General features: G+C 43.1%; 6 protein-coding genes and 1 long non-coding RNA gene across 82 annotated transcripts in view; 2 read left to right on the top strand and 5 right to left on the bottom strand.

Moving 5' to 3' along the window:
• Nucleotides 1–25,216: 25,216 nt before the first annotated feature.
• LOC118360501 (rho GTPase-activating protein 4-like) lies at nucleotides 25,217–65,891 on the bottom strand. 5 transcript variants are annotated; one of them, XM_052484883.1, is made up of 21 exons: nucleotides 65,717–65,891; nucleotides 53,019–53,108; nucleotides 47,864–48,035; nucleotides 47,396–47,561; nucleotides 44,512–44,574; nucleotides 42,561–42,665; nucleotides 42,299–42,427; nucleotides 38,654–38,875; nucleotides 37,449–37,550; nucleotides 37,117–37,350; nucleotides 36,865–36,949; nucleotides 36,317–36,344; nucleotides 36,057–36,205; nucleotides 35,776–35,853; nucleotides 34,407–34,535; nucleotides 34,219–34,324; nucleotides 33,680–33,907; nucleotides 33,560–33,600; nucleotides 33,193–33,349; nucleotides 26,706–26,754; nucleotides 25,217–26,111 (listed from the first exon to the last, which is right to left on the bottom strand). In XM_052484883.1, exons 2-21 carry the CDS (start codon nucleotides 53,083–53,085, stop codon nucleotides 25,965–25,967), a joined length of 2,457 nt encoding a protein of 818 aa, XP_052340843.1. In that variant the 5' UTR covers nucleotides 53,086–53,108; nucleotides 65,717–65,891; the 3' UTR covers nucleotides 25,217–25,964. The 5 variants fall into 5 exon arrangements, with proteins under 5 accessions (XP_052340843.1, XP_052340844.1, XP_052340845.1 ...); XM_052484884.1 differs by lacking the exon at nucleotides 65,717–65,891 and adding an exon at nucleotides 60,894–61,038; XM_052484885.1 differs by lacking the exon at nucleotides 65,717–65,891 and adding an exon at nucleotides 60,758–60,873.
• Nucleotides 65,892–67,533: 1,642 nt separating this feature from the next.
• On the bottom strand, nucleotides 67,534–72,450 carry LOC118360661 (N-alpha-acetyltransferase 10-like). The gene is made up of 8 exons (XM_035739937.2): nucleotides 72,205–72,450; nucleotides 70,618–70,716; nucleotides 70,375–70,433; nucleotides 70,245–70,290; nucleotides 69,750–69,865; nucleotides 69,407–69,451; nucleotides 69,000–69,084; nucleotides 67,534–68,849 (listed from the first exon to the last, which is right to left on the bottom strand). Exons 1-8 carry the CDS (start codon nucleotides 72,223–72,225, stop codon nucleotides 68,664–68,666), a joined length of 657 nt encoding a protein of 218 aa, XP_035595830.1. The 5' UTR covers nucleotides 72,226–72,450; the 3' UTR covers nucleotides 67,534–68,663.
• A 367-nt stretch (nucleotides 72,451–72,817) lies between these two features.
• Nucleotides 72,818–91,649, top strand: LOC118360660 (ceramide kinase-like). Of its 50 annotated transcripts, none has more exons than XM_052484874.1 (16): nucleotides 72,827–73,323; nucleotides 74,474–74,572; nucleotides 74,775–74,912; nucleotides 75,073–75,201; nucleotides 75,447–75,510; nucleotides 75,742–75,881; nucleotides 76,101–76,175; nucleotides 77,356–77,508; nucleotides 83,126–83,231; nucleotides 84,127–84,230; nucleotides 84,462–84,658; nucleotides 86,089–86,390; nucleotides 86,714–87,355; nucleotides 87,695–87,884; nucleotides 89,489–89,526; nucleotides 90,059–91,649. In XM_052484874.1, exons 1-13 carry the CDS (start codon nucleotides 73,200–73,202, stop codon nucleotides 86,784–86,786), a joined length of 1,704 nt encoding a protein of 567 aa, XP_052340834.1. In that variant the 5' UTR covers nucleotides 72,827–73,199; the 3' UTR covers nucleotides 86,787–87,355; nucleotides 87,695–87,884; nucleotides 89,489–89,526; nucleotides 90,059–91,649. The 50 variants fall into 50 exon arrangements, with proteins under 50 accessions (XP_052340839.1, XP_052340838.1, XP_052340834.1 ...); XM_052484873.1 differs by having other exon boundaries at nucleotides 90,021–91,649; XM_052484870.1 differs by having other exon boundaries at nucleotides 89,907–91,649.
• Nucleotides 91,650–92,075: 426 nt separating this feature from the next.
• On the bottom strand, nucleotides 92,076–110,128 carry LOC118360657 (glucose-6-phosphate 1-dehydrogenase-like). Its single transcript, XM_052484880.1, is given in 13 exon segments — nucleotides 92,076–92,903; nucleotides 93,762–93,854; nucleotides 94,414–94,480; nucleotides 95,235–95,244; nucleotides 95,792–96,015; nucleotides 99,437–99,623; nucleotides 99,791–99,884; nucleotides 100,162–100,287; nucleotides 100,968–101,126; nucleotides 103,067–103,293; nucleotides 107,745–107,853; nucleotides 108,106–108,143; nucleotides 109,816–110,128. Coding segments are annotated over 13 exon segments (1,671 nt in total). The 5' UTR covers nucleotides 110,062–110,128; the 3' UTR covers nucleotides 92,076–92,812.
• LOC127913199 (uncharacterized) lies at nucleotides 103,290–107,738 on the top strand. Of its 22 annotated transcripts, none has more exons than XR_008085224.1 (5): nucleotides 103,290–103,701; nucleotides 104,009–104,069; nucleotides 104,189–104,368; nucleotides 104,674–105,282; nucleotides 105,344–107,738. It is a non-coding gene; the product is annotated as an uncharacterized LOC127913199 (long non-coding RNA). The 22 variants fall into 22 exon arrangements; XR_008085219.1 differs by having other exon boundaries at nucleotides 104,009–104,128; XR_008085214.1 differs by having other exon boundaries at nucleotides 104,009–104,368; nucleotides 104,674–104,916; nucleotides 104,978–105,282.
• A 2,222-nt stretch (nucleotides 110,129–112,350) lies between the features above and the next one.
• Nucleotides 112,351–128,391, bottom strand: LOC118360656 (polypeptide N-acetylgalactosaminyltransferase 6-like). Its single transcript, XM_035739927.2, has 11 exons — nucleotides 128,185–128,391; nucleotides 127,774–128,057; nucleotides 126,905–127,077; nucleotides 124,485–124,634; nucleotides 121,618–121,852; nucleotides 120,730–120,847; nucleotides 119,031–119,231; nucleotides 118,370–118,501; nucleotides 118,087–118,188; nucleotides 117,708–117,866; nucleotides 112,351–115,962 (listed from the first exon to the last, which is right to left on the bottom strand). The coding sequence occupies exons 1-11, from the start codon at nucleotides 128,389–128,391 to the stop codon at nucleotides 115,849–115,851; spliced, it is 1,875 nt and encodes a 624-aa protein (XP_035595820.2). The 3' UTR covers nucleotides 112,351–115,848.
• Nucleotides 128,392–138,718: 10,327 nt separating this feature from the next.
• LOC118360499 (adenylate cyclase type 6-like) overlaps nucleotides 138,719–144,179 on the bottom strand; it is a 116,798-nt gene continuing 111,337 nt past the window's right edge. For both annotated transcript variants that reach the window (XM_052484827.1, XM_052484828.1), the window contains exons 21-23: nucleotides 143,678–143,882; nucleotides 141,869–141,993; nucleotides 138,719–138,914 (exon numbers count right to left, since the gene is read on the bottom strand). In XM_052484827.1, the coding sequence (XP_052340787.1) occupies nucleotides 138,786–138,914; nucleotides 141,869–141,993; nucleotides 143,678–143,882 (459 nt within the window). In that variant the 3' untranslated portion in view covers nucleotides 138,719–138,785. The remainder of the gene's footprint in view (nucleotides 138,915–141,868; nucleotides 141,994–143,677; nucleotides 143,883–144,179) is intronic.

Below are 144,179 nucleotides of genomic sequence, written 5' to 3'. Positions count from 1 at the left end.
CATGGTTATATACAGATATAGGGAGTAGAAAATAACATGGCTATATACATATATAGGGAGTAGAAAATAACATGGCTATATACAGATATAGGGAGTAGAAAATAACATGGCTATATACAGGGAGTAGAAAATAACATGGCTGTATACAGGGAGTAGAAAATAACATGGTTATATACATATATAGGAAGTAGAAAATAACATGGCTATATACATATATAGGGAGTAGAAAATAACATGGTTATATACAGGGAGTAGAAAATAACATGGTTATATACATATATAGGGAGCAGAAAATAACATGGCTATATACATATATAGGAGTAGAAAATAACATGGTTATATACAGGAGTAGAAAATAACATGGTTATATACATATATAGGGAGAAAAATAACATGGCTATATACATATATAGGAGTAGAAAATAACATGGTTATATACAGGAGTAGAAAATAACATGGTTATATACATATATAGGGAGCAGAAAATAACATGGCTATATACATATATAGGGGAGAAAGATAACATGGTTATATACAGGGAGTAGAACATAACATGGTTATATACATATATAGAGTAGAAAATAACATGACTGTATACATATATAGGGAGTAGAAAATAACATGGTCATATACATATATAGGGGAGTAGAAAATAACATGACTGTATACATATAGGGAGTAGAAAATAACATGGTCATATACATATATAGGAGTAGAAAATAACATGACTGTATACATATATAGGAGTAGAAAATAATATGGCTATATACATATAGGAGTAGAAAATAACATGACTGTATACATATATAGGAGTAGAAAATAACATGGCTATATACAGGAGTAGAAATAACATGGTTATATACAGGAGTAGAAAATAACATGGTTATATACAGATATAGGAGTAGAAAATAACATGGCTATATACAGGAGTAGAAAATAACATGGCTGTATACAGGAGTAGAAAACATGGTTATATACATATATAGGGAGTAGAAAATAACATGGCTATATACATATATAGGGAGTGGAAAATAACATGGCTATATACATATATAGGAGTAGAAAATAACATGGCTATATACATATAGGGAGTAGAAAATAACATGGTTATATACAGGAGTAGAAAATAACATGGTTATATACAGGGAGTAGAAAATAACATGGTTATATACAGGAGTAGAAAATAACATGGTTATATACAGATACAGGAGTAGAAAATAACATGGCTATATACAGGGAGTGGAAAATAACATGGTGATATACATATATAGGGAGTAGAAAATAACATGGTTATATACAGGGAGTAGAAAATAACATGGCTATATACATATATGGGGAGTAGAAAATAACATGGCTATATACAGGGAGTAGAAAATAACATGGTTATATACAGGGAGTAGAAAATAACATGGTTATATACAGGGAGTAGAAAATAACATGGTCATATACATATATAGGGAGTAGAAAATAACATGGCTGTATACATATATAGGGAGTAGAAAATAGCATGGCTATATAAGATATAGGGAGTAGAAAATAACATGGTTATATACAGGGAGTAGAAAATAACATGGTTATATACAGGGAGTAGAAAATAACATGGTTATATACAGGGAGTAGAAAATAACATGGTTATATACAGATATAGGGTGTAGAAAATAACATGGCTTTATACAAGGAGTAGAAAATAACATGGTTATATACAGGGAGTAGAAAATAACATGGCTATATACATATATAGGGAGTAGAAAATAACATGGCTGTATACATATATAGGAAGTAGAAAATAACATGGCTATATACAGGGAGTAGAAAATAACATGGTTATATACAGGGAGTAGAAATTAACATGGTTATATACAGGGAGTAGAAAATAACATGGCTATATACAGGGAGTAGAAAATAACATGGCTATATACAGGGAGTAGAAAATAACATGGTGATATACAAGGAGTAGAAAATAACATGGCTATATACATATATAGGGAGTAGAAAATAACATGGCTGTATACATATATAGGGAGTAGAAAATAACATGGTTATATACAGGGAGTAGAAAATAGCATGGCTATATACAGATATAGGGAGTAGAAAATAACATGGCTATATACATATATATGGAGTAGAAAATAACATGGCTGTATACAGGGAGTAGAAAATAACATGGTTATATACATATATAGGGAGTAGAAAATAACATGGCTATATACATATATAGGGAGTGGAAAATAACATGGCTATATACATATATAGGGAGTAGAAAATAACATGGCTATATACATATATAGGGAGTAGAAAATAACATGGTTATATACAGGGAGTAGAAAATAACATGGTTATATACAGGGAGTAGAAAATAACATGGTTATATACAGGGAGTAGAAAATAACATGGTTATATACAGATACAGGGAGTAGAAAATAACATGGCTATATACAGGGAGTAGAAAATAACATGGTGATATACATATATAGGGAGTAGAAAATAACATGGTTATATACAGGGAGTAGAAAATAACATGGCTATATACATATATGGGGAGTAGAAAATAACATGGCTATATACAGGGAGTAGAAAATAACATGGTTATATACAGGGAGTAGAAAATAACATGGTTATATACAGGGAGTAGAAAATAACATGGTCATATACATATATAGGGAGTAGAAAATAACATGGTTATATACAGGGAGTAGAAAATAACATGGTTATATACATATATAGGGAGTATAAAATAACATGGCTATATACATATATAGGGAGTAGAAAATAACATGGTTATATACAGGGAGTAGAAAATAACATGGTTATATACATATATAGGGAGTAGAAAATAACATGGCTATATACATATATAGGGAGTAGAAAATAACATGGTTATATACAGGGAGTAGAAAATAACATGGTTATATACATATATAGGGAGCAGAAAATAACATGGCTATATACATATATAGGGAGTAGAAGATAACATGGTTATATACAGGGAGTAGAACATAACATGGTTATATACATATATAGGGAGTAGAAAATAACATGACTGTATACATATATAGGGAGTAGAAAATAACATGGTCATATACATATATAGGGAGTAGAAAATAACATGACTGTATACATATATAGGGAGTAGAAAATAACATGGTCATATACATATATAGGGAGTAGAAAATAACATGACTGTATACATATATAGGGAGTAGAAAATAACATGGCTATATACATATATAGGGAGTAGAAAATAACATGACTGTATACATATATAGGGAGTAGAAAATAACATGGCTATATACAGGGAGTAGAAATAACATGGTTATATACAGGGAGTAGAAAATAACATGGTTATATACAGATATAGGGAGTAGAAAATAACATGGCTATATACAGGGAGTAGAAAATAACATGGCTGTATACAGGGAGTAGAAAATAACATGGTTATATACATATATAGGGAGTAGAAAATAACATGGCTATATACATATATAGGGAGTGGAAAATAACATGGCTATATACATATATAGGGAGTAGAAAATAACATGGCTATATACAGGGAGTAGAAAATAACATTGTTATATACAGGGAGTAGAAAATAACATGGTTATATACAGGGAGTAGAAAATAACATGGTTATATACAGGGAGTAGAAAATAACATGGTTATATACAGATACAGGGAGTAGAAAATAACATGGCTATATACAGGGAGTGGAAAATAACATGGTGATATACATATATAGGGAGTAGAAAATAACATGGTTATATACAGGGAGTAGAAAATAACATGGCTATATACATATATGGGGAGTAGAAAATAACATGGCTATATACAGGGAGTAGAAAATAACATGGTTATATACAGGGAGTAGAAAATAACATGGTTATATACAGGGAGTAGAAAATAACATGGTCATATACATATATAGGGAGTAGAAAATAACATGGCTGTATACATATATAGGGAGTAGAAAATAGCATGGCTATATACAGATATAGGGAGTAGAAAATAACATGGTTATATACAGGGAGTAGAAAATAACATGGTTATATACAGGAGTAGAAAATAACATGGTTATATACAGGAGTAGAAAATAACATGGTTATATACAGATATAGGGTGTAGAAAATAACATGGCTTTATACAAGGAGTAGAAAATAACATGGTTATATACAGGAGTAGAAAATAACATGGCTATATACATATATAGGAGTAGAAAATAACATGGCTGTATACATATATAGGAAGTAGAAAATAACATGGCTATATACAGGGAGTAGAAAATAACATGGTTATATACAGGAGTAGAAATTAACATGGTTATATACAGGAGTAGAAAATAACATGGCTATATACAGGAGTAGAAAATAACATGGCTATATACAGGAGTAGAAAATAACATGGTGATATACAGGAGTAGAAAATAACATGGCTATATACATATATAGGAGTAGAAAATAACATGGCTGTATACATATATAGGGAGTAGAAAATAACATGGTTATATACAGGAGTAGAAAATAGCATGGCTATATACAGATATAGGGAGTAGAAAATAACATGGCTATATACATATATATGGAGTAGAAAATAACATGGCTGTATACAGGAGTAGAAAATAACATGGTTATATACATATATAGGAGTAGAAAATAACATGGCTATATACATATATAGGGAGTGGAAAATAACATGGCTATATACATATATAGGAGTAGAAAATAACATGGCTATATACATATATAGGGAGTAGAAAATAACATGGTTATATACAGGAGTAGAAAATAACATGGTTATATACAGGGAGTAGAAAATAACATGGTTATATACAGGAGTAGAAAATAACATGGTTATATACAGATACAGGAGTAGAAAATAACATGGCTATATACAGGAGTAGAAAATAACATGGTGATATACATATATAGGAGTAGAAAATAACATGGTTATATACAGGAGTAGAAAATAACATGGCTATATACATATATGGGGAGTAGAAAATAACATGGCTATATACAGGGAGTAGAAAATAACATGGTTATATACAGGGAGTAGAAAATAACATGGTTATATACAGGGAGTAGAAAATAACATGGTCATATACATATATAGGGAGTAGAAAATAACATGGCTGTATACATATATAGGGAGTAGAAAATAGCATGGCTATATACAGATATAGGGAGTAGAAAATAACATGGTTATATACAGGGAGTAGAAAATAACATGGTCATATACATATATAGGGAGTAGAAAATAACATGGCTGTATACATATATAGGGAGTAGAAAATAGCATGGCTATATATAGATATAGGGAGTAGAAAATAACATGGCTATATACATATATATGGAGTAGAAAATAACATGGTTATATACAGGGAGTAGAAAATAACATGGTTATATACAGGGAGTAGAAAATAACATGGCTATATACATATATAGGGAGTAGAAAATAACATGGCTTTATACATATATAGGGAGTCGAAAATAACATGGCTATATACATATATAGGGAGTAGAAAATAACATGGTTATATACAGGGAGTAGAAAATAACATGGTTATATACATATATAGGGAGTAGAAAATAACATGGCTATATACATATATTGGGAGTAGAAATGAACATGGCTATATATATATATATAGGGAGTAGAAAATAACATGGCTATATACATATATAGGGAGTAGAAAATAACATGGTTATATACAGGGAGTAGAAAATAACATGGTTATATACAGGGAGTAGAAAATAACATGGCTATATACATATATAGGGAGTAGAAAATAACATGGCTGTATACATATATAGGGAGAAGAAAATAACATGGTTATATACAGGGAGTAGAAAATAACATGGTTATATACAGGGAGTAGAAAATAACATGGTTATATACATATATAGGGAGTAGAAAATAACATGGCTATATACATATATAGGGAGTAGAAAATAACATGGCTATATACAGGGAGTAGAAATAACATGGTTATATACAGGGAGTAGAAAATAACATGGTTATATACAGATATAGGGAGTAGAAAATAACATGGCTATATACAGGGAGTAGAAAATAACATGGCTGTATACAGGCATGGTTATATACATATATAGGAGTAGAAAATAACATGGCTATATACATATATAGGGAGTGGAAAATAACATGGCTATATACATATATAGGGAGTAGAAAATAACATGGCTATATACATATATAGGGAGTAGAAAATAACATGGTTATATACAGGGAGTAGAAAATAACATGGTTATATACAGGGAGTAGAAAATAACATGGTTATATACAGATACAGGGAGTAGAAAATAACATGGCTATATACAGGGAGTAGAAAATAACATGGTGATATACATATATAGGGACTAGAAAATAACATGGTTATATACAGGGAGTAGAAAATAACATGGCTATATACATATATGGGGAGTAGAAAATAACATGGCTATATACAGGGAGTAGAAAATAACATGGTTATATACAGGGAGTAGAAAATAACATGGTTATATACAGGGAGTAGAAAATAACATGGTCATATACATATATAGGGAGTAGAAAATAACATGGCTGTATACATATATAGGGAGTAGAAAATAGCATGGCTATATACAGATATAGGGAGTAGAAAATAACATGGTTATATACAGGGAGTAGAAAATAACATGGTTATATACAGGGAGTAGAAAATAACATGGTTATATACAGGGAGTAGAAAATAACATGGTTATATACAGATATAGGGTGTAGAAAATAACATGGCTTTATACAAGGAGTAGAAAATAACATGGTTATATACAGGGAGTAGAAAATAACATGGCTATATACATATATAGGGAGTAGAAAATAACATGGCTGTATACATATATAGGAAGTAGAAAATAACATGGCTATATACAGGGAGTAGAAAATAACATGGTTATATACAGGGAGTAGAAATTAACATGGTTATATACAGGGAGTAGAAAATAACATGGCTATATACAGGGAGTAGAAAATAACATGGCTATATACAGGGAGTAGAAAATAACATGGTGATATACAGGGAGTAGAAAATAACATGGCTATATACATATATAGGGAGTAGAAAATAACATGGCTGTATACATATATAGGGAGTAGAAAATAACATGGTTATATACAGGGAGTAGAAAATAGCATGGCTATATACAGATATAGGGAGTAGAAAATAACATGGCTATATACATATATATGGAGTAGAAAATAACATGGCTGTATACAGGGAGTAGAAAATAACATGGTTATATACATATATAGGGAGTAGAAAATAACATGGCTATATACATATATAGGGAGTGGAAAATAACATGGCTATATACATATATAGGGAGTAGAAAATAACATGGCTATATACATATATAGGGAGTAGAAAATAACATGGTTATATACAGGGAGTAGAAAATAACATGGTTATATACAGGGAGTAGAAAATAACATGGTTATATACAGGGAGTAGAAAATAACATGGTTATATACAGATACAGGGAGTAGAAAATAACATGGCTATATACAGGGAGTAGAAAATAACATGGTGATATACATATATAGGGAGTAGAAAATAACATGGTTATATACAGGGAGTAGAAAATAACATGGCTATATACATATATGGGGAGTAGAAAATAACATGGCTATATACAGGGAGTAGAAAATAACATGGTTATATACAGGGAGTAGAAAATAACATGGTTATATACAGGAGTAGAAAATAACATATACATATATATGGAGTAGAAAATAACATGGCTATATACATATATAGGGAGTAGAAAATAGCATGGCTATATACAGATATAGGGAGTAGAAAATAACATGGTTATATACAGGGAGTAGAAAATAACATGGTTATATACAGGGAGTAGAAAATAACATGGTTATATACAGGGAGTAGAAAATAACATGGTTATATACAGATATAGGGTGTAGAAAATAACATGGCTTTATACAAGGAGTAGAAAATAACATGGTTATATACAGGGAGTAGAAAATAACATGGCTATATACATATATAGGGAGTAGAAAATAACATGGCTGTATACATATATAGGAAGTAGAAAATAACATGGCTATATACAGGGAGTAGAAAATAACATGGTTATATACAGGGAGTAGAAATTAACATGGTTATATACAGGGAGTAGAAAATAACATGGCTATATACAGGGAGTAGAAAATAACATGGCTATATACAGGGAGTAGAAAATAACATGGTGATATACAGAGAGTAGAAAATAACATGGTTATATACAGAGAGTAGAAAATAACATGGCTATATACATATATAGGGAGTAGAAAATAACATGGCTGTATACATATATAGGGAGTAGAAAATAACATGGTTATATACAGGGAGTAGAAAATAGCATGGCTATATACAGATATAGGGAGTAGAAAATAACATGGCTATATACATATATATGGAGTAGAAAATAACATGGTTATATACAGGGAGTAGAAAATAACATGGTTATATACATATATAGGGAGTAGAAAATAACATGGCTATATACATATATAGGGAGTAGAAAATAACGTGGTTATATACATATATAGGGAGTAGACAATAACATGGCTATATACATATATAGGGAGTAGAAAATAACATGGTTATATACAGGGAGTAGAAAATAACATGGCTGTATACATATATAGGGAGTCGAAAATAACATGGCTATATACATATATAGGGAGTAGAAAATAACATGGTTATATACAGGGAGTAGAAAATAACATGGTTATATACATATATAGGGAGTAGAAAATAACATGGCTATATACATATATAGGGAGTAGAAAATAACATGGCTATATACATATATAGGGAGTAGAAAATAACATGGCTATATACATATATAGGGAGTAGAAAATAACATGGTCATATACAGGGAGTAGAAAATAACATGGTTATATACAGATATAGGGTGTAGAAAATAACATGGCTTTATACAGGGAGTTGAAAATAACATGGTTATATACAGGGAGTAGAAAATAACATGGCTATATACAGATATAGGGAGTAGAAAATAACATGGCTATATACAGGGAGTAGAAAATAACATGGTTATATACAGGGAGTAGAAAATAACATGGTTATATACAGATATAGGGTGTAGAAAATAACATGGCTTTATACAGGGAGTAGAAAATAACATGGTTATATACAGGCAGTAGAAAATAACATGGCTGTATACATATATAGGAAGTAGATAATAACATGGCTATATACAGGGAGTAGAAAATAACATGGTTATATACAGGGAGTAGAAAATAACATGGTTATATATACGGAGTAGAAAATAACATGGTTATATACAGGGAGTAGAAAATAACATGGCTGTATACATATATAGGGAGTAGAAAATAGCATGGCTATATACATATATAGGGAGTAGAAAATAACATGGTTATATACAGGGAGTAGAAAATAACATGGTCATATACATATATAGGGAGTAGAAAATAACATGGCTGTATACATATATAGGGAGTAGAAAATAGCATGGCTATATATAGATATAGGGAGTTATGGCTATATACAGATATAGGGAGTAGAAAATAACATGGTTATATACAGGAGTATAACATATATACAGGAGTAGAAAATAACATGGCTATATACATATATAGGGAGTAGAAAATAACATGGCTATATACATATATAGGGAGTAGAAAATAACATGGCTATATACATATATAGGGAGTAGAAAATAACATGGCTATATACATATATAGGGAGTAGAAAATAACATGGGTATGTACATATATAGGGAGTAGAAAATAACATGGCTATATACATATATAGGGAGTAGAAAATAACATGGCTATATACAGATATAGGGAGTAGAAAATAACATGGCTATATACATATATAGGGAGTAGAAAATAACATGGCTATATACAGGGAGTAGAAAATAACATGGCTATATACAGGGAGTAGAAAATAACATGGCTATATACATATATAGGGAGTAGAAAATAACATGGCTATATACAGATATAGGGAGAAGAAAATAACATGGTTATATACAGATGTAGGGAGTAGAAAATAACATGGTTATATACAGGGGAGTAGAAAATAACATGGTTATATACAGATATAGGGAGTAGAAAATAACATGGCTATATACATATATAGGAGTAGAAAATAACATGGCTATATACATATAGGGAGTAGAAAATAACATGGCTATATACAGATGTAGGAGTAGAAAATAACATGGGTATGTACAGATATAGGCATGGCTATATACAGATGTAGGGAGTAGAAAATAACATGGCTACATATATAGGGAAAATAACATGGCTATATACAGGGAGTAGAAAATAACATGGCTATATACATATACAGGGAGTAGAAAATAACATGGCTATATACATATATAGGGAGTAGAAAATAACATGGCTATATACAGATATAGGGAGTAGAAAATAACATGGTTATATACAGGGAGTAGAAAATAACATGGCTATATACAGGGAGTAGAAAATAACTCCCTGTATATATAACATGGCTATATACAGATATAGGGAGTAGAAAATAACATGGCTATATACATATATAGGGAGTAGAAAATAACATGGCTATATACATATATAGGGAGTAGAAAATAACATGGCTATATACATATCTAGGGAGTCGACAATAACATGAAGTAGAAAATCCAATCCAATACAATCCAATGCACCCTCAACAACTACTGTGATTATTATTATTTGACCATGCTGGTCATTTATGAACATTTGAACATCTTGGTCCATGTTCTGTTATAATCTCCACCCGGCACAGCCAGAAGAGGACTGGCCACCCCACATAGCCTGGTTCCTCTCTAGGTTTCTTCCTAGGTTTTGGCCTTTCATGGGAGTTTTTCCTAGCCACCGTGCTTCTACACCTGCATTGCTTGCTGTTTGGGGTTTTAGGCTGGGTTTCTGTACAGCACTTTGAGATATCAGCTGATGTACGAAGGGCTTTAGAAATACATTTGATTTGATTTGACATGTGGCGTATTGTTTCGGAAGTAAAACTAATGGCAAAACAAAATGTTATGTTGGAATGGAAGCCACCACGACATAACACTCCTGTTATGCAGGTTGTCATGATCTCTGTGTGCATTTCTAGCCATAATGCAGCTTTGGCACTTCCCCCTGGACACAGCCAAGAACTCAGGGGATAGAACACTTCAGAGTGGGGTTAGGGTTAGAGCGAGAAGGGGGAGATGGAGTGGTGGGTGGAGGAAAAGAGAGGGAGAAGAAGAGGGAGAGAGATAGAGAGGGAAAACTAGGAAAGATGGCACAGCGGGTCCAAATAGAAAACACATCCCATCAATATTCAATCAATCACCTATGCTTCCTTTCATCTCTCTTCTTCTCCTCTCTCTCTCCCCCTCCATCTCTCCTCCCTCCTCTCACTCTCTCCCACTGCCCCTCCCATCCTCCTCTCACTCTCTCCGTCTGCCCCTTCCATCTCCCTCCCCCCGTCTCTCTCTCTTTACTCTGTCTCTACATCCTGCCAATGATTACAGCAGTTTCAGTTTGACCCCTGCAGCTGCATAGTTCCATGGTCCTCAGTGGTCCTTCCCTTCTTAAGGAAAACAACTCCATCAATTTGACATAAAACCAAACAGAAATAGCACGTAGTTCGTCTAGTGCAGCTCTCCCACCGGCTCCCAATCGGGCCCCGCCAGGAGGCTTTCAGCCAGCCTTAAAAGCCCAAAGTGAGAGCGTCAAATTGGGGGGGGCACTCTCTGTGGAAGTGATGCAATAATGCCCCCCAGCTGCCCCAGCAGTCCCCTAACACTATAAAATATCACAGAAGCCCTCTGACAGCTCTGAATACCAGTGCCGGGGTCAGAGAGGTCAGATAGCAGTGCTTGGTGTAAGATATACACACGTGGGATCCATTTCCGTGTGTGTGTGTGTGTGTGTGTGTGTGTGTGTGTGTGTGTGTGTGTGTGTGTGTGTGTGTGTGTGTGTGTGTGTGTGTGTGTGTGTGTGTGTGTGTGTGCGTGCGTGCGTGCGTGCGTGCGTGTGTGTCCGCTGCAGGCTGAGAGCTGAGGGAGTTGAGGACAGGCGACACTTAAATCCTAGGGACTAATCTCCACATCCCAGAGGATCAGATGGAAGCTGAATATGCACTTGAAATCCAAGTGATCATGCAGTGTGTGTGTGTGTGTGTGTGTGTGTGTGTGTGTGTGTGTGTGTGTGTGTGTGTGTGTGTGTGTGTGTGTGTGTGTGTGTGTGTGTGTGTGTGTGTCATCACGACACTGACATGATGGGCTTAAATTACAGTATGTGGGGACACGTACAGAAGTAGGATCTTAATTTGATCGCTATTTTGTTACTGAGAATTGTCCTGCACGGCAGGAAATGCAAACTTGTAGTGATTTTGATGTTTAAAATACAATTCTAAAGTTTGTCATTTCCACTTTAAAATGATTTACCCTAACGAAATATGTATCAACCCCTACCGAAAAATGGTTGCTGCAGGATTATTTTTCTGCTGTAGCATACTGGCTCAAATTAAGATCCCAAATCTGTAGACACACGCAATAGGCATGTAAGGTAATGTATGTAGATAACGAGCGTATTTTGATAGTGTGTGATATGAGTGAGGTTGTGTGGGGGAACACACACACAGGATTAAATGGAACATGAGTTATAGATATGTATGGGGGGGAACTGACCAGTCTCGTATGTTTACATTGCCAAAGCAAGCGAAATAGATAATAAACAAAAATGAAATAAACAATAAAAAAAGAACAGTAAACATTACACTCACAAAAGTTCAAAAAATATTGAAGACATTTAAAATGTTATATTATGTCAATATACAGCATTGCATTGATGTGCAAACAGTTAAAGTACAAAAGGGAAAATAAATAAACATAAATATGGGTTGGATTTACAATGGTTTTTGTTGTGGTAACAGGTCACGGATCTTGCTGCTGCGACGGCACACTGATATTTCACCCAATAGATATGGGACTTTATCAAAATTAGATGTGTTTTCGAATTCTTTGTGGATGTGTATAATCTGAGGAAATATGTCTCTCTAATATGGTCATACATTTAGCAGGAGGTTAGGAAGTGCAGCTCAGTTTCTACCTCATTTTGTGGGCAGTGTTGCACATATCCTGTCTTTTCTTCAGAGCCAGGTCAGCCTACGGCAGCCTCTCTCAATAGCAAGGCTATGCTCACTGAATCTGTACATAGTCAATTATTTCTTTCATTTTGGGTCAGTCACAGTGGTCAGGTAATCTGCCACTGTGTACTCTCTGTTTAGGGCCAAATAGCATTCTAGTTTGCTCTGTTTTTTTGTTAATTCTTTCCAGTGTGTCAAGTAATTATCTTTTTTTCCCTCATGATTTGGTTGGGTCTAATTGTGTTGCTGTCCTGGTCTGTGGGGTCTGTTTGTGTTTGTGAACAGAGCCCCAGGACCAGCCTGCTTAGGGGACTTCTCCAGGTTCATCTCTCTGAAGGTAACGGCTTTGTTATAGAAGGTTTGGGAATCGCTTACTTTTAGATGGTTGTTGAATTAAATGGCTCTTTTAATAATTTTGACAATTAGTGGGGATCGGCCTAATTCTGCTCTGCATGCATTATTTGGTGTTTTACGTTGTACACAGAGGATATTTTTGCAGAATTCTGCATGCAGAGTCTCAATTTGGTGTTTGTCCCATTTTGTGAGTTCTTGGTCAGTGAGTGTACCCCAGACCTCACAACGATAAAGGGAAATGGGTTCTATAACTGATTCAAGTATTTTTTGCCAGATCCTAATTGGTATGTCGAATTTTACGTTCCTTTTGATAGCATAAAAGGCCCTTTTTACCTTGTCTCTCAGATCGTTCACATCCTTGTGGAAGTTACCTGTGGCGCTGATGTTTAGGCCGAGGTATGTATAGTGTTTTGTGTGCTCTAGGGCAACGGTGTCTAGATGGAATTTGTATTTCTTGTCCTGGCAACTGGACCTTTTTTGTAACACCATTTGAGTCTTAATGAGATTTACAGTCAGGGCCCCGGTCTGACAGAGTCTGTGCAGAAGATCTAGGTGCTGCTGTAGGCCCTCATTGGTTGGGGACAGAAGCACCCGATCATCAGCATTCAGTAGACATTTGACTTCAGAATCTAGTAGGATGAGACCGGGTGCTGCAGACTGTTCTAGTGTTCTCGCCAATTCGTTGATATATATGTTGAAGAGGTTGGGGCTTAAGCTGCATCCCTGTCTCACCCGACAGCTTTGTGGGAAGAAATGTGTGTGTTTTTTTGCCAATTTTAACCGCACACTTGTTGTTTGTGTACATGGATTTTAGAATGTCGTATGTTTTTCATCACCCTCCATCAATTTGTATAGCAGACCCTCATGCCAAATTGAGTCAAAAGCTTTTTTGAAATCAACAATGCATGAGAAGACTTTGCTTTCGCTTTTGGTTGGTTTGATTGTCAATTATGCAGAGTGAATACGTGGTCTGTTGTACGGTAACTTGGAATAAAGCCAATTTGACGTTTGCTCAGTACATTGTTTTCAATGAGGAAATGTATGAGTCTGCTGTTAATGATAATGTAGAGGATTTTCCCAACATTGCTGTTGACGCATATCCCACGGTAGTTATTGGGGTCATATTTGTCTCCACTTTTGTGGATTGGGGTGATCAGTCCTTGGTTCCAATCATTGGGGAAGATGCCAGAGCTGAGGATGATGTTAAAGAGTATAGCCAATTTAAATTGTGGTCTATATATTGTATTATTTATTATAGGATAACATCAATACCACAGTCCTTTTTTTATTTTTTATTTTGTCCTGTAGTTCATCCAATAAATTGGAGAATCCAATGGGATCTGGTAGTGTTTAATAGTTGATTATGTATATGTTTTTGCTGTTTGATCTTTGTTACAGGGTCAAAAAGATTGGAGAAGTGGTTTATCCATACATCTCCATTTTGGATAGATAACTCTTATAAAGATAACTATTTTAAATGGATTCTTATTTGGATTTCATGTAATGGACATACACAAAATAGTCCAAAGTGGTGAAGTGAAATGAAAAAAATGTATAAAAAAATGAAAACCGGTAAAGTGGTGCATCCATATGTATTCACCCCTTTACTATGAAGCCCCTAAATAAGGGGCCATCCATATGTATTCACCCCTTTACTATGAAGCCCCTAAATAAGGGGCCATCCATCTGTATTCACCCCTTTACTATGAAGCCCCTAAATAAGGGGCCATCCATATGTATTCACCCCTTTACTATGAAGCCCCTAAATAAGGGGCCATCCATATGTATTCACCCCTTTACTATGAAGCCCCTAAATAAGGGGCCATCCATATGTATTCACCCCTTTACTATGAAGCCCCTAAATAAGGGGCCATCCATATGTATTCACCCCTTTACTATGAAGCCCCTAAATAAGGGGCCATCCATATGTATTCACCCCTTTACTATGAAGCCCCTAAATAAGGGGCCATCCATATGTATTCACCCCTTTACTATGAAGCCCCTAAATAAGGGGCCATCCATATGTATTCACCCCTTTACTATGAAGCCGGGGCTCCAAATTACTATGGGGCCTTCCATATGTATTCACCCCTTTACTATGAAGCCCCTAAATAAGGGGCCATCCATATGTATTCACCCCTTTACTATGAAGCCCCTAAATAAGGGGCCATCCATATGTATTCACCCCTTTACTATGAAGCCCCTAAATAAGGGGCCATCCATATGTATTCACCCCTTTACTATGAAGCCCCTAAATAAGGGGCCATCCATATGTATTCACCCCTTTACTATGAAGCCCCTAAATAAGGGGCCATCCATATGTATTCACCCCTTTACTATGAAGCCCCTAAATAAGGGGCCATCCACCCCTTTACTATGTATTCACCCCTTTACTATGAAGCCCCTAAATAAGGGGCCATCCATATGTATTCACCCCTTTACTATGAAGCCCCTAAATAAGGGGCCATCCATATGTATTCACCCCTTTACTATGAAGCCCCTAAATAAGGGGCCATCCATATGTATTCACCCCTTTACTATGAAGCCCCTAAATAAGGGGCCATCCATATGTATTCACCCCTTTACTATGAAGCCCCCATAAATAAGGGGCCATCCATATGTATTCACCCCTTTACTATGAAGCCCCTAAATAAGGGACCATCCATATGTATTCACCCCTTTACTATGAAGCCCCTAAATAAGGGGCCATCCATATGTATTCACCCCTTTACTATGAAGCCCCTAAATAAGGGGCCATCCATATGTATTCACCCCTTTACTATGAAGCCCCTAAATAAGGGGCCATCCATATGTATTCACCCATTTACTATGAAGCCCCTAAATCAGGGGCCATCCATATGTATTCACCCCTTTACTATGAAGCCCCTAAATAAGGGGCCATCCATATGTATTCACCCATTTACTATGAAGCCCTTAAATAAGGGGCCATCCATCTGTATTCACCCCTTTACTATGAAGCCCCTAAATAAGGGGCCATCCATATGTATTCACCCCTTTACTATGAAGCCCCTAAATCCATATGTATTCACCCATTTACTATGAAGCCATCCATATGTATTCACCCCTTTACTATGAAGCCCCTAAATAAGGGGCCTTCCATATGTATTCACCCCTTTACTATGAAGCCCCTAAATAAGGGGCCATCCATATGTATTCACCCATTTACTATGAAGCCCCTAAATAAGGGGCCATCCATATGTATTCACCCATTTACTATGAAGCCCTAAATAAGGGGCCATCCATATGTATTCACCCCCTTTACTATGAAGCCCCTAAATAAGATCTGTTGCAACCAATTACCTTCAGAAGTCAAATAATTCATTCAATAAAGTCAACCTGTGTGCAATCTAAGTGTCACATGATCCATGATCCATCACATGATCTCAGTATATATACACCTGCAACACCACTAAGTGGCACTATGAAGACCAAGGAGCTCTCCAAACAGGTCAGGGATAAAGTTGTGGAGAAGTACAGATCAGGGTTGGGTTATACAAAAATATCCGAAACTTTGAACATCCCACGGAGCACCATTAAATCCATTATTAAAAAATTGAAAGGATATGGCACCACAACTAACCTGCCAAGAGAGGACCGCCCACCAAAACTCAGACCAGGTGAGGAGGGCATTAATCAGAGAGGCAACAAAGAGACCAAAGATAACCCTGAAGGAGCTGCAAAGCTCCACAGTGTAGATTGGAGTATCTGTCCATAGGACCACTTTAACCTATACACTCCACAGAGCTGGGCTTTACGGAAGAGTGGCCAGAAAAAAAGCCATTGCTTAAAGAAAGAAATAAGCAACATGTTTGGTGTTCACCAAAAGGCATGTAGGAGACTCCCCAAACATATGGAAGAAGGTACTCTGGTCAGATGAGACTAAAATTGATATTTTTGGCCATCAAGGAAAACACTATGTCTGGCACAAACCTAACACCTCTCATCACCCCGAGAACACCATATGGGAATGTTTTTCATCGGCAGGGACTGGGAAACCGTCAGAATTGAAGGAATGATGGATGGATCTAAATACAGGGAAATTATTGAGGGAACCCTGTTTCAGTGTTCCAGAGATTTGAGACTGGGACGGAGGTTCAGCTTCCAGCAGGACAATGACCTAAGCATACTGCTAAAGCAATACTCGAGTGGTTTAAGGGGAAACATTTAAATGTCTTGGAATGGCCTAGTCAAAGCCCAGACTTCAATCCAATTGAGAATCTGTGGTATGACTTAAAGATTACTGTACACCAGCGGAACCAATCCAACTTGAAGGAGCTGGAGCAGTTTTGCCTTGAAGAATGGGCAAAAATCCCAGTGGCAAGATGTGCCAAGCTTATAGAGACATACCCCAAGAGACTTGTGGCTGTAATTGCTGCAAACGGTGGCTCTACAAAGTGTGGGGGGTGAATAGTTATGCACGCTCAAGTTTTCAGTTTTTTTTGTCTTATTTCTTGTTTGTTTCACAAGAAAAATATTTTGATCTTCAAAGTGGTAGGCATGTTGTGTTAATCAAATGATAAACCACCCCTCCCAAAATCTATTTTAGTTCCAGGTTGTAAGGCAACAAAATAGGAAAAGTGCACAAGGGGGTGAATACTTTTGCAAGCCACTGTTTAGGTTTTTTGCTACCAAGTTTACACCTTCACTATTACAGTGAACATTTGTTCCAGGAAGTTGCCTAAAAGGGATTGCATTTGCTGTTGCCTAATCGTTTTTTTGGTAGGTTTCCATCCTACTTTCCTTCTATCTACAGCATTTCTAGCTACCGTAGGAGTCCCCTCGAAGCCTACCATAGACTATATACATACCCAGCATGTGACAGAGCTGCAGGAGTTGTGACCCGTTTTTGTTTATGTTGTCGTAGTTGTGTCTAGGGGGGCATATGGGGGAGGGAATGTTGTCACCTCCAGGCAGGTGTTTGTCCCCCTGTGTGCTGAGGGTGTCAGGTTCTTGTCCAGATCTGGCATGTGGGTCGCCACAGACTAGTACATGTCCCTTGGCCTGGAAATGATTAATTTGCCCTCCAGGATGGAGAAGCTGTCTTCATTAAAGTATGGGGATTCTGGTGGGGGGATATAGGTAGCACATTTTTCTCTGTTGAGATAATTTCCTTTAGAATTTCTGTGTGTGTGTGTGTGTGCACACTGTGCGCACACATTTATTTAATAGAGTGAGTTATGTCTGCTCTTTACCAAATTAGCATATCCCCTGACTCTCTTCCCTGTTTCACACTTGGTAGTTTGGTGGATGGGACTTCTAGCTCTCTGTAACCTAGAGGGCAACCAGTGGGTCCATCTCCTCTATACCATGTTTCTTGTAGGATGACAACGTCAGTATTTCTGATTTCTTTGAAATCCAGGTTCCTTCTCTTTAGGCCGAAGGCAGAGGACTTGGATATTCACTCTCTCTTTCTCTCTCACTCTCTCTCAGTTACCATTGAGTAGAAGTGGATATAATGAAAACCTAAAACTATCTCGTAGCACTGAGAGAAGATACTTTGTGTTAATTGATGGAGGCAATAGCTATACCCTGACATATTGTAATGTAGCTTAGCCATGTGGCTCTGAAATGGCCTACTAACAGAGTGATTGGAGCCAGCTGTGGTGGGCAGAGGCCTGTTCAGACAGTCTGATTGATTACTATCACCTGGAGATACACACAGGAAGGGAAGGAACACATGCACACACACACAAAGACACACACACACATTAATTTATGGCCTGAATAAAAGGGACATGACTTATAAGAACTTGTAGAGAGAAATAAATAGTGGGGGAGAGAGAAATGAGGAAATTGAGCCAGAGGCATCCACAAGAAAGCAAGAGTTATGGCAACTCACATTATCATGTTCATTTCCATATCTCACTGTTAGGGTCAACCTCTAAAAGCTAACATTTTTCACAGTAGAAAGGAGTCCGTTTTCATACACAGGAGGACGGAAAAGACGGGATTGAGAGATATGAGGAGGAGAGAGGACTGAGGGAGATGGAGAGAGATAGAGATCAGTGGAGACTGCTGAAGGGAGGACGGCTCATAATAATGGCTGGAACGGAGCGAGTGGAATGGCATCAAACACATGGAAAACTATTGTGTTGTGTTGTGGAAACCATGCGTTTGATGTATATGATACCGTTCCACCTATTCCGCTCCAGACATTACCACAAGCCCGTCCTCCCCAACTAAGGTGCCACCAACATCCTGCGGAGAGAGAGATAGAGGATATAAAGTTGCCACAGGGGTGGGAGAGGACAACGAAGGACATCTGGGCATCTGGTCAGACCAAGGAGATGAGTAATGTGAGAGAGCGACAGATAAGAGAGTAAGAGTATGAGAGAGAAAGAGAGAGAGAGAGATGGATGGCAGAGAGAGATAAAGAGAGTGATGAAGAGGAGGGAAAGAGTAAGGGCATCTGTTTGTGTTTAATAAAATGGCTGAAATGAAATCCACACTAACCTGTTTGATTTGGTTTCCAGGCAACTCCAGTGGCTATGCTGCAGGGGTTATGGGTCCAATCACTGATGGCCTATTGGATGATCACATAATAATATGGAGAGGTCGCAACCTTTCCATCAGGTGTATGTTCTCTTTTAAAGCTCTTTCTCTCCACAGATAATCCAGTATGTTATGTGATCAAGGCTCTTTCTCTCCACAGATCATCTAGTATATTATGTGATCAAGGCTCTTTCTCTCCACAGACCATCCAGTATGTTATGTGATCAATGCTCTTTCTCTTCCTAGATAATCCAGTATGTTATGTGATCAAGGCTCTTTCTCTTCCTAAATAATCCAGTACGTTATGTGATCGAGGCTCTTTCTCTTCTTATATCATCCATTATGTTATGTGATCAAGTTTATAGATCATCCAGTATATTATGTAATCGAGGCTCTTTCTCTTCCTAGATCAGCCGGTATGTGATCGAGTTCCCACCCCATGAGTCTCATATTGGCTCCAGCTGACCCACATGGAGAGAGGGTTAGGGGGAGAGCGATATGGGGCCCAGAGGGTTAGAGGGAGAGAGGTATGGGGAGAAAGGGTTAGGGAGAGAGAGACATGGGGGAGAGAGGGTTAGGGGGAGAGAGATATGGGGGAGAGAGGGTTAAGGGGAGAGAAATATGGGGGAGAGAGGGTTAGGGGGAGAGAGATATGGGGGAGAGAGGGTTAGGGGGAGAGAGATATGGGGGAGAGAGGGTTAGGGGGAGAGAGATATGGGGGAGAGAGGGTTAGGGGAGAGAGATATGGGGCCCAGAGGGTTAGAGGGAGAGAGGTATGGGGAGAGAGGTATGGGGAGAGAGGGTTAGGGGGAGAGAGGTAATGGGGGACAGAGTGTTAGGGGGAGAGCGATATGGGGCTCAGAGGGAGAGAGGTATGGGGAGAGAGATATGGGGAAAAGATCAAGGTAATGGGGGGAGAGAGGTATAGGGGAGAGAGTAGGGACCGGGGAAAAGAGCTCAGCGCGGGGAGCACGGAACAGCATTAGGGAAGAGAACAAGTGAGGTATGGAGGAGAGGTGAAGGACGTGGAGGAGGTATGGAGAGAGGTGGGGGGAGGTGAAGGGGGTATGGGAGAAAGGGGGAGGAGATGGAGGAGGTATGGAGAGAGGTGGGGGGAGGTGAAGGGGGTATGGGAGAAAGGGGGAGGAGATGGAGGAGGTATGGAGAGAGGTGGGGGGAGGTGAAGGGGGTATGGGAGAAAGGGGGAGGAGATGGAGGAGGTATGGAGAGAGGTGGGGGGAGGTGAAGGGGGTATGGGAGAAAGGGGGAGGAGATGGAGGAGGTATGATGGAGAGGAGGAGGAGTTATGGGGGACTGGGGGAAAGAGCTCAGCGAGGTATGGGGGAGATGGAGGGAGATGTGGTGGAGGTATGGAAGGGAGAAAGAGGGGGCCGGGGGAAAGAGCTTAGAGCAGGGAGCACGGACCAGCATTAGGGGAGATGATGAGAGAGGTATGGAGGAGAGAAAGATAGAGGAGAGATGAAGGAGAGAGGAGCCAGGGGAAAGAGCTGGGGAAGCACAAGGCATTTATTAAGAGCTTGATGGAGAACATGAGGAACATGTTGGTGTGAACAGTCAGAGGGGGCGAGAGAGAGGGAATTGAGGACACATACGCACACTCAAACATAAGCAAATTGAGTGTGGTAAAAGAGTGTTTGAGCAAATTGGCCTGGAGAGGGTGTACTCAGAAACATTGATTTTAAACAATACACAAACAAAAGAGAGAAAGAGATGTGTACACGCCAACGTCAGGGTCTCTGCGGACCAAACAACTGATGGAGACAGAGGGAGTCAAAGAGACAGAAAGCCAAAATAGTCCGAAGCCAAAATACACTGGAGGGTAATTCCCAGCACTCTTCACACACCATACATCACTCTTCACTCCCTATGTATATTCAATTCTTACATGAAATCTCTTTATAAACACACTGTTTGATATTCAGTATATAAATTATAAATCACAGGGAACAACTCATCACTTTCCCACAGAATCTAAACAGTTGGGGAATTAACCAACAGTGACATTGTGATTATTAAATGGACAGCAGAGGTCAGTGGGTTTCTGTCCGTTCTGACCGTCGGGGAATAGAAAGACCGAAGGGTTTGATCAGTATCTCTGGCCCAGTACACACTCAGGTTGTACAACTGATGTAGCCTACAGCACATTTCACATAACCGTTGTGATTACAGCTGATGTTTTTGTGATACAACGAAGAGTTTGCCTGCGCAAAAAAATCAGTAATCATTTTTGTGCAGAAACATTCTTAGTTGAATCGCAACCGTTGTCAAATTTGTTTTGCATCAGTTGTACAATCTGAGCTATATTGGCTAGGGGTATCAGTCCTCTCGGACTGAGGAGATGAAGGAACCAGAGGGGCAGAGTGACCGTGATGGTTTAGACAGTACCTGAGTGTAGGGGTCAGGGGTCACTATGATCTCATTTAGTTGAAATGGACATTGATCAATATTTCTGTTAATGTGCAAGATGTAGCAGCCTGAAAACTGTCATCTGTAATCCCTGATGCGGTGTGAAGTCTATTACTTGTTTCCCAATTCGACCCCTAGACCCTATCCCTTATCCTCCCGTTGACCTGTGCCCTTGGGTCGACCCCTAGACCCTATCCCTTATCCTCCCGTTGACCTATGCCCTTGGGTCGACCCCTAGACATTTACATTACATTTACATTTAAGTCATTTAGCAGACGCTCTTATCCAGAGCGACTTACAAATTGGACCTTATCCTCCCGTTGACCTATGCCCTTGGGTCGACCCGAAGACTCTATCCCTTATCCTCCCGTTGACCTATGCCCTTGGGTTGACCCCTAGACCCTACAGTACGTCCTATCCCTTTGGTTGACCCCTAGACCCTACAGTACGTCCTACACCCTTGGGTTGACCCCTAGACCCTACAGTACGTCCTACACCTTTGGGTTGACCCCTAGAGCCTACAGTAAGTCCTATCCCTTGGGTTGATCCCTAGACCCTACAGTACGTCCTATCCCTTGGGTTGACCCTTAGACCCTACAGTACATCCTATCCCTTGGGTTGACCCCTAGACCCTACAGTAAGTCCTATCCCTTGGGTTGACCCCTAGACCCTACAGTACGTCCTATCCCTTGGGTTGACCCCTAGACCCTACAGTACGTCCTATCCCTTGGGTTGACCCCTAGACCCTACAGTAAGTCCTATCCCTTGGGTTGACCCCTAGACCATACAGTAAGTCCTATCCCTTGGGTTGACCCCTAGACCCTACAGTACGTCCTATACGTCCTATCCCTTGGGTTGACCCCTAGACCCTACAGTACGTCCTATCCCTTGGGTTGACCCCTAGACCATACAGTACGTCCTATCCCTTGGGTTGACCCCTAGACCCTACAGTAAGTCCTATCCCTTGGGTTGACCCCTAGACCCTACAGTACGTCCTATACGTCCTATCCCTTGGGTTGACCCCTAGACCCTACAGTACGTCCTATCCCTTGGGTTGACCCCTAGACCCTACAGTAAGTCCTATCCCTTGGGTTGACCACTAGACCCTACAGTACCTCCTATCCCTTGGGTTGACCCCTAGACCCTACAGTACCTCCTATCCCTTGGGTTGACCCCTAGACCATACAGTACATCCTATCCCTTGGGTTGACCCCTAGACCCTACAGTACCTCCTATCCCTTGGGTTGACCCCTAGACCATACAGTACATCCTATCCCTTGGGTTGACCACTAGACCCTACAGTATGTCCTAGCCCTTGGCTTGACCCCTAGACCCTACAGTACCTCCTATCCCTTGGGTTGACCCCTAGACCATACAGTACATCCTATCCCTTGGGTTGACCCCTAGACCCTACAGTAAGTCCTATCCCTTGGGTTGACCCCTAGACCCTACAGTACATCCTATCCCTTGGGTTGACCCCTAGACCCTACAGTACATCCTATCCCTTGGGTTGACCCCTAGACCATACAGTACATCCTATCCCTTGGGTTGACCCCTAGACCCTACAGTACGTCCTATCCCTTTGGTTGACCCCTAGACCCTACAGTACGTCCTATGCATTTTTCTATTATTTCTATTTTTCTCTCAGCATTGTTGGGAAGGATCCGTAAGCAAACATTTCACTGTTAGTCTACACCCATTTTTAACGATGAATGTGACGAACACAATTTGATTGATTTGATCTGAGAGGACATGACAAATCTAGACAAATCCATATTGTCATGTTGATACCTATCATATCCTCTCAGATCTCCACAAGGGCATAGGGGATTGTGGTTGACTTGAGACAGAGCAACATTTATCAATGCCTCTTCTTTGTGTGTATGTATTTTTGAGCGTGCATGTGCGTGCTTGTCTTTGTGTGTGTATCCTGAACGATTAGCGAACTGGAACATAATGTTCTAAAAATGAGGTTTACCCCATGCCTTGTCTTGACGAAGACTTCCTTTTCATACTTTTTCTGCACCTTAAAAATGTTTCAAGCCTGTTTTGTTTCCGAAGGCCAAACAGCTCATTACAGTGTAACAGTCACAGTGATTACACTGTCATTTTCCTGGTCAAAGAGTTAATAATGGGATGCACATGTTGTTGGAGCAGTGTACTAAAGACATTTCAAGAACAGGAGAGACTAAATGGACTTTTCTGACCAGAAATCCCATTGCCAGCCTGACCAGCCCAATTCTAAAAACCCAATCTTCCCTAACGTTAACCAAAACTCTTTCCATAACCTCATTTTAACCAACTCAGAAATTAAGATATCAGTTCGCACATCAGCCAAGACCCTTTGTTTACCTCATTAGAACATACATTATCCAAGAGTATGACACGAGTACAACATCCTCTGTGTTGATGCTGCCATCTAGTGAGACAATGTCGAACTGCAACAGGCTTCTCCTTGTCCTGTAACATGTAAAACACATACCTACAGTAACATATGACATTTTTAAGAAATTCTAAATAAAAAGTTGAATTAAACAATGGTCAGATCCTTAAAACTATATAAAGTATAAAAGTACTCTCGAAACGGTTTATCCCTGAGAGAATGAAACTAATCCGAGTTAGAATTCAGTTTATTGTTATCAGTTTCTTAGAGACTCAATCACAGACAGGACATCTCACTGGCACAGGTAGAATGGGCTTTTCATCTGTTAATAAAGAATTTGTGTTTGGATGTGACCATAAATATAGACAGACACATGGTTTTTGAAATTTCAACATTTATGGCAAGCACTTTTCTTGGAGCATATAGTTTATCCTTGCACACATTTTTGACAAGTATATGATGTACATCACTGATTCTATAACAATAACAGTAGTATTGTTTATCCATCCACATGCATGAGAATACAGCAGTGCACATTCCAAGCTATTGTGGGTAAAATAACTTATGATAAATCTACTCATTCTGTTGATTAGTTAACAATGTCCTGGGTCCTTATTCTCAACAGTTTTCCTAAAGTGTGCCCTTGTACACACACCAGCTAATGCTTCCAACAATCCAACACTTTTAAATTCATGGTTGGGCATGTGGAGAATAGAGGCACAGCCGTTGAGTGAAAAATCAGTGTCGGTTAGGGTTGTGTTGTATCAAACACACTAACAAAAGGCTTCACAGTACGATTCAAACCTAGTCTGTCTGTGACTGTCTATTCACAGGCTCCACAATGGAGGCTGCTGTCTGAGCAGCACAGCAGACACGTACAGTACAGTGAAATGACTTTGGTTAATTTAATCCAGCCATCTGTAATCACACTTTGGCTGCTGTCACAACCTGTCATCACACACCTACAATCATTCAATCAGCCCAAGTCACCCTTCTTCGCCCCCCTCTGTGTGTCTTCTCATCCAAGTCTCGTCTCTCCTCCGTTCATTTCCTCATTAATATATTCATTCCTCCATCCATCTATTCTGGTCCCCTCTCACTTTCTGTCAGTCCAATTGGCCTGATCTAAACAGGCTTTTCCCTTTTCCACCCAATCCCTCCTTTCTTCTGCTGTGGTGGAGGGTGGGAAGAGGTGACCGAGGAGGTGGAGGGAGGGAGGGATTTTCGAGAGAGAAGCTCCTTGAAGACAGAGTTCATCTGGCGGCAGACCTCCTATGAAATGAATAAAGGCAGGAGGGGGACAAAGATAAATGGAAGAGTAGAGGGGACAAAGATGAATGGAAGAGTAGAGGGAATGAGGGGACAAAGATGAATGGAAGAGTAGAGGGAATGAGGGGACAAAGATGAATGGAAGAGTAGAGGGAATGAGGGAAGAGGGGACAACAATGAAGGGAAAAGAAGAGGGAATGAGGGAAGAGGGGACAACAATGAAGGGAAGAGAAGAGGGAATGGGGGACAACAATGAAGGGAAGAGAAGAGGGAATGGGGGACAACAATGAAGGGAAGAGAAGAGGGAATGGGGGACAATGATGAAGGGAAGAGAAGAGGGAGAAGGGGACAATGATGAAGGGAAGAGAAGAGGGAGAAGGGGACAATGATGAAGGGAAGAGAAGAGGGAGAAGGGGACAATGATGAAGGGAAGAGGACAGAGACGTTTTTCTTGAGTGGACTCCCTCTAGAGTGGCAGCTTACATCCTATTAGTGTACGCTTAGTGAGTTCAATAGTGAGAACAGTAATTGCTACATCTGCTGCTGGTAAATTAGAGAAATTGTTTAAATATGAGTTTAATGAAAAACATGTCAGACCTCGTCAACCTGAACTGTTATATCTTCACTGGACGACAGGTCCTGGGCTCTGTGAAAAACACAGATTTCAAGTCAAACGCTTTGGTTTATTTAGATCACTACAATTTATGACAATAAAAGCTAAAAAACTAGTAGCATAACATGTCAATATACCCTGTGAATAGCAGAGTAGATGTTACTATCACAGTTCCAGTATGGGTTAAAGACTTGGTGGTACACGGTACTTCAGTAATAGGTGAAATGTGTCCTAATTACAGTGTAATTACACTAACATGTATTGTAGTTTACTGTAATAACTCATGGTTAAACTGTAATAACACGCAACTGGTGGTAATTTCAGGCTGTAATTACAGAGGTGAAACAAATGCTTGTAACCATGCTTGTTAGAAATGGGAAAGTTCTCCACTAAATGCACCAATTTAGTGTTTTGTTTCTTCTCATCCGATCCAGTAACAACTGTCACACGATTAGTTCTATCCAGGAGAGATTACAATCTGGGTGTCCGAGATTAGAAATGTTGGAGGCTCAATAGGCTCTTACCTACCTGTGAATGCACACTCTTCAAAATGACTGTGTATGTTGCCTATTATGACAACCTGAACCTCCTTACCATCCAAGTGGGAGGATAAACCCACTAGAACACAGATTACTAGGTGTTAAAATGAATGAAGTGAAGTGCACAGTGAGGGGTACTCAAAGGAAGTGCACAGTGAGGGGTACTCAAAGGAAGTGCACAGTGAGGGGTACTCAAATGAAGTGCACAGTGAGGGGTACTCAAAGGAAGTGCACAGTGAGGGGTACTCAAAGGAAGTGCACAGTGAGGGGTACTCAAATGAAGTGCACAGTGAGGGGTACTCAAATGAAGTGCATAGTGAGGGGTACTCAAATGAAGTGCACAGTGAGGGGTACTCAAATGAAGTGCACAGTGAGGGGTACTCAAATGAAGTGTATAGTGAGGGGTACTCAAATGAAGTGCACAGTGAGGGGTACTCAAATGAAGTGCACAGTGAGGGGTACTCAAAGGAAGTGCACAGTGAGGGGTACTCAAAGGAAGTGCACAGTGAGGGGTACTCAAAGGAAGTGCACAGTGAGGGGTCCTCAAATGAAGTGCATAGTGAGGGGTACTCAAATGAAGTGCACAGTGAGGGGTACTCAAAGGAAGTGCACAGTGAGTACTCAAAGAAGTGCACAGTGAGGGGTACTCAAAGGAAGTGCACAGTGAGGGTACTCAAAAGGAAGTGCATAGTGAGGGGTACTCAAATGAAGTGCATAGTGAGGGGTAATCAAATGAAGTACTCAAATGAAGTGCATAGTGAGGGGTAATCAAATGAAGTGCATAGTGAGGGGTACTCAAATGAAGTGCATAGTGAGGGGTACTCAAATGAAGTGCATAGTGAGGGGTACTTACTTGTAATGAATGTGTACCTACATAGTACGTTACCATATACTTACTTTCTACTCATTACCAACTGACAACAAAAGATGGGCTTCTACTTTAGTTAACTTTATGCCTTACATTTATTACAAAATAAGGACTTTTATTGTTGGATTAATAATTGGATTAAATTAGAGTAAATAAATATATGGGCCTACTCAATAAATTAAATCTAATTTCATTGGTCTAGTACACATACTTTGCAGATGTTATTTTGGGTGAAGTGAAATGCTCCTCGCTCCAACAGTGCAGTAACACATAACAATACATGCAAATCCAAAAATGTTAAAGAAATATAGAAATATTACAAAGAGTAATGTCAGGAATATAAATATATATGTACTGCATATGATGGTGTGTATAGACATTATGGACAGTGTATGAATACAAAAAGGTGTGTACATTCCAGTTGCAGCTGGTTCTACAAAAAAACCAGTGAAAACTCAGAAACATTTTAAATCCATGTTTTGTACCACACGAGGAGGTTCCTCGCCATCTTAGCTGCCGCACATCAAGGATTTCCCAGCGTCTTTGTAGGAACTAGTCCTTTCTATGCAACGCGGCCACATGTAGAAGTCACACGGTGCAACCAAACCAAAGAGCTAAACACATGCAAAAATCCTCTCTCACTCGATACAAAACATGGATTTCTCTTTCTGAATTCATATTTTTTTGTTGAACCACCTGCAACTGGAAACAGATATGTATTTCTAAGAAAACGTAGTACACAGAATCAAGAATGAAGATAGATTCACCAATAACAGGTTAGTTGAAAAAAAAACAAAGGTGGTGGTTTGTATGGGGTTTCCCTGTAAGGCCCAGTAATGGACACAAACATATTTGGGTTACAGAGCATTCAGGAAGTATTTAGACATCTTGACTTTTTCCACAATTTGTTACAATACAGCCTTATTCTAAAATTGATTAAATCGTCCCCCCGTCCCCCCTCATCATTCTACAAACAATACCCCATAATGACAGAGCAAAAATGACAACTTTTGCAGCGATTTCAGCCTCGGGTCTTCTTGGGTAGGACGATACAAGCTCGGAGCTCTATTGACAATTCCTTCGACCTCATGGCTTGGTTTTAGCTCTGACATGCACTGTCAACTGTGGGACCTGATATAGACAGGTGTGTGCTTTTCCAAATCATGTCCAATCAATTGAATTTACCACCGGTGGACTCCAATCAAGTTGTAGAAACATCTCAAGGATGATCAATGGAAACAGGATGCACCGGAGCTCAATTTCAAGTCTCATAAAAAATGGTCTGAATACTTATGTAAATAAGGTATCCATTTTTAATAAATTAACAAACATTTCTAAAAACCTGTTCTTGCTTTGTCATTACGGGGTATTTTGTGTAGATTGATGGGGAAAAATAATTATTTAATCAATTTAAAATAAAGCTGTAAAGTAACAACATTTGGAAAAAGTCAACGGGTCTGAATACTTTGTGAATGCACTGTACATCAGCTGGCCTACAATCTGTTGCTAGTAGAGAGGGAGAATGTATCACAATTTAGCAAAGACACTGTACAATTACCCTGCTAGCTAGCTATCATCACAGACCATCTTCCAATATCTCTGCTGTCATCAGTAACATGTTTCTATCAATTAGGGTTTAGGCTATAGGTTGTGTTATCCAGTTGTTGTGTTATCCAGCTAGCATTATACTAATAATGGTGTTTGCTAACACTAATAAGCTAGCTAGTGTTTACATTGAAAAGAAGCTACTAATAATGGTGAATGCTAACACTAATAAGCTAGCTAGCTAACGTAAACTCACCCCATTCCGTACAAATGTGCGCAACCGCAACATTCAAACGAGGCTACAAAGAAAACTAATGGGGCGGTAGCGACTGTGTTGACTTCAAAATCAGGGGTGTGAACTAGGGTTCTATTCAAGCGTTGATCGACATGGTAATGGCTCTATAGTATTGGAGAAAAGTTGAAAAAAGGACCCTCCGTTACATCTTGACGTGTCATGCCGTAACGTACAGCAGCATAAAGCAACTATTTCTGTCTTACAATCTCTCCACCGGGTGTAGCACTCATCCTTTAAAAACAAGACATGGACAGTGACGGGGGTAAGGGGGGATACCTAGTCATTTTTTGCATCATCATTGCATGCGATCATCATTCTCAAAGCCGCTGTTTACTTCTAAGATCACTTTAGCACCGCCCTAAAAACCTGATTCAAATTTGACACAAACCTTCAAATAGGCATGTAATGACACATTATATAAACTCTTTATAGTGTTTTATTTACATTTTAGAGGCGATGAGGTGATAAGTTGGACAGATCAAGTGAAAAAAAGCAATTTTCCCACATGACATCTCTCCTTCTCACTATCATGCATTAGTTTCGCTTCCCCACCTGCCATTTTTAAAAAGACCTGACGGGGCTCATTGCCTGCTTGAATTATGCAGAAACGGGCAGCGTTTAGGTCATGTAATTGATTCTGTTGGAAAGGGGAGAAATGGTGCTTTACAATGGTATTGACATTACAGTTGATCTGGAAGTATTACGTTTTTGGTGTGCTAAAATAAGGGCAATTGTACGGACCAAGGCGATGTACGAGTTTACGTTAGTGTTTACATTGAAAATAAGCTGCTAATAGGCGTGTTGACACAAGTAACTAATGTTAATATCCTGGGTGTGTCTCACGTAATACCTTTTCTTTGGGTTCCGTACGGATACCCTGAGAACAAGGTTCAGGGAAGATAAGACCAATGAGCTCAGCTAGCTAGCTAGATAAAGTTATCTGTCAAGGCATGGAAAGTCTATTCTGTATGTTAACAAAGTTAGCAAACTAGCCTATTTATTTAACCTTTAGTTAAGAACAAATTCTTGTTTTCAATGACAGCTTAGGAATAGTGGGTTAACTGCCTTGTCAAGGGGCAGAACGACAGATGTTTTACCTTGTCAGCTCAGGGATTCAATCTTGCAACCTTTCGCTTACTAGTCCAATGCTCTAACCACTAGGCTCCCTGGCGCCCGAGTTGGTAGGCCTACCAAAAATGGCAGCTAATGTTTGCCAGCTAGCTAGCCAACAATAGGCTAGCTAGTTAACTACCTATACTAAATTGTCCAGTGTAACGGGTGTGAAACGACTAGCTTAGTTAGCGGTGGTGCGCGCTTAATAGCGTTTCAATCGGTGACGTCACTTGCTCTGAGACCTTGAAGTAGTAGTTGCCCTTGCTCTGCAAGGGCTGCGGCTTTTGTGGAGCGATGGGTAACGATGCTTCGTGGGTGACTGTTGTTGATGTGTGCAGAGGGTCCCTGGTTCGTGCCCGGGTATGGGCAAGGGGATGGTCTAAAGTTATACTGTTACATTGGTGCCGTGACCCTGATCACTGGTTGCTGCGGAAAAGGAGGAGGTCAAAAGGGGGGTGAGTGTAACGGATGTGAAACGGCTAGCTTAGTTAGCGGTGGTGCGCGCTTAATAGCGTTTCAATCGGTGACGTCACTTGCTCTGAGACCTTGAAGTAGTAGTTCCCCATGCTCTGCAAGGGCAGCGGCTTTTGTGGAGCGATGGGTAACGATGCTTCGTGGGTGACTGTTGTTGATGTGTGCAGAGGGTCCCTGGTTCGCGCCCGGGTATGGGCGAGGGGACGGTCTAAAGTTATACTGTTACACCAGCACAATTTATGTATCCAAAAAAGCAAAACAAATGGCATTGGAAACCTACCTTATCTCTCCTTTGTGGACGTTTTTGTCTCCTCCACAACATTTTATTTATTTTGCGGCTATCATCTTATGCACATAACCTTCTACTTGATCTGGGTTCTTTGCACACTGCCAGTATGAGTTTGAAGTCGTTATTTCGAGCATGTTGTGGATATCTTGATGTGATGCCTTAATTTCTAGAATAAATAAATAAGTGCTCCAATGCATCCCACCCAAAAGAAAATCCTTCAACCATAAAAAAAAAACCTTGCTAGGTTCCATGATGAAATAAGAGGTTGACCATTTTAAGTGAATTTATAAACCATTATTCAACCAAGAACGCTCACAATTTGGCAAGCACTGACTGACCATCTCACAATTTGGCAAGCACTGACTGACCATCTCACAATTTGGCAAGCACTGACTGACCATCTCACAATTTGGCAAGCACTGACTGACCATCTCACAATTTGGCAAGCACTGACTGACCATCTCACAATTTGGCAAGCACTGAATGACCATCTCACAATTTGGCAAGCACTGAATGACCATCTCACAATTTGGCAAGCACTGACTGACCATCTCACAATTTGGCAAGCACTGACTGACCATCTCACAATTTGGCAAGCACTGACTGACCATCTCACAATTTGGCAAGCACTGAATGACCATCTCACAATTTGGCAAGCACTGACTGACCATCTCACAATTTGGCAAGCACTGACTGACCATCTCATCACTGACTGACCATCTCACAATTTGGCAAGCACTGACTGACCATCTCACAATTTGGCAAGCACTGACTGACCATCTCACAATTTGGCAAGCACTGACTGACCATCTCACAATTTGGCAAGCACTGAATGACCATCTCACAATTTTAGCCGTCATTTATTTATTCATGTGTTAAAGATGTTTGATTGACGCTTAACAAAGTAATTCACCCATTGTCAAGCCCGGTCGTCCTTAGCTACTGTTGCTATCCAGGTCAAATGCACCGTTAAATTGTTTAATTGTTATAACAATTTAAACACATTTTGGATGTAAACCCCTTATTTTTGCCATGACACTGATAAGCTTCCATGCATTTCAAACAAAAGCTGGACCTGGGCATCAGACTCCAGAGCCCTTTACAGCAAAGTGGTTTGTTTTCAATTGGCTACCACTTCTAACATGGTTAGCGCAGGCTGAAAAATGGTGCGTTGGGATGCTATCAGAAACAAACATGGTAACAAGAATTCATTGTTACAATTACCACCAGTTGCATGTTGTTAGTACAGGGTACTATGAATTATTACGATAAATTACAATACTTGTTACAGTGTAATTACTTATTTAATAAGGACCATTTAAAATGAAGTATCTTTGATGGTACTTACTCTTTGCTTATGTATCCGGGGGAGAGGGGCCATCCCTGTGGGGTTATGGGCGACTGTAAGGTGAACTTTCCTCCAGGGGTCACAGTGCCCCCTACTGGGGTCTGTCTTGAACTGCAGCTGCTGTTGGCTCGAGATCGCTCCCCCTTTGACTCGGGCTCTGGATCAAGAGTTATTACATTTATTTGACTGAGACAATGCACATCAATCAACATTTCTGTAAATGTGTCAGATTTAGCCAGCTGGATAGTTTCCATCCATAGTTGAAAAATGTTTCTCATAAAGCATAGATGGGACAAACAATATCTCAAGAGTCAAATGATTGATTCTCAAAACACACAACGATGAAGATAACAGGGTCCCCTTTTACCTTCTTTACTGTGGTGTTCTGAATCCCCTTCTACCTCCTCACTGCAAAATAAACACAGACCATCACCATCATGTGTGTGTGTCTATATCGCTGTCCATCTATCCGCGTGTTGTCTCTCACCAGTCGTCTTGCTGCAGCGTCATGCATTTCTCATACATTGGTCCCTGTAGCTCGGCCAGGCTTGGGAAGATGCTCTCGTGCTGCAAAATGATGCTCTTCACCAGGGAGTTGATCTGAGGCTGCAAGGTAACGACATCATCATCCTGCGCCCCTCGTAGCAGACTGGGGCCGAAGCACACAGCCAGGTTATAGGGCTGCATCATGTTCTCATCGCTGTACTGAGACACACTGGGGGGGGGGGGGGGAATAAAAACAAAATAATCAGAGCTGAAATCTGACAGTTTACTGCTGGACTCAGACACGGCCTGGTCAAAAGTAGTGCACTATATCGGGAACAGGGTGCTATTTGGGACGCAACCTAACTTTGTTTTAGGAAAGAAAACATCTGGTTCTCTCGGAGGTTCCTTGACTTCCTCTTCTCTGAACAGACAGCTTTCTGGTAAGTTTATGGTTAGTTCCCCTTGACAATGACAAAGCACTTGACTTGGACATACAGTCCAATGTTCCCCAAACCAAAGCGTTTGAGCAGAGATACTCACTGATGGAGGAATGCAAAGAGGTATCTCATGACGATGCTGACAGGTGGTGGATAGGAGGAGATGACTGATTTGAGTTTAGCTGCTCTCTCCGTCTCGTTGTCAATCTCTGGAAGGGTACAACAAAGAAAGAGATGAAAAGGAAAAGCATATGAAAAAAACCTACACAATATACACATACACAGACTTACGTGCGTACTCCAGGAGCTGAGCGGTGCTGTCCTGAGGAAAGAGAGGGTTTTCCAGGGTTCTAAAGTAGAGTTTCAATACTCCTGCTACCGAGTCCAAGTCACACCTGCTGTCTGCCACAGGGTCCTCTCCTGCAGGGAACACCCAGGGCACACTGCCCACCATTATTAATGATCAACACTACAACACAGGACTATGGCTTCACTAGATAGATACCAGACCTGGGTTCAAATAGTACTTGACTTGTTTTCTTTAAAATACTTTGTGTGTTCAATTGAGCCTGCCTGGGTTTGCATTTTTGGGGCTATAACATTGGTTCCATTGTGCCAGGCCAGCTAAATCAAAACAAAGTTTATTCATCCCATACACAGGATACAGCAGGTATAAACGGTGCAGAGGAACGCTTACTTGCAAGTTCTCCTCAACAGTTCAGTATTAATATCAATAATAATCAAACGTCAAATCAAAAATATAAGTAAATAAAAAACGCATAGTAATAACTGGTTGTGGTAGAATATGTACACAATACAATATAATAAAGTATTTGAAAAAGAAGAGCAACTTGTTGAACCCAGGTCTGCACTAGATAAAGCTAGAGCAGCAGACAGGAGACAGCAGACAGGAGACAGGGACAGCAGGCAGGAGACAGCAGACAGGAGACAGCAGACAGGAGACAGCAGGCAGAAGACAGGGACAGCAGGCAGGAGACAGGGACAGCAGGCAGAAGACAGGGACAGCAGGCAGGAGACAGGGACAGCAGGCAGGAGACAGGGACAGCAGGCAGGAGACAGCTGACAGGAGACAGCAGGCAGAAGACAGGGACAGCAGACAGGAGACAGCAGACAGGAGACAGCAGGCAGAAGACAGGGACAGCAGGCAGGAGACAGGGACAACAGGCAGGAGACAGGGACAACAGGCAGGAGACAGGGACAACAGGCAGGAGACAGGGACAGCAGGCAGGAGACAGGGACAACAGACCAGGACAGCAGTCTAGACAGCACACCGGGAGAGCAGACAGAAGACAAAAACAGGAGACAGGGACAGCAGGCGGGAGACAGGGACAACAGGCAGGAGACAGGGACAACAGGCAGGAGACAGGGACAACAGGCAGGAGACAGGGACAACAGGCAGGAGACAGGGACAGCAGGCAGGAGACAGGGACAGCAGGCAGGAGACAGGGACAGTAGACCGGCGACAGTGACAGAAGACATGGGACAGCAGAACGGAGACAGCAGAACAGAGACAGCAGACCAGAGATAAAGAGGTGACAGGGACAGCAGACAGGAAACAGCAGACAGGAAACAGCAGACAGGAAACAGGGAGAGCAGACAGGGACAGCAGACAGGGAGAGCAGACAGCAGACAGGACTACCTCGCTCAAAGGCATCTCTCAGACTGTTGACCTTCCCCTGAGACCCTGGTACTCTGAAGATACCCTCATGGTGGAGACCTACAGTATGGGATGGATTGACATGAAGACATTGACAAATACACAGTACATTTGTTGTTTGTAATGTACACTACAGTGCAACAGCAGAGCGTCTTGTTCCAGGTGCATGTTCTGGCCGGAACATGTTCCACACAGTATCAGGATGGAAATGTATCAAGTTAAGATGATACGGTATGTTCTGCTGGGCTGTTTCAATGCCTCACCGTTAAGGTTGATGAAGCGAATGCAGCTTTCCACCACTACAGGTATCTCCTGTCCTGATGCCTGTATGAAGGAGAGCATGTCTCCGGTGAAGAGTTTGTGGGTGTACTGGACACTGGGTTGACTCTTACTCCTCACACGCAATAACTTCCTGGAGGGGGTGGAGACACCTCTAGTCAGATGAGTGTAGCACAGTGCACTAAACTGTTATGTCACTCTTATGAGGCAGTTATAAAGGCCTTACAGAAGAATGTAACTCTACCTGGTCTGATGACCATTGGTTGGTTCAGCTAGGAAGGGAAGAAGAAGCAATGATTAAGATAATAACAGCTATATTTTAGAAAAGAAATGGCCACAATGACACTTGGGTTGTAATCGAGCCTGGCTCTTTGTAAACGAGTGGAATCATGAACAGTGGTTTGTTCGTTATGTTCGCCTGCCTCCCCTGGATTTGCCTTTTTAGCAGCATATTCACCCCCCTCTCAAACGGCTGTCTCCGCCCTCTCAGTGAACAGGATGAGGGCCTGAGACGTGACACGAACTAGCCCAGCTCTGAGTCGGCTCCGGACTCAACTAGTCTACTAGACACGCTGCTGACAGTGTGTTTGCAAAAGGCCATTTTTAAAACATCCCACGACGCCTGCCGTGTCTACAGACATCCCCCAAACAAACAAAGAAACGACTCGGAGAATGACTCCACAGCTACCCCCTTCCAGACCTTACTAAAACTCCAAGCCTGGGTACTGCCCTGATGGGGCTAGAAGTCATGTTGAACAGTTGTGTTTATTACAGAAGTAGTTAGTGTAGTACCTTTCTCAACCGCCACTTTAAGCAGATCATGTTTCGCCTGTAGTTTAGATACCAGAGAGCTTTTACAGAGATACTCCTTCACGTTCTGAGGGAAGATATAAAACACAACTCTTCATGATGATGAAAATGTTCATCATCATCATCATCATCTACTTGTATTTCATTCTCATCATTAATACCATCATCACCACTATTATAGTGAACTACTGTTGGACTGACCCCTATGTGTAGGTCAGTGTAATAATGACTCACAGCACAGTAGAGAGTCTCGGTCTCCTGCAGGTTGGCTCTCCGTCTGGCAAGACTGGGTCTGCTACTGCTGCTGGCCAGGCTCTCACTGCTTCCCCCCTGACCTTGGCTCTGAGACAGGAACTGGAGATGGACCTGTGAGCCCTGGGTCTGGTTGCTGGAGGGTGGAGGATCCAGGTCATCATCACTGATACCTTCTAGCAGGGCAGAGCGGGCCGTCTGGAGCTTCTTACCTGCCTGGGAGGATGGAGTGTCAACTTAATACAATCAATTTTCCAATATGAGTGTTGATGAAAAAAGGCTTTATAAATGTGATTGATTGGACTGGACTGTACCTCCTCTGTTTCCTGAGTGAACCCGGTGAGCTTTGACTGCAGCTGTTGGAACCTGGTCTCCATCTCACACCTAATCTCCTGTTCTGCACTCACCTCACACACCTAACAGGGACAGACACAGGGACAGACAGAGGGACAGGGACAGACAGAGGGACAGACAGAGGGACAGACAGAGGGACAGGGACAGACAGAGGGACAGGGACAGACAGAGGGACAGACAGAGGGACAGACAGAGGAACAGACAGAGGGACAGACAGAGGGACAGACACAGACACAGGGACAGACACAGGGACAGACACAGGGACAGACACAGGGACAGACAGAGGGACAGGGACAGACAGAGGGACAGACACAGGGACAGACAGAGGGACAGACAGAGGAACAGACAGAGGGACAGACAGACAGACAGAGGGACAGGGACAGACAGAGGGACAGACAGAGGGACAGACACAGGGACAGACAGAGGGACAGACAGAGGGACAGGCACAGGGACAGAGGGACAGACAGAGGGACAGACAGAGGGACAGACAGAGGGACAGGGACAGACAGAGGGACAGACAGAGGGACAGACAGAGGGACAGGCACAGGGACAGACAGAGGGACAGACAGAGGGACAGACAGAGGGACAGACAGAGGGACAGACAGAGGGACAGGCACAGGGACAGACACAGGCACAGGCACAGACAGAGGGACAGGCACAGACAGAGGGACAGACAGAGGGAAAGACAGAGGGACAGGGACAGGCACAGACAGAGGGACAGACAGAGGGACAGGGACAGACAGAGGGACAGGCACAGGCACAGACAGAGGGACAGACAGAGGGAAAGACAGAGGGACAGGGACAGGCACAGACAGAGGGACAGGGACAGACAGAGGGACAGACAGAGGGACAGACAGAGGGACAGACAGAGGGACAGACAGAGGGACAGGCACAGACAGAGGGACAGGGACAGACAGAGGGACAGACAGAGGGACAGGGACAGACAGAGGGACAGGGATAGACAGAGGGACAGGGACAGACAGAGGGAAAGACAGAGGGACCGGGACAGGCACAGGCACAGATGAGAATCAGGTGATATCGGACAGGTGGAAGCAAAGACACATGACATCCAGGTACACAACCCACACATTCTTAAACATAGTTACAGAAAATAAAAGCACACAGACACTCCCCACCCCACATGACAGCACCCCACGTAGTCTACCTGGTCTCCCTCGCGTGGCTGGTAGTGGAAGCGGCGGGGTAGACAGAAGGTGTTGGTGTGAGTCTGCAGCAGGTAGTCTCTGTCCTGAATCTGGTCCAGTCCAGACACAGCAGTGTGGAGCTGCTGCAGCCCTCCACTCAGGTTCTGCTGGGCCCGGGAGCGGCTGGACAGGTAGGAGCGTAGCACACGGGACAGAGAAAGGTGGTAGCCAATGTCTGAACACTGAGGGAGAGATGGAACTGTTGCAGGGGTTGTACTGTATTGATTCTGTTCCAACCATATTATGTGAACACTGTAAAGGGGTTGTACTGTATTGATTCTGTTCTAACCATATTATGTGAACACTGTAAAGGGGGTGTACTGTATTGATTCTGTTCCAACCATATTATGTGAACACTGTAAAGGGGTTGTACTGTATTGATTCTGTTCCAACCATATTATGTGAACACTGTAAAGGGGTTGTACTGTATTGATTCTGTTCCAACCATATTATGTGAACACTGTAAAGGGGTTGTACTGTATTGATTCTGTTCTAACCATATTATGTGAACACTGTAAAGGGGTTGTACTGTATTGATTCTGTTCTAACCATATTATGTGAACACTGTAAAGGGGTTGTACTGTATTGATTCTGTTCCAACCATATTATGTGAACACTGTAAAGAGGTTGTACTGTATTGATTCTGTTCCAACCATATTATGTGAACACTGTAAAGAGGTTGTACTGTATTGATTCTGTTCCAACCATATTATGTGAACACTGTCAAGGGGTTGTACTGTATTGATTCTGTTCCAACCATATTATGTGAACACTGTAAAGGGGTTGTACTGTATTGATTCTGTTCTAACCATGTTATGTGAACACTGTAAAGGGGTTGCTGGCGACAGGTAGCCTGGCGGTTAAGAGCGTTGGGCCAGTAACCGAAAGGTTGCTGGTTTGAATCCCCGAGCAGTCTAGGTGAAACATTTGTCAATGTGCCCTTGAGAAAGGCACTTAATCCTAATTACTCCTGTAAGTCGCTCTGGATCAGACCGTCTGCTAAATGACAATGTCAAATGTAATGTTGCCATGAATTTGACAGTAATTTACAGGCAGCTGTGGCAAGTAAAAGGCAATATTTCATATTACGGTAGACCTCCTGTAATATAAATACAGTATCAAAGCAAGTACTGTCTAATAATCACACAGTACAATACTGTAAAATGTACTGTATTATACTGTAAAATGTACTGTATTATACTGTAAAATGTACTGTATTATACTGTGAAAAATGAAATGCTACCATAATTGGAATGAATCGGTCCCAGCTGAGAGACTGAAAAACAGCTTCTATCTCAAGGCCATCAGACTGTTAAATAGCCATCACTAGCACATTAGAGGCTGCTGCCTATAGACAGACTAGATATCACTGGCCACTAAGAAATGGAACACTAGTCACTTTAATAACGTTTACATATCTGGCATTAGTCATCTCATATGTATATACTGTATTCTATACTACTGTATCTTAGTCCGTTCTGCTCTGACATTGCCCCTTCATATATGTATATAGTATTAATTCATACCTACTTAGATGTGTGTGTATTGGGTATATGTTGTGTAATTGTTAGATATGACTTATTACTGCACTGTCGGAGCTAGAAGCACAAGCATTTCGCTACACCTGCAATAACATCTGCTAATCACACGTATGTGACCAATAAAATGTGATTTGATTTGGATGAATTAATAACATTTATTTGGGTGGAGGGGGTTGTATTTCACAGTATTTTACTGTAATTACAAGGGATTGGTGCAAGCAGGTTGGCTGCTAGGTGACATGTTAACACATTACAGCATATTAATGAATATTTGGTGTTTCATATCACTTTCACTTCTAGAGGGCTTAACAAAGGCTTCAGCACAGGCAGCGACAACAGGGCAAAACAGACCAGAAGAACATGGTGAAATGCTCAACCATTAGGTTTAAGACTTGTTGCCATTCCAATCTGCCACCTATACATGTTAAATTGACGAGGCTCTATAAACGCATAGGACTTAAATTGGTACAGCATTCAGACTCAGGGAGTCAGAATTGGCACTACAAAGATACAGTAAGTACGGTACTGCATTCTGTGGGGTGGAATTACAGTACCATTCCAAATACAGAAATTCTTTCCCCGATCACAACCTTTTCCCACAATGCACCAAAATGTACAGTATGCTGCAGTAAAATGTTACTGTATTTTACTATTGATAATACTCCAAATTACTGTATAATTGACAGTTTTCCGTTACAGTGTATAGTTGTGAGTTCCATGTAATTAAATGTTTGGCTTTCGTTTTAAGTGTCTTTCTTATTCTACCAATGTTAAGTTCAGTTACACAGGTTAAGACAATAGACAATTTACACAGGGTAGTACTCTTGTCAGGGATGTGACCAAGAATCCAATGGTCACTCTAACAGATCTCCAAAGTTCCTCTGTGAGATGGGAGAACCTTCCAGAAGGACAACCATCTCTGCAGCACTCCACCAATCAGGCCTTTATGGTAAAGGGGCCAGATGGAAGTCACTCCTTAGTAAAAGGCACATGACAGCCCGTTGGAGTTTGCCAAAAGGCACCTAAAGACTCTTGACCATGAGAAACAAGATTCTCTGGTCTGATGAAACCAAGTTTGAACTCTTTGACCTGAATGCCAAGCGTCCCGTCTTGAAGAAACCGGGCACCATCACTATGGTGAAGCATGGTGGTGGCTGCATCATGCAGTGGGGATCTTTTTCGGTGGCAGGGACTGGGAGACTAGTCAGGATCGATGGAAAGATGAACGGAGCAAAGTACAGAGAGTTCCTTGATCTCTGCTCCAGAGCGCTCAGGATCTCAGACTGGGGTGAAGTTTCACCTTCCAACAGGACAACGACCATAAGCACACAGCAAAGACAGTTCAGGACAAGTCTCTAAATGTCCTTGAGTGGCCCAGCCAGAGCCCGGAATTCAACCTGATCGAAAATCTCTGGAGAGACCTGAAAATAGCTGTGCAGCGACACTCCCCATCCAACCTAACAGAGCTTGAGAGGATCTGCAGAGAAGAATGGAAGAAACTCCCCAAATACAGGTGTGCCAAGCTTGTAGTGCCATACCCAAGAAGACAAGGCTGTAATTGCTGCTAAACGTTCTTCAGCAAAGTACTGAGTAAAGGGTCTGAATACTTATGTAAATGTGACATTTACGTTTTTTAATTAATTTTTGTAAAATTTCTAAAAACATGTTTCTGCTTTGTCATCATGTATTGTATGTAGATTGATGAGGAAAAACCCCAATATAATACGTTTTTGAAAAAGGCTAACATAACAAAATGTGGAAAAAGGTCAAATGGTCTGAATACTTTCCAAATGTACTGTGTATATAAAAGTGTAATAATGGGATGCAAACTTAAAATGTAGTACAACTCCATTTCAACTCTATATCTGACATGGTACAGGTGTGTTCATTTCTTAAGCCCATAACCATGTGTGTGAGGTGTATACTTTTGCTTAACAAACACTATGTGACCATGATTTAGCCCATAGCAGTGAAAGGTTATTAAGACAATGGTGACTGTGTTAGACACTTCCAGAGACAGAGACACAGTTGACACACAGTCAGTGGCTGTGAAGCAGCACTTACGTCCATGAGTGAGGAGAGGTCTTGGAGATAGTACTTGTTCATGGAAGCGTTGGCAGCAGCCAGATTGAGAAGGTAGTCATTACGAGCCTTAGTGCACTTCAGCTGGATCTCCTGCACTTTACACTGTCTCTGTAAACACATAGGAATGAGGTAGGACACATACAGTAAACACATGTACACATACACACATATATCCATACCTGAACTCATTTAGACTATAAAAAGGGATGCGAGGAGTGTTTTTCAGAGAAGAAGAGTTTACTTTCTCAATCTTTTTAGAAGCTCCTTGCTTCTGTTTTTCTGCTTCCTTCAGCTTTCCCTCTGCAGACTCATACTCTGAGTGGTACTGATAGTAGGTCCGCCACGCCTTTAGACAAACACACACACACACACACACACACACACACACACACACACACACACACACACACACACACACACACACACAGAGAGAGAACATCCATCAACACGCCACATCACGCAAATACCAAGATGACTATTTTACATACCACCATATCCTTTTACACTGCTCAAAAAAATAAAGGGAACACTAAAATAACACATCCTAGATCTGAATGAATGAAATATTCTTATGAAATACTTTTTTCTTTACATAGTTGAATGTGCTGACAACAAAATCACACAAAAATGATCAATGGAAATCAAATGTATCAACCCATGGAGGTCTGGATTTGGAGTCACACTCAAAAGTAAAGTGGAAAACCACACGACAGGCTGATCCAACTCCGATGTAATGTCCTTAAAACAAGTCCAAATGAGGCTCAGTAGAGTGTGTGGCCTCCACGTGCCTGTATGACCTCCCTACAACGCCTGGGCATGCTCCTGATGAGGTGGCGGATGGTCTCCTGAGGGATCTCCTCCCAGACCTGGACTAAAGCATCCGCCAACTCCTGGGCAGTCTGTGGTGCAATGTGGCGTTGGTGGATGGAGCGAGACATGATGTCCCAGATGTGCTCAATTGGATTCAGGTCTGGGGAACGGGCGGGCCAGTCCATAGCATCAATGCGTTCCTCTTGCAGGAACTGCTGACACACTCCAGCCACATGAGGTCTAGCATTGTCTTGCATTAGGCGGAACCCAGGGCCAACCGCACCAGCATATGGTCTCACAAGGGGTCTGAGGATCTCATCTCGGTACCTAATGGCAGTCAGGCTAACTCTGGCGAGCACATGGAGGGCTGTGCGGCCCCCTAAAGAAATACCACCCCACACCATGACTGACCCACCGCCAAACCGGTCATGCTGGACGATGTTGCAGCCAACAGAACGTTCTCCATGGCGTCTCCAGACTCTGTCACATGTGCTCAGTGTGAACCTGCTTTCATCTGTGAAGAGCACAGGGCGCCAGGGGCGAATTTGCCAATCTTGGTGTTCTCTGACAAATGCCAAACGTCCTGCACGGTGTTGGGCTGTAAGCACAACCCCCACCTGTGGACGTCGGGCCCTCACACCTCCCTCATGGAGTCTGTTTCTGACCGTTTGAGCAGACACATGCACATTTGTAGCCTACTGGAGGTCATTTTGCAGGGCTCTGGCAGTGCTCCTCCTGCTCCTCCTTGCACATTTAACATTTAACATTTAAGTCATTTAGCAGACGCTCTTATCCAGAGCGACTTACAAATTGGTGCATTCACCAAGGCATTGCACAAAGGCGTAGGTAGTGGTCTGCTGGGTTATTGCCCTCCTACGGCTTCCTCCACGTCTCCTGATGTACTGGCCTGTCTCCTGGTAGTGCCTCCATGCTCTGGACACTACGCTGACAGATACAGCAAACCTTCTTGCCACAGCTCGCATTGATGTTCCATCCTGGATGAGCTGCACTACCTGAGCCACTTGTGTGAGTTGTAGACTCCGTCTCATGCTACCACTAGAGTGAAAGCACCGCCAGCATTCAAAAGTGACTAAAACATCAGCCAGGAAGCATAGGAACTGATAAGTGGTCTGTGGTCACCACCTGCAGAATTTCCACCTGTTGTCTATTCCATTTGCACAACAGCATGTGAAATGTATTGTCAATCAGTGTTGCTTCCTAAGTGGACAGTTTGATTTCACAGAAGTGTGATTGACTTGGAGTTACGTTGTGTTGTTTAAGTGTTCCCTTTATTTTTTTGAGCAGTGTATTTTTAAATATGCCATATTTAGTTTTCTAGCATGGTGTCTGTTTCCTGAACTTGTCAAACATGTCGGACTTACTGTCTGTAGCTCTGTGGTGACCTTCAACAGCCCATCCTGTAACTGGCTACAGACATCTTTAGTCTGGAAATATAGAGACCAACCAATAAGTTAGATAGATATAATAGAGATAGAGATAGAACAGCGACAACAGATATAGAATAGAGATAGATACAGAATAGAGACAGGGACAGAATAGAGACAAATATATAATAGCGACAGAGATAGAATAGATACAGATATAGAATAGATACAGATATAGAATAGACAATAGAGACAGAGATATAATAGAGACAGAATAAAGAGAAACAGAAGAGACAGAGATAGAAAAAATAAAGACAGAGTTGAAACAATAGATATAGAATAGAGACAGAGAGAATAGAGACAAATAGAAAAGCGACATATATATTCTTCTCTGTCTTTATTCTATTTATGTCGCTTTTCTATTTGTCTCTATTCTCTGTCTCTATTCTATATCTGTCTTTATTTTTTCAATCTCTGTCTCTTCTGTCTTTATTTTTCTCTCTGTCTCTTCTGTTCTTATCTTGTCTATTCTGTCTCTATTATATATTCTTCTGTCTTTATTCTATTTAATAGAGACAGAATCTAGATATAGAATAGAGACAAATATATAGAGACAATACATATAGAATAGAGACAGAGAGAATAGAGATAAATAGAATAAAGACAATATATATAATAGAGACAGATCTGTCTCTATTATATATTCTTCTGTCTTTATTCTATTTAATAGAGACAGAGATAGAATAGACATAGATATAGAATAGAGACAAATAGAGACAGAAGAGATACAGAATAGAGACAATACATATAGAATAGAATGAAGGCAGAGACAGTAGAGACAGTTATAGAATATAGACTAGAATAGAGAAAGAGAGAATAGAGACAGAGATAGAATGAAGACATATAGAAGAGACAGACAGAGATATAGAATAGAGAAAGATTAATATAGAATGGCCAGTTATAGAATATAGACTTCGAGGGAATCCGATTTCAACGGCCTAGGAACGGTGGGTTAACTGCCTTGTTCAGGGGCAGAATGACAGATTTTCACCTTGTCAGCTCGGGGGATCCAATCTTGCAACCTTACAGTTAACGAGTCCAACGCAATAATGACCTGCCTCTCTCGCGTTGCACTCCACAAGGAGACTGCCTGTTACGCGAATGCAGTAAGCCAAGGTAAGTTGCTAGTTAGCATTAAACTTATCTTATAAAAAACAATCAATCATAATCACTAGTTAACTACACATGGTTGATGATATTACTAGATATTATCTAGCGTGTCCTGAGTTGCATATAATCTAATTGAGCATACAAGCATCTAAGTATCTGACTGAGCGGTGGTAGGTCAGAAGCAGGCACGTAAACATTCATTCAAACAGAACTTTTGTGCGTTTTGACAGCAGCTCTTCGTTGTGCGTCAAGCATTGCGCTGTTTATGACTTTAAACCTATCAACTCCCGAGATGAGGCTGGTGTGACCGAAGTGAAATGGCTAGCTAGTTAGCGCGCGCTAATTGTCGTTGTGTTGCTGGTTCGAGCCCAGGGAGGAGCGAGGAGAGGGACGGAAGCTATACTGTTACACTGGCAATACTTAAGTGCCTATAAGAACATCCAATAGTCAAAGGTTAATGAAATACAAATGGTAGAGGGAAATAGTCCTATAATTCCTATAATAACTACAACCTAAAACTTCTTACCTGGGAATATTGAAGACTCATGTTAAAAGGAACCACCAGCTTTCATATGTTCTCATGTTCTGAGCAAGGAACTGAAACGTTAGCTTTCTTAAATAGCAGATATTGCACTTTTACGTTCTTCTCCAACACTGTTTTTGCATTATTTAAACCAAATTGAACATGTTTCACTATCTACTTGAGGCCAAATTGATTTTATTGATGTATTATATGAAGTTAAAATAAGTGTTCATTCAGTATTGTTGTAATTGTCATTATTACAAATAAAAATAAATAAATAAAATTGTCCGATTAATCAGTATCGGCTTTTTTGGTCCTCCAATAATAAGTATCGGTATCGGGGTTGAAAAATCATAATCGGTCGACCTCTAATATAGACAGCGATAGAATGGAGACAATAGAGACAGACATATAATAGAGACAATAGAGACAATAGAATAGTGACAGAGAATAGAGAGAATAGAGATAAGAGAGAGACAGAATAGAGACAATAGAGAGACAGAATAGACAGAATAGAGAGAATAAAGACAGAAGAGAAAATAGACTAGAGACAATAGCTATAGAATATAGAAAGAGAGAATAGAGACAGAGATATAATAGAGACAGAATAAAGACAGAGATAGAATAGAGACATATAGAACAGAGACATATAGAGAGAGTTTCTGGAGAGAGACATTCTGGAGAGAGTTTGCTGCACTGAAAGTAAAGGGGCTGAATAATTTTGCACGCCCAATTTCAGTTTTTGATTTGTTAAAAAGGTTTGAAATATCCAATAAATGTCGTTCCACTTCATGATTGTGTCCCACTTGTTGTTGATTCTTCACAAAAAAATACAGTTTTATATCTTTATGTTTGAAGCCTGAAATGTGGCAAAAGGTTGCAAAGTTCAAGAGGGCCGAATACTTTCGCAAGGCACTGTATATAGAATAGAGGTAGAGATAGAATAGAGATAATAAAGACAGATAGAATAGAGATAATAAAGACAGATAGAATAGAGACAGATAGAATAGACATATTCTATTCTAGAAGAGACAGAACAGAAAGAGACAATAGAGAGATAGGAGAGACAGAATAGAGAGAGACAGAATAGAGATAGATAGGATTCCCCAGGACTCATTAGAAAACAGTTGCAAGTGTAACTGAGTGGACTATCCTGGCTAAATGAATCAAATGAAGATAGAGCAGTACCCTCTTGGCCAGGCGCTGTGTGATCTCCAGAGAGTGTGTGAGGGGCTGGGTGAGGGTGGTGCTACAGCTGTCACTCACACCACTGTGATCTTTGCTCTCCTGTCTGGTCTGAGCCAGCAGGACCAGCCAACACTGGGCCACAGACTGACCACTGCCAGGCTCCTTCCTGAAAGATAGAGGCACAGGGAAGGGACATGTTTTAACCATAGAAATTAACCACTCTAGTTACTAGAATGGAAAATACTAGAATGGGAAATGTAAAAACATATTTTTTAGTTCAGGAATAGGCTTAATCTGTGTCTGGGAAACCAGCCCTATGTAATTGCTAGCACGCATGAGAGTAGTTTCAGAGACACAAAGCCATATCAACTCTAGCCTGGTCCCATATCTGTTTGTGCTGTGCTGCCAACTCAATGAGTTGGAATAACACTAACAGAAATAGCACAAACATATCTGTGAGCAACTTACCTTTTGATTTTGGAGGTAAACCTCTCGGCCAATTTGTCCAGCGAGCGTGCATACTCTCCTTCTATCTCACTGCGTCTACGCAGGTAGTCTGTCAGATCCTGAAGCTGCTGAGATTTCTGCTCCAACTGCAGATCCAAAACCTTCAACTGGTCCACCAACTGACAACGCACCTCTGGGGGTGGGAGCGGAGAGAGAGATACAGACAAAGAGTGAGAGAAGAAAGCGAGAGAGGGAGTGAGAGAGAAAGGAAAGAGGGGGGAGGAAGAGAGAGAAGGAAAGAGAGGGAGAGATGGAGAGAAAGGGAAAGAGATGGAGAGAGAGAAAGGGAAAGAGATGGAGAGAGAGAAAGGGAAAGAGATGGAGAGATGGAGAGAAAGGGATGGAGAGAGAGAAAGGGAAAGGGAAAGAGAGAAAGGGAAAGAGAGAAAGGGAAAGAGATGGAGAGATGGAGAGAGAGAAAGGGAAAGAGATGGAGAGAGAGAAAGGGAAAGAGAGGGAGAGATGGGAGAGAGAGAAAGGCGAAAGAGAGGGAGAGATGGAAGAGAGAGAAAAAGGGAAAGAAATGAGAGGAGAGATGAGAGAGAGGAAGAGAGAAAGAAGGATGAAGAGAGAAAGGGAAAGAGATGGAGAGAGAGAAAAGGCGAAAGAGATGGGAGAGATGGAGAGAGAGAAAGGGAAAGAGATGGAGAGAGAGAAAGGGAAAGAGATGGAGAGAGAGAAAGGGAAAGAGATGGAGAGAGAGAAAGGGAAAGAGATGGAGAGAGAGAAAGGGAAAGAGATGGAGAGAGAGAAAGGGAAAGAGATGGAGAGAGAGAAAGGGAAAGAGATGGAGAGAGAGAAAGGGAAAGAGATGGAGAGAGAGAAAGGGAAAGAGATGGAGAGAGAGAAAGGGAAAGAGATGGAGAGAGAGAAAGGGAAAGAGATGGAGAGAGAGAACGGGAATGGAGAGATGGAAAGAGATGGAGAGAGATGGAGAGAGAGAAAGGGAAAGAGATGGAGAGAGAAAGAAAGAGATGAAAGGGAAAGAGATGGAGAGATGGGAAAGAGATGGAGAGATGGAGAGAGAGAAAGGGAAAGAGATGGAGAGAGAGAAAGGGAAAGAGAGGGAGAGATGGGAGAGAGAGAAAGGCGAAAGAGAGGGAGAGATGGAGAGAGAGAAAGGGAAAGAGATGGAGAGATGGAGAGAGAGAGAAAGGGAAAGAGATGGAGAGATGGAGGAGAGAGAAAGGGAAAGAGATGGAGAGAGAGAAAGGGAAAGAGATGGAGAGAGAGAAAGGGAAAGAGATGGAGAGAGAGAAAGGGAAAGAGATGGAGAGAGAGAAAGGGAAAGAGATGGAGAGAGAGAAAGGGAAAGAGATGGAGAGAGAGAAAGGGAAAGAGATGGAGAGATGGAGAGAGAGAAAGGGAAAGAGATGGAGAGATGGAGAGAGAGAAAGGGAAAGAGATGGAGAGATGGAGAGAGAGAAAGGGAAAGAGATGGAGAGATGGAGAGAGAAAGGGAAAGGGATGGAGAGAGAAAGGGAAAGGGATGGAGAGAGAAAGGGAAAGAGATGGAGAGATGGGAGAGAGAGAAAGGGAAAGGGATGGAGAGATGGGAGAGAGGGAAAGGGAAAGGGATGGAGAGATGGAGAGAGAAAGGGAAAGGGATGGAGAGATGGAGAGAGAAAGGGAAAGGGATGGAGAGATGGAGAGAGAAAGGGAAAGGGATGGAGAGGAGAGAGAGAAAGGAAAGGATGGAGAGATGGAGAGAGAAAGGGAAAGAGATGGAGAGATGGAGAGATGGAGAGAAAAAGGGAAAGGGATGGAGAGATGGGAGAGAGAAAGGGAAGAGGGGAAAGGGATGGAGAGATGGAGAGAGATGGAGAGGAAAGGGATGGAGAGATGGAGAGAGAAAGGGAAAGGGATGGAGAGATGGAGAGAGAAAGGGAAAGGGATGGAGAGAGAAAGGGAAAGGGATGGAGAGATGGAGAGAGAAAGGGAAAGAGATGGAGAGATGGGAGAGAGAGAAAGGGAAAGGGATGGAGAGATGGGAGGGAGAGAAAGGGAAAGGGATGGAGAGATGGAGAGAGAAAGGGAAAGGGATGGAGAGATGGAGAGAGAAAGGGAAAGGGATGGAGAGATGGAGAGGGAAAGGGATGGAGAGATGGGAGAGAGAGAAAGGGAAAGAAAAATTGGTAAGGAGATAGATGTATACAGTTGCAGCCAAATATATTGGCACTTTGTGAATTATTCACTATTTCTTCTCAAATAAGTTAAAATAACCTTGTTATTGGATTTTCAACATCGCAGAACAAATTTTATAAGTAATTTAGAAAATAAAGACAAATGCCATGGACAAAATTATTGCAACCCCATAGCTAGTACTTGGTTGCATGGCCTTTGGCCAAGATATCTGCAGATAAACTCTTCTTGTAGCCATCAATGTGCTTACTGCACCATTCTACTGGCAATTTGGCCCCTCTTCAACAGCAAACCACTCTAATTATTCAATGTTTGAGAGGAGCCCTCCACCAACTGCTGTTTTCAGATCTTTTTCTGTTCGACCTGACGAAGATCCGTTTGGGATGGAAACGTTGTCAATAAAGCGGTGGATTGGAAGCTTTAACAGTGGGTGGGCCTTCTTGTTTTCAGATCTTGCCATAGGTTTTGGCCTTCAGAAGAGAACTAGCTCTTCTTGGATCTACACCAGCACCTTTCTTCTTGGATCTACACCCTCTTCATAAAAACATGATCCTTTTAATGTTGAAAGCGTTGTCAAAAACGCCTAAAGCAAACATGGCATGGATTGGAAGCTTTAACAGTGGGATGTTGGCCCATGTTGACTCTACAAGGTGTTGAAAGCGTTCCACAGGGATGTTGGCCCATGTTGACTCTACAAGGTGTTTTCAGATGCTGGCCCATAGGTTTTGTGTTGTGGTTCAGATGCTGGCCCATGACTCTTCAAGGTGTTGCCACTCCAGCGTTTCTTCTTGGATCTACACCAAGCGTAAAAAGCATGAGGAACACCTTACTAATATTGAGTTGCACCCATGTTGGCCCATGTTGAAAAGGTGTTGAAGGCAAACATGGGCCCATGTTGACTCTACAAGGTGTTGAAAGCGTTCCCACAGGGATGCTGGTCCATGTTGACTCTACAAGGTGTTGAAAGCGTTCCACAGGGATGCTGGTCCATGTTGACTCTACAAGGTGTTGAAAGCGTTCCACAGGGATGCTGGTCCATGTTGACTCTACAAGGTGTTGAAAGCGTTCCACAGGGATGCTGGCCCATGTTGACTCTACAAGGTGTTGAAAGCGTTCCACAGGGATGCTGGCCCATGTTGACTCTACAAGGTGTTGAAAGCGTTCCACAGGGATGTTGGCCCATGTTGACTCTACAAGGTGTTGAAAGCGTTCCACAGGGATGTTGGCCCATGTTGACTCTACAAGGTGTTGAAAGCGTTCCACAGGGATGTTGGCCCATGTTGACTCTACAAGGTGTTGAAAGCGTTCCACAGGGATGTTGGCCCATGTTGACTCTACAAGGTGTTGAAAGCGTTCCACAGGGATGTTGGCCCATGTTGACTCTACAAGGTGTTGAAAGCGTTCCACAGGGATGTTGGCCCATGTTGACTCTACAATGTGTTGAAAGCGTTCCACAGGGATGTTGGCCCATGTTGACTCTACAAGGTGTTGAAAGCGTTCCACAGGGATAATGGTCCATGTTGACTCTACAAGGTGTTGAAAGCGTTCCACAGGGATGTTGGTCCATGTTGACTATACAAGGTGTTGAAAGCGTTCCACAGGGATGTTGGCCCATGTTGACTCTACAAGGTGTTGAAAGCGTTCCACAGGGATGTTGGTCCATGTTGACTATACAAGGTGTTGAAAGCGTTCCACAGGGATGTTGGCCCATGTTGATTCCAATGCTTCCCACAGTTGTGTCAAGTTGGCTGGATGTCCTTTGGGTGGTGGACCATTCTTGATAAACACAAACTGTTGAGCGTGAAAAACCTAGCAGCATTGCAGTTCTTGACACACTCAAACCAGTGCGCCTGGCACCTATACAGTATAGATTGGGTGGGCTATTTACAGACGAGCTATGTACAGGTGCAGTGATCTGTGAGCTGCTCTGACAGCTGACCAGTGAGATATACCTGCTGGAGCGCGTGCTATGGGTGGGTGCTACTATGGTGACCAGTGAGCTGAGATAAGGCTGGGCTTTACCTAGCAGGGACTTGTAAGAAGCGAGACTTGTATGAAGCGAGGGTCAGCCAACGAGATCGTACAGGTCGCAGTGGTGGGTAGTATGATGGCACTGTGATAGACTGCATCCAATTTGCTGAGTACAGTGTTGGAGGCTATTTTGTAAATGACATCGCCGAAGTCAAGGATCAGTAGGATGGTCAGTTTTACGAGGGTGTGTTTGGCAGCATGGCAGAGGTTTAGGAAAAATATTTAAAAGAATGCGAAGAAAAATATATAAAGGATATATACATGGGACGAGACAAGACAAAGACGTCTGACTGCTACGCCATCTTGGAATCATGTAGCCTATAACCTGTTTTTGAAAAATGTCATCATCTAATATTGTTGGAGGTTTCATTGTCTGCTTATAAGCCCCCTTTATTTATCCTACAGTTCTGACTTGGTGTACAGGCAAAATACTGTAAGAGCAGCATGTTCTGCATTCTGTCGCTGTACATTTCAAAACTGCTGAACACATAGTTATATTGACTACGTCTGTCTTAGCTCGCTCATTAATGTCTTTATCGAAATGACGGAATGCCTCTTATCCTCTTATGTGGTCCTTCTGTAGCACAGTTGGTAGAGCATGGCGCTTGTAACGCCAGGGTAGTGGGTTCGATTCCCGGGACCACCCATACGTAGAATGTATGCACACATGACTGTAAGTCGCTTTGGATAAAAGCGTCTGCTAAATGGCATATATTATATTATATTATTATCCGCTCATCGTTCCCTCAATTGTCAGTAGAAACCACATTTGTTTAAGTACAAGTAATGTATTGTTTAGTGTTCTATGGTGTAGTGGCATTGCTGGCATGCGTCAACAAAAATAATTGGTGAGTTTGCCCCACCAAGATTTACATGCTAAAATCTTCACTGGCTGTGCAGTAAAGTAATGTAAGAGGATAAAAACATCAAGGACTTCCCCTACCTTTGATTTGTGTGTCATAGTCCACAGCTCCAACTCTCTCTTTCCTGAGCTTCACATGTGATGTCATTGTTGCTCCGACAGGGTGAAACTCTGTTGCAAAGAAGAGATATCAATAATTTCACAAGTTTTTCTACAATAGTTTGATCTGAAACGTTACTGCAGCTTATCACCTAGTTCCTGACAAAAGCCTTATTCTCTGTACCCATTCTTATTGGAGTACACTGTAAAAACATATATATATATTGAGATCCAGTCAAAATGACTCGTTTTATCTAGTCAAGTCAACTAAATGTGCTAAATAAATGTTACGTTTTGTATTTGTATTTATTAGGGATCCCCATTAGCTGCTGCCAAGGCAGCAGATACTCTTCCTGGGGTCCAAACACACCAAAGGACCCACATTACATATAAAACAACAGATAAAACAGTGAACTATGTTTGTACTGAATGAGCTAAAGATAAGACAGTACATCATATAACATCCCTACACCACCACATATCCACAACACAAAATGTTCAATCCCACCATACAACGATATCCCAATGTGTGCGTATGCATGTGTCTGTACCTGTGTGTGTGCCTCTTCACAGTCCCCGTTGTTCCATAAGGTGCATTTCTACCTGCTTTTTACTGCTTGCATTAGTTACCTGATGTGGAATAGAGTTCCATATTTCATGGGTCAATGTAGTACTGTGCGCCTCCCATAGTCTGTTCTGGACTTGGGGACTGTGAAGAGACCTCTGGTGGCATGTCTTGTGGCGTATGTATGGGTGTCCGAGCTGTGCGCTAGTATTTTAAACGGTACATTCAGCTTGTCAACACCTCTTAGAAAAACAAGTAATGATGAAGTCAATCTCTCTTCCACTTTGAGCCAGGAGAGATTGACATGCATGTCAATAATGTTAGCTCTCCGTGTACTTTTAAGGGCCAGCCGTGCTGCTCTGTTCTGAGACAATTGTAATTTTCCCAAGTCCCTCTTTGTGGCACCTGACCACACAACTGAACAGTAGTCTAGGTGCGACAAAACCAGGGCCTGTAGGACCGGCCTTGTTGATAGTGTTGTTAAGAAGGCAGAGCAGTGCTTTATTATGGCCAGACTTCTCCCAATCTTAGCAACTGTTGAATCAAAATGTTTTGACCATGACAGTTTTACAATCCAGGGTTACTCCAAGCAGTTTAGTCACCTCAACCTGCTCAATTTCCACATTATTCATTACTAGATGTAATTGAGGTTTAGGGTTTAGTGAATGATTTGTCCCAAATACAATGCTTTTAGTTCTGGAAATATTTAGAACTAACATTCCTTGCTACTTATTCTGAAACTAACTGCAGCTCTTTGTTAAGTGTTGCAGTCATTTCAGTCGTTGTAGTAGCTGACATGTATAGCGTTGAGTTATCCACATACATAGACACACTGGCCTTACTCAAAGCCAGTGGCATGTTGTTAGTAACGATGGAAAATAGCGAGGGCCTAAACAGCTACCCTGGGGAATTCCTGATTCTATCTGGATTATGGTTGAGGCTTCCATTAAAGAACACTCTCTGTGTTCTGTTAGACAAGTAACTCTTTATCCACATTATAGCAGGGGGTGTAAAGTAGAGGTCGACCGATTATGATTTTTCAACGCCGATACAGATTATTGGAGGTCCAAAAAGCCGATAGCGATTAATCGGCCGATTTATTGATTTTTATAATAAAAAATGTATTTGTAATAATGACAATTACAACAATACTGAATTAACACTTATTTTAACTTAATATAATACATCAATCAAATCAATTTAGCCTCAAGTAGATAATGAAACATGTTCAATTTGGTTTAAATAATGCAAAAACAAAGTGTTGGAGAAGAACGTAAAAGTGCAATATGTGCTAACGTTTCAGTTCAGAACATGAGAACATATGAAAGCTGTTGGTTCCTTTTAACATGAGTCTTCAATATTCCCAGGTAAGAAGTTGTAGGTTGCAGTTATTATATAACTATTTCCTTCTATACCATTTGTATTTCATTAACCTTTGACTATTGGATGTTCTTATAGGCACTTTAGTATTGCCAGTATACCAGTATAGCTTCCGTCCCTCTCCTCGCTCCTCCCTGGGCTCGAACCAGCAACACAACGACAACAGCCACCACATCAAAGCAGCGTTACCCATGCAGAGCAAGGGAAACAACCACCCCAAGGCTCAGAGCGAGTGAAGTTTGATACGCTATTAGCGCGCGCTAACTAGCTAGCCATTTCACTTCGGTCACACCAGCCTCATCTCGGGAGTTGATAGGTTTAAAGTCATAAACAGCGCAATGCTTGACGCACAACGAAGAGCTGCTGGCAAAACGCACAAAAGTGCTGTTTGAATGAATGTTTACGCGCCTGCTTCTGACCTACCACCGCTCAGTCAGATACTTAGATACTTGTATGCTCAGTCAGATTATATGCAACACAGGACACGCTAGAGAATATCTAGTAATATCATCAACCATGTGTAGTTAACTAATGATTATGATTGATTGTTTTTATAAGATAAGTTTAATTCTAGCTAGCAACTTACCGTGGCTTACTGCATTTGCGTAACAGGCAGTCTCCTTGTGGAGTGCAACGAGAGAGAGGCAGGTCGTTATTGTGTTGGACTAGTTAATAGTAAAGTTGCAAGATTGCATCCCCCGAGTTGACAAGGTGAAAATGTGTCTTTCTGCCCCTGAACGAGGCAGTTAACCCACCGTTCCTAGGCCGTCATTGAAAATAAGAATGTGTTCTTAACTGACTTGCCTAGTTAAATAAAGATTAAATAAATGTGTAAAAAAATATATTTAAAAAATGGGCAAATCTGCACCCAAAAATACATATTTCCGATTGTTATGAAAACTTGAAATCAGCCGGAATTAATCGGCCAATCGGTCAACCTCTAGTCCTTCCTTTATGCGTGATTTCAACTCACTGAAAAATTCAAAAGATATTCATTCAAATTAAGTTAGCAAAAACAATGCGCTTACTCAACTTAGAAATTCACAACCATGGAGTCAAGTCAATTGAACCAACATAAAAGTTGCGTTGACAAAAATATCAAGTTAATTTGATACGTTGTAGTTATCTTGTCTTAACTTATGAAATTAAATCAGTTAAGAACGACTTGTTTACTCAAGTCAAATCAACTGAAGCAACATAACAGTAGTGTTAACTGAAAATATCAAGATGACTTCAACTTATTTTAGGGGGGGTGGAGCTCATTAGAATAATACTCAGTATTTGCAACAGTTAATTTTTACATTTACATTTTGGTCAGACACTTTTATCCAGAGCGACTTTAGCTAGTGCATTTAAAGAAGGACGATAAACAACTACATGTAAAAAGTAACAAGTAAAAAGCTTATGTAACCATGACTGAGAATGTCATTGTAGCTAATGTAACGGATGTGAAACGGCTAGCTTAGTTAGCGGTGTGCGCTAAATAGCGGTTCAATCGGTTACGTCACTTGCTCTGAGACCTTGAAGTAGTAGTTCCCCTTGCTCTGCAAGGGCCGCGGCTTTTGTGGAGCGATGGGTAACGCAGAAGGTCCCTGGTTCGCGCCCGGGTATGGGCGAGGGGACGGTTTAAAATTATACTGTTACACTAAAGTGGTCCGTTAATGGGTTGAAATTACAGAATGCGCTGCCGGTTTTGAGTGTGAGCAAGAGACTGATGGGAGCATAATGTACCCTACTTAAATCTCTAGTATATAATTTCAAAAACTTTGTCAGTTCTGAAATGTGTCATTTTCAAAGTAGTTGTTTCAACTGTATAACGTTGTTCAATTCAAACAACAAATTGTTTTGTTTTTCTGACTAGCAAATATGTGTCCTCTCCACTCAAAAACTTGTCAAAACAAATTGAGTAGCTTGTTAGCATAACTAAAACAATCAGTTTAAGCACATTGATTTCAATTTTAACAAAGCAAATTTGAGGAAAAGGCTAGCTAAATTATATCAGCATTTAGCACTCGCACTGGAAAAACACTTGAACATTGTAACTCAAATTTCCTGGATGCATGTAAGGCCCTCTCCCGCCCTCCTTTCAGCAAATCTGACCATGACTCCATTTTGCTCCTCCCTTCTTATAGGCATAAACTCAAATAAGAAGTACCAGTGCTGAGGAATATTCAACGCTGGTATGACCAATCGGAATACACGCTTCAAGATTGTTTTGATCACGCGAATTGGGATGTGTCCCGGGTAGCTTCAGAGAATAATATTGATTTGTACACCGAGACAGTTACTGAGTTCATCAAGAAGTGTATAGGAGATGCTGTACCCACTGTGACCATTAAAACCTACCCTAACCAGAAACCGCAGATAGATGGCAGCATTCACATTAAACTGAAAAAAATGTTGGGAATATGGCAGAATATAAACATTCTCTCTGTAAGACAATCAAACAGATGAAACATCAGTATAGAGACAAAGTGGAGTCGTAAAACAGCTCAGACACAAGACGTAAACTCAGCAAAAAAAGAAACGTTCCTTTTTCAGGACCCTGTCTTTGGAAGATAATTAGTAAAAATCCAAATAACTTCACAGATCTTCATTGTAAAGGGTTTAAACACTGTTTCCCATGTTTGTTCAATGAACCATAAACAAAAAAAGATGCCCAGGGTCCCTGCTCATCTGCGTGAACGTGCCTTAGGCATGTTGCAAGGAGGCATGAGGACTGCAGATGTGGCCAGGGAAATAAATTGCAATGTCCGTACTGTGAGACGCCTAAAACAGCGCTACAGGGAGACAGGACGGACAGCTGATCGTCTCTGCAGTGGCAGACTGTGTTACAACACCTGCACAGGATCGGTACATCCGAACATCACACCTGCGGGACAGGTACAGGATGGCAACAACTGCCGAGTTACACCAGGAACACACAGTTCCTGCTCAGTGCTCAGACTGTTCGCAATAGGCTGAGAGAGGCTGGACAGTGGGCTTGTAGGCCTGTTGTAAGGCAGGTCCTCACCAGACATCACCGGCAACAACGTCGACTATGGGCACAAACCCACCGTCGCTGACCCAGACAGGACTGGCAGAAGGTGCTCTTCACTGACAAGTCGCAGTTTTGTCTCACCAGGGGTGATGGTCGGATTTGCGTTTATCATCGAATGAATGAGCGTTACACCGAGGCCTGTACTCTGGAGCTGGATTGATTTGGAGGTGGAGGGTCCGTCATGGTCTGGAGCGGTGTGTCACAGCATCATTGGACGGAGCTCGTTGTCATTGCAGGCAATCTCAATGCTGTGCGTTACAGGGAAGGCATCCTCCTCCCTCATGTGGTACCCTTCCTGCAGGCTCATCCTGACATGACCCTCCAGCATGACAATGCCACTAGCCGTACTGCTCGTTCTGTGCATGATTTCCTGCAAGACAGGAATGTCAGTGTTCTGCCATGGCCAGCGAAGAGCTCGGATTTCAATCCCATTGAGCACGCCTGGGACTTGTTGGATCGGCGAGTGAGGGCTAGGGCTAGGGCTAGGGCCCCCCCCCCCAGAAATATCCGGGAACTTGAAGGTGCCTTGGTGGAAGAGTGGGGTAACATCTCACAGCAAGAACTGGCAAATCTGGTGCAGTCCATGAGGAGGAGATGCACTGCAGTACTTAATGCAGCTGGTGGCCACACCAGATACTGAATGTTACTTTTGATTTTGACCCCCCTTTGTTCAGGGACACAGTATTCCATTTCTGTTAGTCACATGTCTGTGGAATTTGTTCAGTTTATGTCTCATTTGTCAATCTTGTTATGTTCATACAAATATTTACACATGTTAAATTTGCTGAAAATAAAAGCAGTTGACGTTGAGAGGACGTTTCTTTTTTTGCTGAGTGTACGTTGCAGGGTCTACAGACAATTACGAACTACAAAAGGAAAACCCCGTAGCACTCACTTATGTCATCATGTAGTACTTTTGAGAGACTAGTCAAAGATCATATCACCTCCACCCTACCTGACACCCTAGACCTACTCCAATTTGCTTTCCGCCCCAATAGGTCCACAGATGATGCAATCGCACCCACACTGCCCTATCCCATCTGGACAAGACGAATACCTATGTTAGAATGCTGTTCATTGACTATAGCTCAGCATTCAACACCATAGTACCCTCCAAGCTCATCATTAAGCTTGAGGACCTGGGTCTAAATCCTGCCCTGTACAACTGGGTCCTGGACTTCCTGACGGCCGCCCCCAGGTGGTGAATGTAGGAATCAACACCTCCACTTTGCTGATCCTCAAAACTGGGGCCCAAAAAGGGTGCGTGCTCAGTCCGCTCCTGTACTCCCTGTTCACCCATGACTGCGTGGCCATGCACGCCTCCAACTCAATCATAAAGTTTGCAGACAACATAACAGTAGTAAGCTTGATTACCAACAACGATGAGTCAGCCTCTCAGAGGTGAGGGCTCTGAGAGTGTGGTGCCAGAAAAATAACCTCTCACCCAATGTCAACAAAACAAAGGAGATGATCGTGGACTTCAGGAAACAGCAGAGGGAGCACCCCCCTGATCCACATCGATGGGACACCAATGGAGGAGGTGGAAAGTTAAGTTCCTCGGTGTACACATCACAGACAAACTGAAATGGTCCACCCACCCACACAGACAGAGCGGTGAAGAAGGTGCAACAGCTCCTCTTCAACCTCAAGAGGCTGAAGAAAATTTGCTTGTCACCAAAAACCCTCACAAACTTTTACAGATGCACAATTGAAAGCATCCTGTCAGGCTGTATCACCGCCTGGTACGGCAACTGCACCGCCCACAACCGTAAGGCTCTCCTGAGGGTAGTGAGGTCTGCACAACACATCACCAGGGGCAAACTACCTGCCTCCCAGGACACCTATGGCACCCGATGTCACAGGAAAGGCCAAAAAGATCATCAGGACAACCACCCAAGCCACTGTCTGTTCACCCCACTATCATCCAGAAGGTGAGGTCTGTACAGTTGCATCAAAGCTGGTACCGAGAGACTGAAAAACAGCTTATATCTCAAGACCATCAGACTGTTAAAACAGCCATCACTAGCACAGTCTGTCTATGTTGCCTACATAGAGAGACTTGAAATAATTGGCCACTTTAAATAAAACGGAACACTCGTGACTTTAATAATGTCACTTTAATAATGTTTACACATTTTGCATTACTCATCTCATATGTATACACTGTATTCTATACTATCTACTGTATCTCAGTCTATGCTGCTCTGAAATTGCTCATCCATATATTTATATATTCTTAATTCCATTCCTTTACTTAGATATGTGTGTATTAGGTATTTGTGAAATCAGAACTAGAAGCACAAGCATTTCGCTACACCCGCAATAACATCTGCTAATCACGTGTATGTGACAAATACGATTTGATTTAATTTGAGTTCCATTTACTTTGCTAGGTTGAAGTAATTTGAGATTAAATTAACCACACGAAATCCAGATTGGATTTGACATAAAAAAACGTTAAGGAATCTTGGTAATACACTTTTGTAAATTGAATCAACCAATATTTTTGTTTTGTTTTACAGTGTAACGTTATAGTCTCCAACAGGTTGATCGCCCACCTATGAGTAGCTCGCCAAACGATTCTGAAAGTACCATTTTCACTTGTTCCATCGTAAACTGTCATACACAAATCTCACAACTATGAGATACCGTAAACTCCCAGCTACTATCTAATCAACACAACAACATTGGCATTATCCCACAATATCTACCAATTCATTTCCAGCAATATTATACCCGTCTGTCTTTGTGATGCGCGCGTTTGTTTATCACTCCGTGTGTAGCCAGTTGATGTGATAATCAACTTGTGGTTTGACAGAAGTACTTTCCGCAAAACCTTCTCAATTAAATGTTAACTGTAAAGTAGTCTTACCTGGCAGAAGTATATCATGAGTAAGTATATAATTTGTATCTATTATTTGCACACTTTGCCATGAAATGAGCAGCAGCAGTACAGAACCATCGCTAAACCTTCACATTAGATGGTAGATTCCTCACTCACTAGATGCACAATTAAAGGGCCAGATACACAAAAAGTGGAATACACAAAGAAAATCACAATTTTTCCAGACCTGAAAAAAATATGTATTTTGATGTGATTTAAGCATTGGCATCGACTCAGAACTTGCAATTTCCTTGTTTTTCTATTAACAATTTTAATTTTAAGAGTGAAAAATAAGTGAGAACATAATTTGGGAAAATATCAAACAGAATTTGGGGGGGAAATCACAGATGTTATAGGGCCCCTCTTAGTTTATGAATGATTATTTTACCAGGGAGATTCACATAACACATAGTGCACTACTTTCTCTTGTACACTAAGGACCTGGGAAAGTGTTGCAGGGTAGAGGAGAAGAGAATAATGTGCTATTTGATAACTAGAAGAAAAATAGTAGCTTGCGACATGTTACTATTTTTTAAAGTAGCTCTCATGCTAGAAAAGGTTGGAGACCCCTGGTCTAAGTGAATCCTTACTCACCGTACCCATGCTTATTGGAGTATAGTCTAAGTGTGTGAAGTTAATGACCCTACATCGAGGCCCAAGTTCAATTGATTTCTAACACTTGAAAACCAATCTGTCATGTACTGTATGCTACACTTGCTGGTCCCTCCAATGACTTTGTCAACAACGCTCTATGACACTCATTACTTCCCTCGCTCTGTGACACTCTCCCTGTATTCACTACTACACTCCTATCCATAGTATCAGATACAGTCTGTGATCCACACCTGCTGTCTCTAACTCTGAATGCTCGGCTATGAAAAGCCAACTGACATTTACCCCTGAGGTGCTGACCTGTTGCCCCCTCTACAACCACTGTGATTATTATTATCTGACCCTGCTGGTCTTCTATGAACGTTTGAACATCTTGGCCATGTTCTGTTATAATCTCCACCCGGCACAGCCAGAAGAGGACTGGCCACCCCTCAGAGCCTGGTTCCTCTCTAGGTTTCTTCCTAGGTTCTGGCCTTTCTAGGGAGTTTTTCCTAGCCACTGTGCTTCTACATCTGCATTGCTTGCTGTTTGAGATTTTAGGCTGGGTTTCTGTACAGTACTTTGTGACATCGGCTGATGTGAAAATGCCTTATAAATACATTTTATTGATAGACTGAAAACAGTATTGTCTGTAATACATTTCCTAGTTGAACCCAGCCTGCCTCTGCTGCCTCTGAGAAAGCCAGCTGGTATGTAAACGCACCACTCTGCTCATGCTGCTGCACACTTGTAGCATGCAGAAAGAGCAGCAGCAACATTTCAGCTGCCTTATAAATAGTACTATACCACCACCACAAGGCACACAACACTGTCACAGAGCGAATGTTTGTATAACACGCTCACTAATAGAGTAACTTTGCGTGACAATATGTAACTTATGTATGTGTTGGGAGAGAATCAACAGTACTGACAGCTCACACAATCCTTCAATTGTAGTTTACATGTTTTGTAGATTATATTGAATTATAGAACATCCAATCAGAAGTTTGAATGTATTTGTTATGACTGAGCAAGCCAGTCAGTGTTTATTTTGTTTCAATAGCCTAGGCCTGGTTTAGTTGAGCACAATATGGTGATGGGACATCATGTCTCTTTCTTCCTCTCTCTAGGTTGGATCTGGAGTGGTTAACATGCCAAATAAAGGAGAGAAAATATTTATTTATGGATTTGCTGCATTGCTGTTGTCTGTTTAAGCAATAAGGCACGAGGGGGTGTGGTATGTGGCCAATATACCATGGCTAAGGGCTGTTCTTACACACGACACAATGCAGAGTGCCTGGATACAGCCCTTGGCTGTGGTATATTGGCCATGTACCATAACCCCTGAGGTGCCTTATTGCTATTATAAACTGGTTACCAACGTAAATAGAGCACTAAAAATAAATGTTTTGTCATACGTGTGGTATACAGTCTGATATACCACGGCTGTCAGCCAATCAGCATTCAGGGCTCGAACTACCCAGTTTATAATGTTCCTTAGATACTGACTGCTAAAGGCCTGAGGGGTTGATAACCCCCTTGACCATTTAAATGCAGTTTAACTCCTTTATGCTTGTGCAGTTAGAATTGCTGTCTTTCCTCATTCTCTGTTGGCATTTAACAATACAATATGACAAAGCTTTATTCATACCCTTATTTATTAACTGAGAGCTCAAGCAGTCACTATAGGATTAGTGCCTGAGATGTTGGTTCTGAACTGCATTCGAATTGCCTTTCATGAAATTAATAGTTCATATTATTGGCGTCTCTCTCTTTCTATGCTGTCACTAATCCTCCCACAGAGACCTCTCGTGATCTTTAAAAAGAGGAAGACAGGTGTGGTGCTTCCTGTGTCGGGGGCGAGGGCACACACTAGTGGTGCGCAGGTCAGCTGTTTGTTCAACCGTACCCGCCTGCAATTGCTAGTAACCCATCAGCAACCATACACTGGGTATACCAAACCTTAGTAACCCCTTCCTAATATTGAAGGTCTACAGCAGCCTCAACAGCACTCTGTAAGGGTAGCACCATGATGTAGCTGGAGGACAGCAAGCTTCTGTCCTCCTCTGGGTACATTGACTTCAATACAAAAACCCAGGAGGCTCATGGTTCTCACCTCCTTCCATAAACTTACACAGTAGTTATGACAACTTCAGGAGGACGTCCTCCAACCTATCAGAGCTCTTGCAGCTGATATGTTGTCCACCCAATCAAAGGATCAGATAATGAATTTACTCCTGAAAGCATAAGCTACAGCTAGCTAGCACCGCAGTACATAACATGTGGTGAGTAGTAGACTCAAAGAGATAGAAAGACAATAGTTTAACAGTTTTGAACAAATATATTTATTACAAAATAAAAAAGCAAGAGATACATTTAGTTTCATTTTCACTTACTAGCTAGCAAATGCAGCTAGCGAGCTAGTTTAGCCTACTCAAACACCAGCTCAATTATGTTATTTTACCTTTATTTAACTAGGCAAGTCAGTTATGAACAAATTCTTCTTTTCAATGACAGCCTAGGAACAGTGAGTTAACTGCCTTGTCAATGGGCTGAACGACAGATGTTGTACCTTGTCAGCTCAGGGATTCAATCTTGCAACCTTTCAGTTACTAGTCCAACGCTCTAACCACTAGGCTCCCTGCCGCCCCGCCTCAAACAGAGGGATGCTATGTTAGCTAGCTGCAATTGCTAGTAACCCATCCGCAACCCCCCTTCTATACACCTTGTAACGTTAGCTGGCTAGCCAGTTCAAATAATGACCATATCATAGATGACACTGTCTTAACTTTAGATACTTTTTTATTCATTATTACAGGAAAATAAACTCACAACAATATCATTATTTACAAGTTAATGGTGAGCTAATGACAGAAAATAGCTTACGGTTGTGAGTGTGACGAAATAAAGCAGTGCATTATACCAGAGAATTTTCGAACTTTCATTACGAGCTCGTCGGGTAACCATGACAACGGACGCAGCGATAGGGTCAAAGTTTAACTTTTTTCATCTGTTATAGACAATGAAACAGACAGTTGCAGCGAAGGTCTACAGACATTCCACCCGAATATAAATTAAAATGTAGTTTTGACCAGCTACACTTGTCGCATTCTAATTGTCTACAGACATGTCGATAGACAAGGTATAAACCCGTATAAGGTATTGTTTTATCTTTATTCAACCCGCCCGCCCAAAATTTAATGACCCTAACCCCGCCTGACCCTCGGTTCGGCGGGTTATGATGAGTCAACTCGCGCATCACAAACACACACACACTCATGATTCACGCACACACGCCCAAACACTTAAGCACGCACACACATACACACGCACTGAATAGCAAAGCAGGAATCACTAACCATGAGTCACGAACTCACTTTCCTTCCTTCGCTCCCCCCTCTTTCTCCATCGCTCTCTCACTCTTCACTGCCAACTAACTTCCTCTTTTCTTTTCAAAAACCAAATTTCACTCATCAAAACTCAATTTCACACGGCTGTTTTAAACTGTTCCCAATTTCAGTTCCTTTCATTTATTTTTCAAAAGATAAACGTTCCCTGTGATTTCGTCTATCCATCTATAGATAGGTATAGGTATATCTGTATATCTGCCTATAGTTTACGTTTAGATCCATTGCATTTCCCTTTGAAATGTGTAACAAATCTCATGTAACTTTATAATATGCCTTGTAGAACGTAGCTGTTGCACAGCATATTCTTTCTACAGATTCGTCATCCTTTCCATCTCCCCTTCTCCATTCTTTCACTGCATGATCATCATTGAATCATGCAACAGGAATTGGAGATTCTTGCCATCATCATCAGGATACAGGGCACTACCAGTATATCTCAACTGATATCCGCTGGTCAGTTTGAACTGTTATAAGGTACTGTACATGTCTTTCCTATACAGCTGTACTAATGTGGTGTATTTCGGTTTATCGTCCAGCCACTACCACATACTTCACAGTGGGGTGAGTCTGAGATACACATCAAGATATACTGTAGTTATTGCTGTCAAACAGCAGATAAACTACATTCAGAGCAAGTAGAGAAAGCAGAACCCCTGTCTAACATTCAGGCAATTACAGTACTCCTAAACGTGTATAGCAACACACAACAGACATTGTCTAATTCAAACAAGACATGACATGCCACACAACATTCTTAAATATTGTGAAATGAATCTCCTAGTTATTCTGTTATGAAAATGAGATTCATACCTGACTGAGATTGTTTTTAACCGTCTTCTTTCCACACTGAGTAACGTTTATCTCCCAAAGATGACTTCTCCCTTCCTCCTTTTTACATGAAACACATAAACCTGGGTGAATGTCACGACCCTCCTCTCTCCCTCTCTGTTGTGTCGCTCCCTGACACACTTTCTAAAACACCCAGTGCGGGGTTGTGCAAGAGTTGTGGAGAGTCATTCTTCTAATTCAAGACACACCCCCTCCTCCTCCCTCATCGCTCTCTCCCCTATGACTTCATGTGTGTAGTAACACTTAAGCTGAGTAAGGGCTGTCTGCATCTATAATACACTTATTGAGTAAAGAATATATATTATGGGAGCATTGCACTTGTGTAACACACCCAAAAGTCATGACATTAATCAGAACAAGTCATGACATTAATCAGAACAAGTCATGACATTAATCAGAACAAGTCATGACATTAATCAGAACAAGTCATTCTGTATAAGCTATGAGAATAGAAAGGTTCAGTACTTTTGTGAAGTATCACAGCACAGTTGAAAAATAAATGGCAAATAGAAATCCAAAATGGATGATGTTCAGAGATAGATGGGAGGGGTTGAATGGAGCTGAAGGGTGGGACTAATAACAAGATAACCAATGTAAAACATACTGTACAATGGGGTCTGTACAATGTATATAGATTCAGAGATGTTGTGAAATAGCACAGTTACAAATAGAAATCAAACTGGATGGACATCAGAAATAGAGGAAGGACTAAAAACAAACAAAAAATAACTATTGTAAAATAGATTGTGTCTGTAAAATGTGTATAAGATATATAAACTGAAGGTAGAAGCCTAAGTGTTATTGTTTATTAGTTTACTCCAATTGGGGGAAGGGTGGTAGGGCTTGTGGGGAATAATAATGGTATATTATTTTTAAAAGTATGTATATCTATGTAGGTATGTGTATGTAACTGTATGTACAGTTGAAGTCGGAAGTATACACTTAGGTTGGAGTCATTAAGACTCGTTTTTCAACATCTCCACAAATTTCTTGTTAACTAACTATAGTTTTGGCAAGTCGGTTAGGACATCTACTTTGTGCTTCACACAAGTAATTTTTCCAATAATTGTTTACAGATGATTTCACTTATAATTCACTGCATCACAATTTCAGTGGGTCAGAAGTTGACACACTATGTTGACTGCCTTTAAACAGCTTGGAAGATTCCAGAAAATGATGTCATGTCTTTATATATGATTGTTTGATGGGGTGTTATCCTCAGATAATAGCATGGTTTGCTTTCGCCTTTTTGAAATCTGACACGTTGGCTGGATTAACAACAAGTGTAGCTTTAATTTGGTGTATTGCATGTGTGATTTCATGAAAGTTTAATATTTATAGTAATTCAATTTGAATTTGGCACTCTGCCATTTCACCAGATGTTGGTCAGGTGTGACGGTAGCGTCCCATCGAGCCTAGAGTTTAAAATGTGTGTGAGAAAGATAGCGCCACAAGGCAGGCTAAATACACGTGTGAAGGTGATAGATGCTCTGGGTTTGTTCCTATCATATCTCTGTCTGTTTAGTCAGTTATATTGAAGAAAGGAACAGACCTGCATGCTTAGTTTGTTCTGTGCAACACATGCTTCTCAGTCAAGTAAAATATGGACTTTGTCAGCTCTATTCATTACTTTTCTACCGGCAGCAATCAAAATGTAAGACTCGTTTATGAGTGCTGGTTGCAAAAACGCTATTATCCATTGGTCACTAAGAATTTCTCAAAATATTTAGTTACATTTTACTGGGCATCTAGTACGCAAAGAAATACAATACAAAATGTATTACTTGAAACTTTTATTTTGAAGAATATTTAACAGACCTGATTTAGACACATCCAAAAACACTGGTTATGATTTCATGGGTGGGGTGGCCGACGATGAAGTACTAGTGACAACATCAAATATATATATATTTTTTAAACTTATGGAACCAGTCGTGAATTTCAGCTCAAAATCCATTTTCATTCCAGTTCCAAAAACATTCCTTTCAACCAATTCTCAATTTTCTTTGTTTGTCACTAATGACAACAGAAATTTATGGGAAAAAAACTATTACTGTACGGTGTATGCTCTAAAAGGTCAAATATATTACTGTACAGTGTAAAGTAAAATATATATTACGGTGCGGTGTACACTGTAAAGGTCAAATATATTACTGTATGGTGAACACAGTAATAGTAAAATATACTACTGTATGGTGTACGCTGTAAAGGTGTAATATATTACTCTACTGTGTACACTGAAGATAAAATATGTTCCTGTACGGTGTGAAGGTCAAATATGTTCCTGTACGGTGTGAAGGTCAAATATGTTCCTGTACGGTGTGAAGGTCAAATATGTTCCTGTACAGTGTGAAGGTCAAATATGTTCCTGTACGGTGTGAAGACCAAATATGTTCCTGTACGGTGTGAAGGTCAAATATGTTCCTGTACGGTGTGAAGGTCAAATATGTTACTGTACGGTGTGAAGGTCAAATATGTTACTGTACGGTGTGAAGACCAAATATGTTACTGTACGGTGTGAAGAACAAATATGTTCCTGTACGGTGTGAAGGTCAAATATGTTCCTGTACGGTGTGAAGGTCAAATATGTTCCTGTACGGTGTGAAGGTCAAATATGTTACTGTACGGTGTGAAGGTCAAATATGTTCCTGTACGGTGTGAAGAACAAATATGTTACTGTACGGTGTGAAGGTAAAATATGTTCCTGTACGGTGTGAAGGTCAAATATATATTACTGTACAGTATGTTGTAAAGGTAAAATATACAAAGTAACTGAGGTGAATAGTTGAAGATGAACACTGGGGAAAACTGAGGTCAAATCTGTTTTTTCCTATTTGGAAAGAGATAAAAAAGTGTAATAAGTAACTTTCATGGTGAAATTTAAAAATGGCTACTAAAGAGGTCAGAGTCATTGTGAATCGGAGGATGAATCTTTGACGTCTGTGCTTTCTGTTGCTTCGCTAACTTCACTGAGTTCTTTGCTCTCTCCGCCACTGTCCCTCTCTCCCTCTTTCTCCTGGTCACCGGGTGTGGTCGTAGCAGTAAGGGTCTCCTGACCCAGTGCCTTCACTCCTGGCTTCCTCAACTGTGGGACCTATAGACAGAAAAGACTGCAGTGTGTGGGGGTGTCTCTCTTAATGGTTTGGTGCAAGGTTGACCGTACCCTTACGGCAGAGAGGATCCAATGTATACAAAACACTATCAAACCATGCTGCTGGAAAGAAGGATAGGAGTTAAAACTCACCTCATCAGCCATGTGAGCTAGGTCTCTCTTCATGGCATAGGCATCCTCCCCATCTGCATAGTACTTGGGCTCTATTTCACTAATCCTATGGAGATGAATGAAAATGATTCGAATGTCAGTGGGGAATAGGATCAACACATTATACATGGACATTGATTGTGATTGTGGCACTGCAAACAATCCCTGGTTAAATAAGGGAAAAATAAATCAAATAAACAACCTCTGGATACATTTGAATCCTACAGCAGAGACCATCATTTGGATGTATCAGTAGGGAATATGACTCCACAGTTCCCGAGACAACCTCACTTTGACTACGAGGCTGACAAGCAACGTCTACCTTTACATAAGCACTTGCTTTAGGAGGGTTCGTTTAAACAAGTTAGGAGGAGCTCCATGTTACTTACTGGAATTTCAGTGTGTTGGAGTACAGGTGCAAGGCTGCTCGGTTACTGCAGTAGGAGAACATGAAATGGATGCAATTCAAGTGCTTTGTGAACCAAAAAACTACAGATACAGATCAACAGAATAAAACCATACAAGTCACATTAAGAATGGTCTGAAAAACAATGTCTCACTGTATTCAAATTCTTCCGTCTATACTTCTCTAGACAACAGGAGAGTGATGCGTATTTAGCATGCCATTACAACAACTAATCTGGAAATTCTTATCGAAGAGCAATATACAAATAACTACAAATGGAACCATCTTATTGAAGTCCAACACAGACATCCAGCACACTGCACTACCTTTTCCGGACATGAAGTGAGACATATTTGGCGTTGAAGTTTTCAATCATAGCTCGGCTGGCTTGGTCCATCAGTTTCTGAGCCAGACCCAGACGTCTGTGTGAGCGCTTGACAGCCTGAGAGACAGACAGACACAATCCAAACATTTGTTAACAATCCTTCCTGTCACTCAACAACCACAACTTAACAACCTGACAAGTGCTGCAGATAAGAGGTCCCCTCGTCCTTCTCCAAGCTCCTCCATAGCGTTGGACTAGTAACCGGAAGGTTGCGAGTTCAAACCCCCGAGCTGACAAGGTACAAATCTGTCATTCTGCCCCTGAACAGGCAGTTAACCCACTGTTCCCAGGCCGTCATTGAAAATAAGAATGTGTTCTTAACTGACTTGCCTGGTTAAATAAAGGTTAAACATTTTTTATTTTTTAAATAGCCTACTGCCTATCCCATGTTGAAGCTACAAAGCACTACAATGAACAGTACAGAACCAAGACTCACCAGGGATGTGATGTGACCATGGGGGACATCATCTGGATCCTCCTCCCTGCATGCCACACAAAGAGTGAGAGCTTGATAGACACTGATAAACAATGGCATGGGATAAGCTCTGTAGTTCAGGTATACTCACATCTTGGCCAAAACATATCCCACTATTTTGCCATTCTCATCCTCAGCGATGTAGGAGAGCTGAAAGACAAACAAAAAGGTGATGTTAGATGCACAGACATCTAGTAACGACTAGTTAGACCTGAATCAAATGTTTCTCATTCCTCTTGATGAGTTAGATTACATCTTTGACTGATTGAATGCAAGAACAATGACTCAAGTGATATGAATGAAGTGGCGATGATGAAGAGGAAGCCATATTAACCTGTGGCCAGGACAGTCCATGGTAGAAGTAGTATTTCATCTGGTAGTTCTCTGGGAGACACAGCAGGTTGCAGTGCTGCATGTTCATAAGGTCCTCCGGCTGAGAAAACAGAACAAGACATGTCAATGGTTTGGACACTGATTGAAACAATGGCACTACTACACGTGAGAAAAGGTACAACTAGAAGAGATGTCATGTCTGGACACGGATTCAATCCAAATGTCACTAACTTTACTAGCTAGCTAACGAGTGGGGAATAGGATCAACACATTATACATGGACATTGATTGGGATTGTAGCACTGCAAACAATCCCTGGTTAAATCGACGGGACAGTAGTGGAGAGGATAGTAAGTTAAGTTCCTCGTCGTACACATCACGGACAAACTGAATTGGCCCATCCACACAGACAGTGTCATGAAGAAGGTGCAGAAGCGCCTCTTCAACCTCCGGAGGCTGAAGAAATTTGGCTTGTCACCAAAAGCACTCAAACTTCTTCAGATGCACAATCGAGAGCATCCTGTCGGGCTGTATCACCGCCTGGTACGGCAACTGCTCCACCCACAACCGTAAGGCTCTCCAGAGGGTAGGGAGGTCTGCACAACGCATCACCGGGGGCAAACCACCTTCCCTCCAGGACACCTCCACCACCCGATGTCACAGGAAGGACATAAAGATCATCAAGGACAACAACCACCAGAGCCACTGCCTGTTCACCCCTCTATCATCCAGAAGGCGAGGTCAGTACAGGTGCATCAAAGCAGGGACCGAGAGACTGAAAAACAGCTTCTATCTCAAGGCCATCAGACTGTTAAACAGCCACCACTAACATTGAGTGGCTGCTGCCAACACACTGACTCAACTCCAGCCACTTTAATAATGGAAATTGATGTAAAAATATATCATTAGTCATTTTAAACAATGCTACTTAATATAATGTTTAAATACCCTACATTACTCATCTCATATGTATATACTGTACTCTATATCATCTACTGCATCTTTATGTAATACATGTATCACTAGCCACTTTAAACGATGCTACTTAATATAATGTTTACATACCCTACATTACTCATCTCATATGTATATACTGTACTCGATACCATCTACTGCATCTTGCCTACGCCGTTCTGTACCATCACTCATTCATATAGCTTTATGTACATATTCTTTATCTCTTTACACTTGTGTGTATAAAGGTAGTAGTTTTGGAATTGTTAGGTTAGATTACTCGTTGGTTATTGCTGCTTTGTCGGAACTAGAAGCACAAGCATTTCGCTACACTCGCATTAACATCTGCTAACCATGTGTATGTGACAAATACATTTGATTTTTGGATTTGAACGGAACTACACTAGAAGTTGAACTAGCTACTCTTGTTCACTGTGTATCCAGCTAGCTACCATAGTAGCAATCCATTTACGTAGTAGCTAAATAAGCTAGCAGCAGTTTGACTTGACAAGCAAACGTGGAGCTATCACAAAGCCTTGCATTGTTATTATTAGGGATGGGTGGCTAGGTAGCTGGGTAACGTTTGTTAGCAAGCTAACACAGTATTGTATGGACGACTCGGCGGCTCACTTACCCTTGCGTTGCGAATATTCATGTTTTCTTCGACCGTCACAATTTCAGATGATGAAATGTATAAATTATGGAACCAAAGTGTTTTATGAACTCCTAACGCTGTCTATATATTATGTTTCATATATGTTAGCTAGCTAAATTGAAGGAGAAGCATGCGATAAACCGGAAGGGGTTCAGAGGTGAGTCCCGCATCTAGTTGCGTGGGATTGGACTGGCTACGGCAGAAATAATGAAATAGAACCTCCAACACCCAATGTGGACAGGAAAGCATTTTGACGGACATATCAGAGAAGGCACACTTGATTAGTTTGCTCGGTGCGCCGGGACAACTGTGTTACCTGGCACACGTGGGATGAGCTACCATAAATCAAGTGCACCTATAGTCCACACAGTATTACGTTGATATTTTTTTAATGGTCATTTAAGTCAACATGATTAGGCAACTTCTCAGTTCAATTCAAGTTCATTCAGTTTAGTCTATAAAGAGTAGAGTTGGCAAAAAAAATGAAACAGGCGTTTTGAAATGTATGATATTTCAGACAGAGCAGTTCAAAGAGTCAAAGGAATCCAATATTTTGGCATGACAGGATCTTATGCTAATTACCTGCAACGTGGGTAGTAGCAGCCAATCAGAGAGTAGCATGCAAATGTTAACGACAGGTGGGAGAGGGATATAAAGGAAACCAAAATATTTTTAGAGATGAAGTCTGTCACTGACAAGCGCGTCAACCTAAAGACAGGGACTTTACAGATACAAAAAAGTTTCTCATTAATCTTATCAGACCTTTGTGGTATTTAAACAACACTTTGAGATATTGTTTTAAGAGTGGAGCTTGTATCTGGAGAGTGTATAATTTTAATATGCGGTAATATTGAATTATTTGAATCATTTCTAAAATAAATTGTTCTTCGGTTGCCTACATTCTTCTGTGATAGTGATAGAGAACTACAATCCTGTCTATCTATACTATAGACGTTTGTAGAGATACACATAGTATGGATGTAGATCTAGTACAGTTGGAGTCCAGTCTATGGGTCGGTAAGAAACGTTACCGGGCAGCCCTTACCGAATGGCACCTCAACTGGACTGGGCTCGATAAGAAGAACCGTGACAAGACCGGTGAGTTCTTTGTATAATTTTATCCATCACTTTCGTCGTGCATGGCATCTCATTCTAATTGTAGACATTTCATTATATACATTACTTTTAAATACACTTTAATGTAGGCTCATATAGGATTTAGATAGGATTTTATCTTAGGTTGCCTAGAAATAACTGCATAACAATCTCATTCACTCTTAGAATAGAGTAAATAAAAAGAAGACTTGACTAGCCTCATATGGTAATCCTTCTATCACACTGGCATCACGCAGCATGTTGTTTTGAGTAGAGTGAATGTGTGCTATGTACCACTAATAGAAAGTCACCAAACCTGTCTTGGAGACGGCATGTAAGTGGAAACTGATGTAAATAGGCTACATGCTAGTGGTAAAATGAATTGAAATTCTATCCATTCTGTAAAATTAGTAGGCTAGCAATTAGTGTGTGTTTCAGAGAAATTGGTATAAAAAAATAAAATATTATAGGTACTCTGTATTTCACTCATGAAGAATGTCCCTTTTCCTGTAAAGGTGAACAACAAGTTATACAGCACCAACATGAAACACTAGAAAACACACACACACACACACACACACACACACACACACACACACACACACACACACACACACACACACACACACACACACACACACACACACACACACACACACACACACACACACACACACACACACACTATCCAATGTGTCCTTTAATTAATAGCCACATGAGCTCAATATAAGCAAAATATTTACCAGTTTGTGTGTGCGTGTAGCCTCGTTAACACCTTGCTATAACATGTGAGTTTGGTGAGCGGATCAATATGACCCAATCACTATCTGACTAAGGTTTGTCGCATCTACACATTGTATTAAAATGTGTCTCTTACATGTCCACTGTGTCCGCATTGTGACCATATTAGATGGTTCCTCCCTGTATGCAATCTGTTGATTGATATCCAGACAAAATGTGTGCCTGACTACCTCTGGAGGTGGTAAGGAAGATCAGATCACAGTGTGTCTTTTAATCATCTACGTCTGTCTAAAAATGTGAGCGCAATCAGAATGTGGACAAGATCAGGGCAACGGACGCATGTTATCACCAGGTATAAGCAGGGCTTATGTAATACAAGTTTCAATGTCATACTGTGCCTGTGGGATCCTAGTTTCAGTACCAGTGTTGGAGATTGTTGCTGTGGAGGAGGGGCATGTGGAGGTTCTGCCCCAGAGGTCAGTTTCTGAAGACACAGACAGAGACTTCACAGGTGAGTTATGTTACTGCCCCAAGGTCAGGCACACAGTCTCTGGTAACAGACACAGCAAGAGATTTAGTTCTGGGAGCCGAGATTAGACACAACACAAAATCAAACAAAAGCAATTTCCTGGTGTCCCTCCCTCCCTCCTTCTCTCCCCTTCCCTCCCTCCCTCCCTCCCTCCCTCCCTCCCTCCCTGTGTCCTGTTTTGCAGTGTTCTATGTGAAGCGTAGCAGCAACGGTAGTTCCTATGGGTTGCTATGGCGCCTGGGCAGGACCCAGTTCAGCTGTCCCAGCAGGGACCTCAGAGACCAGTGGATGACCCAGCTGAGGATTGCCCTCAAAACACACAGTAAGGATAACTTCACTTGTCCTGAGATAAGATTTATGATAAGATTAAATGTATTTATCCTGTTAGTGCAATTCTAACCCCCCCCCCCCATCTGTTGTTTTCCATGGATCCACTGTCTCCACTCTTCTTTTGATCGGTCTATCCTCCTCTCCTCTCTCAGGCCCCTCTCGTCCTCACAGGCTGTTGGTGTTCATCAACCCGTTCGGAGGAAAGAAACAAGGGAGGGAGATCTATCACTCTCTAGTGGCCCCACTATTTGAGCTGGCAGGGGTCAGCTCTCATGTTGTTGGTGAGACCCGTGTAAAACAATAGTGATGCAGAAAAGCCTGTGACTTATTGACAAACCGATAGAACTGGTAGTTAAGTTGGTTTCGGGGTTTGTCAGTAGCAGGCTAATTATCATTGTGTGGTGATTATGCTCATAATTACATGGTCTATTGCTATATAATAACATGGTCTATTGCCGTATTATAACATTGTATATTGCTGTATTTCTAATAGTAAAACAAATTCTGCTTTGTTTTTGTCATTCAGTGACAGAGCGGGCCAACCAGGCGAGAGACCACATACTGAAGAAAGACCTGACTGGTTTCGATGGGTATGTCAGACATTTCAATGTTGTCATGTTAACAGCAACACTATGGCAGCCAATCACGAAATGCTATCCTATTCACCCCTTTTGATGAGGGCTCTGGTCAAAAGTAGTAAGGCCCTTAGGACTCTGTTCAAAAGAAGTGCACTATATATTGAGTAGTGCATTACATTTCAGGTTTAGCCTGGGATTGGGTTTCACCACATCACTGTTTGTTTATGTTTGTTCCTACCTCAGTGTGGTATGTGTGGGCGGGGATGGAATGTTCAGTGAGCTGCTGCACGGTGTGATTAGCCGAACACAGCAGGAGGCGGGGCTATCGGAGCATGACCCCTCCCTACAGTCATGTGACCTTCACATTGGCATCATTCCTGCAGGTGAGAGACATCATTGATAAAGAATTAAATGCATTTGGTTGATCTCAGAAGTCCTTCCGCAAAGAAAGTGAACGTTCCCTGATGTGCTCTTCGCGCCCTTCTGACATTTTGAGGAGGGAGGAGACAAGGAATCGAGAAAAGACTTAAAGATTCACCATGACTATATAGTTAGTTGCATCTGATATGAGACTGATATGAGTCTGTGTGTTCTCTCCTCAGGCTCCACAGACTGCGTGTGTTTTGCCACTGTGGGAGTCAATGACCCAGTGACCTCTGCACTGCACATTATCATGGGTGAGACATGAATATAGATGAAAAACACATTTAATAACAAATAACACATTTTAGATTACATTATACTTGACTTTGTTATCTTGTGTAGCTTAAACTCATATTTAGCCAATATCTTTAGCCACTGAGGAAGCAGGTAGCATAGCGTTTACTCATTGAGCCAGTATACCACCCACCACTGCGACCTGTATGGTCAAGTCGGCTGGCCCTTGCTACATATTCGTCGCCCGACCCACTGGCTACAGGTCATCTATAAGTATATGCTAGGTAAAGCTCTGCCTTATCTCAGCTCACTGGTCATGATAACAACACCCACCCGTAGCATGCGCTCCAGCAGGTATATTTCATTGGTCATCCCCAAAGCCAACACCTCCTTTGGCCGCCTTTCCTTCCAGTTCTCTGCTGCCAGTGACTGGAACGAATTGAAAAAAAAAATTGCTGGAGACTTACATTTCCCTCACTAACTTTAAACATCAGCTATCTGAGCAGCTAACCGATCGCTGCAGCTGTACATAGTCCATCTGTAAATAGCCCACCCAATCTACCTACCTCATCCCCATATTGTTTTTATTTACTTTGCTGCTCTTTTGCACACCAGTATCACTACTTACACACCATCATCGGATCATCATCTGCTCATCTATCACTCCAGTGTTAATCTGCTAAATTGTAATTACTTTTCTACTATGGCCTATTTATTGCCTTACCACCTCATGCCATTTGCACAGACTGTATATAGACTTTTTTTTTTCTATTGTGTTATTGACTGTACACTTGTTTATTTCATATGTAACTCTGTGTTGTTGTTTCTGTCGCACTACTTTGCTTTATCTTGGCCAGGTCACAGTTGTAAATGAGAACTTGTTCTCAACTAGCTTACCTGGTTAAATAAAGGTGAAATAGAAAAATTTAAGTCACCGGGAGGTTGCAGGTTCGAGTCCCTGAGCAGACTAGTTGAAAAATCTATCGATGTGCCCATAAGCAAGGTACTTAACCTTAATTGCTCCTGTTAGTCACACTGCATAAGATGTGAAAAGCATCACTTTAGAGAAGCCACAAGCAGCAACTTTAGTCATAAGCAGCATCATTATTTAACAAGGGCAGAATTGTGACGTTAATGTCAATATTCAAAATCATGATCTAAATCATGATCTACCATGTCCTCCACATTCCGACAACTCAGGAGACTCTCAGCCTCTGGACGTGTGTTCTGTCCACCACCGCTCGTCTCTGGTGCGTTACTCTGTGTCTCTGGTAGGATACGGGTTCTATGGAGACGTGCTGGCTGAAAGTGAGAGACACCGCTGGATGGGGCCTCTCCGATATGACTATTCAGGTATGGAACGAAAAATTCAAGCAATCATAGACGAGAAGGTGTGCATTATTGTGATTATTGGCATAATGTGATGCAGTCACTATGTATGAGGCGATGCTGAGTACCATCAGCTTCACATGGTCTAATATTGCAGTACCAGTCAAAAATTTGGACACAGCTACTCATTCAAGGGTTTTTCTTATTATTTTTTTATTACTACATTTACTATATTGTAGAATAATAGTGAAGACATCAAAACTATGAAATAACACATGGATGGAATCATGTAGTAACCAAAAATGTGTTAAACAAATAAAAATATATTTTAGATTTGAGATTCTTCAAAAGTAGCCATGTACTCATGTACATGAATGTATAGTTAAAGTGACTATGCATAAACGATAAACAGAGAGTAGCAGCAGCATAAAAGAGGGGCTGGGGGGGGCACACAATGCAAATAGTCCGGGTAGCCATTTGATTACCTGTTCAGGAGTCTTATGGCTTGAGGGTAAAAACTGTTGAGAAGCCTTTTTGTCCTGGACTTGGCACTCCGGTACCACTTGCCATGTGGTAGTAGAGAGAACAGTCTATGACTGGGTTGGCTGGGCTCTTTGACAATTTTTAGGGCCTTCCTCTGACACCGCCAGGTGTAGAGGTCCTGGATGGCAGGCAGCTTAGCCCCAGTGATGTAATGGGCCGTACGCACTACCCTCTGTAGTGCCTTGCGGTCGGAGGCCGAGCAATTGCTGTACCAGGCAGTGATGGAACCAGTCACGATGCTCTCGATGTTGCAGCTGTAGAACCTTTTGAGGATCTCCAGATCCATGCCAAGAGTGGTGGTAAGAGGCTTTGACTGTCTTGGTGTGTTTGGACCATTCTAGTTTGTTGGTGATCTGGATACCAAGGAACTTGAAGCTCTCAACCTGCTCCACTACAGCCCCGTCGATGATAATGGGGGCATGTCCTCCTTTTCCTGCAGTCCACAATCATCTTCTTAGTCTTGGTTACGTTGAAGTATAAGTTGTTTTTCTGGCACCACCCGGCCAGGTCTCTGACCTCCTCCCTATAGGCTGTCTCGTCGTTGTCAGTGATTAGGCCTACCACTGTTGTGTCGTCTAGATGTGTTGCTACCTCCCCTCACCGCCTGGGGGCGGCCTGTCAGGAAGTCCAGGATCCAGTTGCAGAGGGAGGTGTTTAGTCCCAGGATCCTTAGCTTAGTGATGAGCTTTGGGGGTACTATGGTGTTGAACGCTGAGCTGTAGTCAATGAATAGCATTCTCACATCAGTGTTCCTTTTGTCCAGGTGGGAAAGGGCAGTGTGGAGTGAAATAAAGATGGCATCTTCTATGGATCTGTTGGTGCAGTATGTAAATTGGAGTGGGTCTAGGGTATCTGGGATAATGGTGTTGATGTGAGCCATTTCCATCCTTTCAAAGCACTTCATGGCTACGGACGTGAGTGCTACAGGTCTGTAGTCATTTAGGCAGGTTTCCTTTGTTCTTGGGCACAGGGACTATGGTGGTCTGCTTGAAACATGTTGGTATTACAGACTCAATCAGGGACATGTTGAAAATGTCAGTGAAGACACCTGCCAGTTGGTCAGCACATGCCCGGAGTACACGTCCTGGTAATCCGTCTGGCCCTGCAGCCTTGTGAATTTTGACCTGTTTAAAGGTCTTACTCACATTGGTTACGGAGAGCGTGATCACACAGTCGTCCGGAACAGCTGATGCTCTCATGCATGCCTCAGTGTTGCTTGCCTCGAAGCGAGCATAGAAGTGATTTAGCTCGTCTGGTAGGCTCGTGTCACTGGGCAGCTTGCGGCTGTGCTTCCCGTTGTAGTCTGTAATGGTTTGCAGGCACTACCACATAAGATGAGTATCGGAGCCGGTGTAGTATGATTCAACCTTAGCCCTGTATTGACGCTTTGCCTGTTTGATGGACGTCGCAGGGCAGAGCAGGATTTCTTGTAAGCTTCCGGGTTAGAGTCCCGCACCTTGAAAGCGGCAGCTCTACCCTTTAGCTCAGTGCGAATGTTGCCTGTAATCCATGGCTTCTGGTTGGGGTATGTACGTACAGTCACTGTGGGGACAACGTCCTCGATGCACTTATTAATAAAGCCAGTGACTGATGTGGTGTACTCCTCAATGCCATCGGAAGAATCCTGGAACATGTTCCAGTCTGTGATAGCAAAACAGTCCTGTAGTGTAGCATCTGCTTCATCTGACCACTTTTTTGTAGACCGAGTCACTGGTGATTCCTGCTTTCATTTTTGCTTGTAAGCAGGATTCAGGTGGATAGAGTTGTGGTCGGATTTACCAAATGGAGGGTGATGGAGAGCTCTGTACGCGTCACTGTGTGCGGAGTACAGGTGCTCTAGAATTTTTGTCCCTTATGATTGCACATTTAACATGTTGATAGAAATTTGGTAGAACTGATGTAAGTTTCCAGGCATTAAAAGTTTCCGGCCACTAGGGGCGCCGCCTCTGGGTGAATGGTTTCCTGTTTGCTTATTTCCTTATACACCTGACTGAGGTCTTAGTGCCAGCATCTGTGGTGGTAAATAAATACAAATAAATAAAATAAAATAAATAAAAGTATACCTGAAAACTCTCTAGGCAAGTAGTAGCCTGCAATTTATCACAATATACTCTACATTAGACGAGCAAAATCTAGAGACTTCTTTAGATTTCGTGCATGAGCTGTTGTTTACAAATATTCACAGACCACCCCCTCTCGTCTTATCGCAGTGTGCTGTTCTATCTTTCCAGTGTAGTTTATTTCCCGCTATTTCCCGCTAGCTGAACTGGGAGTTTACTCAGGATCAAGGGAAATATGAACTGAACAAAGTACATAGAGATCCTTGATGAAAACCTGCTCCAAGCGCTCAGGACCTCAGACTGGGGAGAAGGTTCTCCTTCCAACAGGACAACAACCCTAAGCACACAACCAAGACAACGCAGTAGTGACTTCGTGACAAGTCTTTGAATGTCCTTGAGTGGCCCAGCCAGAGCCCGGACTTGAACTCAATCGAACATCTCTGAAGAGACCTGAAAATAGCTGTGCAGCGACGCTCCCCATCCAACCTGACAGAGTTTGAGAGGCTCTGCAGAGAAGAATGGGAGAAACTCCCCAAATACAGATGTGCCAAGCTTGCAGCGTCATATCCAAGAAGACTTGTAATAATTGCCAAAGGTGCTTCAACAAAGTACTGAGTAAAGGGTCTGACTACTTTTGTAAATATGATATTGCATTTTTTTTGCTTTGTCATTATGAGGGATTATGTGTAGATCGATGAGGGAAAAAACGATTTAATCCATTTTAGAATAAGGCTTGTAACGTAACAAAATGTGGAAAATGTCAGCAGTTCTGAATATTTTCCAAATGCACTGTATATACACAGTACCAGTCAAAAGTTTGGACGAACCTACTTATTCCAAGTTTCTTACAATTGTTATTATTTTCTACATTGTAGAATAATAGTGAAGACATCAAAGCTATGAAATAACACATATGGAATCATGTAGTAGCTTCATGAGGTAGTCACATGGAATGCTTTTCAATTAACAGGTGTAACTTGTTAAAAGTGAATTTGTGGACTTTATTTTCTTCTTCATGCATTTGAGACAATCAGTTGTGTTGTGACATAGTAGGGGTGGTATACAGAAGAAAGCCTTATTTGGTATAAGACCAAATCCAAATTATAGCAAGAACAGCTCAAAAAAGCAAAGAGAAAGAAAGACATGAAGGTCAGTCAATCTTGAAAATTTCAAGAAGTTTCTTCAAGTGCAGTCGCAAAAACCATCAAGCTCTATGATGAACTGGCTCTCATGAGGACCTCCACAGGAAAGGAAGACACAGAGTTACCTCTGCTGCAGAGGATAAGTTCATTAGTTACCAGCCTCAGAAATTGCTGCCCAAATAAATGCTTCATAAGAGTTCAAGTAACACACATCTCAACATCAACTGTTCAGAGGAAACTGTGTGAATCAGTCCTTCATGGTCAAATTGCTGCAAAGAAACCACAACGAAAAGGACACCAATAAGAATACTTGCTTTGGGCCAAGAAACACGAGCAATGGACATTAGACCGGTGGAAATCTGGCCTTTGGTCTGATATGTCCAAATTTGAGATGTTTGGTTCCAATCGCCTTATCTTTGTGATATGCAGAGTAGGTGAACAGATGATCTCCACCAGTGTGGTTCCCACCGTGAAGCATGGAGGGGGTGGTGTGATGGTGTGGGGATGCTTTGCTGGTGACACTGTTGGTGATTAATTTAGAATTCAAGGCTCAATTAACCAGCATGGCTACCACAGCATTCTGCAGCAATACACCATTCCATCTGTTTTGCACTTAGTGGGACTATCATTTGTTTTTCAACAGCACAATGACCCAACACACTTCCAGGCTGTGTAAGTGCTATTTGACCAAGAAGGAGAGTGATGAGTGCTTTATCAGATGACCTGACCTCAACCCAATTGAGATGGTTTGGGATGAGTTGGACCGTACATTGAAGGAAAAGTAGCCAACAAGTGGTCAGCATATGTGGGAACTGCTTCAAGACTGTTGGAAAAACATTCCAGGTGAAGCTGGTTGAGAGAATGCCAAGAGTGTGCAAAGCTGTCCAGGCAAAGGTTGGCTACTTTGAAGAATCTAAAATCTAAAATCTATTTTGATTTGTTTAACTTTTTTGGTTACTACATGATCCTGTGTTATTTCATAGTTTTAATGTCTTTATTATTATTCTACAATGTAGAACATCCACGTTTTGACTGGTACTGTATATAGCTACATATATATCTAGAGATCTGTGAAAAAGTATTTTCCCCCTCTCAGTCATCCAGGTGAGGCTGAAAAGCATCCCCATCACACTACCACCACCATGCTTGACTGTTGGTATAAGGGTCTTACTGTGGAATGCAGTGTGTGGTTTTCGCCAGGCATAATGGGATCCATGTAGTCCAAAAAGTTATACTTTTGACTCATCTGTCCATAGAACATTCTTCCAGGAGTCTTGCTGATCAGCCAGGTGCTTTTTGGCAAACTTGGATGAAATGGGTCCCATTATGTCTGGCAAAAACCAAACACTGCATTCCACAGTAAAAACCTCATACCAATGGTCAGCATGGTGATAGGATGGTGTGGGGAGGCTTTGCTGCCTCAGGACCTGGATGACTTGGACCTGGGTGACACACCGTTGTGTCACTCACTACATATCACAAGCTCTAAGAAGTAAATCATGTCTATAATGACAACGTGCATAATGACAGAACATTCATATATAGTGTTGCTTACCAGTTAGAGTGAGAGGTAGTGAGGATAGAGTTTCTCTGTGTTTACAGTATGAATCAGAGCCATACAGATGTAGGATCTTAATTTGTACACCCTGTTGCAAGAGAACTTTAAACTTGTAGCTTCTGAAGTTTGTAATTTCCACTTTGACATTTCATGATTTTATTTTCCCTTCTGAAAAAATGTATTAGCCCCTACAAAAATGTAAATTAATTATAATCCACATAACAATGAACATTTCCTGTTGCTGCAGGATTATTTTCCTGGTGAAGCAAATTGGCTCAAAGTATGATCATACATCTGTAGGATGGTTGCTAACCCTCTCCCGCCCTCTCTTCCCCCAGGTGCTATGGTGTACCTGAGTAACAGGAGCTATGCAGGCCTAGTTCAGTACCTACCAGCAGACCCCCAGCTCTCCAACCCCAGGGACAACACACGCTGCCTCTCTGGGTAGCAACTAACTATATATATTTCTCAGAGAATAAAAACGCTCACTCACTGCCTGGTACACTGATCCAAAACAAGGCTTACCCAGGGAAGAAAAGAAGGATGGTCCTCCTCTTTCCTTGTTACAGAGAGGAACTAATACATATGTACTAGCACATGCTCCTCTAAATGTTGTGATTGACAGAGTGTGTTCTTAACCACATTTTGATAAGTTTAGCATTAACAACTCACTGAAGCTAACAGAGGGACTTCTGATACCATTTACCTGTCTCAAATGTAAGGACCTGATAGGAACAGTTGCCCTAGATATCATCACCTCAACTTTTCCATTGGGAGAAAGTGTTCTGGCTACTTTACGTCATCAGGAGGCTATAGTGACATGACCTAAATTTCCCCTGGGGAAGAACCTCAGCCTCAGTCACTTCCTCCTGCAACAGAGACCCAGGTGTCGGGTGTAGTCCTGTACCTTAAGGAGGGCGGATTCCATGCCAACCTAGGGCAACCTGATCTGGACGAAAGGAGAGACAGCACCTCCTGGTCTGTGAAAGCAGACTGTAGCCTACCCGGGTGAAAGACTGTACCCAATCTATTTAGTGTGAAATGACTAAGAACTGCCCCCCGGTCTGTAAGGGAGGCTAAGGAACTGGGAGATGCTACATATAAAAGGACACCGGTATCTTTGAAAGACTGTACCTGTCTTTAGTCTGTGATCGATAGCCAGCCCAAGGGTCTGTGAGGGAGAGTAAGATGACGATAGCCATGCATTCCATTCACATGTGTATCAGGAACAGGTGCTGTTGGTACAACACTGGAATGTATCAGTATGCTATACCTATGTCACTTGTAAAAAAAAGAGCAATCATTGGTAATGTGTGTGTGTGTGTGTGCGGTGTTCCAGGTGCAGTGTGTGTTCTAAGAGCACAGAGAGACTGTTCCCCCACTCTCCAGATGCTAGTTCCAACTACATCTCCCACTTCAGGCAGTTCAGCAGCGACTCAGAGGGTAAGTCTATAAAAACTCGCAATCTATGCAAAAGTCTATACACATCCTATGTACCGCAATTCCATGAACCGCGCTTGGGTGAAGAGTAACTTTGCCTGAGACTGGAAGACTTATGTTAGCTCCTAGAGTTAAAGACTGGGCTTTAGATCAGTGGGCTAACTATTGTGGCATGCAGGAGAACATGCTGGTCGGTCACAGAACTTCCTCTGCTCTCTCTGCCTCGTGCTGCAGGTGATTGGGTGAGTGTGGAGGGCCGGTTCAAGGCTGTGTCCCTCACCTGTATGTCCAGCTCCTGTCCTCGCAGTCCCCTGGGCCTGTCCCCCTCAGCACATCTGGCCGATGGGACAGGTGACCTCATCATTGTACGGGACACACATCCCCTAGGGTTCCTCACCTTCCTACACAGACACACCAGCACACAGGACCAGGTAACCCTAACCCAGTGCCAGGTAACTAACCCAGTGCCAGGTAACACTAACCCGGTGCCAGGTAACTAACCCAGTGCCAGGTAACTAACCCAGTGCCAGGTAACCCTAACCCAGTGCCAGGTAACCCTAACCCAGTGTGCCAGGTAACCCTAACCCAGTGCCAGGTAACCCTAACCCAGTGCCAGGTAACCCTAACCCAGTGCCAGGTAACCCTAACCCAGTGCCAGGTAACCCTAACCCAGTGCCAGGTAACCCTAACCCAGTGCCAGGTAACCCTAACCCAGTGCCAGGTAACCCTAACCCAGTGCCAGGTAACCCTAACCCAGTGCCAGGTAACCCTAACCCAGTGGTAACCAACCCAGTGCCAGGTAACTAACCCAGTGCCAGGTAACTAACCCAGTGCCAGGTAACCCTAACCCAGTGCCAGGTAACCCTAACCCAGTGCCAGGTAACCCTAACCCAGTGCCAGGTAACCCTAACCCAGTGCCAGGTAACTCTAACCCAGTGCCAGGTAACTCTAACCTAGTGCCAGGTAACTAACCCAGTGCCAGGTAACCCTAACCCAGTGCCAGGTAACCCTAACCCAGTGCCAGGTAACCCTAACCCAGTGCCAGGTAACTCTAACCCAGTGCCAGGTAACTCTAACCCAGTGCCAGGTAACTCTAACCCAGTGCCAGGTAACCTAACCCAGTGCCAGGTAACCCTAACCCAGTGCCAGGTAACCCTAACCCAGTGCCAGGTAACCCTAACCCAGTGCCAGGTAACCCTAACCCAGTGCCAGGTAACCCTAACCCAGTGCCAGGTAACTAACCCAGTGCCAGGTAACTAACCCAGTGCCAGGTAACTAACCCAGTGCCAGGTATCCCTAACCCGGTGACAGGTAACTAACCCAGTGCCAGGTATCCCTAACCCGGTGCCAGGTAACTAACCCAGTGCCAGGTAACTAACCCAGTGCCAGGTAACCCTAACCCGGTGCCAGGTAACTAACCCAGTGCCAGGTAACTAACCCGGTGCCAGGTAACTAACCCAGTGCCAGGTAACTAACCCAGTGCCAGGTAACTAACCCGGTGCCAGGTAACTAACCCGGTGCCAGGTAACTCTAACCTGGTGCCAGGTCATTTTAATTCTAACCAACCTGAACCTAGGACTATGTAGGTACAAACTCCACAAGTACTGTAGCCTGGATAATAGGCCAAATTCTGAAGCCATATTGGTTGTTAGATCGCTATCGTACCATGTGGACTGGCATGCCACATAACAGTATGGAAATATCTGTGGTCCGAGAAAGACAGGAACACTTGCTGATGGAGTAACATCTAGCTGCAGCACTAAAAGGCCTAAAAGAAACATCTTGTGATGAAAGGAAAAAGTTGCTACTGTATTTGATTGATAGTTTTTTGATAGTCACTTAATGCATCTTCCCTTCTAAGTTTGACCTGCCCTTCGTGGATGTCCACCGCGTGAAGGCAGTACGTTTCTCTCTCCCACCCGGAGAAAAGGAGGATGAGGATGAAGAGAGGGAGACAGTAAATGGTGGAGGGATGGCGGAAGAGGGAGAGAGAACAAGCCGGAGCGGTTCCCAACATCACCTGGTAGAAAGAGGAGAGGAGCGAGGGATGGCGAATGACAGGAGGAAGAAAGACTTGTGTGGCCTGTGCTGCAGTAAGCCTCCTTCAGTGTCTGTGTGGAACTGTGACGGAGAAATACTACCTCACACTGAGATCCTCTGCAGGTAAGAGATATCTTATCACATGATGGAAATCAATACTTACCTGACAGAGTTTCAGTGTACATTTAGTGCTCTGCTTCAGGCCCAACCTGAAGCCTCTAATAATATTTTCATACTATTGAGCTGAGCCAAGCTGTACTGCTCTAGCCTGGTTATGCATTCACCATCATTGCTGAAATCGTACTGGAAAGGAGAAATAAAATATTTGAGCCAGCACAGGAGTTAGACTTAGCATGATAGTATGATGTGTCAATGCTGCATTTTCCTACCCTGTCCTCATTTGCCTTGTTGTCCTGTCCCTCCCTCCATTCTTCCCTTCCTCCCAGGGTTCATGGTCAGCTGGTGCGTTTGTATGCCCGGGGCATGGAGGATGGATCAGCCACGCCTACCAGGAAGTGAACTGTGTTAGGGTCCATCACACTACTGACTGAGGGAGGCTGTGGTAGGGTCCGTTCACACTACTGACTGAGGGAAGTGGTGGTAGGGTCTGTTCACACTACTGACTGAGGGAGGCCGTGGTAGGGTCCGTTCACACTATTGACTGAGGGAGGCTGTGGTAGGGTCCGTTCACACTATTGACTGAGGGAGGCCATGGTAGGGTCCGTTCACACTATTGACTGAGGGAAGTGGTGGTAGGGTCCGTTCACACTACTGACTGAGGGAGGCCATGGTAGGGTCCGTTCACACTACTGACTGAGGGAAGTGGTGGTAGGGTCCGTTCACACTATTGACTGAGGGAAGTGGTGGTAGGGTCCGTTCACACTATTGACTGAGGGAGGCCGTGGTAGGGTCCGTTCACACTATTGACTGAGGGAGGCCGTGGTAGGGTCCGTTCACACTACTGACTGAGGGAGGCCATGGTAGGGTCCGTTCACACTACTGACTGAGGGAAGTGGTGGTAGGGTCCGTTCACACTATTGACTGAGGGAGGCCGTGGTAGGGTCCGTTCACACTATTGACTGAGGGAAGTGGTGGTAGGGTCCGTTCACACTACTGACTGAGGGAAGTGGTGGTAGGGTCCGTTCACACTACTGACTGAGGGAAGTGGTGGTAGGGTCCGTTCACACTACTGACTGAGGGAAGTGGTGGTAGGGTCCGTTCACACTATTGACTGAGGGAGGCCGTGGTAGGGTCTGTTCACACTACTGACTGAGGGAGGCCGTGGTAGGGTCCGTTCACACTACTGACTGAGGGAGGCCGTGGTAGGGTCCGTTCACACTACTGACTGAGGGAGGCCGTGGTAGGGTCCGTTCACACTATTGACTGAGGAGGGTGGTAGGGTCCGTTCACACTATTGACTGAGGGAGGCCGTGGTAGGGTCCGTTCACACTATTGACTGAGGGAGGCCGTGGTAGGGTCCGTTCACACTACTGACTGAGGGAGGCCGTGGTAGGGTCCGTTCACACTATTGACTGAGGGAAGTGGTGGTAGGGTCCGTTCACACTATTGACTGAGGGAAGTGGTGGTAGGGTCCGTTCACACTATTGACTGAGGGAGGTGGTGGTAGGGTCCGTTCACACTATTGACTGAGGGAAGTGGTGGTAGGGTCCGTTCACACTATTGACTGAGGGAGGCCGTGGTAGGGTCCGTTCACACTATTGACTGAGGGAGGCCGTGGTAGGGTCCGTTCACACTACTGACTGAGGGAGGCCGTGGTAGGGTCCGTTCACACTATTGACTGAGGGAAGTGCCACACTATTGTGGTAGGGTCCGTTCACACTATTGACTGAGGGAGGCCGTGGTAGGGTCCGTTCACACTATTGACTGAGGGAGGCCGTGGTAGGGTCCGTTCACACTATTGACTGAGGGAGTGGTGGTAGGGTCCGTTCACACTATTGACTGAGGGAGTGGTGGTAGGGTCCGTTCACACTACTGACTGAGGGAGGCCGTGGTAGGGTCTGTTCACACTACTGACTGAGGGAGGCCGTGGTAGGGTCCGTTCACACTACTGACTGAGGGAGGCCGTGGTAGGGTCCGTTCACACTACTGACTGAGGGAGGCCGTGGTAGGGTCCGTTCACACTACTGACTGAGGGAGGCCGTGGTAGGGTCCGTTCACACTACTGACTGAGGGAGGCCGTGGTAGGGTCCGTTCACACTACTGACTGAGGGAGGCCGTGGTAGGGTCTGTTCACACTACTGACTGAGGGAGGCCGTGGTAGGGTCCGTTCACACTACTGACTGAGGGAGGCCGTGGTAGGGTCCGTTCACACTATTGACTGAGGGAGGCCGTGGTAGGGTCTGTTCACACTATTGACTGAGGGAGGCTGTGGTAGGGTCCGTTCACACTATTGACTGAGGGAAGTGGTGGTAGGGTCCGTTCACACTATTGACTGAGGGAAGTGGTGGTAGGGTCCGTTCACACTATTGACTGAGGGAGGCCGTGGTAGGGTCCGTTCACACTACTGACTGAGGGAAGTGGTGGTAGGGTCCGTTCACACTACTGACTGAGGGAAGTGGTGGTAGGGTCCGTTCACACTATTGACTGAGGGAGGCTGTGGTAGGGTCCGTTCACACTACTGACTGAGGGAAGTGGTGGTAGGGTCCGTTCACACTACTGACTGAGGGAAGTGGTGGTAGGGTCCGTTCACACTACTGACTGAGGGAAGTGGTGGTAGGGTCCGTTCACACTATTGACTGAGGGAGGCTGTGGTAGGGTCCGTTCACACTACTGACTGAGGGAGGCTGTGGTAGGGTCCGTTCACACTATTGACTGAGGGAGGCCGTGGTAGGGTCCGTTCACACTATTGACTGAGGGAGGCTGTGGTAGGGTCCGTTCACACTATTGACTGAGGGAGGCCGTGGTAGGGTCCGTTCACACTACTGACTGAGGGAGGCCGTGGTAGGGTCCGTTCACCCTATTGACTGAGGGAGGCCGTGGTAGGGTCCGTTCACCCTATTGACTGAGGGAGGCCGTGGTAGGGTCCGTTCACACTACTGACTGAGGGAAGTGGTAGTAGGGTCCGTTCACACTACTGACTGAGGGAAGTGGTGGTAGGGTCCGTTCACACTACTGACTGAGGGAAGTGGTGGTAGGGTCCGTTCACACTATTGACTGAGGGAAGTGGTGGTAGGGTCCGTTCACACTACTGACTGAGGGAGGTGGTGGTAGGGTCCGTTCACACTACTGACTGAGGGAAGTGGTGGTAGGGTCCGTTCACACTACTGACTGAGGGAGGCCGTGGTAGGGTCCGTTCACACTACTGACTGAGGGAGGCCGTGGTAGGGTCCGTTCACCCTATTGACTGAGGGAGGCCGTGGTAGGGTCCGTTCACACTACTGACTGAGGGAGGTCGTGGTAGGGTCCGTTCACACTACTGACTGAGGGAGGCCGTGGTAGGGTCCGTTCACACTATTGACTGAGGGAGGCCGTGGTAGGGTCCGTTCACACTACTGACTGAGGGAGGCCGTGGTAGGGTCCGTTCACACTATTGACTGAGGGAGGCCGTGGTAGGGTCCGTTCACACTACTGACTGAGGGAGGCCGTGGTAGGGTCCGTTCACACTATTGACTGAGGGAGGCCGTGGTAGGGTCCGTTCACACTACTGACTGAGGGAGGCCGTGGTAGGGTCCGTTCACACTATTGACTGAGGGAGGCCGTGGTAGGGTCCGTTCACACTATTGACTGAGGGAGGCCGTGGTAGGGTCCGTTCACACTACTGACTGAGGGAGGCCGTGGTAGGGTCCGTTCACACTACTGACTGAGGGAAGTGGTGGTAGGGTCCGTTCACACTACTGACTGAGGGAAGTGGTGGTAGGGTCCGTTCACACTACTGACTGAGGGAAGTGGTGGTAGGGTCCGTTCACACTATTGACTGAGGGAGGCCGTGGTAGGGTCCGTTCACACTATTGACTGAGGGAGGCCGTGGTAGGGTCCGTTCACACTGACTGAGGGAGGTGGTGGTAGGGTCCGATAACACTGACTGAGGGAGGCGGAGGTAGGGTCCGATAACACTGCTGACTGAGGGAGGCGGTGGTAGGGTCCTTTCACACTACTGACTGAGGGAGGCGGAGGTAGGGTCCGACACTACTTTCAGAGAAAAATAATGCCAGAAAAGAAAACAAAATTATAGTCAATAATTCTGCCAGCTAGGACCAATGAAATGGCTCTCTCTCTCTGGGGAATTTTTTTTTATAGAGTGAACGGAGCCTTACTGTGATACTGAGATGTATCACAATTGAAGAAGGCTGTATTACTGTACGAACCTCATGTAGGCTCATTGACAACGTATCAGTTAGTGGGATGTCTGTGGAAAGACTTATTTTTCTGACCTGTGACTATCAACAGAATAACCAACAGAGCCATACATTTGACATACCTGATGAAATGGCTACTGTAACTAACAGTAGGGTCAACATACAAGTTAGTGGGTCAACGGTCATGAATGACTTTGGAAGTAGGTGTGACTGAACGTAAACACACTACCCAAAAGAGCCTTCCATTTCACTTCATCTGCTTTCTCTCTTGTCAAAATATTCAGGAATGTTTTGGTTAAGTCTTTAGATGGAGGTTTGAGGTAATTCAAGGAATGTACACCGAGTGTTCAAAACATTAAGAACACCTGCACTTTTCATGACAGGTGAATCCAGGTGAAAGCTAAGATCCCCTTATTGATGTCACTTGTTAAATCCACTTAAAATCAGTGTAGATGAAGGGGAGGAGTCCGGTTAAAGAAGGATTTTTTTAAGCCTTGAGACAAATGAGACATGGATTGTCTGTGTGCCATTCAGAGGGTGAATGGGCAAGACAAAAGATGTCAGTGCCTTTGAACGGGGTTTGGTGATAGGCCCTAGGCGCACCGGTTTGTGTCAAGAACGGCAATGCTGCTGTGTTTTTCACGCAGTTTCCCGAGTGTATAAAGAATGGTCCACCACCCAAAGGACATCCAGCCAACTTGACACAACTGTTTGAAGCATTGGAGTCAACATGGGCCAGCATCCCTGTGGAACGCTTTAGCCACCTTGTAGAGACCATGCCCCGACCAATTGAGGCAGGTTCTGAGGGAAAAGGGGGCGCAACTCAATATGTAAGTCGCTCTGGATAAGAGCGTCTGCTAAATGACTTAAATGTAAATGTAAATTAATGTTTTTTTTTTACACCCAATATATCATATTTTCTACAAACAATGATACAGCTTGATATGACTTGATGTCAGTAGCTTATGGTATTTTCACCTGTAAATGTGTATGTTTATTTCAGCTACTGATTTGCATTTATGAAAATGTTGCACATAATAAACAGACACCTTATTATTTTGCAGAATTTTGAGCTTACACATTTATTATTTATGACAGAACTGACGTTTCCTCACAGAGAGCAAGAGACACACTTTTATCTCGTGAATATAGAAGAGTAGGACAAACCTGTTGTTCTTGAACATTGAGACCATTCTCAAACTCTTCTCAAAACCACAGTGACAGAGTTGATCCAAGCATACAGTGCAATTTTATGAATCAGCTATTGTCATTGGGGACATTTGTTTTGCGTCACCCGTTGTACATTTTAGACGATTCCATTTGTCTTGGTGACATTTTCACCCACCCGGGGAACCAGGCGATGTAAAACGAGCACACCCAATGTATACAGAGACACATTTTTGATCTTTCATTCATTCTGCTTCCTCCCAGCAGTAACAGTCTGTGGGCTATGGAGTGACAGCATGCTCAGAACTGGGACATATACCTGGAGGGAGAGAAACAGGAAACATCAGTCAACAGCCAGTCTAGCGGAGCAACTTAAATTAGGCCCAGATCTGACCAGACCAGACCAGGCTAGGACTGAGTGATACACAGGAATGTGCTGATGTAGATGGAAATATAATTAGTCAGGTTATGAAAGTTTTTATAATATTTTGGAGATTTTTAGTTGATTATCCCAGTAGGATCATTTCTTTTGTAAAGTCAGTGATTTTCACGAGCTTAGATTTAAGAAGATAGTAAAGAGGTTCTTACCTTCCCTCCTCCCTTCAGGCTGCTCAAAGCCTTATAGACGACAGTCTCACAGGAATTAACATCGTCAATCAATCAATCAAACAGTGAAGTCAATAAATTATCATGATTTATTTTGTCACAATCAATCTGGATAGTGATGCTGTAATCAAACAGTGCATTAATCAAGTTCAGAAGTGTTGTTCATAATACTGATTTGTCGCCTGGTAGTTCAGAACGGTTTGTGTTTTAACCAACTCCACTGTGGTCGTTGTCATGCCGAACACGTGCCCAAATGACAAGTTGGCTACGGCACATACAGTACACTATGATACCATGCCAACTCAAATTGGAGACGAGAGAATATCAGGATTGTGAGAAATGCCGAGTATAACGTTTTCTTTCATGCAGTATGACTTAAATAAGCATCTCGAAAGAGTCGAGAGTAGCAAACACAAGGGAACTTTCACACAGTGTAATTGGTGTGTGTTTCTAGTGTCATGCAGTGTGGGGGTTGACCCACTTGTATGTTCCCTCGTAGCGGAATCCCACCCTCCTCACAAGCTCATCCGCTTCATTTGGTCCACGACTGAGGAACAGGGACAGATAGAGGGTGGAGGAGGGACAAGAACAGATAGAGGGTGGAGGAGGGACAAGAACAGATAGAGGGTGGAGGAGGGACAAGAACAGATAGAGGGTGGAGGAGGGACAGGAACAGATAGAGGGTGGAGGAGGGACAAGAACAGATAGAGGGTGGAGGAGGGACAAGAACAGATAGAGGGTGGAGGAGGGACAGGGACAGATAGAGGGTGGAGGAGGGACAGGGACAGATAGAGGGTGGAGGAGGGACAGGAACAGATAGAGGGTGGAGGAGGAACAAGGACAGATAGAGGGTGGAGGAGGGACAGGACAGATAGAGGGGGAGGAGGGACAAGAACAGATAGAGGGTGGAGGAGGGACAGGGACAGATAGAGGGTGGAGGAGGGACAAGAACAGATAGAGGGTGGAGGAGGGACAAGAACAGATAGAGGGTGGAGGAGGGACAAGAACAGATAGAGGGGGGAGGGACAAGAGGAGGGACAAGAACAGATAGAGGGTGGAGGAGGGACAGGGACAGATAGAGGGTGGAGGAGGGACAGGGACAGATAGAGGGTGGAGGAGGAACAGGGACAGATAGAGGGTGGAGGAGGGACAAGAACAGATAGAGGGGAGGAGGGACAAGAACAGATAGAGGGGGGAGGAGGGACAGGGACAGATAGAGGGTGGAGGAGGGACAAGAACAGATAGAGGGTGGAGGAGGAGGAACAGATAGGGGGGACAGAACAGATAGAGGGTGGAGGAGGAACAGGGACAGATAGAGGGTGGAGGAGGAGGGACAGGGACAGATAGAGGGTTAGGTGGACATGTGATGTGATGAAAGTAAGGTAGGATTAGTAGAATTACTTACCTTCCATAGGTGTAAGGGATAGGAGGTGTTTTCTCTCTCTCTATGTGATGGAGGAGGAGAGTGAAGATCCTCCAGGCTTCTCGCAGCTCATCACTGGGAGAGGAAAAGGACCAGGAAACAGGAGCAATGTTATGATTTATACCACAGCATTGGTGAATATTTGTTTCTGATTGGCTAGAAGGGCGTTCTAGAATGGACATTAAAATGTGTTCTTTACTATTGCTTTCTTTGGCAACTGTGGTATAAACGCCTCCGTTGTGTACATTTAACCTTGGAAAAATGAACTGGAACTTCTATATATTGTCACATAAATCAGGTCTGATAGAAATGTTCCTTCCATACATGAGAGATTATCAGTATAGATTACAGCCCATAGATATGGGTCAGAAATAGTGTGGTGACAGACAGGGTAAGAGACAGAGGCAGACATGTCAGTGGGCACATCGCCACCCCTCGGAGCCTGGTTCCTCTCTAGTTTTCTTCCTAGGTTCCTGCCTTTCTAGGGAGTTTTTCCTAGCCAACATGCTTCTACATCTGCACTGGGGTTTTAGGCTGGGTTCCTGCAGAAGCACTTTGTGGCAACTGCTGATGTGAAAATTACATTTGAAATGTTAAATTTAAGCGGGTGGGATAGTGGCAGTCAAAGACAGACCTGCGGACAAAGTGCATCGGATTCCCACAGAACACATCCAGAATCAGACGCTCATATGCATCAGAAGCTTCACGGGGAGGAGAACACAAGAACAGTTGTTATTTATTCTACAGGACACACACACACACACAGGACACAACACACACAGATACACACACACACACACACACACACACAGATACACACACACACGTTCAAAAGTTTGGGGTCACTTAAATGTCCTTGTTTTTGAAAGAAAAGCACATTTGCTTTCCATTAAAATAACATCAAATTGATCAGAAATGCAGTGTAAACATTGTTAATGTTATAAATGACTATTGTAGCTGGAAACTGCTGAATTTTAATGAACTATCTACATAGGCGTACAGAGGCCCATTATCAGCAATCCTCACTCCTGTGTTCCAATGGCACGTTGTGTTAGCTAATCGAAGTTTATCATTTTAAAAGGCTAATTGATCATTAGAAAACCCTTTTGCAATTATGTTAGCACAGCTAAAAACTGTTGTTCTGATTAAAGAAGCAATTAAACGGGCCTTCTTTAGGCTAGTTGAGCATTTGTGGGTTCGATTACAGGCTCAAAATGGCCAGAAACAAAGACCTTTCTTCTGAAACTCGTCAGTCTATTCTTGTTCTGAGGAATGAAGGCTATTCCATGCAATAAATGACCAAGAAACTGAAGATCTCGTACAACACTGTGTTACTCCCTTCACAGAACCTAGCAAACTGGCTCTAAACAGAATAGAAAGAGGAGAGGGAGGCCCCGGTGCACATCTGCGCAAGAGGACAAGTACATTAGAGTGTCAAGTTTGAGAAACATACACCTCACAAGTCCTCAACTGGCAGCTTCATTAAATAGTACCCGCAAAACACCAGTCTCAACGTCAACAGTGAAGAGGCGACTCCGGGATGCTGGCCTTCTAAGCAGAGTTCCTCTGTCCAGTGTCTGTCCTCTTTTGCCCATCTTAATCTTTTATTTTTATTGGCCAGTCTGAGATGTGGCTTTTTCTTTGCATCCCTCTTCACTGTTGACGTTGAGACTGGTGTTTTGCGGGTACTATTTAATGAAGCTGCCAGTTGAGGACTTGTGAGGCATCTGGTTCTTACAAGAAAGTCGTGAAGAGAAAGTCTATTTCTCACAGGAAAGGTATTTGTTTCTGGCCATTTTGAGCCTGTAATCAAATCCACAAATGCTGATGCTCCAGATATTCAACTAGTGTAAAGGCCAGTTTTATTGCTTCTTTAATCAGAACAAAAAAGGGCTTTTCTTTCAGAAACAAGACATTTCTAAGTGACTCTAAACTTTTGAATGGTATTGTACACACATATATACACACATTATATACATACTTACATACATATACATGTGTGTGTATCTTACCTTGTATCTGCTCCTGTAGGTAAGGTCCAGTTCAGTCTCCTCAGGGCTGAAGTAGGCTCCAGGCTTCTTGGTCATCATCTTGAGGTAGATGGCCTCATCAGGCTGTACCCTCACCACCAGCTCATTCCTCTGGCACTGCTCATTAAAGATGTCCCCTGGAACATCCGTGAACTGCAGACGCACTTTGCCTTCCATTAAAATAACATCAAATTGATCAGAAACACCTGCGGGGTGAGGGATGGTGGATGGATGAGGGAAGACTATTGTAGCTGGAAACTGATGAATTTTAATGAACTATCTACATGAGGCGTACAGAGGGATGGGTGGGTGGATGAGGGGAGAACCATCATGGATGTGGATGGGTGGGTAGATGAGGGGATCGAGTTTATCATTTTAAAAGGCTATTGATGGATGAGGGGAAGGGACCCTGGGTGGGTATGTTGGGTGGGTGGATGAGGGCTAAAATGGGTGGATGAGGGGAGAGAGGGATGGGTGGGTGGATTAGAAGGGATGGGTGGGTGGATGAGGGGAGAGAGGGATGGGTGGGTGGATGAGGGAGAGAGGGATGGGTGGGTGGATGAGGGAGAGCATTTGTGGGTGGATGAGGGAGAGAGGGATGGGTGGATGGATGAGGGGAGAAAGGATTTGGGTGGAACTCGAGAGGGATTCTTGTTGGATGAGGAAGAGGGATGGGTGGATGAGGGAAATGATGGGTGGGTGGATGAGAAACTGATGATCTGGATGAGGGAGACACTGGGTGGATGAGGGAACCAAGGAAACTGGCTGGATGAGGGGAGAGAGAATGGGTGGGTGGATGAGGAGAGAGAGGATGGGTGGATGGATGAGGGGAGAGAGGACAAGTACATGAGGGGAGGATGGGTGGATGGATGAGAAACATATGGGTGGATGGATGAGGGGAGAGAACTGGCAGGGTGGATTAAAGAGGGATGGGTGGATGGATGAAAGACCAGGGATGGGTGGATGGATGAGGAAGAGAGGGATGGGTGGATGGATGAGGGGAGAGAGGGATGGGTGGATGGATGAGGGGAGAGAGGGATGGGTGGGTGGATGAGGGGAGAGAGGGATGCCCATGGATGAGGGGAGAGAGGATGGGTTTGGATGAGGGGAGAGAGGGATGGGTGGATGGATGAGGGCTTTTTCTGGATGGATTCAGGGAGTTGAGACTGGTGTTTGGATGAGGAGACTATTTAATGGGTGGATGGATGAGGACTTGTGAGGGGATGGGTGGATGGATGAGGGGAGAGGGATGGGTGGGTGGATGAGGGGAGAAAGGGATGGGTGGGTGGATGAGGGGAAAGGGATTTGGATGGATGAGGGGAGAGAGGGATGGGTGGATGGATGAGGGGAATCCACAATGGGTGGATGGATGAGGGAGAGAGGGATTGGATGGATGAGGGGAGGCCAGGGATTGGATGGATGAGGGAGAACAGGGATGGGTGGGTGGATGAGGGGAGAGAGGGATTGGGTGGATGAGGGAGAGAGGGATGGGTGGATGGATGAGGGGAGAGAGGGATATGGATGGATGAGGGGAGATATACATGGGTGGGTGGATGAGGGGAGAGAGGGATGGGTGGATGAGGGGAGAGAGGGATGGGTCAGTGGATGAGGGAGAGAGGGATGGGTGGATGAGGGAGAGAGGGATGGGTGGATGGATGAGGGGAGAGAGGGATGGGTGGGTGGATGAGGGGAGAGAGGGATTCCTGGGTGGATGAGGGAGAGAGGGATGGGTCCCCTGGATGAGGGATGGGTGAGTGGATGAGGGGAGAGAGGGATGGGTGGGTGGATGAGGGGAGAGAGGGATGGGTGGGTGGATGAGGGGAGAAGGGATGGGTGGATGGATGAGGGGAGAGAGGGATGGGTGGGTGGATGAGGGGAGAGAGGGATGGGTGGGTGGATGAGGGGAGAGAGGGATGGGTGGGTGGATGAGGGGAGAGAGGGATGGGTGGATGGATGAGGGGAGAGAGGGATGGGTGGGTGGATGAGGGGAGAGAGGGATGGGTGGATGGATGAGGGGAGAGAGGGATGGGTGGGTGGATGAGGGGAGAGAGGGATGGGTGGGTGGATGAGGGGAGAGAGGGATGGGTGGGTGGATGAGGGGAGAGAGGGATGGGTGGGTGGATGAGGGGAGAGAGGGATGGGTGGGTGGATGAGGGGAGAGAGGGGTGGGTGGGTGGATGAGGGGAGAGAGGGATGGGTGGGTGGATGAGGGGAGAGGGGTGGGTGGATGGATGAGGGGAGAGAGGGATGGGTGGATGGATGAGGGGAGAGAGGGATGGGTGGGTGGATGAGGGGAGAGAGGGATGGGTGGGTGGATGAGGGGAGTGGGTGGATGAGGGGAGAGAGGGATGGGTGGGTGGATGAGGGGAGAGAGGGGTGGGTGGGTGGATGAGGGGAGAGAGGGATGGGTGGATGGATGAGGGGAGAGAGGGATGGGTGGATGGATGAGGGGAGAGAGGGATGGGTGGGTGGATGAGGGGAGAGAGGGATGGGTGGGTGGATGAGGGAGAGAGAGATGGGTGGGTGGATGAGGGGAGAGAGGGATGGGTTGGTGGATGAGTGGAGAGAGGGATGGGTGGAAGTGGATGAGGGGAGAGAGGGATGGGTGGGTGGATGAGGGGAGAGAGGGATGGGTGGGTGGATGAGGGGAGAGAGGGATGGTGGGTGGATGGGAGAGCGACAAAGAATAGAGAGAGTGTGTATGAGAAGGGAGGAGAGAGAGAGCGTAGATGAGAAGGGAGGAGAGAGAGGGTAGATGAGAAGGGAGGAGAGAGAGAGGGTAGATGAGAAGGGAGGAGAGAGAGGGTAGATGAGAAGGGAGGAGAGATGAGAAGGGAGGAGAGAGAGGGTAGATGAGAAGGGAGGAGAGAGAGTGCGTATGAGAAGGGAGGAGAGAGAGTGTGTATGAAAAGGGAGGAGAGAGAGAGGGTAGATGAGAAGGGAGGAGAGAGAGAGCGTAGATGAGAAGGGAGGAGAGAGAGTGTGTAGATGAGAAGGGAGGAGAGAGAGGGTAGATGAGAAGGGAGGAGAGAGAGAGCGTAGATGAGAAGGGAGGAGAGAGAGAGCGTAGATGAGAAGGGAGGAGAGAGAGAGCGTAGATGAGAAGGGAGGAGAGAGAGTGTGTATGAGAAGGGAGGAGAGAGAGAGGGTAGATGAGAAGGGAGGAGAGAGAGGGTAGATGAGAAGGGAGGAGAGAGAGGGGTAGATGAGAAGGGAGGAGAGAGAGAGGTAGATGAGAAGGGAGGAGAGAGAGAGGTAGATGAGAAGGGAGGAGAGAGAGAGGGTAGATGAGAAGGGAGGAGAGAGAGGGTAGATGAGAAGGGAGGAGAGAGAGAGCGTAGATGAGAAGGGAGGAGAGCGAGTGTGTATGAGAAGGGAGGAGAGAGAGTGTGTATGAGAGTAATGATCGATGTTCCTGTGCAGCTGGAGTCAAACAAGAGGAGTTGGGAAGTAACAGAATAACTAGATAAGAGAGGGAGAGTTCAGGATTGTGAGGAATGCAGAGTATCAGGCTGACAATATGAGCGGATGAGTCTGGAAGATACGTCGAAATCTGTCAACATGTCTAGATAAAGGACATAGGAGGAAAAGAGTTTGCCAGAATCCAAGATGGCCGTCGGTCCTCACCATCCCATCTCTCATTCTGTACGTAGAGCACAGAGGTGGCGAAGGTAGGCGTCTGGGAGCCGTTGGGCACGGTGGGGTCATCTAGGTAACCCAGTCTGGCATGGCCCTCCCCCTCAGGGTCCCCTATGTACTGACCCAGCACCACATCAGACCGAGGCACTGGGGCGATGCATTTCAACACCTTCACCTAGGGTTCACACATACACATTTAGAAGACAGAGGGAATGGTCATATAGTTTTATGTCACAAGTGTAAAAAGTGTGCCCAGAGTTTGTCCTGGTCAGCATGTCCATGGGAAAACTCCTGACCCTAAGTGGAACACTGATCAAAGTGGAACACTGGTTGGTGATGCACCTTCTCATCTCTCACGTCATCAGGGCTGGTGGAGGCAGGCTTCTCCATGGCAACCAGAGAGAGCATCTGGAGGAGGTGGTTCTGCATGACATCACTAAAGCAGGAAATATCAAAAACCCATGGAACTGAACAACTCAATTATTTGTCACATGCTTTGCAAATTACAGGTGTAGACTTAGAATACAATTCTTACTTATGGGCCCTTCCCACAATGCAACAAGAAAGAGAAATAATAGAAAAAGCTATATTCCACTACATTGCCATAGAATAAGAGAACCACATGAACATCTGAAAACAGTTGATCAAAGTTTTCCAGTGATTTATACTTTGGCATGACATGCCAGCCTGTTGCAAATGCCGCTCTTCCTCACCGGATGATGCCAAAGTCATCAAAGTATCCTCCGCGTCCCTGTGTACCGAATGGTTCTTTAAAGGTTAGAACCACACAGGCCACGCTGTTCCTGTTCCAGATAGGACCAAAGATACGGTTCCCAAACCTGATGGACAGACAGAGGACAGGATCAAAACACAATGGTAAACAGTTTCTGTGTTGGTAAGAACATAGCAAGCCAAGGTTCTTCCAGTTTCCACAGGGATCACACACTCATACCTAACCTGTATGAACACACTTCATTGTCAATCGCTTTGGACAAAAGCATCGGCTTCATTTTGAATGATACTGTACAGTACTTCATGAACAAGGAAGATTTCAAATCTGTAAATGTACTGTCTCCTGGGATCAGGACTCAATCTGTACCTGAGGACGATGAGGTTCTAACACCATCTCTGTACCTGAGGACGATGAGGTTCTATCACCATCTCTGTACCTGAGGACGATGAGGTTCTAACACCATCTCTGTACCTGAGGACGATGAGGTTCTAACACCATCTCTGTACCTGAGGACCATGAGGTTCTATCACCATCTCTGTACCTGAGGACCATGAGGTTCTATCACCATCTCTGTACCTGAGGACGATGAGGTTCTATCACCATCTCTGTACCTGAGGACGATGAGGTTCTAACACCATCTCTGTACCTGAGGACGATGAGGTTCTAACACCATCTCTGTACCTGAGGACCATGAGGTTCTATCACCATCTCTGTACCTGAGGACCATGAGGTTCTATCACCATCTCTGTACCTGAGGACCATGAGGTTCTATCACCATCTCTGTACCTGAGGACCATGAGGTTCTGCACCATCTCCTTGCCCAGGTAGTGGTCTATGCGGTAGATCTGGTCTTCTCTGAACAGGGAGGAGAAGTGAGACGACAGCTCCTGAGAACTCTGCAAGTCACGACCAAATGGCTTCTCCACGATCACCCTGCTCCAACCTCTAACACACAGAGACAGAGACCACTTTACAGTGTGGTACAGGGATGTGTGAGTGTGTTTGCGCATGTGTGTTTATGGGTTTTCTATCCATGTGGGTACCAGAAATTCAGACTAGTGGGAACATTACCCAATTCCTCACAAGGAAGAAGGCTATTTTTGGCAGGGGCGCAACTTTCACTGGGGACTGGGGGGCATTCTGAAATTGTATTCCCCCCCAGTTTTATCATTAAAATGTGATACAAAAAGAAGAAAAATGGTGCTTTAGTACAATGCGGATGCCTCAGAGCGGTAGGGTAGGCTGTTGTGAGTGAACAGTCGGCTGGATTTAGGACCGCGCAGACGCCACAGATGGGGCTGACAGGCTGTGTGAAGGCAAAGGTTCTGGAAGGCTGGCTGGAACAGCACGGGAGAGTTGAGCATAGTTCAGTGTGTCCGTGTTGTGCTCTTTAACCGAGTTGTAAAAGCAAGCAGAGCAGAAACGGGCTACTCTTTAGTAGACTGATGTAGTTGGCAAAGTAACTGCTGTTTAACTTAATAGTGGGGGGGACCAATATTTATTCTCAGTGCTGAACTAGTATTGTGACTGAATTGTTAACTTTAGCTAATGTTTTATCCCCTCTCGACCGAGGTTAATTGAATAAGCTACGCTAGTGAGCAGCTACCACAGTCAGTTCAGCTCTAGTCTCTAGTTATCTGTCAGATAGTACTAATAGCCAACTCATATCCCTATCTGACAGCAGTTGTTTGTATGGACACCTTTTGTAGCCATTGTTTTGTCCCATTTCAACAGAGGTAAATGAACTTGGGTAGCTTTCGTCAGTTGATGTACAGTTGGCAAGACAGCTGCCAAAACTTGGCCAGCGATAGCTATTCTTTTTTGCCTCAATCACACTAGACCTGAATCAAATGATGAAACCATCGACCAAACAATTGAAGATTGATATTGCATTCTAAACTGAAGATCATCATTAGGTGATTATTGGAGTCAGGTGTGTTAGCTGGGGCTGGGGCAAAACGGTGACACCAATCAGGCCCCCGAGGACTGGAATTGACTTAGCAGGGTCAGATGGTGATGAGGGTCCCAGTAGGGTCAGATGGTGACAGGGGTCCCAGTAGGGTCAGATGGTGATGAGGGTCCCAGTAGGGTCAGATGGTGACAGGGGTCCCAGTAGGGTCAGAAGGTGACAGGGGTCCCAGCAGGGTCAGACAGCCAGGGAAGACCAATCTACGGAGCTCAGGTCAATTTTTCAGTATATTAACAATATCAGTGAATGATGCAAAGTTACATCTTGAATTGATGAGTAGACCTACAGTAGCTACAGGACAGCAGTTTAAGCATAAAGCTACAGTCTGGGATATGAGAATAATAGTCATTATTAGATCATGTATGAATGTACACCAAGGTAATCCTTTGTCATGGTCTGGCTGGTCTGGCTGAAATGTTATATAGAGGATGTCTTATTAAAAACAATCAAGTCTGTCTTTTTTCAAGAGTTGTTCAGTTGTTACGCTATTGGTTAAAAGAGCAACACAATATTTATTATTGAATGACCTTTGATCTAGTTCAGTCTTATGAAACACTTAAACATATTTAATAATGATCTCTTACATAGCTTGATGACTGTGGGTATTTTTGCTTACTTTTTTGTTTTTGTTCTATATAGAGATGGCATATTGGATTTGGTAAAAATGCAGGAAATTCGCATTCGATGCCTAAAGCAGACCACTCGCCAGGTTATGTCCCCCCCACTTCTAAAACCAAAGTGGCACCCCTGATTTTAGGCTTAGGGGTTACAGTTAGGTGTTAGGGTTATTGGATTGGGGTTCGGTTAAGGGGGTTTGGTTAATGGTTAGGGAAAATAGTAAAATGATAGAAAAACAAATCTGTGTGGGTTCATGCATATGCTTGAGTGATCTGACAAGTGTGTTTGAGATACTGACTTGCGGCACATGCAGTGGGCTCTGATGTTCTTGCTAACATGATGGTAGACGCTGGGGGGCAGTGCCAGGTAAAAGACACAGTTAGCATGGTCAGCCCCCCTGCTGGTGGTCAGGGAGCTCAGGTGGGCATTCAGCTCAGAGAAGGAGTCCTCCTCATCATACCTGCCGCTCAGGTAAGAGTTCCTACTGAAGAACGCAGCGAGGCGCTCACTCTCACCATCACCAACCTGAGAAAACACACGTACACACATGAATGAATACAACAGAATACCTATCCACAGTCTTTTCATTGTAATGAGTATGAACATGTACATCTAGGTCAACCACATGTCCTGGATTGCGCGGGACAGTCGTGCATTTTGCAACTGTGTCACCCTTCCCACAAAGAAACAATCATGTCCTGCATTTTATCAACATTTGATCAGCACCACTAATTTAGGAAAAAAAGGTTGATTTCAGTCAGACATTCCAACCTGTCTCTTGCAGCAAAACAGTGCCCCTCTGTCTCAGTAGGTGTAGACCATGTATCTGATGCTGTCTGGACAGTGAAACAGCGCCCCATCTGTCTCAGTAGGTGTAGACCATGTATCTGATGCAGTCTGGACAGTGAAACAGTGCCCCCTCTGTCTCAGTAGGTGTAGACCATGTATCTGATGCAGTCTAGACTTGAAACAGTGCACCTCTGTCTCAGTAGGTGTAGACCATGTATCTGATGCAGTCTGGACAGTGAAACAGTGCACCTCTGTCTCAGTATGTATAGTCATAGACCATGGTATCTGATGCAGTCTGGACAGTGAAACAGCGCCCCATCTGTCTCAGTATGTATAGACCATGTATATGATGCTGTCTGGACAGTGAAACAGTGCACCTCTGTCTCAGTAAAATAGACCATGTATCTGATGCTGTCTGGACAGTGAAACAGCGCCCCATCTGTCTCAGTAGGTGTAGACCATGTATCTGATGCAGTCTGGACAGTGAAACAGCGCCCCCTCTGTCTCAGTATGTAGACCATGTATCTGATGCAGTCTGGACAGTGAAACAGCGCCCCATCTGTCTCAGTAGGTGTAGACCATGTATCTGATGCAGTCTGGACAGTGAAACAGTGCCCCTCTGTCTCAGTAGGTGTAGACCATGTATCTGATGCAGTCTGGACAGTGAAACAGTGCACCTCTGTCTCAGTAGGTGTAGACCATGTATCTGATGCAGTCTGGACAGTGAAACAGTGCACCTCTGTCTCAGTAGGTGTAGACCATGTATCTGATGCAGTCTGGACAGTGAAACAGTGCACCTCTGTCTCAGTAGGTGTAGACCATGTATCTGATGCAGTCTGGACAGTGAAACAGCGCCCCCTCTGTCTCAGTATGTAAGAGACCATGTATCTGATGCAGTCTAGACAGTGAAACAGTGCACCTCTGTCTCAGTAGGTGAGAGACCATGTATCTGATGCAATCTGGACAGTGAAACAGCACCCCAGTCTGTCTGAGTGTGTATAGACCATGTATCTGATGTTGTCTGGACAGTGAAACAGCCCCCTCTGTCTCAGTAGGTGTAGACCATGTATCTGATGCAGTCTGGACAGTGAAACAGCGCCCCATCTGTCTCAGTAGGTGTAGACCATGTATCTGATGCAGTCTGGACAGTGAAACAGTGCACCTCTGTCTCAGTAGGTGTAGACCATGTATCTGATGCAGTCTGGACAGTGAAACAGCGCCCCCTCTGTCTCAGTAGGTGTAGACCATGTATCTGATGCAGTCTGGACAGTGAAACAGCGCCCCCTCTGTCTCAGTAGGTGTAGACCATGTATCTGATGCTGTCTGGACAGTGAAACAGCGCCCCCTCTGTCTCAGTAGGTGTAGACCATGTATCTGATGCTGTCTGGACAGTGAAACAGCGCCCCCTCTGTCTCACTAGGTGTAGACCATGTATCTGATGCTGTCTGGACAGTGAAACAGCGCCCCCTCTGTCTCAGTAGGTGTAGACCATGTATCTGATGCTGTCTGGACAGTGAAACAGTGCCCCCTCTGTCTCAGTAGGTGTAGACCATGTATCTGATGCTGTCTGGACAGTGAAACAGCGCCCCCTCTGTCTCACTAGGTGTAGACCATGTATCTGATGCTGTCTGGACAGCGAAACAGTGCCCCCTCTGTCTCAGTATGTATAGACCATGTATCTGATGCTGTCTGGACAGTGAAACAGCGCCCCCTCTGTCTCAGTAGGTGTAGACCATGTATCTGATGCTGTCTGGACAGTGAAACAGCGCCCCCTCTGTCTCACTAGGTGTAGACCATGTATCTGATGCTGTCTGGACAGCGAAACAGCGCCCCCTCTGTCTCAGTATGTATAGACCATGTATCTGATGCTGTCTGGACAGCGAAACAGCGCCCCCTCTGTCTCAAGATTTAGATGCACTATTGTAAAGTGGCTGTTCCACTGGATGTCATAAGGTATATGCACCAATTTGTAAGTCGCTCTGGATAAGAGCGTCTGCTAAATGACTTAAATGTAAATGTAATGTAAATGTCTCAGTAGGTGTAGACCATGTATCTGATGTTGTCTGGACCAAGGGTGGGGGCTCACTTTCGCCAAAATCTGCCCAGAATAAGCCCAATACGATTCTATGGGAATAATATGTAGACCTAAGCTTGTCGCCTGCCTTCCTGCCTTTGGGACAAAGACTCCCATTGTTAGGGCGGAGTCATGAGCGTCTCATCATTATGTACAGATCTCTGGTTTCCTCGCGAATTAGGAAGGAAAGTTGTGGGGTGCGCAGTTCACTGTTAGGATGCTGTATTGCCCTAAAGTAAATTGATGTTTTGCCAAAATTATATAATTACTCCTTCCTAAATAAATGTCTAATAATAATTATAAATACTCCACCAGGGAGCATTACATAGCCACAGAGGAATATTAGCTTATTATTATTATTTTTTTAAAGCTTATTGTTTTCAATCAGAAGTGTGTAGGCCTAAGCCCATTTGGGTAGTGCACCTGGTAATAGGTCTAGTTGATGGAGTTGCAGCCGTCAGTGAAAAGCATCTAAATGTGTTAAGATAGTGTCTTGAGTATTTTTTTTTTAACTAGGCAAGTCAGTTAAGAACAAATTCTTATATACAATGACGACCTACCCGTCATTGTGTGTGGAAAATATATGGTGTGTCTCTCTCCAGAATGCATGTATACATGTATACACATGACCAAAAGTATGTAGACACCTACTCCTCATTCCAAAATCATGGGCATTAATATGGAGTTGGTCTCCCCTTTGCTGCTATAACATCCTCCACTCTTCTGGGAAGGATTTCCACTAGAGGGTGGAACATTGCTGCAGGGACTTACTTCCATTCAGCAAGGTTGGGCACTGATGTTGGACTATTAGGCCTGGCTCGCAGTCAGTGTTCCAGTTCATCCCAAAAGTGTTTGATGGGGTTGAGGTCAGGGCTCTGTGTAGGCTAGTCAAGTCCACCAATCTCAACAAAGCATTTCTGTATGGACCTGGCTTTGTGCACAGGGGGCATTGTCATGCTCAAACAAGAAAAGGCCTTCCCCAAACTGTTGCCACAAAGTTGGAAGCACAGTATTGTATAGAATGTCATTGTATGCTGTAGCGTTAAGATTTCCCTTCACTGGAACTAAGGGGCCCGAACCATGAAATGCAGCCATTATTCCTCCTACATATAGTGTACTCTATACCATCTACTACATCTTACCTATGCCATACGGCCATCACTCATTCATATATTTTTATGTACATATTCTTATTTCTTTCTTTACACTTGTGTGTATAAGGTAGTTGTTGTGAAATTGTTAGGTTATATTACTTGTTAGATATTACTGCATGGTCGGAACTAGAAGCACAAGCATTTCGCTACACTCGCATTAACATCTGCTAACCATGTGTATGTGACAAATAAAATTTGATTTCATCAAACTTTACTGTTGGCACTATGCATTCGGGCAGCTAGCGTTCTCCTGAAATCTGCCAAATCCAGATTAGTCTGTCAGACTGCCAGATGGTGAAGAGTGATTCATCACTCCAGAGAACATGTTTCCACTGCTCCAGAGTCTAATGGCGGCGAGCTTTATACCACTCCAGCCGACGCTTGACATTGTGCATGGTGATCTTAGGCTTGCGTGCGGCTGCTTGGAAACCCATTTCATAAAGCTCCCACAAACAGTTATCGTGCTGACGTTGCTTCCAGAGGCAGTTTGCAACTCGGTAGTGAGTGTAGCAACCGAGGGAAAATTATTTTTATGCTCTACGCGCTTCAGCACTTGGAAGTCCATGTTTATCAGCTTGTGTGGCCTACCACTTCACAGCTGAGCCGTTGTTGCTCCTAGATGTTTCCACTTCACAATAACAGCACATACAGTTTCCCGGGGTAGCTCTAGCAAGTCTGACATTTGATGAACTGACTTGTTGGAAAGGTGCCCCGTTGAATGTCACTGAACTCTTCAGTAGGGCCAGACTACTGCCAATGTTTGTCAATGGAGATTTTAAATGTGGTCACCCTATGTACATCCTGCAAAACCTCACTGACAAACCAGTGTCATAAAAGAGGGAATCCAGTCAAGGCAGTTTCACATGGGATTTTCAATGGTGAAGCTACCAAAAGCTAAACGGCTTTGATCAAAAGCAGAACCGAGTTGCCTGCACTCAGCCTACACTAAGTCTCCTTACCTTCATATGTGGCAGACATGCTGTCCTGATGTCATCCATAGTCAGCTTGGAGCGAGCAAAGCCCACAAAGTGGGTCTCTTCTGGGAGAAGCTCATCTCTGAACAGCCACCTACAAGAGGCGGACTGAACAATGAGATGCAGTATAAAGGGACGGAGACAAAGACAGGACACTCAGTCAGCTCCCTGGAGACATGATGACCTAGAACACTGGTCAAGGAGCTGACCCCCCTAAACTCCTTGCATAATTGGTAGAAACTTGAGATGACAAACCTGAACCTTGAACAGCGTTTACGGACAGTCATTCTGATGATTCAGGGACTGTGGAGTTAGACAGGAGACAGGAAACAGGAAACTCACTCACCATAGAGTAGGATAAATCTTCTTATTGGCAAGATCTCCCTGAATGGATAGATTAAAAAGTTAAATAAAGTATTTGAGAGACTAAAATGTGCCTAGAATATTGTGGTTGATTACTCTTGTTTTTATTTGTTTCCTGTTTCTATGAACACATGGTACAGTACAGGGCAGTTCAACTTCCAACCTTCACAGTAACAATCTACTGTCCCCAAGTCCAGAACAGACTATGGGAGGTGCACAGTACCACATAGAGCCATGACTATATGGAACTCTATTCCACAGTACCACATAGAGCCATGACTATATGGAACTCTATTCCACAGTACCACATAGAGCCATGACTACATGGAACTCTATTCCACAGTACCACATAGAGCCATGACTACATGGAACTCTATTCCACAGTACCACATAGAGCCATGACTACATGGAACTCTATTCCGCAGTACCACATAGAGCCATGACTACATGGAACTCTATTCCACATCAGGTAACTGATGCAAGCAGTAGAATCAGATTTTTAAAAACTTTTTTTTAAACACACCTTATGGATCAGCAGGGACTGTTAAGCAACACAAACATACGCTCAGACACGATAACATACGCACTACGCACACACACGATAACATACGCACTACGCACACACACGATAACATACGCACTACGCACACACATGATAACATACGCACTACGCACACACACGATAACATACGCACTATACACACACACATGGATTTTGTGTTGTAGATATGTGGTAGTGGAGTAGGGGTCTGAGGACACACACGTGTTGTGAAATCTGTTATGAATGTTTAAACACAACATTGAAAAAAGGGAAGACAAACACTGCAGCACAGCCATTCTGAAAAGTAACTTTTTAACACACTCAAATGTAGCGAAGGGGGATAGTGATTTGTGATAGACAGATAGTTAACTCACGGAAGTGGACAAACATTTTAAGTCCTAAACTCATCTCTCTCTTTCAGAGCTAGATAAAGAAAAGCCAGATGCAGCACATTTCAGTCAGTGTGTGAGCCCTCTCCTCTCTTCCCCCAGTCTCTCTCACATGCACACCACACGCACACCACACGCACCTCTCATCAGTCAGTCAGTCAGTCACACACACACTTACTTAGTTGACCCCATGTATGGACTTCAAACCAGATGGAACTCTAGATATAGAGAGTCATATACTAGCTGGGTAATTAGAACAAGCAAGACTCTACGTTTCTGTAACAAGTCACACAGCAGCCTAGTCGGTAGCGTAACTACTGAGTCATTAGGTCATGTGGTTGATCTTAATGCAAATCTCACAAGGAACCCACTCTTATCCCACAGTGGAAGCAGTGCAACACGTCAGTAACTTCCTTTTAAATACTGTGGAACTATGGCTATTGGCTGTGTTCCAACAATCACACTCGAACACTTCCAGCACTGAAGCAGTATTCTGGTAGCATACAGTCTGACACGTGGTGTTCTAGTATGCACATTGGACTGTGCTCTATGTAGCCCATGTCTCTGCCCTTATAGAACAGAACTGAACAGAAAATAACACGGGGAAAAGGTTCACTGTTACCATAAAATAAACACATGCATAGAGGGACAACTACTACTTAGACCGAGTGCCAGTCTGTTTGTGCTATCATACCAACTCCTTGTCACTCAATGTCATGCCAAACATGAAAGGAAGAGCACAAACAGGGTAACTATTACTCACTGAGGCTCCCAGTATGATGAAGATGTGGAAGTCAGATGAATGGGACAGCTCTCTTCTCAGCTGACCCAATACCTCAGAGTGGGTGAGACACTCAGGAACACCACTCTTCTCCATCTCTATACTGTATGTCAAGCTTGGTTCCCTCTGCTGCTGAAAGACAGCAAGAGACATACAACAATACCAACAGGAAGATGTTGGACTCAAGTCTTTGTGTGTGATCTTACTCTCCGTGTCGCGTTGTCTCATTCACTCACAAAGGGTCCAGGTCCAGCTCTCTCCTGGCTCAGTCAGTAACATAACAGTGGAGTGTGTGTGTGTGAGGTAGGTTCAAATTGTAACTGTCATCGTTGCATAGCAGAAATATTCACCAAGGCATTGCTGCCACCTGTTGTTGCAAAGGAAGAATGTCTCAATGTGATATGGATAGGGGTATGGTGATTAGGCATCAGGATATATGATAAACAGAGTATGATGATTGTATACAAGTGTGAACAAATAAAGTGAGTGTGAGTTGGAGTGTCAATATGAGTGAGTGTGTAGAGTCCTGATGAGTGTGTAGAGCCCTGATGAGTGTGTAGAGCCCTGATGAGTGTGTAGAGTCCTGATGAGTGTGTAGAGCCCTGATGAGTGTGTAGAGCCCTGATGAGTGTGTAGAGCCCTGATGAGTGTGTAGAGCCCTGATGAGTGTGTAGAGCCCTGGTGAGTGTGTAGAGTCCTGATGAGTGTGTAGAGTCCTGATGAGTGTGTAGAGTCCTGTGAGTGTGTAGAGTCCTGATGAGTGTGCATAGTCAGTGCAAAAATAAATGGGTAGATGCAAGGCATGAAAGACAACGCTCCACATTAGCTGCCTCTCCACATTCCATCAGACCAGGGCCTGATTTCCCGACAGTGATCGGATTTAGGCTTAAGAGTGTTTTAACGCTACACCTTTCTTACAAAGGCCCGAAGATGTAAAATGTGTTTCCCAAAACACCACGCAGAGAGAACGTTCGCTAAGTGCATTGTTGTCAAGGCAGATGTCAATACTGATAGGATCCAAAGGCAGCACTGCTCTCGGATCAGCTTTCTCACAATACTGATGACAGATCAGCTCCTAGAAAGATATTACCCATGGCTGCAAATAGAGGCGTTTTATTATATTGCTCATCCTATAATAAAGCACTAAATCAAGATTTGGAGAAACATTGCGCACGTTAGGATACACATGAAATACTGAGTATACGCAACATTGATACCTGCTCTTTCCATGACAGACTGATCAGGTGAAAGCTATGATCCCTTAATGATGTCACTTGTTCAATCCACTTCCAATCAGTGTAGAGATGAAAGGGAGAAGACCGATTAAAAGAAGGATTTTTAAGCATTGAGACATGGATTGTGTATGTGTGCCATTCTAAGGGTGAATGGGCAAGACAAAAGATTTTAAGTGCCTTTGAACGAGTATGGTAGTAGGTGCCAGATGTAACAGTATAATTTTAAAACCGTCCCCTCGCCCATACCCGGGCGCGAACCAGGGACCTTCTGCGCACGACAACAGTCACCCTCGAAGCATCGTTACCCATCGCTCCACAAAAGCCGCGGCCCTTGCAGAGCAAGGGGAACTAGTACTTCAAGGTCTCAGAGCAAGTGACGAAACCGATTGAAACGCTATTTAGCGCACACCACTAACTAAGCTAGCCGTTTCACATCCGTTACACTCACCCCCCTTTTGACCTTCCTCCTTTTTCCGCAGCAACCAGTAATCCGGGTCAACAGCATCAATGTAACAGTTTTACTTTAAACCGTCCCCTCGCCCATACCCGGGCGCGAACCAGGGACCCTCTGCACACATCAACAACCGTCATCCACGAAGCATCGTTACCCATCGCTCCACAAAAGCCGCGGCCCTTGCAGAGCAAGGGGAACTAGTACTTCAAGGTCTCAGAGCAAGTGACGAAACCGATTGAAACGCTATTTAGCGCACACCACTAACTAAGCTAGCCGTTTCACATCCGTTACACTCACCCCCCTTTTGACCTTCCTCCTTTTTCCGCAGCAACCAGTAATCCGGGTCAACAGCATCAATGTAACAGTTTTACTTTAAACCGTCCCCTCGCCCATACCCGGGCGCGAACCAGGGACCCTCTGCACACATCAACAACCGTCATCCACGAAGCATCGTTACCCATCGCTCCACAAAAGCCGCGGCCCTTGCAGAGCAAGGGGAACTAGTACTTCAAGGTCTCAGAGCAAGTGACGTAACCGATTGAAACGCTATTTAGCGCACACCGCTAACTAAGCTAGCCGTTTCACATCCGTTACACAGGCGCACCGGTTTGTGTCAAGAACGGCAAAGCTGCTGGGTTTTCCAGGTTCAACAGTTTCCCATGTGTATTAGGAATGATTCACCACCCAAAGGACATCCAGCCAACTCAACACAACTGTGGGAAGCATGGCAGTGAACATGGGCCAGCATCCCTGTGTAACGCTTTCAACACCTTGTAGAGTCCATGCCCCGATGAATTGAGGCGGTTCAGAGGGTAAACGGGAGCCAACTCAATTAGGTGTTTTTAATGTTTTGTAAACTGTGTATATTGTGGCAAAACATTTGGTTGTAAGACAAATTGCAAAATAAAACAATTAAATGAACATGAAAATTGACTTCAATATCATTCATTGGTAAGAATTGAATGGCGAAAGCTGACCCGAGATCAGCACTGCCTTCGATCCCATCAGTATCGACACCAGCGGCAACAACGCACTTAGTGACCGTTCTCTCTGTGTGGTATTTTGGGAAACGCATGTCACATGTTTGGCTGTTGTAGGAAAGATGCATCATTAAAATAACACTCGTAAGCGATCGGTAAACCGGGCCCTGGTTTGACAACCCTCAGCCACAGTCTTTCACCTCGTTTGCGAAGCCTGAAGCTGAGGCGAGACAACCCTCAACTTTAATTTCCAAATAGAAATAAATTACATGTCTTTCTTAAGATTAGTCCGTCAAACACACGTTCATAGTCGTCATTAACTTAGAACTTGCCCAAGTTATAATTCATGTAATAAGGAATTACCTTAAGAGTCCAAAACCACTCCTTGCATAAACAATATTGTGCAAAGCAAATTGTGAGAGAAAGATATATTTATCATTAACTAGCCTATTCAACAGCTCACCCGGAGCAAGGTTTATTATTGTAGGAATTCATAAGTCCCAAATACCACACTATTACCTACATAGTGCACAACTATTGACCAGATCCCTACGGGCCCTCGTCAAAAGTAGTGCACTATAGGGAACGGTGTACCATTTGGGACAAAAAGAATAGTCTCTTATTATCAGCTTGTGGGTTCTGATAAGAACAGGGCCCATATCTCCAGCGAGAAAAAGTTGGTCTGGAATCAAAAAGTATGAAAGTCACATAGGAACAGACACACACAAGAGCATGATATCCAGCATCCCTTAGTTACCTTGCCAGACAATTTGCATAATAGCATTGTATTTTGAACACACAGTACTTTCAGTTCGTGCCATATGTAAAGTAGTACATAACCAGGAACAAAAAAAACTAAAAACAAAGAGCTAGAAACCAACCAAGTATTACATTGGTAGACGCTGCTGGAAAGACATGGTATCAAATGCTGGCTGTAATACACAATCTCCTTGTTTTTATTCAATGTGGCCAAAAGATGGTAAAATAAATTAAATAAAAATGATATCACAAGTCGTATTGAATGCATGTTAACAAAAATCAAGAATGAAACTAAATTAAAATCCCCCAAAAGTACTCATTCAATTTCCATTCCAATCCTTCATATGTTTATAGGAATATTTGTCATGATTTTGAATATCCCTTTACCTCTGGTATATCCTGTAAGGAACATACAGTATGTCAGTTTACTATGACAAATAAGCTAAACATTTTTTTACACCTCTCCCTTTGGCAGATATTTGCATTGTCATAGCAACAACATTCACAATGTCTACGTTAATATCCTGACAAATATAGTGTAAATTAGACAAACAAAACAATTATTTAAAGAAAAGGATCTTCTGTTAACTTCTTGGTGACAGGGGGGCAGTATTGAGTAGCTTGGATGAATAAGGTGCCCAGAGTAAACTGCCTGATACTCTGTCCCAGATGCTAATATATGCATATTATTAGTAGTATTGGATAGAAAACACTGAAGTTTCTAAAACTGTTTGAATTATGTCTGTGAGTATAACAGAAATCATATGACAGGTGAAAACCTGAGAAAAATCCAACCAGGAAGTGGGAAATCTGAGGCTTGTAGGTTTTCAAAGCTTGGCCTATCGAATACACAGTGTCTATGGGGTCATTTTTCACTTCCTAAGGTTTCCACTAGATGTCAACCGTCTTCAGAAACTTGTTAGAGGATTCTACTATAAAGGAAGGGCTCATGAGACCTGTTTGAGTCAGTGGTCTGGCAGAGTGCCTTGGTTGCGCGGTCTCGAGAGAGTTACCTCTCGTTACATTGCTTTTCTACAAACAAAGCAATTCTCCGGTTGGAACATTATTGAACATTTATGTTAAAAACATCCTATAAGGTTTGACAGGTTTCTACGGACTGTTATATCACTTTTTGAACTTTTCGTTCGACGTTGTGCTGGAACTGCACGCGCGTTTGGATTTGCTTACCAAACGCCCTAACATTAGGATATACTTTATCGAACAAATCAAGCATTCATTGTAGACCTGGGATTCCTGGGAGTGCATTCTGATGAAGATCATCAAAGGTAAGTGAATATTTCTAATGCTATTTATGACTAATGTTGACGACCCAATATGGTGGATATCGCTTTGACTTCTTTGTTGTGTGAACACTGTTCTCAGATTATTGCATGGTTTGCTTTTTCTGTGAAGTTTTTAAAAAATCTGACAGCGGTTGCAATAAGGAGAAGTATTTCTCTAATTCCATGTATAATAGTCGTACCTTTATCAAGGTTTATTATTAGTATTTGTGTAATTTGATGGGTTTCTAAGCTAAATCGCATGTTTTAGAACTACTGAACATAACGCGCCAAATTAAAATTATTTTTTTAAATATAAATATGCACTTTACCGAACAAAACATATTGTATTGTGTAACATGAAGTCCTATGAGTGTCATCTGATGAAGATCATCAAAGGTTAGTGATTCATTCTATCTCTATTTGTGCTTTTTGTGACTCCTCTCTTTGGCTGGAAAAATGGCTGTGTTTATTCTGTGGCTTGGTGGTGATCTAACATAATCGTTTGTGGAGCATTCGCTGTAAAGCATTTTTGAAATCAGACACTGTGGCTGGATTAATGAGAATTTAATATTTAAAATGTAATATTTGTATGTTTGAGAAATTTGATTTTTGAGATTTATGTTGTTTCGTATTTGTAAGTCGCTCTGGATAAGAGCGTCTGCTAAATGACTTAAATGTAAAATGTAAATGTAATTTGGCGCCCTGCAATTTCATTGGCTGTTGGCAAGGGGTTCCGCTGGCGGAACGGACAGGTTTTAAGATTTTAGTGGTCAGTGATGGACCTCTTCCTACCATATTAGCTGGGTAGAGCATATCGCTGCCTGCCAGTTCAGGGTCATGTTTAGTAGGGTATACCGTAGCAAAATGTTTTGCAACAAATTTAAATCTGTGTTCTCATTGGACAAGTTCAGGTAGGAGTGGAGATCACAGTTTCACTCTGCTTCGAAATATCTTCCCCTAATGAACACAACCCAGGCTGCAGTGTTCAGTTCCCTCCCCACCACAAGAAGGAACCAGACCACCTTCATTCCTGAGTCTCCATCATAAATATAGTTAAAACAGTCAAGAGGTTAAATCCTGAGCTCATTCACAGAGGTATGCAGTACTCCATGTTCTACCAGTTCATTCCTCTCAAGTCAGCAATTTTGTGTTCTCAGTGGCATATGGTCCTGTCCTGTTGTCCTCAGCTGGTACTGGCCTTTCCTTCTTGACCCTGAGTCTATGGGTGGATGGGCTGGTAGAGGGGTCAAGGTCCAGTACAAGCTTTAGTTATGGTTAAGGTCAGGGGTTAAAGTTCAGGGAGGTCAACTGAATGTCCAGTGCTGGTTGAGATCAGCTGTGTTGCAGTAGTACATCACTATCTGGCTCCCTATCAGGAGTAAACACTTTCCACTGGCTGGGTTCTGGAGGAGATTCTCCTGGAGAGGACAGAGGGTTAACACTACATAGTCAGACCATGTACTGCAGCTATGGACAGATACAGAACCAGTCAAAAGTTTGGACACACCTACTCATTGTAGGGTTCTTCTTTACTTTGACTATTTTCTACATTTCTACATTAAATAACATATGGAATCATGTAGTAACCAAAAAAAAGTGATAAAAAAATATCAAATAGGGTGGCTACTTGCCACCCTTTGCCGTGATCACAGCTTTGCACACTCTTGGCATTCTCTCAACCAGCTTCTTGAGGTTGTCACCTGGAATGCATTTCATTAATTAACAGGAGATACTTCTTAATGCGTTTGAGCCAATCAGTTGTGATGTGACAAGGTAGGGGTGGTATACAGAAGATAGGCCTACTTGTTAAAAGACCAAGTCCATATTATGGCAAGAACAGCTCAAATAAGCAAAGAGAAACGACAGTCCAACATTACTTTAAGACATGAAGGTCAGTCAATATGGAATATTTCAAGAACTTTGAAAGTTTCTTCAAGTGCGGTCAAAAAACCAACAAGCGCTATGATGAAACTGGCTCTAATGGGGACCGCCACAGGAAAGGAAGAGCCATAGTTACCTCTGTGCAAAGGATAAGTTCATTAGTTACCAGCCTCAGAAATTGCAGCCAAAATAAAGTAACAGACGCATCTCAACATCAACTTCTCAGAGGAAACTGTGTCAATCAGGCCTTCATGGTCTAAAATGACACCAATAACAAGAAGAGACTTGCTTGGGCCAAGAAACACGTGCAATGGACATTAGACCAAATTTGAGATTTTTGGTTCCAACCGCCATGTCTTTGTGAGACGCAGAGTAGGTGAACGGATGATTTCCACAGGTGTGGTTCCAAACGTGAAGCAGGAGGTGGTGTGATGGTGTGGGGGTGCTTTGCTGGTGACACTGTCGGTTATTTATTTAGAATTCAAGGTAAACCTAACCTTTATGGCTACCACAGCATTCTGCAGCGATGCGCCATCCCATCCCGCTTAGTGGGACTATCATTTGTTTTTCAACAAGACAATGAACCAACACACCTCCAGGCAGTGTGAGGGCTATTTGACCAAGGAGAGTGATGGAGTGCTGCATCAGATGACCTGGCCTCCACAATCACCCGACCTCAACCCAATTGAGATGGTTTGGGATGAGTTGGACTCAGTTGGACTCAAGTGCTCAGTATATGTGGGAACTCCTTCAAGACTGTTGGAAAAGCATTCCAGGTGAAGCTGGTTGAGAGAATGGCAAGAGTGTGTAAAGCTGTCACCAAGGTTGAGAGAATGGCAAGAGTGTGTAAAGCTGTCACCAAGGCAAAGGGTGGGTACTTTGAAGAATCTCAAATATAAAACATTTTTATTTGCTTAACAGTCTCCCACTTTTTTGGCTTACTAAACTCAGCAAAAAAAGAAACGTCCCTTTTTCAGGACCCTGTCTTTCAAAGATATTTCGTAAAAATCCAAATAACTTCACAGATCTTCATTGTAAAGGGTTTAAACACTGTTTCCCATGTGTGTTCAATGAACCATAAACAATTAATGAACATGCTTCTGTGGAACGGTGTGAACACTTTCTGAAGACACTGTGTATATATTTCCACACTATGAGATTGGAATAATACTGTGAATTTGTGAAAATGATGATAGTGCCCTTTAGTATAAAAGTATAATACTTTGAAGGCACTGTGTATGAGTGTGCATGTATGCATGCTTGTCCAGGTCATTTTCCTTACCTCTGTAAAGAGCCACTCCTGTTGTGGGGCCACGCTGGTCCCTTGGCCCTTCAGTGTACAGAGCTCTATCTTAACCTGGTCTGGCTGGGGGTTGGCCTGCAGACACAGCTGCTTCCCTATGTTGTGACGCAGCTCCTTATGGGACGTATACTCAAAGTACTGGGGTGACAGAGAAGAGATACAAAGACTGAGGAACTTTCCTTATAAAACTGGGTCTCTTTAAAAACCTTCTGAAGGCTTACAGAGAATGTATCAAGTCTTTATGATAAGGGTACATTAAGCCTTGAATACATTAAGCCTACTTGTTCCAAAAGAGACATCATCCAATTCAATGAGAGTCGATACTGAGTCACCATCTACCACAGTGGCAGTACAGTACCTGATTGCCCCCCATGTTGTGGCAGGTGTACATGATCAGTGGCTTTCCTCCTTGGTTGTTTTCTCCTACATCCAGACAGCTCTGAGTGCCAGAGTTCTTAATCTGCACAAACACGATATCAACACAGCGAATAAACATGCACTGCTGTCCCTAAGGCACAACGGAAAACGACTACAGTGAGTGAGTGAGTGAGTGAGTGAGTGAGTGAGTGAGTGAGTGAGTGAGTGAGTGAGTGAGTGAGTGTGGTTGTGTACACCTGAAGGGATTTGGGAACGAGACTTACCGCTCCAAACTTGGTCGGGGTGAGGTCTGGTATGAACATCTCGGGGTAGATATTATTCAAATACCAAGTGAAGTTCTTACAATGTAGGCTCTCCCTCAGATTCACACGCTCTGAGATGTCACCAAACCCTTTCTGCAAAACACAGATTCACACGCTCTGAGGTGTCACCAAACCCTTTCTGCAAAACACAGATTCACACGCTCTGAGGTGTCACCAAACCCTTTCTGCAAAACACAGATTCACACGCTCTGAGGTGTCACCAAACCCTTTCTGCAAAACACAGATTCACACGCTCTGAGGTGTCACCAAACCCTTTCTGCAAAACACAGATTCACACGCTCTGAGGTGTCACCAAACCCTTTCTGCAAAACACAGATTCACAGAGAGTAACTTTAACCCCATATATCATATATAGCCAGTCATTAGAGTGTATTTCGGCCTGCTCCAGATGTATGTACAGACACACATTATGCACAGTAGTGTGTTGGCTTACAGTGAGCCTTGATTAAGATCTTCCTTTTGTGTCGAGCGAATGTGACATTACCAAATCTGGCAAAACAAGATTATCTAATAGTATTATGAAACTTGGGAGTAATTGAAAACATGCCATGTGCTTAACTATATCTAGCAGTAGGACACTTGGAGTTGACTGAGCACATACCTCTTCGGCCATCTTCGCAGCATTACTGTTGCGTCGGTAGTAGATGCGTTTGTAGTCGTCCATCCAGACCTCGGCTAATCGTACCTGGTTCCGTGTGATGACCTCAGTGCCTTTAGGGAAGGTGTGGGGGGACTTGGTACGGAACACGTGACCAACCACAGAACACGGAATGATCTCCAGCTGGCCCCCACACTGCCACACCTGGGGGAGGGGGGTGATGTCAGAAAGTTGATAACAGTTAGCTGAATAACTTAGTGACCTGACTTGTCACTGGAGGTACAATGACCAAGGACACACCGATTATTTGCTAATTGTATTGATGACATTGTGATGACAACACTGATCCTGTAGCAGCTGACAAAGTCACCGGCTGCGTTTCAAACTCATAAAAGACACACCCTCGTCCACTTACCCTCGTCCACTTACCCTCGTCCACTTACCCTCGCCCACTTACCCTCGCCCACTTACCCTCGCCCTATGCCCTTGGGGGAATCCCCGCGGCCATATTTGTTGTCGGTCCAAATGATTAGTCAAGCAAGGGAGCAAAGTAAGCCCCTCAGCCCTTGTTTTTAATGGAGTTTGCGAGTGTACAATTATGTTCACTTCAGGGCCTGAAACACCCCAGAACTGTACGTCTGATAAGAAAAGTCAGCCAAAACGTAAAACTTCAATGTCAATATGGAGTCAACATACAAGTGTAAGTAAAAACAAATGTAAATAAGTTAGAAATGGTGCTACTAATGCACAAACACGTCTCGTAAAAGTCATGTTTTTGTTTGGTTAGCTTTTGGAACTTGTGGAAATAAAACATTTTTCTTCTTCAGAAGTAGCTAGTCAGGCTAACGCTAATTCATTTGCTAGCTATCATACAGTAGGTATATATTAATAATTATATAGTTAATATAAGTAGACATGCAATCAGAATTGACTGTAGCACATATAAAACACCTACAAGCTGAAAACACAATCGTCGCAGGATGAACAAGTGACGAATTTCTGGGCAAGGGCGGTCCATTTAAAATGACTTCCTTCCTCCCTCGCCATGCAAGTATATACTCGTCAGACGTCATGATACATCATCAGAAGTGTCCACTTAATTTGAGGGATGAGGGGAGAGGGTATGTCTGTTAAGTGTTTGGAATGCAGCCACTGTCTTTCTGGTTTGACTTCCCAGAAGCCTCTGGGGCTGGTGTTTACAGAACATTTGGGGCTGTATGTCTGATTAGGATATTAAGGGCCTGTCTCCAAGAGGCCAGTTAGACATTTCCTTTCCTGCTTTCATTTCCTGCTTCTCTGCTGGGTGGTGTCTCCTGATTGCAACTTGTAATAAACCAGACTGATTGACTACCTATGACTGCCCTCCTTTTTCCTTCACCTGGAAATTTCCATTGCAGATATACAAGCTCACACCATTTACATGTTACAGCACATGTCATTTCAAATCACTCCAACATGTGCAATTAAGGTGGGAGATTTGTAGAAACAAGGGAGATTATTTAAGACCAGAGCCATATACAACGTTGAGGTCACATGACACCATTCAACCAATTAACTGTAGGTAATAATCAACAGAAACAGAATGTCGTTGAGAAAGCATAATGCCTCAACTCTCTACATATAGCGCAGTGTTTTAGACTTGCTAAAGTTCTTGATAAATTCCACTTCATTAACGTTGTTAGAGGAAAGAGGGGAAACTAACCCTAAAGGACATCTCCACATTCTCACCCCCCCAGATCTCCATCTTATCGTCGTACGTCCCAATGTGTTCAAAGTACTTCTTGGAGATGGAGAAGAGACCACCGGCAAACGTTGGAGTTCTGAAGGAACAGACCCGTAGAGGTGACACATGGTGTCAATGCAATGCAAAAGCATGAGATAATATTGTATTACACCAAGTGTACAAAACATTAAGAACGCCTTCCTAATATTGAGTTGCACCCTCCCCCTCTTTTGCCCTCAGAACAGCCTCAATTCGTTGGGGGCATCGAAAGCGTTCCACAGGGATGCTGGCCCATGTTGACTCCAATGCTTCCTACAGTTGTGTCAAGTTTGCTGGATGTCTTTTGGGTGCTGGGCCATTCTTGATACGCACGGGGAAACTGTGGAGCGTGAAAAACTCAGCAGCATTGCAGTGTTTGACACACACCGGTGCGCCTGGCACCAACTACAATACCCCGTTCAAAAGGCACTTCACCCTCTGAATGGCACACAATCCATGTCTCAATTGTCTCTAGAATTAAAAATATTGATTTAACCCGTCTTCTCACTTGCACCTACACCGATTGAAGTGGATTTAACAAGTGACCATAGCTTTCACCTGGTCATTCTGTCATAGAAAGAGCAGGTGTTCATAATGTTTTGTACACTCCATGTATATGGCTGTTTTAGACTAGGTATTTGATATATTCCACTTTATTAACGCTGTTTGAAAGCATGAGATAATATTGTGTAAAGTGTTACTGTAATATTGAAGTTACTATACATGCTGAATTGTGAGCTTTTCATTAACATCACTATGCAGGGGTTTAAATAAAGGGTAAATTAAATAAATGATGTAAATTATGTTTGGTGGGTCCCTAGCCCTTACTTGACGGGGTAGGTCTCGTCTTTGCGTCTGTTCTTCTCCTGCTCGGGGATGCCCTCCCAGCCGAAGGTGAGGCTCCAGTCAAAGTTTCCTCTGTTCTGGGCCTTAGAGGTGGCTACAGGCTTGTTGAAGGCAAAGTTATTCAGGTTGATGGTGGTGATCTCTGGGCTGACCACAGCCGTGGGCTCCTCTACGATACGAGCAAGCAGGGGCTCCAGCCAGCCATGGAAACACTCACCTGGGAGGCGAGAGGAGGGTGAGAGGAGGGGAGAGGAGGGTGAGAGGAGGGGAGAGGGTGAGAGGAGGGTAGAGGAGAGGAGGGTGAGAGAGTTCAGAATGTTGCTACAAACAAAACATCCATCCAGTCAACGGCGAAAACAGCTCGTTGATGAGAGATCGAAGGAGAAATGCAAGAATCGGGCAAGCTAACAAGCGGACCACAAACAGTGGTGTGCAGAACAGCATCCCGGAATGCACAACTTGTTGTTCCTTGTCATGGATGGGCTATTGCAGCAGACGACCACACTGGGTTCCACTCCTATCAAGAACAAGAAGCAGCAGCTCCAGTGGGCACGCCATCACCAACACTGGGCATCTGAGGAGTGGAAAAACTTTGCCTGGTCCAAAGAATCCCGGTTCCTGTTGCGTCATGCTGATGGCAGAGTCAGGATTTGGTGTAATCAGCATGAGTTCATGGCCCCATCCTGCCTGGTGTCGACGGTACAGACTGGTGGCGGTAGTATAATGGTGTGGGGAATGTTTTCCTGGCACACGTTAGGTCCCTTGATACCCATTGAGCAACGTTTCATGCACCAAAGTATTCAGGCTAGGGGGTCTGACCTGGTACTACCTAATAAACTGGCTACAGTGTATATATATATCCATGCAATGCCTTTATCACCTTGTATCTGGATTTATAGTCCACTTTACATCTCTCTAAGCATACGTGAGTGGAATGGTGTCGCACATCTAGGTTCTAGCAGGGTAACTCGAAGAACAAGTTTCAACTGTTGACTACTAAGAGAACCCCAATCTACAACGGACATCTAACTGAGACAAACCGACTAGTCCTGACCTAAGGCCACTAACCACTATTTTCTTTATCAGTGTTTCCTGATAGTTTCTGGTTGAAAACACACATCTACACAGGACCTTTTAAATCAGAAGGTTTGTGTGGTCGGGAGTTTCTACTTTCCATAGTGACATCACTTTGCAGTAAATTGGTTAATAGACCAATAACAAAAAGAGTTCCAAACCTCTGCCAATAACAGCTAGTTTTCCCCCTTCCACTCAGACTACTTTTTTTCTAAAAAGCTATTTTTGACCCTTTTAATGGAAATCTTTTACAGTAAGGTAATTCATTGTTACCCAAATTATTTGATATAAAAACTGCTGCATTGGGTCTTTTTCCCAATATTAGTATTTGGGACTCCAACATTTCTGTTGGTGTTCTAGTACTAAGACACTTCATTACACTAATCAAGTCATCAATTTGATGATCTCAATCAGGTGTATGAGGTGCGAGGGCAACAACTCTAATGTCCACCCCTTTGAGTCCCCAGGACCAGGAGGACCAGGATCAGGACCAGGACCAGGACCAGGACCAGGACCAGGAAACACTGCTTTAAAGAACTCAATATAAATATCACAGGCAGACAGCGGGGAAACCTCTTGGTACAAACATTAACACATTAGAAAATCTACCACATACCTTTAACACTTTGCAATAATATATACATAACATGATTTATAAAGGGTTTAAAAGTAGTTTATAAACTCAGTTATTAGATTATAGGTAGTTCATCTGTACTAAACATTTAATAAAATGTAAATAGATTGATCTCATGGGAACCATTTGACCCCCTCCACCTATCCTTCCATGTTTTCTTTTTTTTAACCTTTATTTAACTAGGCAAGTCAGTTAAGAACAAATTCTTATTTTCAATGACGGCCTAGGAACAGTGGGTTAACTGCCTGTTCAGGGGCAGAACGACAGATTTGGGGCAGAAGGACCAGATTTGACCCCCTCCACCTATCCTTCCATTTGACCCCCTTCACCTATCCATCCATTTGACCCCCTCCACCTATCCTTCCATTTGACCCCCTCCACATATCCTTCCATTTGACCCCCTTCACCTATCCTTCCATTTGACCCCCTTCACCTATCCTTCCATTTGACCCCCTCCATCTATCCTTCCATTTGACCCCCTCCACCTATCCTTCCATTTGACCCCCTCCACCTATCCTTCCATTTGACCCCCTCCACCTATCCTTCCATTTGACCCCCTCCACCTATCCTTCCATTTGACCCCCTCCACCTATCCTTCCATTTGACCCCCTCCACCTATCCTTCCATTTGACCCCCTCCACCTATCCTTCCATTTGACCCCCTCCACCTATCCTTCCATTTCACCCCTTCACCTATCCTTCCATTTGACCCCCTCCACCTATCCTTCCATTTGACCCCCTTCACCTATCCTTCCATTTGATCCCCTCCACCTATCCTTCCATTTCACCCCCTCCACCTATCCTTCCATTTCACCCCCTCCACCTAGGTAGGATGAGGAGGTCGTGGCTTGATTTGAAACCATACCAACTCTCAATACAGTAGCTAGTCACAGTGTGCATCCAGGAAGGAGAGTGTCTGTCCCTGGGCCTCCCATTCCCTGGGCCAGTATTCATTCATTCATCCACCCATCACTACTCACAGTGTGGGTCCAGGAAGGTGAGACTCTCTCAATGGGCCACCCAGCATTCATTCATTCATTCATCCAACCATCACTACTCACAGTGTGCGTCCAGGAAGGTGAGACTCTCTCAATGGGCCACCCAGCATTCATTCATTCATTCATCCAACCATCACTACTCACAGTGTGCGTCCAGGAAGGTGAGAGTCTGTCCCAGTGCCCCACTGGCCCCCAGGAGCCTGGCTGTGATCAGGCCCTTCCTCTCCTGCTGTCTCACCACCTTCACTATATTCAGCTGTTTCACATACTCATCCAGCCGAGTCCCTAGGTGCTCTGGTAGGAAGAAGGAAACACATACCTGATATTAAACTATTTTCTTCAGGTGCATGGAGCATGGGGGTTAATGACAGAAGGTTAATGCTGTGTTCATAACAAAACGGGAAACTCACAAAATACTACTTGTAAAATGGGAACGAGTTGTGTGCGTTCACATGCTTTGAACTCCTTGAAAATGCCTATTGGTGAAATGGCAAACAATATATATATATCTATATTAATAGATTATGTTAAAATGTTTTGTTGTTGTTTATTGCCGAAAAAGCTGTTGGCGGTAATTTCCTTAGTACTGTATGTGACGTCTGAGTTCATGTGGTTAATGTGGGAGAAATATGAGCTCAGCCATGATAGACGTATTTTCCACGGGTTAGAGGGGCATTCAAGTGAATTTTTCCCGGCCGTATACTTGTATTTACAAGATGTTATGAACACAGCATTAGAACAACATCTCTAGGGAACTGACAGAGAGCAGGGGTGTGTTCATAGGACTGTTGTCATAGGACTGGTACCACACGCTGTCTAAATGTGATGGCATAGGACTGTAACCACATGCTGTCTAAATGTGATGGCATAGGACTGTTACCACATGCTGTCTAAATGTGATGGCATAGGACTGTTACCACATGCTGTCTAAATGTGATGGCATAGGACTGTAACCACATGCTGTCTAAATGTGATGGCATAGGACTGTAACCACATGCTGTCTAAATGTGATGGCATAGGACTGTAACCACATGCTGTCTAAATGTGATGGCATAGGACTGTAACCACATGCTGTCTAAATGTGATGGCATAGGACTGTTACCACATGCTGTCTAAATGTGATGGCATAGGACTGTAACCACATGCTGTCTAAATGTGATGGCATAGGACTGTAACCACATGCTGTCTAAATGTGATGGCATAGGACTGTAACCACATGCTGTCTAAATGTGATGGCATAGGACTGTAACCACATGCTGTCTAAATGTGATGGCATAGGACTGTAACCACATGCTGTCTAAATGTGATGGCATAGGACTGTAACCACATGCTGTCTAAATGTGATGGCATAGGACTGTTACCACATGCTGTCTAAATGTGATGGCATAGGACTGTTACCACATGCTGTCTAAATGTGATGGCATAGGACTGTTACCACATGCTGTCTAAATGTGATGGCATAGGACTGTTACCACATGCTGTCTAAATGTGATGGCATAGGACTGTTACCACATGCTGTCTAAATGTGATGGCATAGGACTGTTACCACATGCTGTCTAAATGTGATGTCATAGGACTGTTACCACATGCTGTCTAAATGTGATGGCATAGGACTGTTACCACATGCTGTCTAAATGTGATGGCATAGGACTGTTACCACATGCTGTCTAAATGTGATGGCATAGGACTGTAACCACATGCTGTCTAAATGTGATGGCATAGGACTGTTACCACATGCTGTCTAAATGTGATGTCATAAGACTGTTACCACATGCAACCACATCCAGTCATATTTAGAAAAGACGGCAGTTAAAACAGGGAAATGAAACTGAACCGATACAGACGGGAGGAGATAGAAGCGGTTCCAAGGTCCAGGAGCAGTTATACTGTAGTTAACCAACCCTCCTCTTTTAGTCTTTATTACTGACGCTATGCCAATGTCACTTCCTGTTCATAAGGGAACACCCAGTTTCAGAATGAGATGATCAGTCATTGACACGTTAACAGTCTAATAATCATGGTAGGCTGCGTTTACACAGGCAGCAATATTTTCCCCACTTATTGGTCTTTTGACCAATCACATCAGATGTTTTCACATCAGATATGTTTCAGATCCAATGGGTCAAAAGACCAATAAGTGAAAAAGATCAGAATTGAGCTGCCTGTGTAAATGAAGTCATACATGCTTTGCTCTGAAACAGAGTTGTGATCCATAGACAAGAAATCGAAGAACGTGCTCAGAAACAAGGAATTAATTTAATTATCTATGGCAAAATGCTTGGATAAGATGTGTCCTAATGAACGACCCAGGCCCCGCAGTATGTTTTACTCTAAGAGCCGGTGGTGTCAAGGAAGGCCTAGTGGCGTCAAGCCCTATCTATCTCCTACTCTTAGTCCACCCATGGTGTCAGGCTCCAGTTCTTGAGCCCTCATGCCCACCTGTGGTGCTGATATTGTCCACTAATCAATTATACGAATTGATCAATTATCACTGCCCTAAGTTTTGCCCCATGTCATTAACAGGACTGTAGCTAGGCAACAGTAAAGCCCTGAAAGATTCCAACCTGCAGTGCTGGCGTCGTCCACCATGATGATCTCAGTGAGCAGGGCAGCAGGGGAGGTGTGGAGGACACTGTAGACGGTACGCAGCAGGGTGGACCAGGCCTCGTTGTGGAACACTATGATTACACTGGTGGTGGGGAGAGGAGGGCAGTGGCGGAACTTACGCTCCACACACCTGGGAAGAAAAGACAAGGGCAAGACTGTGTCAAATCAAACCAAATTATATTTGTCACATGCGTCAAAACAACAGATTTAGACTAACAGTGAACTACTTAATTATTGGCCCTTCCCTACAATTTAGAGAACATGTTTTAAATAATAACACAAGGAATAAATCCACAATGAGTAACGATAACTTGGCTATATATACAGAGTACCAGTACCGAGTTGATGTGCAGTGGTACGAGGTAGATATATAGATTTAGGTAAAGTGACTAGGCAACAGGATAGACAAAACAGTAGCTGCAGTGTATGGGATGAGTCAAAAGAGTTATTGTCAAAAATGGGTCATTGTAGATAGTCTGGGTAGCTAATGACGAACTATTTAACAAACTACTTTGCAGTCTTATGGCTTGTGTTATTTCATAGTTTTGATGTCTTCACCATTATTGTACAATGTTGAAAAGAATAAAAAATAAAGACAAACCCTTGAATGAGTAGGTGTCCTAAAACATTTGACCGGTAGTGTAAACCAAAGTGATTGAAATATAACTTGAAAGCTTTTAGGAAAAAACAGTCAGTCTAAAAGCATTGGATTGGTGGAGACATGGGCTAATGGGAGCTTCCACCACATTTCTTACACAAGCCATTTCCTTTCAAATCAGTGAAGGGAAGTGAACAAGAAGGAGAGATAATTAGAACATAGTCTTACTCTGGTGGCCGGGTGTCGTCTCCTAGGCTACGGCTGAGGGAGATCCTGTCGGAGGAGAACTGATTGAAACAGTTAACAGTCATCCCATTTTCCTTCTCTTTCTCCTCCTCTGGTGTCATCTTGTCTTTCTCATAGCCTGTCCCATCTGCCCCGGGCCCCTGGGGGTCCTGTTGGGGCCTCTCCAGGACTGGCTTCAACTCTGCTTGGGTGTAGTGACCTGGAGGACAGTTGCGGTCTGAGGTGGCCTGCTGCTCCTCTACCGGTGGAGGCTGGGGAGCTCCAATCTGGAAGCCCAGGTTATTATTAGTTTTCTTCATTTTATTTAAATGATTATATAATGCAAGAAAAATAATTCAAAAGCCCACCCACTGTACTACTCTAGCCCCCCACCAAAAGGACTCATAAAGGTACCTGGAAGCCCAGGTTGTTGACTGCTCCTCGGACCATCACCAGCACTCTCTCCTTGCGTTCCACCAGGTCTTGGAACCAGGGGTCCTGGACAGAATTGGAGCTGATACCCACGTCTTTCTGGAGTATGACAAGGACAACCATAAACAGAGCCCCCCCAGCCAGGGCCAGCTTCAGGAGGGACAAGCGCCGAAGCAGGAACAGACGCATGGTGGTGGGTCAATGCAAAATGGCTGCTGCTGGAAAGAGGGGGAGAAAATAGATAGTTAATTTAAAACTGGAGGTATTATTTAGTAATGGCAGCAAAGAGCTATTCAAGAATATCTGCAATTTTCTTAAATAGACTCAAACAAAAAATACTTTCTTTACCAAGGTGAATCTATTGCAGTTTTAAAATGTAGTTCTACCCAAAAACAGATGCCTATAATAACTACCTGCCAAATGTCAAAAGATGTGGACCAGTCAGCTCTTCTTAACCAGCCTGTACTATGCGTGTACCTAGCAACTCTCATAGCACTCATCCACTGTCATAGCTACTCTCTCTCTCTCGCTTTCTCTTTCCTGGGTGTACGAGGAGTCCCAGAGGAATAGCCACACACACATACACAACACACACGCCGCGTGAGTAGAGAGAAGAGAGTGACCAACACCTGCTCCAGCCAGAGAACACCCCTGGACTTATTAACACCTGAGAACCACAATACGTCTGTTGTCCTCAATCATTTTTACCATTTTATTGTGGATTTCAATTGGCTGAAGCAACTATGTATTTCAAATGTGTCCACTTTAAATTCAAATCATACCTGCCTGCACTCACCTGCCCCAGCCAAGAACACACCTGTCCAAGTAAACACCGGTCATACCCTCCCCTCCCCCTCCCGGATGTGTGTTTCACCTTGTGGGCCTTCAGCTGTCGGCTGACTGAGCAGCTCCCACACACATTAATGAATGACGCCTCACATAACACACACACACACACACGACTAATGACAAACACACCTGGATAAATTCAGCTCCACAACTAGCCATTAATTATTTGTTATTTTTCAATTTTATTTGTAATTTTTTAGTTCAGTTTATTTCAGTAAATACTTTTAACAATTATTTTTCTTAAAATTGCATTGTTGTTTAACGGCTTGTAAGTAAACATTTCACTGTAAGGTCTACAACGGTTGTATTCGGCGCATGTGACATATGGCTTGGTTTGTGCTGTCGTGACAAATCCATTAGTCATTCAATGGAGCTGGCAAGACCACACAAACAGATATTGGACTCAGGCTATTCAACACATCCTGCTTTACGAGGGGGTATCAATCACAATAATGACAGGCTTCGGTGAACACGGCTTAGGACCTCTTAAAAACTCTCATTCATTTAAGCCAGTCCTCTCAAGGAAAGCCTACTTCCATCATTGATTCAATACACTCTCGTGGTTCAAGTGCCCAACATTGGCACACAGAGCACTACTGACTCGAATGTGGAATGTTAACAGTCTGTTTGGCTTGTTTTTATGCTGGACGTCGGTTACATGCCATGTGAAGAAAGAGGACTCTTTCTAGTTCTACCATGTAGTATGGAAAATGTGTTCAGAACAACTTCTAATATAAAGTTTGCCCTTCCAATAAAATGTCATTAATGTTTGAACCGTAACAAATAACCATCCAGATGTCAAAATGTTAATATTTTGTTACAAAGTTTTTTTATTTTGGACAACTTTTTTATTAACAAATAATAGACTGAATTTGTACTATAACAATACTGTACTTCAAAGCCATCATTGTATGACTATTATCAGTGAATGCTAGGCCAAATATAAGTAAGCAAACTACTTCAGCCCGTGATGACACTTTCTCACTTTCTCTTCTCCCTCCACTGAACTCTGCAACTCCTTCCTTTAGTTTGTCAAGATCACCAAAATAAACATCACTGACCGATCAATCTGCCTCTGCTGCCCCTCCCCGTCAACCTCCCAACAGTCACCTCTGAAACCGACTCTCCACATTCTCCCCCCATTGACTTTCCCTAGATCTCAAAACTCGTCATGCCATCGAAGATTACAACCTGCTCCCTGGATCCTCTACCCACAGTTCTCATTGAAGCCTGCCTGCTCTCTGTCCAGATCATACCTACTGTACATCAACCTCTCCCTCACCCATGGAGCTGTGGAGTCAGACTACAAAACAGCTGCAGTCACCCCCATCTTAAAGAAGGCCAGAGTACAGCGTTGAGATTGCCTGCAACGACAACAAGCTCAGTCCGAAGATGCTGTGACACTCCGCCCAAGACCATGACGGACCCTCCACCTCCAAAATCGATCCCGCTCCAGAGTACAGGCCTCGGTGTAACGCTCATTCCTTCAACGATAAACACAAATCCGACCATCACCCCTGGTGAGACAAAACCGCGACTCGTCAGTGAAGAGCACTTTTTGCCAGTCCTGTCTGGTCCAGCGACGGTGGGTTTGTGCCCATAGGCGACATTGCTGCCGGTGATGTCTGGTGAGGACGTGCCTTACAACAGGCCTTCAAGGCCTCAGTCCAGCCTCTCTCAGCCTATTGCAGACAGTCTGAGCACTGATGGAGGGATTGTGCGTTCCTGGTGTAACTCGGGCAGTTGTTGTCATCCTGTACCTGTCCTGCAGGTGTGATGTTCGGACGTACCAATCCTGTGCAGATGTTGTTACACGTGGTCTGCCACTGCGAGGATGATCAGCTGTCCGTCCTGTCTCCCTGTAGAGCTGTCTTACGCGTCTCACAGTACGGACATAGCAATTTATTGCCCTGGCCACATCTGCAGTCCTCATGCCTCCTTGCAGCATGCCTAAGGCAAGTTCACGCAGATGAGCAGGGACCCTGAGCATCTTTCTTTTTGTGTTTTTCAGAGTCAGTAGAAAGGTATCTTCAATGTCCTAAGTTTTCATAACTGTGACCTTAATTGCCTACCGTCTGTAAGCTGTTAATGTCTTCATGACCGTTCCACAGGTGCATGTTCATTCATTGTTTATGGTTCATTGAACAAGCATGGGGAACAATGTTTAAACCCTTCACAATGAAGATCTGTGAAGTTATTTTGGATTTTACGAATTAACTTTGAAAGACAGGGTCCTGAAAATGGGCCGTTTCTTTTTTTGCTGAGTTTATCTACCTCAACTACCTGGTGAAGGGCCTGGGTGTTGGAGGCACTCGTACCACTGCACATCGACTCTGTACTGGTACTTTGTGTATATAGCCTAGTTATTGTTACTCATTGTGTATTTATTCTTAAGTGTTATCTTTCTATTATTTGGATATAATCTGCACTGTTTGGAAGGGCTCGCCAACGACACCCAGGGCTACCTCAGCACCAAGTCCTTCCTCAACCCACCTCTGACCCACATTGAATACTGCCTCTGAAATACAAATCTGAATGCAACACAACTTCCTCAAGCTAAACAGTAACAAAAACCGAACTTCCTCATAGGAACAAAAACCACACTCAGCAAAGTTGGAAACCATTGATGATACCATTGTCTCTCCCTCTCCACACACATGCAACCGTGGCATAATCCTGGACTCCACCCTCTCCTTCGTCCACCATATCCCAACAGACTGTCAAAACCTCATTCTTCCACCTCAGCATTAATGCCAAAGTCAGGTCCTCCCTTTCCTGTCCTGCTGCTGAAAATCTGATCCATGCATTCATCTCCCATCTCGACAAATGCAACTCAAGCTCCCTCCATAAGCTCCAACTAGTTCTGTTCCACCACAGCAGGCCACCTTGCTGCTTCCCAGGTCCAAGCTCCAGTGTTCTGGTGACAGGGCCGTTTCCGGGGTTGCTCCAACCATGACTGAGACCAGCACCATCTTTCAGTCCCTCTTAAAGCCTCACCTGTTCACCATGGCCTAAGCTTAACCCCCCCACAAACACAAACACACACTCCCCCTCTGACACACAACACCTACGCGTTCACTCATGCCCTCCATTAGCCATACCCCTTCTCTGTTTCTTTCTGATGTTAGTCTGGTGTTGTTTTGTTTTATTCTCCTTTTTACATTTAGTTTCTACTATTGTAAAGCACTATATAAATTGTGTATTATCCAAATAGCACTATGCAGTGAGAATAGGAAGACCACCCATAAATCTGGTGAACCAGTCATTTACATACCGGAAACAGTACAAAGGGTTGGCAACAGAGGTGAGGAGTGATGTATACCATCCATACCACTGCTAGATACTATAGACACCACGTGAACATGAAACTGCAACATTGTTACAAGTGAACATGAAACTGCAACATTGTTACACTACTATACTAAATAGGCTTTTGAAAGTAAATAACCATATAATTATTGAAGGCACTGTAAGCCCTAAACAGAACTCTAATTTAATAATTCCCAAGTAAATTTGAGTGGTTTTTAAACACGTTGCCTCATCTAAGATCTTTTCCAGCTCGTCGTTGTTAGATGATGCTAGAAGCAGGAAATTGGTTGTGACAAAATGATCAGGAAGTATTTGACTATAGCATATAAAATATGACTTGAGTTAGTTTTAAAAAGTAAGCTTTCCCTTTGTGATTTACACAAACAAAATAACTAAATGTATGACATAGGATAAAATAACAAGCTGCCACTATCCCTATCGTTTCTTGTTGTATAAGTGTCTCACAGGAAATTACATACAGTAACATAACTTTATTGCAATACAAATGTAGCCGTTCTGGTGCACAAGGGAAAAAACCGTTCATTGTACGATACAAGACAGATGCAATGATGCGTTGTCTCCCGGAGAGCTTTCTTTCTTACCTTGGAACCTGTTCACAAATTTGAAGAGACGGCTTTGCGAGGCACTTTATTTAGTATTGAAAATAAGATAGACGTAGGTATTCATTTTAAAAGTTTATTTTACTCAGCGCGAAAAGGATACACCAGCACCGTGGCCTCCCGATTTCCCCTTTGAACCGAACAGGTGCCATTCGTTGAAATGATTAACTGCCGTCTGCAGGGTCCTAAAGAAAACTAAACTCCACGTTACTGACACAGAGCGGACTGTGACGGTCCGTCAGGTCTATGGGCTTGTCTACTGTTACTTTGCAACCAGGAATACAACTTTAAAACATCTGAAGCCTAGATTCATTTATTCTACATCAAAATCACTCTGATTTTACCTAAATATGATCCCCAATTAGAGGCAACGATTACCAGCTGCCTCTAATTGGGAACCACACAAACCACCAACCTAGAAATCTATAAACTAGATAACCCCCCCAGTCACGTTTAATTAATGCTCAGCATAGAATGCTGTGGTCTAAGTTAACACAGCCATTACTTCAACGTAGTTACATTATTCATGTCAAAGATATTAAATACCATCTCCACTACTGCCGTCTTGAAACTGTAGACTGATTTATTCTGTTTTGTTCCAAATGGCACCCTATTCCCTATTGCACTAATTTTGACCAAGACCAATAGGGCCCTGGTCCAAAGTACTGCACTGTATAGGTAATAGGATGCCATTTGGGATTTAACTTCAGACATTGAGAAGCCACTTGCTTGCCTCCATCTCTCAGCTTAATGCACAAGGTCTAAATCTTGATCGCAGAGAGTTTATTGACATTGCTTGTGGAACTCTGACATTCCACCAACACGATAGTCTACCAAAACCATGGGTATGTCCCCATAGGACCCTGGTCAACATTTGTGCACTATATAGGGCAGGGGTATTTAATTCTTACCCTATGAGGTCTGGGGCCTGCTGATAATTAATTGCACACACCTGATGTCCCAGGTCTAAGTCAGTCCCTGATTAAAGGGGAACATTGAAAAAAATGCAGTGGAACCCGCTTCGAGGTCCAGAGTTGAGATTGAATGATACCGCATAGGAATTCCATCTATTGCAGTAAATTAAATTGTTCAACTAATTGCCTATTGGTCTGTCGTTAAAATACAATTATTGGATAATCAAACTGATTTAGTTCTATCAGTTGACTGGTGAATAAGGCAGAAGAGTGAAAGTATGGGAGGTCTTACATTGCCCTCCAGTGGTACTAGCTATTCCTTTCTGTGTGGTGTGTTGAGAAATAAAAACCCTGAATTGACTGGAATTTAAATGAATTGATCCCAACCCTGCTAGCCGCATCCTAATCCACCATGCTTACTGCTGTGCTCTGGTTTAGTCTAGCAAAACTGATAAAAAAAATTGTAACCTTTATTTAACTAGTCAAGTCAGTTCAGAACAAATTCTTATTTACAATGACAGCCTACCCCGACGATGCTGGGCCAACTGTGCGGCGCCCTATGGGACTCCCAATCACGGCCAGTTGTGATACAGCCTGGAATCGAACCAGGGTCTGTAGTGATGCCTCTAGCACTGAGATGCAGTGCCTTAGACCGCTGCGCCTAATGTTATGTTAGCTGGCGGGATCAGGATGGTGCAACGAGGCTAACTCCCATTCTAAAACCATGTAGTTACGTAGCAATTCCTATGTGACTACAGTGTTGTTACTACAGTTATTATTCATGTTTAGTTGACAGGGGGTATAGTAACAACTGGTGGCAGGTAGCCCAACGGTGAAGAGCATTGGGCCAGTAACCGAAAGGTTGCTGATTCGAATCCCTGAGCCGACTAGGTGAAAAATCTGTCGATGTGCCCTTGAGCAAGGTACTTAACCCCAAATCGCTCTGGATCAGAGCATCTGCTAAATGATCAAAATGAAAAAACTTAAGGTAACGTGTTACCCATTATTATGAACATGACATTACCAATAACTTCACTAACTTATTATTTGACTAAAATGTGCATTGCAATGAAACAGCAGCAAAACATATAGGTTAACATAGCACATTGATTAGGGGCAGACATTGATTGAATAATAACAGAAAAATAACTGAATGACAATCATCAATAATACATAACAGCCATTTATTGATTTTGTATCAAGGGGAAATCAAACGAGAATACCATTGAATTTCTTCAATTCTGGTATAGTGTTATTTTTGGAATGGAAAAACAAACAAACCAACATTATTTTGTTGACCTTTCAACTCAAATACAATAAGAGACTAATGGGGAAAAAATACCAAATAAAAGGGGGAAACCAATCCACTTCATTCAATCACATATCCATTCCCTCCTACACACAGGCTGCTCAGGGGATCAGCAGGCTCATTCGTGTTCATTAGGGCAAACTGTAGCTAAACGTTTTGCATTGGAAAACAAAAACAAGTCATTTCTTATTGGGCATGTCCACTCTTTATTCCACTCTTTATTCTTTCATTTCTAATGGTTGAGGGAGAAGATAGATAGACAGAGAACCCGAGTCACCATGGTAGGCCCTATATAATCTCCTCCCCTCATATACAGTATAGTGAGACTCAGAGTACCAAGGGAAGAGAGTGGCATAGAGTATAAACACAGCAGTAGCTCTTCCTCTCCCTCTACCCTTTTGCCATGTTGGTGCAAAAGAACAGGTCACATCCCTGTCCTGACTTGGGAGCCCACATTGGGCTTTCTGGTCATTTCTTTCAATACAAGGTAGATAATGTTAGTACTGCGAAAATAACGAGTAGTAGTAGTAGTAGTAGTGTCACCATAGACGTACAATATCTTTAGTGATTTACGTACATTAATAAAATAACAGTTTCAAAATACAGTACTCCTTCGGGGGTAAAGAGACTATTATACTGTATAATAATAATATGCCATTTAGCAGATGATTTTTTATCCAATTTACAGTCATGCGAACATCTTCTACTTGCCAAATCAGATAGCGTTAACTACTATGTAGTACAGATACTGCTATAGATGTAACCCTTATTTCAAGGTAACAGCTAGTGGACTTAAAATAATAACTGTTGTGTATTCTCTGAATACATTGTACTGTAGGCCTACTATGTGTAGACAACCACCTCCTGCCCATATGTTTTAATACAATCCAAAGTCAATGAGTGTTTGTTCTACATTTAGGGTTGGAATGGAATTGCAATCATAATCACATAACATTTGAATTAAATACATGAAGTAAAGGTGATTTAAAAAATACAAATAAAATCAACAACAATGAAAATCAGGAATGAACACAACTCCAAAGTATAAGATATAATAACAACACACATGCAATCATTTTGGCAAGAAAGTATTTCTACATCCCAAATGGCATCCTATTCCCTATATAGTGCACTTCTATTGACCAGGGCCTATAGCGCACTACCAGGACCCACAGGGCTCTGGTCTAAAGTAGTGCACTATATAGGGAATATGGTGCATAAGGCTCTGGTCTAAAGTATTACACTATATAGGGAATAGGGTGCATAGGTGTCTGGTCACAAGTAGTGCACTATATAGGGAATAGGGTCCATAGGGCTGTGGTCTAAAGTAGTACACTATATAGGGAATAGGGCCCATATGGCTCTGGTCTAAAGTCATGCACTATATAGGGAATAGGGTGCCATTTGGGTACACTCCATTTGTCATACCGTATCTTTAAAAACCTCACAGTGAAAAGTTGTGCCCCTTTAAAGAGAACATACAGTTACCCCCTCTCTCTCACACACACACACACACACACACACACACACACACACACACACACACACACACACACACACACACACACACACACACACACACACACACACACTTATTTCATAGAAAACATCTCATAGCAGTTAAAACTCTCTCCAGTACCATGGCACCAATGCAGTTGTTTGTTTGTCCTTCACTAAAGTTTCTGTTTTGGCTTGTACCAAAAAATACATCTAGAGAGAGAAAGTAATTGATCATACCTAGCAAAGAGAAAACAACCTTCTGTGGGTTTGTTAGCCTGCACACAATAGAGGCCCTGAAAGGAACACAGAAATCCAACCCAAGACTGGTGTGTGTGTGTGTGTGTGTGTGTGTGTGTGTGTGTGTGTGTGTGTGTGTGTGTGTGTGTGTGTGTGTGTGTGTGTGTGTGTGTGTGTGTGTGTGTGTGTGTGTGTGTGTGGTAATTCGTTATATGTAATCGGATTACACACACACAAAAAACGAACAGTAATCAGTTACGTTACCAGCAAAAATATTGTAATCAGATTTACATAAACTTTTCAAAAAGGAGATGATTATTTATTGGATTACTTAGAAATTCAGAAAGGCTGTTTGACAAAAAAATATATCACGACACCTGTATTATCAATGACATTCAATTCAGCCTTGAAAAAAGGCCAAATTTAAGTTTGTTCCAACTGACTGAGTCTAACCACAAGTCAGAGACCACTATGATGTCAAGACCACTATGATGTTAAGAGACCACTATGATGTCAGAGACCACTATGATGTCAGAGACCACTGTGATGTCACACCAAATGCGTTTGATGGATCCTTTTAGTTTTTTTCTTACGCCTCTTAAGGGGAAGTAATCCCTAAGTAACTGAAAGTAATCAGATTACTTTACTGAGTTGGGTTAATCTACATTTTGGACAAGTAACTAGTAACTGTAACCCGTGTGTGTGTGTGGTCTCTCTCTTTATTCGCTGTGCACAACCAAAGACAGATTTCTCAGTTCTCCTTCAGATTATCAATATTCTGTAAGTGTTCGCCGCTATCAAAGAACGTTGATTTCTGTGGCCTTTGTTGTCAATCATTTCAGTTGTTCATTCTGCATTCATTTCAAACTGAAATTGGTAGATGTATGTAGAGTCAGTCTCTCGTAATCAAACGTGTTCTTTGGTCGTGTTCATCCTTTTCTTCTTATCTTTGCATATTTCATATAATACATATATAGTTTATGTTCCAAGGTCGTCACGACAACAAAAAACTATCCATTTCAGTGAAAAATAAATAATGACTCCAGACGTGAACTACTTGTAGTGTAGCTCACAACAAAACGAATATAGCCTTTTGTTCTGTAAGGCAACAGGTCTTCATTATAATTATTTCTTTATATCTTTCAAGTAGCTTTGTCGAAAAAGTGTTGAAGTAAGAAAAAAATGTATGTGTGTGCGTTCCATACGACACCCTATTCCCTATATAGTGCACTAATTTTGACCAGGGCCCCTATATAGGGAATAGGGTGGCATTTGAGACGCAACTCTAAAGTTGTGTGCAGAAGAATACATGGTCACACACAAACACCTGTCCATCATGGAGCTGAACTGTTTTTTAAATTTTTGTTCCAGTGTTCATTGGCCGTTTGTATCTCTCTTTCTTGCTCTCTCGGTCTCTCCTCACTCTCCCCCTCTCTCCTCACTCCCCCCCCACTCTCCCTCTTTCCCTAACTCACTCACTCACTCACCCACCCTCTCTTCTCACTCCCCCCCCACTCTCCCTCTTTCCCTAACTCACTCACTCACTCCCCCCTCTCTCTTCTCACTTCTTCCCCCCTCACTCTCCCTCTTTCCCTAACTCACTCACTCACTCCCCCCCCTCTCGTCTCACTCCCCCCATTCTCCCTAACTCACTCACTCCCCCCTCTCTCTTCCAACTTCTTCCCCCACTCTCCCTCTTTCCCTAACTCACCCCCTCTCTCTTCCAACTTCTTCCCCCATTCTCCCTCTTCCACTAACTCACTCACCCCCCTCTCCCTCTCATCTCTCTTTTCTTCATGCATTAGCAGCCAGCGGTAATCCCATGACCGTCGGTGGTTAACTGCCCTAGGGACCATTGGGACCACTGGTAAGAAAGTATGTGGTCATCTCTCCCTTCCCCTTCACCTTAACCAGGCCTCTGTGGTCCAGCTGGTAGCCCTTTTGTACCAGGACGTGGTACAGGTCTGTGGTCACCTGGGACAAGACAACACAAGAACACTTAAGTGTGTGTATGTGTGTGTGTCATTGCCAATTTACCCTGTTCCTTGTGACTGCTCAATCCACTGTCTCATCAGCCCAGCCAGGCAATTTATAAACTTGATCTCCATTATAAAAAGCATCAGGCCATTATCTCACATTTCTTTTAGACTAACATTTAGTTTTCAACAGCAGAGACTTGTATAAACCTTACTCTCTGTCTCTCTGACATTTGTAAAAAAAATGTCAATATTTGTCACATTCTGACCTTTATTTCTGTTGTTTTTGTCATTATTTAGTATGGTCAGGGCGTGAGTTGGGGTGGGCAGTCTATGTTTGTTTTTCTATGATTTTGGGATTTCTATGTTTCGGCCTAGTATGGTTCTCAATCAGAGGCATGTGTCATTAGTTGTCTCTGATTGAGAATCATACTTAGGTAGCCTGGGTTTCACTGTTTGTTTGTGGGTGATTGTCTATGTTAGTTGCTTGTGTCAGCACAGTCCTTATGATAGCGTCACGGTCGTTATTTGTTTATTGTTTTTGTACAGTTTATTTCGTGTTTTTTGTCATCTATTAAATGATGCATTAACACCACGCTGCGCTTTGGTCCACTTCTTATGACGATCATGACAATATTCAAATTGGATCTCCAGCTGTCCCATAGTAATAAACATGTCGGGAGCCTGGACGAGACAGACAGAGAGGCAGCGTTTCTCAGTCAGTTGAAATCATGAATCAGCTGGCATCATTTATTTTATTTAAATGTTTTTACCTTTATTGAACTAGACAAGTCAGTTAAGAACAAATTCTTATTTTCAATAATGGCCTAGGAACTGTGGGTTAACTGCCTTGTTCAGGGGCAGAACGACAGATTTTTACCTTGTCAACTCGGGGATTCGATCTTGCAACCTTTCGATTACCGACCAAATACTCTAACCACTAGGATACCTGCCTCTAACCACTAGGCTACCTGCCTCTAACCACTAGGCTACCTGCCTCTAACCACTAGGCTCCCTGCCTCTAACCACTAGGCTACCTGCCTCTAACCACTAGGCTACCTGCCTCTAACCACTAGGCTACCTGCCTCTAACCACTAGGCTACCTGCCTCTAACCACTAGGCTACCTGCCTCTAACCACTAGGCTACCTGCCTCTAACCACTAGGCTACCTGCCTCTAATCACTAGGCTACCTGCCTCTAACCACTAGGCTACCTACCTCTAACCACTAGGCTACCTGCCTCTAATCACTAGGCTACCTGCCTCTAACCACAAGGCTACCTGCCTCTAACCACTAGGCTACCTGCCACCCCCACAATTTTATGGATATTTACAAAGAAATGTTGACTGAAAAAAGGTAAAACGGAACAAAGCGCAGCTTGTTTCCAGCTTGAAGTGATTGTGTTATCTGTGTTGTTGGCTAGATCCTCTGAACAACAGTGTCCTGACGAGAGAGCACATTTTCTATGCCCTGCGAAATCACACCTCATTAGCTCATTGGTATATGTGTCTAAATAAATGTCACTAGAAAACAACGTAAACAAAAGCAAATGCAGCTACTGTTGTTATTCTGTCTGCACTGTTTGACGTGACTAAGTTAGCCATGGTTGACTAGCTAGGAAGCAAGGGATAAGAACGTCGCCAGCCAGTATGGCAATGGAACATTTAGAACGAACGACTGGGTCGTGTCCATAGATACAGAACAGAAAGACTGAACGACTGGGTCACGTCTCTGGCAACTGAACCGAGAGAACATACGACCAGCCGGGTTGGGTAGCAACCCTAGATTTTTGTCAGGACTATATATGTTGTGGAAGGATGAAATAGTATGAATAAATTCATAAAAATAACGTTTTTTATGTAAAAATATCAATCATTATTTGAATATGCCGTTGTATTAAAGTGATACAGTGATAAAGCCAGTGTTTGGAGGATATTGGCACGGTCTCGGGCCAAACAACACCCATGCCAATATACCCTCCAAACATTTAGTTTTACCTTTTTTCAGTTGACATTTGTTTGTATATATCCATAACAATGATGCCAGCTTTCATGATTTCGACCGACTGAGAAAAGCTGCATGCCGGTCTGTCTCGTCCTGACTCCTGACACATTCATTAATATAGGACAGCTGGAGATCGAATTTGAATATTGAAACAATATTGCAAATGTCAGAGAGACAGACAGCAAGGTTTATACAAATCTCCGCTGTATAAAACTAAATGTTAGTCTAAAAGAAATGTGAGATAATGTCTAGATGATTTTTATGATGGAGATCACATTTGTAAATTGCTTGGCTGGGCTGATGAGATAGTGGATTGCGCAGTCAGATGGAACAGAGTAAATAGGCATTTTAATGTCATAGATTTTGCTGGTGGTAACTTGTGGAATAGACACCGGCTGGAATTCAATTGTGTTCTGTTCTATTCTATTCAATTGTGTTCTGTTCTATTCTATAATGTTCAAGGCACTACACAGCGGAAGGAAGAGTATATGATGGAAAGTGTAGATCTAGTTGAAGTGGAACACTTGGTATCTAGTTACAGCTATTGTTCCTTCCTTGTAAAAACTCATGGTCGCAAAATACTCTTAAGGAAGATGTCAAGCTTGACGCCTAAACGTCAGTCACCTGTACTCATCCTGAATAATGGATTCAAATAAATGAATCTCTGCCTCTTTTGTTAAGTGCTCCAACTCCTTTCTGCCTCAAATAAGTCCTTTTGGAAAGTTTTTCTTGGTAAGCCCTTCTCATGAGCTGCAGTAGGGTTTTATGTACAGCAGGTGGAAGCATTGGTCATGAAGAACTGAGGGGACACAATCTACTGTATATTGAGTTCAAGCTCATCATCTGTTTATTATCCATTAAATGAATTGACTAATTAATATTGCATTTCAATAAGTGCTAAAAGTGAAAGCTGTAGGACTCAATGACATATATAACTAGGTGTATGTACCTGTATGCAGTCTGGGACACCGGTGCTGTCCATTCGACTGGCTACGTTGACAGTGTTCCCCCAGATGTCATACTGGGGCTTCCTGGCCCCGATCACCCCAGCCACCACCGGACCCATGTTGAGACCTGCATGAGGAGACCACAGTCAACCTGCCTCCCTGCCTCACACCACTTCACTCTACCTACCTCTTAACTGAACCCTACCCCAACAATGGAGCCTAACCTTACTTCTTATAGTCCCGAGGACATCACATGTTTTGTTTTCCAGGTGAATTGGCTCTGGAAGACAAGACAGCCAAATACTCCTTCTAAACGTGAATGGATTCTTAATTACGGTATGGTTCTAGAAACATAAATCCTTCCACTTTCATATTACATCAAAAATTATTTCACAAACGCAAAATACACACTTACTGTACACTGTTTTAATTTAGCTGCAGCCGACAGCATTTCTCAGTGACTGTCTTTCGTTTACACACAACTGTTCGGATACGCAGATAGCATCCTACTCCGACTCCTCTTTCTACTACTACTCCTCTTCCTCCTCCTACTCCTTCTCCTACACATCCTACTCCTACTCCTCTTTCTACTACTACTACATCTACTACTCCTAATACTCCTCTTACTCCTACTCCTCCTACTACTACTCCTCCTACTATTACTCATCCTACTCATCCTCCTCTTCCTCCTCCTACACCTCCTACTACTACTACTCCTACTCCTCCTACTACTACTACTCCTACTTCTCCTGCTCCTCCTCATCCTCTTCCTACTCCTCCTCCTCTTGTTCCTCCTACTCCTCCTCCTACACATCCTACTCCTACAATCCTACTCCTACACATTCTACTCCTCCTCCTACTACTACTCCTCCTTCTCCTGCTCCTCCTCTTCATACTACTCCCCCTCTTGTTCCTCCTACTCCTCCTCCTCTTCCTACTACTACACATCCTACTCCTACTCCTCTTCCTACTACTACTACATCTACTACTCCTAATACTCCTCTTACTCATCCTACTACTACTACTCCTCCTCCTCCTGCTCCTACTACTCCTTCTGCTACTTATACTCCTCCTCCTCCTGCTACTTCTACTTCTCCTACTACTCCTTCTCCTACTACTAATTCTACTCCTCCTCCTCCTGCTACTACTCCTCCTCCTGCTCCTACTCTTCCTCCTGCTACTACTACTCCTGCTACTCCTCCTACTCCTCCTCCACCTCCTGCTAGTTCTGCTTCTCCTCCTTCTCCTACTACTCCTCCTACTGCTACTCCTCCTACTACTACCTCCTCCTCCTACTACTACCTCCTCCTACTACTACTACCTCCTCCTACTACTACTACCTCCTCCTACTACTACCTCCTCCTACTACTACTTCCTCCTCCTACTACCACCTCCTCCTACTACCACCTACTACTACCTCCTCCTACTACCACCTCCTCCTACTACCACCTCCTCCTACTCCTCCTGCTGCTACTACTCCTCCTCCTACTGCTACTACTGCTACTACTCCTCCTCCACCTACTCCTACTACTACTACTCATCCTCCTACTACTACTCATCCTCTTCCTCCTAATCCTCCTGCTGCTACTACTCCTCCTAATACTCCTCCTCCTCCCGCTAGTACTCCTCCTAATACTCCTCCTAATACTACTCCTCCTCCTCCCCCTACTACTCCTCCTAATACTCCTCCTAATACTCCTCCTCCTCCTCCTACTACTCCTCCTAATACTCCTCCTAATACTCCTCCTCCTCCTCCTCCTGCTCCTACCATACCACCCTACCTTATCTCTACTATAGGTCCAGGGACTCACCTATTTTCATCTGGAAGTTATTGAAGGAGTGTTCATTGATGTACTTCATCTGTTCTTTGAGTCTCATAGCGTAGTCTGCCAGAGCCAGGATGTGTGATCGTCCCTCACGGTCGTAGGTAGAGTCGTTGAGGCCAGAGGCTGCCATGTAAGTGCTACCGATGGTCTTTATCTTTTCCAGCTGGCGGAACTGGTCCTCACTGATGATCTGGGGGGAGGAACAGACATAGGATCTTCATTTGAGACAGTTTGCTACAGCAGGGGGAAAAAATCCTGCAGCAACAGGAAATTTAAATTATTCTGTGGATTATAATTCATGGACATTTTTGTAGGAGTTGATACATTTTTCACAAGGGAAAAGCAAGTCAAAAAAAGAGAAAAAAAATAGCCTTTGGTGAACTAACACTCCCATCCCCCTACTCACACTGACTTTGCTCATAGCTACTTTATTGAGGAAAAATGTACTTACTATGACTGACATATGTGGTTGTCCCACCTAGCTGGA

This window comes from Oncorhynchus keta, chromosome 28 (assembly GCF_023373465.1).
Source record: "Oncorhynchus keta strain PuntledgeMale-10-30-2019 chromosome 28, Oket_V2, whole genome shotgun sequence".
Lineage (NCBI taxonomy): Eukaryota > Metazoa > Chordata > Actinopteri > Salmoniformes > Salmonidae > Oncorhynchus > Oncorhynchus keta.
The sequence above is the reverse complement of the archived record's forward strand: the minus strand, read 5'-3'. Positions and strand labels throughout refer to the sequence as shown.

Coding starts and splice junctions, on each gene's coding strand:
- LOC118360501 (XM_052484882.1), bottom strand. CDS start 60,631: ATGGAACAAGTGAAAATGGTACTTTCAGAATCGTTTGGCGAGCTACTC. Junction 34,325..34,406: donor TCAGCTCCTGGAGTACGCAC/GTAAGTCTGTGT, acceptor GTACCCTTCCAG/AGATTGACAACGAGACGGAG. Junction 33,908..34,218: donor CTCTTTGCATTCCTCCATCA/GTGAGTATCTCT, acceptor CCCCCCCCCCAG/TGTGTCTCAGTACAGCGATG.
- LOC118360661 (XM_035739937.2), bottom strand. CDS start 72,225: ATGAATATTCGCAACGCAAGG. Junction 70,434..70,617: donor ATGGACTGTCCTGGCCACAG/GTTAATATGGCT, acceptor TTTGTCTTTCAG/CTCTCCTACATCGCTGAGGA. Junction 69,452..69,749: donor TCACTTCATGTCCGGAAAAG/GTAGTGCAGTGT, acceptor CTCCTACTGCAG/TAACCGAGCAGCCTTGCACC.
- LOC118360660 (XM_052484842.1), top strand. CDS start 73,200: ATGGATGTAGATCTAGTACAGTTGGAGTCCAGTCTATGGGTCGGTAAG. Junction 73,324..74,473: donor GAAGAACCGTGACAAGACCG/GTGAGTTCTTTG, acceptor GTGGGATCCTAG/TTTCAGTACCAGTGTTGGAG. Junction 76,176..77,355: donor TGCACTGCACATTATCATGG/GTGAGACATGAA, acceptor CCGACAACTCAG/GAGACTCTCAGCCTCTGGAC.
- LOC118360656 (XM_035739927.2), bottom strand. CDS start 128,391: ATGCGTCTGTTCCTGCTTCGGCGCTTGTCCCTCCTGAAGCTGGCCCTG. Junction 127,078..127,773: donor GACGACACCCGGCCACCAGA/GTAAGACTATGT, acceptor TTTTCTTCCCAG/GTGTGTGGAGCGTAAGTTCC. Junction 120,848..121,617: donor GACGAGACCTACCCCGTCAA/GTAAGGGCTAGG, acceptor CTGTTCCTTCAG/AACTCCAACGTTTGCCGGTG.